A 137,532-nucleotide genomic window follows, 5' to 3' on the forward strand; every position below is an offset into this window, starting at 1 on the left:
ATATTAAATCTCTTATCTTATCTTGGATATGTGCTAATGAAAGGTTCCGTTATTATTTTATCCCTAGCTTTACTGGTTTATAAGAATGGCAATTTAATATCTACAGGACCTCATGATTAACATGTCTTTAATATGGATCTGTACAGGATGAAAGCGTATATACATGTATTATTTATAGAAGAAACCCATAAATTGCAATGGTACATTGGCAAAGTTAAACACTGAATAGTAATGTGATTGAAGCCTGTGTAAGAAAATAAAGTAGTAGAACTACGGTAGTGAAGTATATAGTAAAGCTAGTGAAGAGCCAGCGCTCGACAGCAGCAGTGATGAGCAGGGAGAGCAGTGTTGAGGCTGAAGAGCTGCTCTGAGCATTGCCCAAGTCCTGCTCAGGGCTATGAGCATGTGACTGAGGCAGTGTAGGTACTGCAGTGGCGGCAGCTGGTAATTACCACTGTATCAGAAACATGTCCACTTTGTTGTCCATTTCATTACCTACGCATGCGCTCCCAATATACTGTGGGTCAAGTATTATTATTATCCCCCTCACCCTTTTCTTTCTATATATCATCTCTGATAAGAGTTAACAAGCTGTGGATGAAGAATGCTGCAGTTATTAATGGTTTGGAAAAAAGAGTCAGAGCTGGTATCTGTGTCACACATACTTTCAGTTCCACAGCATATTGTATTCCATATAATACCATAAATTATTGATGTTTTCTAGTCGACCACATCACTCAATTCCATTAATGTGTGTGAGATAAAGCCTCCTGGCTTTGTAACAGTGCTTAATAGGTTAAAAACCTTATGTGGATATATTATTAAAGCCACCCGGCACCCTCCCTCCTTCTCTGTGTGTCTCTCTCTCTTTTTCTCTCTCTCTCTCTCTATCCCACTCCACTATGCATGGTCCACACACACCAGTGCGGCAAGCAACCTGCATTACTTTTTGCACTAATACACAGTGGAAAATTTTGTTCAAACAACAAGACCTCCCAAAGGAGCACCTGCTACCTGAAACTTAAGTAGGTTGTATAGACCCCAGCAAAGCCCCACAGCATGCAACAGTGGAGGAAACAGTGTAAATTACTAACGCATGAATAAAAACATACATTTGAATAAACATTCTTTCCCACGCACATGCACAACCACAAGCCCACACAAATGTCATTTTTTTTCAATATTCAGAGGTGCAAGAGCAACGATAAAGGTTTTATTCTGCTTCAAAAAGCTATTTAGCTCACTTGAGTCACTCTCAGTTGGAATGAAAGCAAATTTAGACTTTGTATGAAATTTGTGTTAAACATGGAGCCATTCAATCTGTGCTAAAGTTTCTACATTAACTTCTCTAGTCGCGTACAAATATTGTAAAATGTAATGCAACTGTCTCCCACATTGTTATGGCTGAGTCTCTCCAGCGGCGTCTCTGCGGCTGCGCTTTTCTCTTGTTGAAGGAGGCGGGGCTTAAGCCTCTGTTTTGATCAGGGGATAATGTTCGACCTCGTAACTGATTACTTAACAAAAAAAATCATAAATATGTAAACATGTAATGTGCTGTATTTAAAAAATATAGTGGATTAGAGGGTAATGATATGTGCTGATATATGTAGTGTAAAATACAGACACATAATAATGTAATTTGTGAAATTACAGTAATGAAGTCGTTCCATCCCACCACTGCTAACCATAAGGGTTAGTCATAGGATTCAATAAGTTTAAAGACTATAAAATAAAATTTGAATCCCAGAGTATAGGAGTTAGTATATGTATGTACAATCATCTTACACTTCAAACTTGGCCACAGACTTCCTTGACAAATGGAGTGCAAATTAAGCGGACAAATTTCCTGATGATATGAAAATATCAATCAAGATAATTTGTACATGCAAGGAGCTCTTACTGTGTACAGTCGTATGTGACATCCTCCTAAGCTGAAAGACTGTGAGCGAGTGTGGTGGGGTGGTGGAGTTGGTTTCCCCTGCTCATCATTTCTTACTACCTGGCATAAATCATCTTCATCCAATTATAACATAGGCCGTAGCCTAGATAACGTGGATTTACCACGGGACCACGGGAAAGATCATTCATACAGGAGTCTTTCACAGTGAGTAAGAGTAAGATTTAATTTAGGCTTCAACGGGGCATCTCCTTTTAATTAATGGGGCTCGGCTGAGATGCTGCAGCTTTTTAAAATGCTAAATGGTTTGTCGGATTTGATCTTGCTTGCTTAAAAGACCCTACACCCTTACTACACTACCAGCACTATACAGACACACACACACACACACACACACACACACACACACACACACACTTAGGGTTAAACTCACTCTTGGTGATTAATTTAGCCAGTGCTGATTAGTTGAAGTGAAGGTGTATGTGTGTGTGTGTGTGTGTGTGTGTGTGTGTGTGTGTGTGTGTGTGTGTGTGTGTGTGTGTTTTAGTGTGTGTGTGTTAGATGGAAGGAGGTGTTGAGTTGGTGGACTGATGCCTCATGTCATCAGCAATCTGGTGTTTGGCAATTGTTTTCAACAGGTCCGGTGATGTGGAGTTGTATTGTTCAGGGAATGGGAACTACACCACAACAGGATTTAGCCTCCAAATTTGTCCTGCATGAGGAAAGGCCAGGACGGACCCTCTTTTAGGGTAGTGTCAGATGGAGATCACAGAAATGGGTGGATGACGAGGGGTTTCAATGTGGGAGAATGTGGTGACAAAAAGGAAATGAGAATCAGCTGTAATTCACATGCTATTAAAGTCTGAAACAGTTTGACGTACAATGTCCTGTCTTTAGAATAGCACATGAAGCTGTTTAACACACATGTTTGCAGGGATTTCCTCTGGATAAACAACACACCTTTATAAATAATCAAGATGATAAGACTGAAGAAGTAATGATTCTCCATTAGTGCATCAGGTCATCATGAACTCCTAAATACCAGTTCTACAGCATGGCAAGTGAACCTGGTAGCGTTACTGCCAGGTCATCCTTTAAGATATTTGTAGCCTTTGGTTGTTAAATATGTATATCTTTTAGGAACAGATAAGCATAGCCAAAATTCCACAGTTTTTTCCACATGTACCCGGTAACTGGACCTTTTTTAATTGGTTCCAAATTGAACACTTTAGAGGTCCTTGAAGGTTTTGATACTCTGTTTGACAAAGCCAAGTTAGCAGTTTACTGCTTTTCCTGTCTTCATGCTTTGCTAACATAAGCTAACAAGGTGGATAGCTTCATATTGAGTGTACAGATGTTGGATTGATATCAAACATTTGTTACTGACCTTTCCGTTGACCTTGAATGCAACCTCATGCTTAAAGGCCTCATTCAACTATCACCATATCTACTGCTGCTTTTCATGATAACTTTAGATGGTCTTATTTAGACCTAACAAAGAATGGCAAAGGCAAAATTGTGGCTGCACTGCAGATAGCTTACCCTCAGTATAGTCCGCGATTCCCCTCCCTCCCCAGCATGCACCGTCAACCCCCCACCCCCCAACACTGCTCCCTGGGGCTACCATTTGTGAATTCATCTCTGCCCTCACAGCCCTGCTCAGCTGTCACATCACATTTCGCACGCGCAGACAGTCAACGATAACAGTGTTAGGGCTTTTTCTATTCCATACACCCAGTTTCTACCTCTTGCTACACCAACATGCGTTGTTACCCACAGTCTCTCACTTCTGTTACCCCAGCAGAGACTGCCTGTTAACCCACCAACCACCATGGATGTGCTTGGATGGCAAAAATGTTGCTCTCCCCTGCTTCTTTTTTCTCAGTTGTCTCCCTAAGATCTCTGCATGTTTCACTGGTCTCTTAAGAACGATGTCCTTAAAATCAATGCGAAAACATCACACACAGTTTTTTCTAACTTCGACTACTTTCACAGTAGTGCTGCTCAAAAAATAAGTACAAGGAGTATTGAATGAATCGTCTTAAAATAGCAAATCCATGTTATTCATTTCAAAATAAAGAGCTAAAACGCTACACAACCCACACAACATACACGTTTCACATGATGGAACATTTCTGGAGGTTAAAATGTCAAGGCCAGAGTTTTAGTTTGACATTTTCTGTTAAATAAGTATTAATTGTGTAAGTCTGTAAATGGCTACTGTCTCATTTTAAATGGATGTTATACAAGCCAATTACTTTCATATTCCATGAATTAGTTGTGGCCTCTTGTGAAATGTTCAAATTCATGTATCAGATTTAGAATTTTACACATCGGATTATATTTAGACAATAGAGATAAAAAAAATAAATAAATAAATAAAAAAAAATAAAGACAATAACAAACGCACAAACCTTGCTGTCTTGCTGGTGTCGCATCTTCGCATGATACGAAGAAATAATCGCTGTCGCACGTTGTTCCCCAGAATAAAAGTAAAAACATGTAACATTAATGGCTGATATAAGATCATTGGATTCTAATTCAACAAATAACCCTGGTGAAGATGGGACTAAAACTGTATATATATGTATGCTATATATGCATAAATCTATTGATATTCTTGGATATCTGTGTTTTTAATTCAGGTTCGGGATGGTCTTGGCTAGGCCAAAGAATGTGTTTTTGTGAGAGCTACAGTCAGAATGCAATGTAGAGAGGCAGAAGCATGGGATATGCTAGAGTGGAAACAGAGAGATAGTGAGAGTTTGACAGAAAACCAGAAAAAGCTAAACAAGAAGTGTCTGTTTAGTGTAGCTATTACTGAACAGGACAAGGTTATGAAAAGTATTTTTTATTTTGTATAACTACCGGTGTGATGCTGTGATACATCGAATAAGGTTCTAATCGTTTTATCTTTAGCGGTGGCAAAATAGAATTATGGCCAAAGATATACATGTACTATAATTATACAGATGACATGCTTCCCTGTATCAGCTCACTCAGAAATTCACCTTCACTGGAGACATGATCTGGCAATTAGTGTGACGTCAATCATTCTCAACAATGTTGTGAGAACTGTAGAACAGAAAAAAAGCTAAGTTTGTATACTCCAATTGAAGAATTTCTTTTGGCAGTAAATCCCCGATCACAGCACCATGGAGACAAAGACATGCTGCAGGCTGGAGTCTGTCAAATCAATAGCACTTCCGTGTGCATCTCTGCCAAAACACATCCACTGACTGCATGAAAGGCCTGTTGCTCACAGAACAAGAAAGTTTTGTGACGTAAGTTGTTGAACTAATGGAACTTAATATTAATAGTGCAGCAAAATATTACATTCATTTTAAAATGATTAATAGCAATTACATAACTGTCTTGTTTTATATCTGAGATGAAAATGGGAAAAACTAGAAGAAAAAGACAAACAACAATCAGGTACCCTCAGAAATTAAGACATGCTAGACTTTCCAGGAATAAACAGTGTGTGTGTTTCTCCAATTTAGAGAAGTCAAGCCCAAAATATTCTCTATCTATGTCACCACTAATTTTAATTGTATGAAGTGAAACATTTAACATGCTGGATGACAACCAAATCTACATGACAAGCAGCCTTCATAAGCCAGGTAGATTATGTTGGTTTGTATGAATGCATTATTTAAGGGATAGAGTCATGCAAAGCAGTGTTTGAAAAGTTGTCGTCATGAATAACTGCCAGAACATGGTGAACCACTGAACCGTTGCCTGTGTTGTGTCCTCCCTTGCGGATAACAATTTTAGCTGACAGTCCCTTCCCAGAACCCCTTTATCACCCATTCTCCTGGACATATTTTTGTGGCACGTCAAAGGAAGGCCTCTCTCCTTCAATCACAGGGATGCATCCTTCAAGATGCAGACACACAAGTTCGCAGGTGGCACGAAGGTACGTTGCTTCAATCAGCTGCCCCATTCAATGCAGCGATAAGGAAAAAGTTGAGCATGATTGAAAAATTAAAATAATAACATGGCGTCACTCGCCTTGAGTGAGTGACTGACGCACCTCGTTATTGAACTGTGGAAAGCTGACAAATAAAAAAGGAGATGAAAACAGAGTATGTCAGTTCTTCAATTTCATGCAAAACTACCTTCCATCATTGCAGTGTATCGCTATAATAAAGAGCTTTCGCGTTCTGAATAGTGATTACCACTCCTCTTTCAACCTGCCACATGGCTGCTCATCTGAAGCTTCTCCAAGGATTCTTCACACACATTGGTGCCTCACACCTGACCTCAATCCAGTCATATGAGGACACCTTGCTGTTTGCTTGCCTTCGTGTCTGTATGTTTGTTTGTTTGTTTGTTTTTGGCTAAAGCATCTGCTGAGCATGAACCTGAATTTGCACACAGGCCACTTAAATATATTTGACATTTTAAATGAAGGAGCAATGGAGCAGGTGTCTTTTATTTCACCTTTGTCTTTGTCTGTGCTGTCCTTATCGACTGGGACACCTGTTACGTGAGCAGCCCTCTGGGGTACTGCACCTCCGAGAGGAAGAGAGGAGAAGGAGAAAGAAAATGGTGCAAGAGGAATTAGGCCGACAAGGACACCTGTCAAACTAGCAGGCAGGTTGCCCAACATGGTCTTGCAGCTGTGAATGTGATCAATGTTGGGCTGACGTACACACACACACACACACACACACAACCATACCCCAATACCCAGAGCTACAGCTATCTCTGCTCCCTGATTAGCCTAACTCACTTATTTACGCGTCCACTTATGCCAGCAAGAAAAATGTCCTGCATCAGCTTTCTGCTGCTGGGCCGTGTTTGCCATTAAGCTTTTGATTGCATTATGGGACATAAGCATGATTGATGCAAGTGGGGAAATGGTGATGCTGCAGGGAAAGGACAGTGCACCCCCACAGATAAATCAGTCCATTTGTAGATGGATCATGGTGATCATTGCATACATGGCTTTTTCAAGGAAAGAGTGTTGATTACCAGACATGCAGTTGCAGGCTTCATATTAATAGATAGCAGGAACAGTATATCACAATGAAATGCATTTTGGTGCCATGTATGTGATGGGATGAGCGGAATAAGAGCAAATTTGCACAAGAGCATGGACTGTTTGAGAGAGATGTCAGGGCTCTGAAGGAAAGCATTAGAAAATCTGAATGTGATATTGTGAAGAAATACTTTGAAAATGAAAGACCACACACTTGAATAAAGATAAGAAAGAAATTCCATTGCTAAACAGCTAAATCAACTCTTAGGGAAGAGATGTGGTGTGTTTGAGGACTGCAGAACGTGGCAGACTATCCCTTTTTGGTGCATATATGAATGCCTTTACATGCCTGTTGGACTGAATTATGCAGCCTAATTTTTTATGGCCTACACTGATACAGAGTAAGGCGCAAATATGTATAGTATTTGGTTATTTTGAGGGGTGTTAAGGTGACAGTAATGAATTTAGCAAGCAGCACAGGCTGGAAATCAGATGAACTATGTCATTGCTTGCTCATTGCTTATTGCTTCAGGATAGCATTGGCCTATACACAAATAATCCGCTTTAATAATGCCTCCCAATAATCCCCTCGAAAATTCATTAATTCATAGCTTGATCAACTGAGTAAGGAGTAATTTAAAATTATAATATGGCATTTGCCCTTTACATTAGGCCCAGATGCTGAGTCACAACATTGTTCTACATCGTTACTGCCTGAGCTTATGCCTCAGGGAAGGGTCTTCAGATGATGACCATGACTGATGACATGGTTTTGCTGCTCTTGCCATTTGTATTTCTGTTTCTTAGACCTAACATAGGGATAACTTCCATTTCGCTTCGGATTAAATCAGATGTACGCCTGATGATCTGTTGTTCTTTCTTTCCCGTGATAGCTCTGTCGCAATCACTCATCGTTGCCATTTGTTTAATCCAGAGCTGCAGCTCTCTGTCGAGCTCCTGACTTTGTTCTTACAGCTTGGCATTAGACACACTGTCATCCTGTTTTTAGCAGACTCGGTTAAATCTGCTGCATTCCCCACTCGGAGATTGTGGCAAAAGACAATGCCACCAGGGTCTCCCAAACACAGCCAGAGACAAACGAGTTGCTTTTCAGCATTTTTTTCTTTCAAAGGCAAAAACATAAAGTCAAATAATTCTTAAATTGGCGAGCCGTATCTGCTGGCTTCTTGGCTGCTCAGCTCTGTCTCTGTCTTGTGTCTCTCTGAGTTTCTCCTTTTGAACATGAGGAGTATCAGCCAACAGCCCTCGGCTGCACTGATTATTCCTCTAGTACAGGTGGAGGTGCTCTCTGAGCCACCTTTCATGCCCACAGAGATAAATGACAAGCCGATGTTCTGCATCCAGACATGATTGAGTGGACGCTCTTTGGTGTAATGAACTGCATGTTAGTCAGTCTCAGTGAATCAGCACTGTAAAGAGAGCTGATCAGCAGGCCTAATGGAAAACACTGGTCCTGTAGGTGCCTGTGTAATGGGCTGGACCCACAAATACACACAAGGTTAAACACAACCACTGGACATAATACGTCAGAAGGGATCAAATCTGTGGATATTGTCCGTTCTCGCTCAAAAATATCTCTGTTGTATAATTCTACCGATTTCTATCACCACTACTGTTTGACGTCGTAAGACCATGAGAAAAACATGAGAACAAACCTATTAAAATAGCAGAGTTTTCCTGTGCAAAGGCTCAAGGGATCTAGTGTGCCCATTAATAATTCATGGTCAGACAATCAGAGAAAGACAGGTTGTCAGTTTCCAGATTTTCTTCTCCATAGTGTGAAATTGCAGGATACTCATTGCTGCAGTGGAGGGCAACTCCATACTTTATTTCGATTCTATTCTCAACCTCCTCAGTGTTTTCCTGACGGACAAGCCTACCAAACCATTCTCCAGTTCCCCTAGCCACAGCTAGTGGTAGACCAAGGTCATTAGTTACCGTCTGGACATTCTCCCCAAACGGCACCCATTGTGGGAAAACCACCCAATATTAGGCCATGCACCTATCATATTGTATTTCCTTAAAACTGATGATGGCTGGCACCTCAGTTGACAAGTGTATACTCCATCTCCCCCAAGCCGCAGTCCTGACAAGATCCTAAAAATCCTGGACACCTTGTCTCCAACACCCCTTCAGTCATCCCTCTGATGGATGGGGATGGATGAAGAGAGGCAGGGATCCAATGAAGGGAAATGCTATCCGGCAAAAGCTCTGGATAGCAGCTCCTTGTCCAACCCCCTATGATAATCATGAGGCTGGCAATAAGTAGAAAACAGGGATTTTTGTGAGAAAACAAATTTGAAACTCACAAAACTGAAATACGGTAAGCCCCTTGCTCTGGGTGTCACTTTTTTTAATCTTTTTGAAATCATAAGATTCAATTTGGCCTCTGTCAGGTATATGCTTTGGGTCAGCCATGTGAGACGTCCAATCCAGGTTTCTGCTCTTTTCACTTCAATTCCAAAATGGTTCACGTTGATTACTATGACCGTCTCATTTCCGGTGGCACTGCCAGTAAAGCGCCATTTAATAAATAATGACCTATAAGTGCATTTAACCTGTGAGCAGGGCTGTCATTTTCTCACTTGTGTGGGTGCTAAAAGGCCATTTTCCCTGGATGAATAGCCCAGATCGGTAGCCCAGTGGTCGGATTATGGTCTGACTGGCTTTTGGCTGAGCTAAATATAGACTATCTGTGGGGGAAACCACTGATCTTCTCCCCACTAAATGTAAAGCACAGAAATCCCATCAGAGAGATGCATGTAGTGTAACAGTCTGTGTCCCCACCAGCACAACTTGAGTGTCTACTCCAATTATAACTCACCGTCTGAAGTCTGCTGCCTTTCTTGGCGCCATAAGGTAACTGTCTCAATTACAGCCCTCATTCAGAAAGTTACGTCTAGATGTGATCACAATTGTCTCACAGGCAGAAAGGTAGAAGGTCAAATGAGGGAGTCATATTTTTGAGGAATACAGCTGCACTGTGGTGGTTTTTGTGGCGGAACTAGGCAAATGTAGCCTTTCCAAATCCTCAAGATACCTAGACTCTTATTGATGATTTCCTGGCACATGATTTGTAAAAAGAAAGTATGCTCTCTGAACCTGGGCCGGTAATCAAAGATTGCACAGCTATAGGATTCCAGCTGCCTCTGTGTGAAACTTAGCCAACATTTGAATTTATTTATGCAATAGCTTGCTCCCCCAACAGGCCTCGTGATACCCTGTCAGTATCATCTCATCTGCTGCCGCGTGACTTGTGCAGACTTACATTTTCACCTTGGGTCCCCACTCAGACATTCGTTGAATTATGCATGATCACCTCACCAGAGAGAAACACACACACACACACACACACTAAAGTTAAAATACATTATGTTGTAACTTGTAACACAATTGTATAGTGTGGGACTGAGTTCAAGTTTAAGATGACTGTGGAGCTACCTCACATACTTTGTCAAGGGAAGTGCTTCATATTTATAACACACACTAAATGGGGTACTTTTATCGCGTCATCATTATCTACAGTACAAATCAGTAAATCCCATCCAATGCACTGTCAAATATTATAGTGTATCCCATCCCCCTTGATAGCTTGGAGGAGACAGGTTTTGTAAACATTGTCCAAATTAAATACATCACTATAATATAAATATAATATTTGTACTAGTTTACTTTAATTAAATACGAAAAGGGTACAGCATAAACCCTTTTCAAACAGAAAAGAACCTATAAATTATATCATATCTCAATACATTTTATGCAAATTGTGAATTTTTTTCATTCTAGGAAACATTTTGTAATCAAGACTGGCTCAGAATAGAATAGAATAACACCCCCTATTTCAGACAAGGGAGAGAAATAAGCACGTTACCTTTCACCTGAATTTTTCATCCAGCTCCATATCATTCATCATATGAGCTAAATGTTGTGTATAAAGCAACATTGCCTCAAACAGTTGGCGGGGCTCCATAGTAAATGTGCATCTTGGCTGGCAACATAGAGTAAACAACAAAATGACTGGAGGGATAAGGGAATGGCAAATCCCTGTTAATCGGCTGCTGAGGAATGTGAACAGGGTTAATGCCAAGGTTGTAAAGATTAATATGGTTAAATGGTAAATGGTTTTGTATTTATATAGCGCTTTTCTAGTCTTGATGACCACTCAAAGTACTTTACAGTACAGTTTTCCATTCACCCATTCACACACATTCATACAGTGCATCTAATCACAGCACTTTGTTATTCTATGGGGGGCCATTCGGGGTTCAGCATCTTTCCCAAGGACACTTCAGCATGCAGATGGGTCAGACTGGGAATCAAACAGCTGACCTTCAGGTAGGAGGACGACCACTCTACCCCTCAGCCACAACAAAATAAATTGTGATTTACCACAGATTACTGATTATCTGATGAAAAACTAGTGTCATCCACCGAAAAGGTCAAATCGACCCAATAAACTCTCTTGTTTCATGCAATCTGGCTAAATAGAAAAAAACATTTTTTTTATCTGACAGAATGCTTTCTCTAATATACAATGTAGAAATTTCTGCACATGGACTATCATATAAGTGCCTTGCATAAGTATTCACCCCCCTTGGACTTTTTCCCATTATGTACTGTTACTAACTGGAATTCAAATAGACTTAAATAAACTTTTTCCCGTTTGATCAACAAAACATGCATAGTACTTTGGAGGTGCAAAATAAATTTTATTGTGACACAAACAATAATGAGAACAAAAAAGTTGACATCTGTTGGGTGCATAAGTATTCACCCCCCTGTGTCAATACTTGGTAGAACCCCCTTTCGCTGCAATTACAGCTGCAAGTCTTTTGGGGTATGTCTCTACCAGCTTTGCACATCTAGAGATGGAAAGGTTTGTCCATTCTTCTTGGCAAAAAAGATGAAGCTCAGTCAGATTAGATGGAGACCGTCTGTGAACCGCAATCTTCAAGTCTTGCCATAGATTCTCTATTGGATTGAGGTCTGGGCTTTGACTGGGCCATTTTAAGACATTAACATTCTTTAATCCAAACCATTCCTTTGTAGCTCTGGCTGTATGTTTAGGGTCATTGTCCTGCTGGAAGATGAACCTCCGCCCCAGTCTCAAGTCTTTTGCAGACTGCATCAGATTTTCTTCAAGGATTTCCCTGTATTTGGCTCCATCCATTATTCCCTCTATTCTGACCAGTTTCCCTGTACCTGCTGAAGAGAAGCATCCCCACAGCATGATGCTACCACCACCATGTTTCACTGTTGGGATGGTGTGCTCAGGGTGATGGGCAGTGTTGGGTTTTCGCCACACATAGCGTTTTGCATTGAGGCCAAAAAGTTCAATTTTGGTCTCATCTGACCAGAGCACCTTCTTCCACATGTTTGCTGTGTCTCCCACATGGCTTCTGGCAAACTCCAAACGGGATTTTTTATGGATCCCTTTCAACAATGGCTTTCTTCTTGCCACTCTTCCATAAAGGCCAGATTTGTGGAGTAGACGACTAATAGTTGTCCTGTGGACAGATTCTCCCACCTCAGCTGTGGATCTCTGCAACTCCTCCAGAGTAACCATGGGCCTCCTGGTTGCTTCTCTGATTAATTTTCTCCTTGTCCGACTCTTCAGTTTGGGTGGACGGCCTCCTCTTGGTAGGTTTGCGGTTGTGCCATATTCATTCCATTTTCTTATGATGGATTTTATGGTGCTCAGAGAGATGTTCAAAGCTCTGGATATTTTTTTATAACCTAACCCTGCTTCATATTTCTCCACAACTTTATCGCTGACCTGTTTGGTGAGCTCCTTGGTCTTCATGATGCTGTTTGTTCAGTAATGATCTCCAACAAACTCTGAGTCCGTCACAGAACAGGTGTATTTATACTGAGATTAAATTGCAGACAGGTGGACCCTATTTACTAATTATGTGACTTGCAAATGTGACTTGTGAATGCAATTGGTCGCACCAGATCTTTGTTAGGGGTTTCACAGTAAAGGGGGTGAATACATATGCACTCAACACTTTTCAGATTTTTATTTGTAAATAATTGTGAAATCCATGTAATATTTCCCCCCACTTCCAAATGATGCACTATTTTGTGTTGGTCCATTACATAAACTCACGATGAAATAAATTTTAATCTGTGGCTATACCATGACAAAATGTAGAAAAGTCCAAAGGGGGTGACTACTTATGCAAGGCACTGTACCTAATGCATTTTCCCTGCAAACACATTCAACTCAGTAATCACCTATTGAAAAGCATGTGTCTCATTATTGTTAATCTCACAACTGCAGTATAGTACAATTACCATGTACTGAAATTGAACAGGCTCACTCAGGATGAACTGCCCATGTGACAAATAGTGTATAACCAGAGCTATGTATAGTTTACACTAAGCTGAACAAGGACTTACCGTGAGTGTAAACAGAAGATTTCCTGCCTGTTCCTGACTTTAAGTTTGGTTTCTGTCATGCAAGGTGTAAACAGAGCTGAGTGTTACGTTGTGTGAAAGAAAACTGAGGCACGTACAGAAAGCTCAGGCCTCTCACCTCTGTCTTTTCTCAGCCTTTTCTTCTTTGTCATCTTCGGTGTGCGAGTTGCATCGCTGTATGAGTGTGACGAGGGAAAAGAAAAGGATACAGAGTAAAGACAAGAGGAGGTAGAGACACAGATATACTCGGTTGTCCTCAAATGCCTCTGAAAGTTACGGTGGCCCTGAGAACTCAACGAACAGCAACTTAAGAAAACACATGCAAGTTGACAAAGCACAAGCAAAGTAAGAAAACATCTTCATCAAATTCACAACACAAAACATTACAGAAACGCGCAGCAAATAGACAAACGCGCAGCAAATAGACAAACGCCCTGAAAATAGAGGAAAAACCACAACAGAAGTATTTCCAGAGGACAGCTAAAAGTGATGGACACTGCTGCCACAGGAGACACATAAACGTCCAATACATCATACAAATTCAAATTCAATACACAGGGTTCGGCCGCCCGTGGCTCTGGAGCCGAACGCGGCTCTTCAGCCCCTCTGCAGTGGCTGTACAGTGTTGTGCATATTTTTTGCGAACGCTGAATTTAACGAATCAGTTTTCATATTATTAACGTGAACGTAAGTGTGCGTGTATGTGACTGGCACTTAGACTGGCATTTAATTGAGTGCAGACCTCTGCCAAGGTCCAACAGTCCAATAATTTAAAAAAGCTGCACAAAAATTTCATACACTCATAGATACCAGGCCCTCACACATCAAGACACATCAAGACTCTCAAACAGTGCCTCTGGAAATGTTGGAAATAAAGTCCTGAGGTGACACTATTTTTAAGAATCAATTGTATTCAAAAGTTTATCTTTTAAATGCTATTTTGAAAATGGGTAAATTAAGCATTATGGCTACAGTATCAGCATCATTTGGATTGTATTTTTTATTTCAGTGTATGTTGTCTCAGTCTCTGTCCCTCTCGCTCTATCTATCTTACAAGCTCTTTGTGCCTGTCAGTTACTCTATTCCCACAATAACTCCGTGCCATCTGGCTATCTGATGTATTGATACATCCGGAGAGAGACGCATTAAATCGTAAGAGAAAATTTTGTTAACCCTCTCTCGCATGATAAACCATTTCCATTTCCAAGTTCCTTTGAAAACTATTTATGTTCTCTGCCTCCCAAACACCTATTAACCTTTTGTTTCACTCAATTGAATTTGCAAATGATTCTTTTGTGTAGACAAACCTGTAGATAAATTCCCCACCGGACTGAGGTAATTGTCTATCGATGGAGATATAGGAGGCTGAAGTGGCAGCTCATGTGACACTTTGAAAGAGTATGTGTGTGTGTGTGCGTGTGTGCGTGTGTGTGTGTGTGTGTGTGTGTGTGTGTGTGTGTGTGTGTGTGTGTGTGTGTGTGTGTGTGTGTGTGTGTGTGTGTGTGTGTGTGTGTGTGTGTGTGTGTGTGTGTGTGTGTGTGTGTGTTAATAAATGCTTTATAGACACAACCACTCTCACAATCCCTCATACTCTAAGGACTGCTGCTCCAGGAGAAAGAGAGTCAGGCAGGCCAGCAGAGAGGTGACAGCATCCAAGCCAAGGTGACCCTCTTAAATCTATTAGCTGGTCGTAAGAGTGTGCTCGCCTCGGAAATACGATGGACTCCAGAGGCAACAACAGCACACCCACTGAATGTGGTTTATTTCTGGCATGACGACATGAGCATCCAGCTTTGAATGAAGCCTTTTGTATTCTGATGATGTTTCTGTGCTTCGAGGCCCAAACTGCTGTGCTGCTTTATTCCTAAACCTAAACTGATACACAGGGTATGGCAAAATCTGTAAATGTGTAAATTAGCAGTTAGGTTAAAAGATATATCTATAACACTCTGTTGGGTAAAAATGTTTACGGTAATAATTCTAAATCCTTAAACAAATGATAACACATGGTAGTGAGTTAGCTTCAGAGGTGGTTGTACGTGGAGTTTGTTGATTTTCCATTTCTACTTTTTGTGCAAAGCTAATCATCTGCTAGCTGTATCATGTCCTTACCAAACAGATTTGATCATGGTATTGATCTGATCATTGTTTTAAAAAATGTTTATATTTCAAAGCATCTGAATTGATAAATACATTTAATTATTTTTGCAGCATTTCAAATGGATCCTGTCAACTTAGGAGTCAGGTCTTATAACAGCAAGATATTTACAAATGAGCCAACATCTCTTAAAGAAAGATACCACAAGCCATTCGCTGTGTCCAAATCTCTGTAAGTGAATATGTGGATTAAAGTGCTGTGATATTAATGTGCTGCCAGAGCCTCCCAGCCAAGCTCCTCTCTTAACACAGTCATTAAGACATATATTTACCTTCCTTAGATGTAATTAAAGTGCTCATCCACTGGGACGCTCAGACAAGCCTGCATCCTCTGATATGAAGCTAATTGAGACCACCTTCTTGTATTTAAAAGGTCACAGGGTGCTCCTTCCCTCTCCTGCTCCTGCCGCGCAGCTCCAGAGGATCATTCTATGGGTATATCTGTAATACCGTGTTGACGGATCGATGGGAATATATTCAATGAACCATAACACCTCTGGGTCCGGTTTTATGACGTGGTTGTCCTTAGGTCGTCGTTCAGGGACGACTTAAATGCTGGCGCTTTTCTTTTGTCTGAGTTCATCTATTTTTCCGCAATTTAAAGCTAGCTCCTCTGTAATTTCCTCTCCCTCGCACCCCCCATCGGCAAAAGCGCTAGCACCTTCCTTCATTTACTTTGCGCAGACTAATTACAATAACTACACCTGCAGGATCCATTTTTTGGGCTTGACACATTGGGTATTAGAGAGCAGCGATTAACTGCTGTGATTTGCTGTTCCCTTCCCGGCAGTCAGAAGACAGCAGGAGAGTTTGCTTTCTCTGCCCAATGTGAATATTTTATTTGTATTAAACTAAAGGCATTAAATTCTCTAAATTTCTAAGTTATTTCTCCTCAAAGCTGCTGTAATATAAAAAAATAATAATGAGTCATGGTGTTCCGATACCCTTTTTTCATTCCTGATGTCAATTCCGCTACCTGTTCTGTGGGTATCCTCCAATTGCTAGAACCAATCTCATAACAATTCCTTTAAAAAAACGTACTTATACACCAAAAAAAACAAACATGTACAAGATATTCTAACGGCTGTATAACCCTGTAAGGAAGTGATGATTGCAATCGTACGAGCCCTTTGAAAAAACAAATACGTTCAGTACAAAGAGAATGAATGGCATATAACTCATTTTATTATGTAGATTGACAGTCACAAGTGAAAAACAATATTATACAATAAGTACGGAATACACAACTATTATTTTCCTTAAATAGCTGTTTAGCTAAACTTTAAGTATGAATATTGCCAAATGCTGACATTTTAGCAAGCCTAGGCTAACCCAAAATTTTTCGGGAAAAGAGTATTTCAAAAGTTTCTTAGGCATTTCCGATGCCAGTTTCGGTACCGGAAAATCTCTAGATGGGAGATGACACAAAATAAAAGAAAAAAGATAGAATTTGTGTTTTGACTTAATAAACAATATAATCAATTGACAGTTTATAAACTTAAATGTGATGTTAAGTATGTCCCTAATGACATAGGCTAATGGGCAAATTATTGTCTTTTGTAATTGTAATTACTAAGCAAACAGTACTCATGCTGAGAGATGAGCATGAAGAGCATATAGACTAAATGTGTCCCTAAGCTTGTTAGTCCACCTTCTAACACAAAATAATTACAACAAATTATTTCGTATTTCTACACTGGAATGGATGCAATAGGTCCCAGTGAGTGACACCTGCCAACAGCAGAGGCTTCTCTCTGTATTTGGTGTGGCGGTGGACTAGTGGTTGTAAAGATGGACATCAGACTGGAAGGCCACTGGTACAAGGCCACGGACTGACAAAAAATGCCTGGATATGGACCAGACCTGGATCCGTTCAAATCCAAGAGGACTCTCCCCATGCCACTGTCTAAGTGCCCTTGAGCAAGGCACCTTTATCCCCACATCTGCTCCACGGGCACTGCCCACTGCTTTGTGTGTTTGATGTGTGTCTTGTGTCCTGCTGTGTTCACACGGATGGGTCAAAAGAGGACAAATTTCTGTGTCTGTGCATTTGTGTGGGACCAATAAAGTAATCTTGAATAATTTCCATTAAGGTTCATTCTTCAGGGCAATGGACCCCCCTTCGTTTGTCCTTTTAAAATCAAGGGGGTATAAAGAAAAATATCAATGCTGCTTTGCTGTGATGCCTTGAAGAAGGGTAGCCTCCAGAGGAGGGGCCAGTGAGGATATCAAGGGGAAATCAATAGATAGTAAGTAACAATACAGATAAAAAAGTCAGTAAAAAAAGTATAAAAGAAGATGATTTCTACTGCAATCTTTTGTTGAAAGCATGTCCTATTGGTTTATCGAGAAGGACAATGTTGAGCCGCCAAAAGAAAAGAGGAATATCTACAAGATGAAAACAATGAAGGTCATCACTTCTAGAGTGAAGAGAGGAGACGTGAAGAGGTTTGCTACACATACTCAACCTCATGGCACTGTGAGATGGAGCAGTCCCAGTCAAAGCTCGATGGTGAAGTGAAATCAGCCTTATTCTTCCTCCCATCCTCTACTCTGGAGGAGAATATTGTATGTTTATATAGGTGGGAATTCAATGTATGCTGTACAGAAAAAGTTTATAACAAATAGCTTTTCAATAATTGATTTATTTCTCTGCAGCAGGGTCTCCTGATCGAAGATGTGCTGACTCACTGGAACCTATCTGAATACTAGATTTCAAAGTTAGTGCTGACATGACATTTTTCTCTGCATACTAGTGGCTTGAAACCGGAGCTTGAATGAATTGGGTTAGTCACTCATCAAGAGGTATGAAGTTGGGGAGTTCTACTTTCCATCCAAAACCCTTACATTTTCCAGTGCCCAAGGACATCAGCTGCTCGCTTACAATCTCCATCTGTCCAGTCCCATCTGTGCAGACACGTGGAATTGCTGTCTTCTTGCTCACAGGTGAACTTGACCAGTGATCAAGGTGAGCAACCACCTGCACCAGCATGTGTGACAGTTGGGCTGAGTAGATTTTCACAGAAAGTGTTTCTCCTGAATGAGAATGGATTTAGTGAACCTCTGAAACTATATTGTTTCCTTCACCGAGGAGGTTATTTTTTCACCTCAGCCCCTTTGTTTGGTGGGTGGTTGATATGTTTGTTTGATTACACAAAAACTACAGAACGGACTTCAATGAATCTTGGTAAAGTATGGAACATGGGCAAAGAAATAACCCATTTTTGCGTAGATCAGGATTAAAGAATGGATCCAGATTTGTTATTTTTGCACTTTCTTTAACCTTGGTTTATTCTACCCATATGCTGCGTACTATCTTTGTAAGAGTGAGTTATATATTGATAAATTGGTAATTAGAATAAGCTAAGTAGGTGGTTTATGATCCCTCTGGCAAATTCCTCCACCTCACTGAATTCGTGAACAGAAAATCTCACGGTTATCAGGTAAACACACCTAGACGTCACATGGGGTTATATGGTTTCATTACACATGTGCACAAACACTTTGCAGCAAACTATCCTAAACCAACAAACAAACAACTTTGTATAATGCCATACTATAAAAGATACCTACTCATACTTCAACAAGCTAACGTAAACTTTGCTATTAGTTCAGGACGGCTGAATTTTCTTTACATGTTAAACAAATTACAAAAAACAAATAGTCAGATTCAGTACTCACACTTTTACTCTCGTCCATCATGTAGGTCCGTTTTCATCCAATCCTCAAGATGGCGCAGTCATGAAAAAGAGAGAGGCGGTCCGGAAACTGCTAATGCTTTTGACTGTATCACCCTGCAGCATGTCCTCCCTCCCCAGTCCCCTGCTGACCTGCACTTACGTTACATCTTGACAATAAAAACCATCACTAATCTGAAGCTATTAGGAAACGTAGGTACAGTACTTGAAGTTTATTTTTTGTTTGTTTGATTTGCTCTAAAGTTTAGGAGACACGAATTCAAACACATAAAAAAAAAGTGTAGTTCACTGTAGTGATGTAGTTCAGAAACAACATGTAACGTAACGTGGGAGGAACCGCAAGACATCAGGGTTAAAGTGACGGGAATGATCCGGATATATAGCATAATATATATATATAGTATATTACTATTGTAATTTCTACGTAGAATATAATTAAATTGGACATAATGATGGTCATTACTCTGTAAAAATGTCTTGAGAAGACAAAGTGCTGTTGGGCTTCTTTTTTGGTCTAATGTGAGCAACGTGTCAACCTGGGTACAGTTCATCCAGTATTCTTCCTAAAGTCATAGTTTCACTGAGTAAGCGTTATGACCTTTTTATATTTGAGCTGACTAATCCAGCCGTGATGCTTTGTTGCTCAGTATTTTTTCAATCCAGTGGGCACGGCTGAAACAAGACAAGGCTGTGCAGGAAGAAACCATCTGGCCTTTGACTTTGTGCAATGATAAATTATTGAAAACATCCCAAACAGAGCATTGTCTTAGTCCTAAATTCCTGACTCGTGTCCCATTAAACTGACACACAGCTGCAAAGCAGTCAGACCCTTTCAAACTTTTTTTCTACATCCATGTTCATCCAATAACGATCAGCTTAGGGCTTAATTTGTGGAGGGAATCATGACATTTCTGTCAGTCTAAATGTCTTCTGTTGCCCAAAGTGCTTTGGATCCCGAGATCAAAGAATATGCATTCATGTCCATGTGCATTACTTTATAAATTCTGAGAAAAAAATATCCCTGTTTGCTCCCTATTCTGTTTTTAGCTTTTAAGCTCTCAAGTGTGAATAGATCTCTGCTCCTTTGTTGTCACTTCCACTCCACTCTGAGCTGTAATTGTGCCTGTTAGACAGAGAAAGTCTTAAGAAGTTCAACAAAGTTGCTCTCATGAGGTAAAAATGAGTGACTCAATTACAGTAGGGGAGAGCGGGGTAATGTGAGACATCGGGTAATGTGAGACACCCCCTGTATCTAGGCAACGGAACACATTTGTGGTCATGAGATCATTATGTTTTCAAGCCCCTCCCATTCCCCCCTTGCCATGAAGGAGAAGTTGGTGCTGATGCTGTGGTAAGTATGTTTTATAACCCTAACCCTAACCCTGTTTTTGCATGTAAAAGTACATTTTCTTGCTTTGAACCTAATCAACTGTTGTGTCAAAACAAATTGATTCAGGTAGAAAAACTTATATCATACATGTTGATGAACTTCCAACATATAAAACCATGTGATTGATACTAGCTGAAGATTTGCCTGAATTGTTAAGAGATGTCGTTTTTTCTAAAATGGTGGCTGTGGGGTAAAGTGGGACAAATGCTGTGGGGTAAAATGAGACATGAAGCACAAGTTAAGTTTAGTCTTAAACATATTGTAGTGTAATATTACATCACATATGTTTTATTTTTGATGTCATAAACATTGTAGAAAAGCCATCATATCAAGAAACTACACCAGGAAGTCAACCTGGTGCCAAACACCCCTCGCAGTGATGGAGAGTACAGCCGATGAGGTCATGCAAGGAAAGAAGTCCTTAAGAAAAGCTGGAAGGGATAGAAATATTGACAAGACAAACCTCAAAAGATTCATAAAGAAAAAAGAGAAAGGGGAAGTAAAATCAGTAGCCTGGGGTGCAGTAGCTGAGGTAAAGAGAATATTCACAGATGAGATGGAGGAGGAGCTTGCCAAACAATTGAAACAACTAGCTGACCAGTTCCATGGCCTTGCTCCAGTTAAATGCTGTGAACTGGCATTTGAATGCGCAGAGAAAAACAATATCCCTGTCCCTGCCAATTGGACAGAGAAACAATGTGCAGGTAAGCTAGGGTGTGCAAGAGATCACATGAATCATAATAATCATAAATGTGCTTGATTGACCAATCCCCATGATTCTCTGACTAGTCCGATATTAGTTTTGGAATGTGTGGTTGTCAATCTAGCTGTCAGGATTTTAACTATTACAACATGTGTTGTTATGGTAGTTTTAAAGTGGAAAAAGTAAGTGGATCACTTTACCCCTTTGATTTTTCTGGTCTGTCTCACTTTACCCCTAAGCTGAGGTAAAGTGAGACACAAGACCACTCTTTTTAAAACAATCATATTTTAACTGCCCTTTGTCCTGAAGACATTCTGATCATTTCCATTGCTAGGAAACATCCTGAATTAATGGGAAATGTGTACATTTTACTGATATATCAGTTTAGCTCGCCTAGAGGGGAGCAAATGTAAAAAATGTCTCACATTACCCCGCTCTCCCCTACATGTGCTGTGGATTAAAGAGGGGAACATGGCCCGTGGAGTCTTCACTGAGAGCAATAATCATATGTATATTATGAACGACATTCAACAAGAGCTAACAAAGACTGCCCCTGAAAGAAAATTACTTGAAACATGTTATCCTATATTTTTACATTGTCCTCAAGGGTTCGGTAAATCATCTTTGGATCACTTGAACATATGTGATAAAAACTACCTAAAATGACAGAAACCATTTTTGGGGTCAGTGATGTTGGCCATCTGAATTAACAGTCTATGGCCTATACATGCTTTTTGGTTTAATATTAAGTGCTTATAAAATCAACTTCACCCTTGACGCTGTAATGGTTTACAGACAGTTACAGTAGCAGACAGTTAAATTCATCAAAAAATACAAAATTGCCACATCAGAAAGTGGCACATGATCTAACATGCATTACATTCACAGCAGCAGATTGGAAATGCTCATGGGGCAGATTAAGAAACGTTTATAAATTCAGTTGTAAGTGAGTAGCCTACTGCTAACAGAGGCACACTCCCAATGGTGATAATCCTGATATGTGAGGGCAGCCTCATAAGATAAGACATTTTCAAATTCCAAAGTTTACAGTGAACACCTGTGTTATAGATTTTTTTTAGATTACAGCATCAGTGCAAGAATTGCTGGTGATGTGCAGAGCTCACAGAGCATCATGTTGGTGGGTCTTCAGATGATCAGGGGGAGGTTGTTTCAGCTGCAGCTTGCTCTCTGGAGGAATCATGATTGGACTCATTGATGTACTGTTTTGAACTGGGTGCAACCATCTTTGCGATGCATCATTGTCTTGATCAATATCATCACTTATGTCCAAGAGTCTGTAATGGAACATTTTATTACATTTCACAGCAAAGACAATTATCAATTCTGGTTCATACAATTCTATCTAGCTGCGGCTAGGGACCAGAGCACCCTGTCACTTAGTCAGACTTGGGTCAATGGCACAGAACAATGGAATCACATTTGATTTATACTAAATAAGCCCCTCCTTTCACAGAGGTAGAATGTTTATCCAATCAGCTCTCTGCGTGTTGTCTTCAGGCTTAGATTTGGTCACCTCCAATCTGAATGAGGACCCCTTCGAAGTCTCACTACACATTACATCAGGCATCTGCTTAGACTCCAAGTTTCTCTTAGACCCCCATCTCTGCTGGATGACCCATAAAAGACTCTAGGTGTGAATACCTTTTGTCTCAACAGAGGCACAGACGAATCTCTAACGAATACACATCTGAGTCTGCCAAGCTGACCCCACATGTTTTCAGTCAGTAACACATCAGAATAATATTTCCATCTATAACTGTCATTCCTTCATTCAACTTAACTAAATATAAAATCTGCCATCACAAGTCCCAGCCCCCACTGCCACAGGGAGCTGTTTACTTGCAGCATCCGCTGCACTTCCTTACGCCCCCGGAAACACCTGTCAAGTCTGAAAGGGGAAGAAGGGTTTTTGAGATTTACGTACCTATACAGTCAGAGAGACAGAGATTCCTTACATTGAAGTATTATGTACCCTACTATATATATAATAGTCTTACAGTTAAGAACTCTATTTGTCATCGCGAGAGCCTTAAGCGATCATTTAACTCTACACTCATGATTGTACTATAATAAAATTAAAGCAGTGCTTCAAAGATGTATGTAGGTCCACACTCGAACAATAATCAGATAACCAGGTTTGCCTCTGACTCTTGAAAGCGGAATGTGTTTGTCAGGAAGTGAAGTTTTAAGCCCCGCAGAGGACCAGACTGGAGCCTCTTGGCAGCTCTGCAAAAGGGAGCTTTATTTTTAGCAGTTGAACAACAGGAAGGAGAAAGGAGGCCAATTCTACCTGGCAAGATATGTAGGAATGATGACATCGGCTCAGTGGAGTGTAAACGGAGCAGGATGAGGTTGGTACAGTTTGATAGGTTGAACACCATTGGAGGGGAGAGGGGACAAAAAGTGAGGCAAAGGGAGAAAATAGACAGTGGAGCAGTGACGGGGGTTCCACAGCTTTGGAGGCAGGGTCAACAAGTTTCTGTGATGATCAGCCACTGAGAGGACTCGTAGGATTGTCAGCATTAATAAAGAAAGCAGCGATCAAGAAGTGCAGCTATAGTTCATGCAAACACTGGCTTAGTCAAAGCCATATAAAGCTATTTATAGATATTTAAAAAGCAAACACAATTGTCTCTGTAAACACTTGGGATATAAGCTATGACAAATATTACCAGGGACCAAGGAGTAAAAGAGCAAACTGTTTCAGTGCTGGATAATAATATTAGCATATTTTCAGTTTCTTATCATCCTTGATTTTATCATCAAAATATGACCTTTACTGCCCTTTACTTGGCATTCACAGAACATTTCACAGAGAACAATTACATCTGGATATTCATTTTCAGGAAGAAAACAATACAATATAGTCACTAGGCGACTTCTAGGGGGATGCTATCCCCTCAAAACCAACATGACCAAAAACCATTCACTTTAATGACGTGCCAATTCTGCCATCATCCTAGAGTGATGCATGTGCACATACAGAATATGTGTTGGCTTGAGAATCGTTTATGATGGCGGAGTGGCATTAGAAAGAACAAGAGGACAGTGCTCCTCGCCTCGTTCTCTCTCCCAAACACACTGAGCGTCTGTTACAGTCAGATTGACCATCAGCCGCACCTCTGCAGGCAGGATTCAGCCTAAACCTTGTAGATACCACTTCTGACAACCCCAATTATGTAACAACAACACAGTTCTATACTGTCCCACTCACCCCCAACTCCGACTGGTCAATTCAAAAGTTAATCATCTGGAGAAACCCTTCCAAATAATACTCATACCTTCATAATCGGTGCTCATCCCCTCTGGTAGAAATTTAAAAAAAATCACCTATTTAATACAGTAGTATACAGTTTGGTATAATCAAATCCTTCAACATCACAAATTAGGAAAGCCTTACACCTTCTCATCATGTAGGGCAAATTTTTGGTGTCCCAAATGGATGGGTCCAACAAACTGAAAACTCAGTTGTATTTCCATTATGGTGCTATTGAACTATGACAACAGAAGCAATAAAGGAACTTGCTGAACTTTAACATTTCATATACTCAAGGAACCTGAATGTTTCACCAGCAATTATAGCTAACGTTTTAGTAAATGTGAATTTGAATAAATAAATACCAACTTAAATATTTTTTGTTATAGTATCAGCCTTTATATGTTTTCATTATGCAACATCAACATCTGTCTTTTGGTATAAGATCTCTGTACATACATGAGTGTGTACTGTAACAGAAACCAGTGAATTCACTGCTCATATCTCATGACATGCTGCAGATGCATGTGCCCGCTGGGTTTTGTCGAGGCAGGCTTTTGTAGCTTTGTTGTTATAGTTTTGTTGTTTTGACCATCGGTGTATTGGTGCGTGAGTAGACTTGAACTGCCAGCCACTGCGTCATATTCAGCTGCATGGAAAATACAGTGAACGCTACCAGGAAACTGTTTACACAATTCTTTCCATCTGCCATCCAAGCTATGACAACATTGTGGTTGGAACAGAGGGCATCCAGGCTTTCAATTGGTTTGAGGTTTGTCAGAGTGAGAGTGGAAAAATTTGCTTTGACATTCAACAGTCCTCAATGAGTAGTTAAAAACACAGTTCACTGTGCATGCCCTCGACCCTAAATGATCCCAGAAGACAAGTATCATCTCAGCCTACATTTCAGCTTGTTGTGCTCCAGGTATACCACCTGTCCCCGGAAAACAACCTCAGCCATAACCACCACCATCCGCCCACCTCCTTGAAGTTCTGCCAGCACTTTAAATGCAAATAACATATCAGGACAAACTATCCAGCTGCCTGTTTAGGAGGCATTTTTCTTAGATGGAGATTAGTGAATAATTTAAGGGCAAATCCAATCTGCTAGTCACAGGGGTGGCATGCGTGTGTGTTAACTTGGCCTACAAGGCAGTGCTGCAGGGGAAGGCCTTCTCTTCTTTTCATTACAGAGGGCACATTGGGAAATGGATCAGGCTCTGCATTCATTAGTGTGCACACAGAGGCATGCTTACGGCACACAGACCTCCAATTCCTAACCTGTTAGGATTCTCTCACACAGAAGTATTTATCAACAAGGGTGTAATGAATGTTCCCCTCATAAACACCTTTTGATTTCAGCTTTCTCTGCATATGACCACCATTAGCAGGTAAATGGTATTAGGTGCAATTAAAAGAAATGATGGATAGGTAATCACTTGGTGCAATAACCTCTATACCCGTGTCTAAAATATGCATAGGGAGAAGAAGACGTTGGCACAGGACCAGGTTCAGCCTCTAATTAAGGACGAACGCCCCCAGTAATTCCCATGTCACGGAAACAGCTTGATGTTAAAACGTCAGGGGATGAAAGGTCAAGCCAACAAATCAAGATACTGTACTGACATGTTGGCTGAGACTATTACAAAAGACCCTGTAGCAGACTTTTCAGACTTTCCAATTACAATTCTTTGTGCGCCTTTAAAAGTTTTAAGAATTCTTTTCATCTTTTATGGAGATCACTTGAATAATAGCCTGATGAATCAGAGCGCACAATGAGCTAATTAACAAACATATGATATCCCACAATTCATCAGCCCCCTTGTGTGATTTTCTTTTTTCTAAATGTTATCAATAAATAATGCTGGCATCATGCAAGAGAGTGTGACTGAAATGTAAATGAGATTGGGTTTCTGACTCACATGTTCCGCTGTTGGTTAGTTCTGAGTTTAATTTGGGTCACGACTCGCAAGGTGTTATTTTTAAACATCAGCCTCTTTAGCCAGTGTCTGAGCCACAATAACTTCAAGCACGCATGATTTGCATTTTTAAAAGGACAGCTTGGAGATCTGGTCTACTTTGTTGATTCTGTTCCTTCACTGCAGGGGTCTGGGACCTGTTTCCTATCAAGAGGCCTTTTTCATTTTTATAACATCCATCACAAACCATACTGAATTATTGAACACACATAATATACTTTGGTGCTTGATTTTGTGTCTTGGCTTTTGTGTCTCATTTGTGATATTGTCATTTTTACTAGTGTTTGTGAGTTTAACCTTCACCATTGTAATAGTGTATTTTTTATTGTTGCAAATCCTTTCATATACGTGAAATGTACCATACAAACAAACTTGATTTACTTTACAAAATAATTATATGATCTTTTGAGAGATTTGTGTGAACAATGGCTGGCAATGCACCAGATAGTAGAACTGCTAGTAAAATAGGGTTGATCCAGGATTCTGATATAAGGATATGACATTTTGAAGCTTAAACACACTTCAAAACCCAAATAATGACCAGTATACTAGTGCAACTAGTGTAAATACAGTCTTTATTTATATTTTATTTTCATTTTTTATTTACAATAACTTTGCTTTTACAAAATGCAAGAAAAGTCAAACCATTATCATATCACCCATCATCATTTTAGCCTTTTGCCAAATTGTGCCAAATTCGAAATGCCAAATTCGAAGTTAGAAACACAATGTCTGTATTTGTGTTCATATCAGAGGGCAGGTTTATGTATTTATTACAAGTTAACATGTTTCCACACAAACAGAGAACTAATTAAATTTTTCTCCCCCTAAAATATCTGATAATTCCTCTACAAAGACAGAACCGAAGCCTTTTAAATCCCGAATGGTCTTGTCATAATCCAGTAAATTCAGGAGCCTAATTGGATCTGCGAAAGGCCCAGAATAGTAGCAGAATATTAACTACCAAGTCTGTCAAATTCTGTAATGGAAAAGGGGTCAAGTGGAAAAGCCATCAATGACACACGCCTACTGTGGCCAGGGAAGTCATTTTTCACATATCATTTACCCCCATGCCAAAATGTGGTCAGTCACCAGAGCCAAACGTTAATGGCGGAGTTAAACCCTGGAACAAATATGAGAAGTAAGCCTTTCAACATCCAAATATAGACACTGAGAATTGTCTAATTACAGCCCGTCTGTGAGACCCAGTGCCATGCGAGCATCCCAGTTTGCCACTTTCATTTCAATATGCTGAGTTAAGATGTTCAGACACAATCTCAATCAAAATGAGAAAAACTATCTTTGAGAAAAAAATGTATTTGATGTGTACTTTAAATTCTGTATGGTAAGGAGGAGGGGGATGGATTTGATTTGGCTTCAGTTTAGGGGAGCAGTCATGTCGTCCATCTTTATTTAAAGTATATAAACTAGACAAATGGTGGAATCTAGCCCTAATAGTTTGCCTTATTACTGAGACACACTTGCAAGTGATGAAAAAGTCCAATCTTGAGCAACATTACACCACTTACTTTAACTGGATGAGTTATACAGACAAATGTTCCCAGATTAAGTTTGGGTGCCTTCACTAGACCACATCCTGCATGAGACAATCTAATGCAGGCAAGTTTTGTGGTGAGTTAGCTTATGGCTAACAACCTGAATTTGTGTTATTTATTGATCAGGAGCAAGATAATAAAAAACTAAAACAAGGACACCAGCAGAAATGTCCAGTTTTTCCCTCTGGCCTGTGATGAAACACCAGATATAACAACTAACTCTTGTGGTTTTTGTGCGTGGAGTCAATGCTGACTTTGAATCATGGGAAAAATGTCTTTGCACAGCATGTATGGCTAGGAGTACTCCGAAAGTACTCGGCAGACTACCAGACCACTGCTGACTAGCTGAACTGGTGGGCTTCAGCAAATCAGCGTAGCATGAACACAACAATGGTGGCAAACTTCTGGAGAAAAATATTACTACTGTTTCCTACTGTCTCAGGAGCTGTTCAACTGTGACACACAGCCGGTAAAACGATGCTTTAAACATATTGTCTCTATTAGGTGTAACTGAACTCCATTATGACGACCCACTCCCACCAGTCACGACTGCGTATCTTTATCCACTGCGCCCTGGTTAGGTTCGGTGGCCAATTCAGTCTATGATGCTGTTTGGTTCACACCTGCTAAGGGTAATACTCACACAATAATATAATTCAGGTCTGTTCTCCATCTTGCTTTTAAGACTGCTATCAGACTTTTAATTTAATTGTGGAAGCACTAGTAGCGTGACCCACATGTTGTTAACAACAGCCGCGCTGTTACACTGTACATCCAATTTACACATTCAGATGCTTTATTTTGAAACAGCATCACTTTACATCTATGTTATGAGCAGCAAATTAGAAATCATATTGCCGACATCTGGTTGTATTTGTTTTCCGTTGCCTTGTGAATTTCATCTGCCATGCTTGAATGATGGCCCCCGCCTCCGAGTGGCGCCGGAGCCCACACCAGTCTGGGCTCCTCCATTTTTTATATGCACAGGAGGTCTTGTCAGTTCTTTCTTCTTCTTTTTTCTGTCACATTTTGAGTAATTTGTTTGCTGAATCACACAGAAGCTACTCTTAGTTCAACGAGCAGCCCCCAGGTTCGACCATGAAGGGGAAAAAATATGCTTCTTCAAGCACAGCTCTCATGTCCATGCGATGTCCTGATATTCTCCCCGGTTGTTTGGCGTGCCATGGGAAAACACATATTGTGTATTCACCAATCACAAACAGCAAGTGACAGAGGATATTCCGCCACACTGGCCAGATATGTAAAATTACTGGGAATGAGTTTCATCCTGCGCTGTGCCAGAGTGATCTGCAAGTCTAATGGTTTTGGCCCGCATGGGCTTATCCAAAGTGAGGGAAGTATTTAATGAATTTAAAAGACCTATTTAGTACAACACCATTGTGGAGGGAAGCATCCATCATTTGTTGGACTATTCCCCTCACAGCCTTGTCTACCTGACCATGACATTGCCTCTGTAGCTGTAACTTGAAATTGAGATAATGAGAGTCTTTGTGCTGCATGTTCACACAACTGAGTGAGCCAAGCATCTAAGGCTTTCTACCTAACTATGGTCTTCTGAGGTCACATCCACACTGCTACGTTTTTAATTGCAAATGCGTTAACTCAACTATGGATAAACTTGGTGCCCAATCTACTCCATAGTTTAGAGCCTTTAAAGCACACAAGCTTGGAAAAGCTGCTGGCCCTTGATATGGACGTTTTCTGGAAACTGGTGAAAGGAGAACTATTCAGGCAGCAGTTGATGTCTTATGCAGGAGGTTTTAATGAAGACTTGATGCATCAAGGAGACCAAAAGGTGAAACAGAATACAATATACATATAAAATGTCTCCCCAATATATCTTCCTCTACGTGCGTCACCCATTCTAACGGCACATCCATGAATGGTCAGAATTGCTGTCTCTATGTTACATGTAGGTGTTCCCATCCTATTGGATAGTTAGCTATGAAAGTCTTTAGCTACACTACAATGTACTGTTGGTTGGCCCTTTATCTAAAACCTGACCTTGGGTAATGCTTGGAGAGAGAAAGGAGTATCTGTGAAATTTAGACACGCACTATTCTCCTGTACAAATATAACGTTATTTACAATATACATAGTATTTAGTGGCATATACAGTAATGTGTGAGGATGGTCAAGAATTTCTCGACAGCCGCATTTGATTAAAAACTCTGGCACTGCGTCTGAAATTGGCAGAAACTGAGATGTTTGTAAATGATAACATAGAAGCAACGGAATGCTGATTGGGGATTTTTCGGTCATGATGTAGCCTTCACTGATTTGTCAGACTTACTGTATTACATGACCCCCTTCTGGAAAACAACTAGTGTATTACACAACATGGATAATCAATTACAAGCGTGGCTGACACTGTTGTCTTTGCTAACAGCTGATGTAAAGTTAAACTCTGCATTTTACAATGATACGACTGCTTACATGCGTATAGGACACAAGCTGTTATTCAGGAAATTCATGTTCACACCGGCATGCGCATGCTGAGTGTACATGAGTGGTCACATGATAGGTGTTTCCTTTAATATGGATGGGATTTTAAACTGATACGGAGCCAAAACACATGAAAAGAGATCGTTCAAACCAAAACATAGTAGTATGCAGCCTAGGTGGGCTCTTCCTCAGCCTGGCTCAAGGTGGATTCTCGTGTGTGTGTGTGTGCATGTTTAATGCCATGTCTGGAAACAATTCTTGTTTTCTGTGGACAAGCAAGCAATACAACACCATTCCAACTCAGCTTTCCACTCCCTTTCTGTGTACTTCATATCTGCCTGTTGGAGCTCATTAAACACGGCTAAGGGACTGGGTGAAGTGAGCAGTATGTCCTGAGGAGCTTGTCTTCCAAAAGCATTACAATAACCTAGTGTATCTATCCTTTGGGTTTGCCAGTCTGCCATTCCCCACTCTGTTTGCAGTAGCCCTGAGCTATGTGTGTATATCTGCTATTATTAGGTGCAGAACTGCTGGAAGGTATGGAAAAATGCCAGGGAGGGCAGCTATTTTTAGCAGCCGGTGCTTGGCCCTGATCCTTCTCTTTCCCTACCTCTGTTTTTTCTTCATATTTGAACATGCCATGCTCTCTCTTGCACCGCTGCTCCATGTGCTGACTGGGCATTGGTGCATTGCCCCCTCTTTCAACTCCCTGTCCACCTCCATGCCCATGTGCTGATACATCCAAAAAGCCCCTGCTGCCTCTTTTATCTCCAAAACTGCACCAGATGAGAAGATGCGCAGAAGTTCGCTTTAGAGGAAAAATTAAATAGTAAGAAATACATTGTAGGGCTCGTATAGGGTCTATTTTTAGAAAGCTTATCTCACATCCTCTAATTTGACTCAGCCAGTAGTCAATTAATGAACTTCATGGCCGGGGCTTTTGAATAATTTCTTGCATTAGCTATGCAGAAAATTCATTCATATAGTCAGTGATATACACTAGTCCTCACTGACATTGCGGTGCTAATGCAGTCAAGAGACCCCCCCCCACCACCACCACCACCACCGACTCCCACCACTTTGCAAGCACCACAAGCTGAGAGTGGCCACAGCCGCAGCTCTCCCCCTCTCTCCCTCTCTCTCTCCATCTTCCTCTCTCACACATGTGCTCACTCACTCCCTATTCAAACATTTGTCTTCTCGATTTTGTTTGACTATCATTTCCGTCTGTCCCTCCTGAAACTGCAAAACACTCTTTCCATTCAGTCCGTTTTTTTTCCTTCTTTGGCCCTCAACCATCGCTTTCTGTCCCGCCAGAGAGAAAAACCTCCTCCCCCCTCAAGCTGCATATCGACCACTTTATAAAATCATCAGATCTCAGATCTCTCATCTTGATCGCCTTGATCATATTGTTCCTGGGACAAAAGACATGAGAAGGATATGACTGCGTGATTATATCATCCTCCAAAAATATTTAATTTGTCAGCTGTCATTCCAGAGCCAGAGAATGGCAGAATATTGGAATTGCTCATCTACTCTACCTATTCATCTGTTGAAAGAAAAGACAAACATAATTTAACTGTTCTTCATCCTGAGTTATTTTTGGTTTGGAACGTGATGGCTATAATCATGAGAGCCATATGGCATTATCGTATCTGTATTTTGACGGCAGCGCAGAGGTCGCTCAGCCACCCATGTTCGACGCAGAAGTTAACAGTGTTGTCAAGGCTACCGCATGCATAATGTCAGCCCGACGCATTCTTTTCTTCCTCCATATTTAAAGCCAAAACCACATTCTCTGCTCAGGGTCATGTATTCCCACTTTTATACATCTGATTTTGATTTTTAAAATGATCTGTAGAAATAAATTGGTCCGCTGGAATGGCACTGAGAGCACTTCCCTCTGCCCAAGGCCCAACAGTCCTTAAATCCAATCAAGCTCCACCAAATTTCATACACTCGTAGCTATCGGTTCCCTAAATGTGCCAGATTTTTAATTTTTCTTCAGGATCCAGCAATTATACCCCGGGGAAAATGCCTGGATCCACCGCCTGACATGTACCAAAATTGTAGGGGATCTTTCCTGACCTATACTGCATCCTTCCACCAAGTGTAAACTTACATACAACCCAACGTACAAACCAACCAACAAACAAATGGACAGGGCTGAAAACCTAACCTCTTTGGATTTTCTGTCATGGCTGAAGGCCTGTAGAATAAACATCAGCTATCAGACATGTTGTCACAGGCAGAAGAAGAGCCAAGAAAGAAGCATGAAGAATGAAGCTTATGAAAGACTATAGATGTAGAATGAGACAGGAAGTGACAGAATGAGAAGACCAAGAGGCTGGACAGCAGGGCCAGTGTGTTCATTTTGTGGGGCCACAAATCAGTCAGTGTTTTGTGAGTCAGAATGCACAATTTGTGTTTGCAATGAAACAGCGGCAAGCGCTCACGGTGTTGGAGCTTGATCAAGGTGGATTGTGAGTGAGCGCAGCCACCAGTATTTTCGCTTTTTTTCTATTCACTCAAGTTGCTTGTGTCGCTTATTAAATGAAAACATGCATTAGAAGCATTAAACACAGCCTTGTTGTATCCACCTACAGCGCAGCAGCTGACCCAACGTGCTGCAGACCAGTGCAGTCAAGCATAAATGGCAACTATGCCCATGAGGCATGTCGTGTACAAAAAATACCTTGTTTAACCTTATCTCATCAGTGTACATTCAGTAAAACTGACTTTCAACATTTTATAGAAGAGAGGAGCATTATTCCTGACACTTCCTATACCAGTGTAATGTATTGTTTGTGAACATCGTGAAGTGTATGTAAACACTATACATGCACTGCTACAAAATCCAAACAAACACATACTTACATGCAAGCTGAATACACACCAGGATGTATCCTTCCATCATGTGTTATACCTGTGGAATAGATTTTTTTTTTCATGTGCAGCAGCCATAGCGCTCGGTACAGTAATGAGCTAGGTGATATTTAGTGGGTGGCCCTCCTGACAAAAGCGAAGTGACAGCTGCATGCTAGGTTGTAATTTGTTTCTCATAAAACCCCAGTTCTGTGTCCAAGCTTATTACATGTGAAAATGTGTCACACAAGCTGCATTTCACTGGCAAGTAAACAGCAGTTTCAAGCAGCACACGAAACCCCCAATCTCAAGGGCTGACGCAAGATACCATCATATCTCTGCTTAGCCATGTCGTGTTTAATGAGTCTGACACGGCTGCCATTTTCAGTGCAATGTGGTTTATTGTGTATGAAATATTGCATTGGTTGTTGTTGGCTCACAAGGAATTCAAAAGAGAATTTTGTCATCCAGATTTATGTATCAGTCTGGACGATCCATTCGAAACTACTTTCTTAGAGAAATATTTAGACAAACACCACTTGAGAACATGGAGCCTCTGTCCCAAGACACTTAATTCAGAGTGGATGAACTTGCACCAGTCTTTCATGAAGCTTGAAATCAGAGATGTGAAATTGTTGAAATGTAAAATCTGGGTCTGCTCCTCAGACACTCACACTAGAATGGGCTATAGCTGAAATTATACACGAATAACAGGAATAAACACAATTAGAACCTAGTTTGGGTGCATGCCAGTCGGCGCACATCTTAATCTAAAAATAAGAGACTCAAGAGATATGTGTTTGCTCATTTGGATAATGATGACTCTTTGGTAAGAAGAACTGTGATTGTGAGGTTTGGAAAGACTCCATTGGTTGTGCTGTAGATTGTTGTTGTAAGAGCCCATGCCTAGTTCTTATTTTGGACCACCCTGTCCATCAATTAATTATGCCCCAAAACAAACAGACTGTATCTTATTAATTAATTAAGATGTATTCTCCTATGATTAAGGGACAACAACTGGGGACATGTTTTTAAATACTCACTAGTTTATAAGAGGGGACATGAGGAGGGATCACATTCCCCTTGTTAGCAAAATGAGCCTGTGCCTTCAATAAGCGTGAGCTGCCAACCAAGCAGCGGAATACTTGGGTTTAATACCAGCCACCTACATTATTGATTTATAATTAACAAGTTGCGATTCCCTGTGTGTGTATATTTCACAACCACTAGCCTGCCCTTCAAAACGTGCACTGATGATAGATAAACATGCCTATGTCTGTATCAGTTACACCCCCATAGGCATATCGCTGCGTACAGAAATGCACTGAACACTTTTCCCTGCAATTTTCCAGAGGGACCACATGTGAGAACGCCTGTGAAAGAAAACACACAACCTCAGCAGCAGAATTGAAACTTTAGCTCCATGCTCTACCCAGGCGCCAGCCCTCACCTGAATGTTCCGGCTATTTTCTTAATCTTGTGAACTTGTCTGACCCGGACACTCTCCTGCTGCATTCTTCAATTGTGGAAGGCAAACTTCCAGACCTGGTGTAGACCTGGTGGAAGACCAGCAGGGTAAGTGGGGCAAATAGTCATCTTCAGTGTTTGACAAACATTAGGAAATAAACGATTTTGAAAGACATTAAGAATTGCATTGATAGCACAGATTGGACACATCCTCATTTGATGGACTACTATGGAAAACACCAATGTCAGAAAATTGAAGATTGTGAAGTTTGTTATTGGCTTAATGTATCAACAAATTAATTAATTATTTTGATTTATATTGCCTTTTTTTTTTTTAAAGAGGAATCTCTAAGACATATTGCAAACACACAATAAAATGGGTAATTTTGTAAAAGTAACTATGTCATATTAGGAAAATGTGCCTATACCTTAGCTTCTAAAGTAATTTTATTTTTATAACTGTGACCAATTGTGTTTTTAAAATATAATCTGCTGTGTGCTTTTGTTAAATTGGTTTTTAGCTTATGTTTTAGAGGAAGCTCGCCTTTAGTTATTTATTTCCTTTCTAATTGTTGAATCTTCTTTAAAATATCCCTTCACCTTTGTTTTACTCCCCTCTCATCCCATGGATTATATTTTGCAACCTCATTGTTCATGATCAAAGATATGTTTTTCTACATCATACATTTAATCCATGTTTAGATTTTTGATCATCCTGTACATCAGTGGTCTCCTGTGTCGGGGCCCTGTCTTCTGTCCTGTCTATGGCTGCTAGAGGTCACCAAACTGTGGGTCCTGTTGAAATTAACCTTCTTGATTTATTATGAGAACTTTCTTTAGAAAAGTACATTCATGTCAAATTCAACCGTTTCTGTTTTAGGCCTCTTTCACCGATTTAATAAATGAAACTAGAACACTGTTAGACTATTTTCGTTGCGAGAGGTTGAGGCAATCTCTATTTAGAGTTGGCTGCGAGGCATCCCAGTGGACCCAGGACTTGTAGCTGCGTTTGATTGTGTTTCTTCTGTCCCTGTCTCTGGAGCGTTCGCGTCTACTCGAGTGCAATAGTTTCCACAGAAAGTGCCACTTTACTTGACTCAAACATGATTGACGTTAGAAGCAGACTGAACCTCCGTTATAATATTCATTACCTGTGCTATGTGGAACCACACGCGCAGTGCTGAGCTTGCCACCTCACACGCAGACGAGCCCTCCTTGGAGACAGGACAGGAGGTTGCTACTGCTGCTTTTTGCTGGCTTAGTGTTCATCTCATATTGAGCTCCTCTCGTCATGACTCGTCCTATCCCAGCTGTGACCGGGTGTGCACATGTCGAGATCCCATCAAGACAAATGAGGCAGACCATGAATATACTTGTCTGTGAGGAAGGAGGCAGAAAATCGAGACAGACATTGGTGTAGCACCTCCGAGCATTAAACTGAAGTTATTTGATTTGGCCGATATGGCTGGCCTGGATAAAACCAGAATGTTGGCGCTAACTGTTGTGCTTTCATCTGAAAGAAGAAGGAGTGATCTACACAGAACTTTTTATTCTAACTTTGGTGATAAATGAAACCTGTACCCAGCCTGAAAGGTCACGACAGAGATGGAGGCTTGTGCTTTCAGCCAGAAAGGTGATAAATCGAAATGGTGATAACCAGAAATGAACTTTTTATCCGCATAGTCGGCTGCTTTGTTTTTCGATAATCTGCTGCTCTAACATCCCATCCATCAACCAAAACAGCTTTGATGTGAGTTTGTATATGGTGTTAATCAGTCAAGCTGTTTGCTGACAGCGTCATGAAAACGAAATCTGAAAATCAAACTCATTTTCAACTGATGCCACGCCTTTTCTTTTCCCTTTTTTCCCAATTTTCTGTGATCATGACTCAAACAATCTTTTTTTATGTGTGCATGTGAACAATTTCCATATTTAATGTAAGAATGATATATAATCTGTGGAAACAGTTATAAGCTACCATGTTCAGGTCTGTTGACACCAATGTTCACTTTTGGGGGACAGTGCTTCAACGCTTTTCATTTTGCTGTCGTTGTTTCTACGTGTATTTGAAAGCATTAAGTTATTCAGAAGGCTGTTAACGTATTTTTGTTGTTTAAACTGTGTAGGGGGTCAATTTATGTACGAAACTGACACAGGATTTAGAATAGACGCAGGTGCTCTCAAAAGAAATTCATGGTCCAAACCTTTTTATCAAATCACAACACGCACAAGTCTAGAAGTCAACAGTTTTGACACCTGACGAATGGACAGATCGATCGATTGATTCATTCAAGTGTGTTAATCCTGGTCGCCTGCAGATGCTTCTAAAATCTCCTCAGTGTGATGAGCAGCTTCCTACTGAGATTGCTAAGTAACGCAAGCATCACACAGAGCTCGGACAGAGGGGGTCGAGTGTGTGTTTGGTGTGTGTGTGTGTTTGTGTGTATGTGTATTGGATTATGGTTTTTGTCTGCTAGTAACCTTTGGCATTTCTCTAAAAGCCAATTCTTTTAATTGTTTTTATCAATGTGATGATATGATGTCACTGCAGAGAGCAATGTGTTTCTCCTTTAACCTCTGAGAGGGAAAGATATTTATGGAGCATCACTGATATTTCATCAGACCAACCCAGACGGGGTGAGGCATAGTTAAGCCTCCTGATCGTCTGTATCAAAAGAAATCCCTGCGCCGTCAGGTGAGTGTGTGTGTTTGTTTGATGTATGTGCATCACGTGGTCTGCATTGCCCAATAAGGGTGTCGTTGCTTTGTGCTGAACTTTTCGTTTCTTGTCATTCTTCCTTTGTCGGGCCTGTCAAAAAAATGAATTTGCTTCACTGGTCACTGCATCAGTCGCGCCTCAGCCCAGAGTTACTCTAGAAAATTAGCTGGGCTTTAGAATAGTCCCTTGCTCAGGGCATGGGATTGTCCGTGACCAATATCGTTTTTTTTCTTCTTCTTTATTTTCAATTCTGGGTGTATTCAGGCAGCCCCCAAAGCATGCACAACGTAATCCTACATCATTTTTTATGTCTGGTTGGAGAAAAAAAGAAAAATCCTACAGCTCATTTTTATCCCTTGGCTCTTTGTGTCCTTTCTTTAACTTACTTTTTCCCATTTCTCCCTCAGTGTTTTTTTTTTGACACCAGGCTGTTTTGGCCATGTATGGCCGGAGATCCCTTATCTTCTTTGTATTGTAGATATAAGTAGCCACAAGCACAAAGTCATGTACATGCACCAGTGGAATGTAGTTGCAGGAGTGAGCTATTCATCCCCCAACAAAGGTAAACACTTAATTCTTCAATAATATAAATATGACACAAATTAACCTTTATATTTAATGACAGATATATAATTATTAAGGATTAAAAAAAAGGCATAACATTTAAAATCTAGCTTTTGGTATTTCTCTTCTCATACACAAATTAATTTCATTCATGACCAGGAGTGGCTGTTTATGTGGACTTACATACAGACAACCAAATACAGGACTACTATTATAAAATACACCTGATTCCTCATTGTCATGATTCTACCGCTGTGTTGTACTTCTCAAGGTTAAGGACTATTAAAAAACGTTTGTTAAATCCGGGGGAATTTTTGTCGGGCTAATTGGCTGCAACCAACATTTTGCTGATTTTACGAGTTGTCATTCTTACATGAATATTCACAGTCTGTACCCACTTTTTCAGATTATTCCTACACTACATGGATGCACAATTTGCCTCAATATCTGCTGTGTACACTAGAAGCGCCAAAGTAGAGGCTTACTCATCGTCAGACAATAGTTGCTGCTTTCCAATATTTCTGTACAGGATATATACAGTCAAGTTGAAATAGCCACTATATGAGCACTATAAAGCAGAGGTGATCTACAGGTTGTTGAAATAATTGTTATTGTCTCTTGCCCTGGCTTCAATCAATATGAAATATGCAGGAACATTGAGTGTCAATTAATATTTCTATTTCTCTATTTTCACTTTTATAAATGAGTATAATGAATAATAATAAACAAGTTTGATTACCTTCAACAGAGCATAGCCATCCTTGTTTCCTCCTTTCTTTTTGTTCAAGACTCGCCTCCATATCAGATGACTTCACATCCACAGATGGAAATAAAAAATCCTTTTGGCCCGAGCGAAGTGACATATCGTTTGGTACAAATAACTCTTTCAAAAATGCAATCACACATTTGACCTTGCAGGCTCTGCCAGCTGAGAGAGTATGAGGGGATGGAGAGAGGCAACCCTCAGTCATTTAACAGACAAATGGAACAGGTTTGTTCAAAAGCCCCTTGACATCACTTAAGAGATCTTCACCTCTGAGCACATACACACACACACACACACACACACACACACGCACAAGCAGTTAACACAGTTGCCCTTCACTATTGGATTTAGAAGCTGTTTTGTTTTTTTAGTGCTGCATTGTGCTGCAGTATTAATTGGGTGCAGATTTAGTTTCCACTACTCAAGTAAATGGTTCTCCAGTGTATGAAACTGAGGGTGATTCTTAAAAATACCCGTTGGTGTTATACTTCCAAAGTGTTTACCAACAACTCGGTTATTTCCTTGAGTGATGAATAGAGACATGTTGAAGATGGATGCCCCCTCAGCTACACCCACACCTGACATACAGTATGATGCAAAGCGTCTGCTGATTTACGCCGCCTCCTCGCCGCCATATGGCTCACATCACTCACTCCCCAGTGACCAGGATGGAGACCACTTCATCAAGGGAAGGGCAGCAGTAGTAGGGGTAGTCATGGTTATCGGACAACAAGAATTTCATAATCGGCCAAATCTAACAAAAGCCTCAGGGCTTCACCTGCATCCCTCATCTCCCCCTCCTCGTACTCCTCAATAACACCGGACTTGTTTGTTCGCTAAACAATAAAAGGCACTCGCGCTCTCAATCCCGTGTCAATAAAAGCGGTCAATGAGAAAGAAGGCATTCAATTTACGCTTAAATCCAAGGCTAATCAGCTAATTTGCTCGGTTCAATGTTGTATCTAATCTCCACACAAAAGGCTCCTCAAATGAGCACAAGGATTGTTTTTTCTCATTTTACATAAGTCAGGCAATTGTAGTCAGAAAATGGATTGTGTTGTACAATTGCCACTCTTGTGTATATGAGCGTATTTGTCAGAAACGACAGCATGAAATAATAGCTATAAAATAATAGCTATAAAAGAACAGAAATGTGCTTTCGAGAGCAAAGCCAGTCACAGCAGATTGAATATATGATCAGTTTGTATTCTTGTTGTACCAAAATAGGCTTTTTTGTCAGGACGAGCTTCAGGGAAGATGTGTTCTGATTTCAAAGAGTTCATCAATGTGATTAAGGTGCAGTTTTAAATTGATAAGAATGATATGGACTCAAATGAAATGCCAGGATTCCAGTTCTCAGGTTACATCTCAACGGTGAAGGTGTCATCTTTTATACCTTCTCACTAATGGAAAATCATGTCTTGAAAGACCCAACAACCTCCTCTAATTAAACATTTATGAGATTTTTCTTTTCTCCGCCAGTGTGGAAAATGCCAGTGTTGAAGAAAACAAATTCTAATGCAGCATGCAGTGCAATGGAAATTATATTCAGATGTGATTGATCTGTTTATCCCGGATTGGAGCAGGCTACAATTTAGCATTATTACCATTTCCCAAAATCAGTCATACGGTTTAAAATAAACAACCATCACTCTTTCCATTTATTTATTTATTTATTAATTTTCATTTTTCCAAATGACACTCTCATGTGTGCTATATTACTCTCACTTCGCTTGATGAATTAATTCATTCACTCGTTCATTCAATCATTCCCATTCAGCACTTTCCTTTTCCTCTGCAGGCCCACACTTACGGATGTGGAATATAACTGTCTCTTTGCCCGTTGGGTTCCCGGATGCGATCTAGTCGTCTGCCTCGCCTTTAATTAGAGCATGATAACATGTTTTTAAGCTCCATCCTCCTCTGCTTCGTGTTCCCCCATGAAAGGCTTCATAAATAAGTTGAGGAGGAACATCCACTTTTGAACTCACTGGGCTTTACAGTTCAAGGAGACGAGTGTGCTCAGGAGTGCGGAACTGGAAGTGGTGTGAAATGGGGAATGACGAGGACACATCCTATTTTTTGTAACTAGATCTTACAAATATATCATGATCAAAGTGACATGTAGAATATAACGATTAAGAAATAATCATATAAAATTGGTTGTTGCTCTTATAGCCTTAATTTTTATGCTGAATTATTAACTTGCATCTCAGTGAAAGTCATATTATTGAAAACAACATTGAAAAAGAAAACATTATATTCTTTATAAGCTCTTTATATCAATGCTTGTGGTCTCTACACAGTACACCACTGCACTGGCCATCAGTATCTGCCCTATGTTTAAAGAGCGACTTAAATAATCAACATGATTGGTGTAGGAAGAAGCTGATGATTTAAATGCTCCTGAGGTGGGGTCGGTCGGTGGCACAGGGAGAGAGCTTTACAGGGGCATAAACAAACGTCTGATTTGGATCAATAATCCGAGTGGCCAATGCTGCCTTAAGACGCGCACCATAAATCTCAGAGGGCCACCCCTCTCCCTCATTAAATTATAAAGGATCTGTGAGCCGTGAAACACTAACAGTGAAGTATCACATAGGTCGCTAAAAATAGAGCGGCCTAAACAAAGGAGTTTTTTTTCCTTCTTCTCCACATCCATATTGTTACTCAAGAAACCTCTTAACTACCCACTTTTCTCGTTCCCTGAGGTCAAGAAGGAGAGGTGGCCAAAGCCCGGCTTCCCGGCGCGCTCGCGTGTGTTTGCAAGGGTGTCGTCCGTGCTTCAACAAAACACTAACACATCCCTGTGATGTCATTATGTGGGGGATACAGCTGTTCCAGCGAATGGGAACATTCTCGCAGAAGTGCTCCGTCTCTGCCAGCAGGTCCGAGGTGCATCTTGTTGCTCCAATTTAAATTGCAAATCCACTTAAAGTAAATAAGTCAAGAGTGCTCCCAGTTAAAATGCAAGCCTTGTTGAGTCTGGAAGATTTAAAAAAAATCATGGACCTTGCACTTAGGAGGATTACCTTTTCATGCGAGAAAAGGAAAACGAGGGGGTGGGGGAGGGGTCCCAACTCATCATCATCATTGTCACCTCAAAAAGGAGAACAATTATTATCCGAAAATTTTCCTATTGTCTTTTTTGTTTTCCAGTGCAGTGAGAAATGGGCATTAGGAGATCGCTGTGCTCTGCTGATGTGAAACGTATCAGTGAGAAAGAGCAGTTTCCACACTAGTGACTTTTCAAGGCCCCATGGTATAAATACCAACCATCTGTGAGGCCATCTGCATTGTGGTGCTATATCATGCACCGAGGCCAAGCCACCACCGAACGCAGACCGGTCGCCTCCTGTGGCATACAAAACTGCAGCACGAGACAAAGTGAGCTAGCGTAAAATCACGGCTATCAACAATGCATGTGCCCTCGTTTCTCAAGTGGTGTTGACATGCATTTACACATAAGTGAGGTAATCTTTTAAAGGAGCAATCATGATAACCTCACTGTTGTATGGTGTCTGGTGCCACCAGATCGCATCTTTCTGAAGAAAACGCTCGGCTTCGGGGAGGAACATTTGAACACAGATGCAATGTATGTCGACTATCAGGTGCGTCTTTTTTTTTTTATCTGGACTGTTGTGATTTCAGGGGCGAACATGTGGGTTGTAAGCAGCCATCCATCATCGTCTGACAGCGGGTAATTCAACAGTTTAGAGTAGTGGTTGCATTTGTGCTTTCTGTGTTGTAGCCGACTTCTGTGAATACCAACTTACCAGACCACCTGCATTACTCGTTACATTAAGATGGAAATGCAAAATAACAAAAACAAAACAGCGGGAAAAAGAGATTCCACCTGCTATTATGTATAAAAGCCCGAACACACCAGATGATGGACACCTCTTTATCTGCCTCTCTCAACATCTGGAATCACGTGTCTCACCAACTGTTCACGCTGAAGATGTCTCTTTTGTGCGTCTGCGTTTGTGTTGGGGAAAGATGAAGAGAGACACCGGGAATGGATGTGTGCACACGCCTACTTTGGCATGAGAGACATTGTCTCGGGCGATGTAGTTATTGGAACGGAATGGAATGGACCAGGGCTGGTGCTGAAGAGCAGGCCAATTGAGAGGGGAAGAGAGAGCGGGGGGGGGGGCCAGTGGCGAGTGAGAACCCTTTTGTTATTTCTGTAGATTGTTGAGACACAGAGGAAAGGGGGGGTTGTAATGAAAGCCGCAATCCGCACACCAGCACTCCCCCCTGTTTGTTTACATAACTCGTCGTAAAATATCCTATAACCAAAGCAAGTGATGGGTGGGGCAGTTTTAATAGATTGATAGAATATTACATATTGAGAAGCAGAAGGACAGATGTTTAAACATTAATCATAATCTTATAAATTCATATCCAGTTCACTTAACCTTCCAAATTCAATTGTGACTGAAGCCCAAGGTGTTGTTATCACGTTGTTTGTTTTGGTGCTACCAATCCATATTCCAAAGATATTCAGGTTTGACATAAGACACAGAAAAGGATCAAATATTTGCATGTGGAATAAGAAAGGTTTAATTAATTTACTAAGTGATTGACTGTTTTAACCTGGACAAATATAGTTTTTTGAAATGATTCAAAAGGGATGCTTCAACCCTGACACTAAAATATTAATATTAGAATTAGATTTGAGTTTTAAAATGCAATATTTCTCTTAAACGTATCATTAAGTCATAAAGATGTACTCACTGTGAACCCTATATAAAATTAGATCCACTAATTTACACCTCCCACGATGTCCCCCGGCCCATAAACATGTTTTTAAATCACCTTTTTGTTCTTGTAAAATGTCTAGCCTGACCATCCAAATGTATTTGAAATTATAGAAAATAAATGAAACTTAAAACATGGTATTACGTTTTTTTTTTTTAAAGCAAATTTTCCTTTAAGACATATTAAATTCCATTCGTACCAATGAGATAATCTTCCACCTCTCATGATGAGCCACACCAGCTCTTTATACAGGATGCTGTGGCTGTGCAAGAGAACTTCAGACTCTAGAGGTCTCCATCCTTCAGCATCCCCTCACCATCCACCTATCCACCCTCCTCCTCCTTCTCCTCCCCCTCCTCCTCTCTGGCATTTTGTGCAGCGGAGGAGGAAAGGAGGAGAGGCTGCAGAGTGCAGGAGACGGAGGGACCCGGAGACAACACGTCCCACGCCAGAGCCAGACAGCCGGGGAACTTTGATTTGACGCCAAGTGGCAAAGCCCGCGACGAACATGCCGGAGAGGGAGAGCCGCGCTGCTTCGCACCGCGAGGCTTAAGACCATGTCAGGCGCGTGCAACACATATGATGCCCTTGGACTCCAGCGCCTAACGAAGAAGATTGATTTGTGCGTGATTTCGCTCCTCGTTGCGCCGACGGTGCCGCTGCGTTAATGCGCCCGTACTTGAGGTCAGCCGAATGCGTCTGAAGGCAGTCTGAGCGCATTGTTTCCACCTCCGATGCGTATAGGATTTCCAGCCGCGATGTCTGCAATATTTCGCTCTTTGTTTCTGGGTAAGTCACTTCCCATTCGCTTCAAAGGCTCGTTAATGGATTATTCTTTTTAAAAAGCAGTGGAGCGTATTTGTGTCTGTCATTTGTGTTTGAGGACGTGGACACTGCTGCGGATATTCGATTTATATTCCTTATTTTCTTTTGGACTAATTTCATTGTCCTCAACGGCACATCTGGCTGATGTTTCCAGCCCAGATTCCTGATGATGTCAGACTATATTTATTTTTCCTTTATTTAACTCGGCATTTTATAACAAAAAAATAATTGCTATTAACATATATTTGAGAAATGGAAACGGCCCAAGTTGACGCGGCTGTCCAACCCATAGGTCGCTCTACTTGCTCTCAACAAAGGTGGAAAAAAAGGAAAGAGGATAAAAGTTCATCTGACCCCTCCCTTAAAATCTGCTCTTCACATTTACCCACCACCTATACATACACGTGCATGGAATGAAAGCAGTTCTACATAGGCAGGTCTGCTACAGATAAATAAAATGCGGTTTGCAATTTTCTGGCACAGGCAAATCATTGGGAGGGGAGCATGTATATATATAACTATCCAGCAGGGTCAGATGTTTTCCATTTGCCTTTCTTATTGTTTGGCCAAGTTTAAAGGGCTCTGGATATAATGTTCAGATTTGCTGTGTGTTTTCAGTTTTAAATTGAGCTGCAAAATGTGATAATGATCATCAAAATTAAAAAAAAGGTTATTATATTTATTTAATTGTATTTACTTTATATACAGCAATAACAGTACTAACACACACACTGCTGTGACTAGTGGAGCCTGGAGGTTCCAGGTACAAAGTTAAATGGAGGCTTGTTTAATTCCTCTGTGACTACACTGACTGGAAGTTGCTTTACTGTGAGACAGTGTATATAAACGACTTCCAGTAAGAGGTTTCACACTCCCAGTCCTCATCTGCAGTGAAAAAAAAATCTCAAATTCTTCTAGTTGGGTGTAACTGGGTAAAAGGGAGTTTTTCAAAAAGGGAGTGTACACTCTGACGTGTCTGTGGATGGGGCTGCTTAGTATGAAGAGTTGGACTTAGGAGGGATAGTGCAACAAAGACCTGGCAGCTCGTCCCCACTGGATCGAGTCCAGAAGTCGTGCTCTAATCCTCTGGCTGCCCGTATCGCAGTGCAGAGGAGAAATCTAGACACAGGCAGTTCAGTTGTGTTTAATTTTTCATTTGATTAGTTTAGACGCACAATTGATCCATGCTCCATGTGGCGTGTGATGTAGACATGTGAACGTCTCCTCCACTCCCCATTATTCTGTTCCGTCCATATAGTGGTGACCTTTCCCCTGGCCCAGTGCTTTCTGCAGAGGCTCCAGTCCCCTGTGACCCCTGAATAAGATAAGCAGTATAGAGGATGGAAAAATTGACCCATGCTGTGGACCTGCATACATTATGGTAGGGGTCACATTGGTCTGCCGGTGGATCCTGAGTAGGTGCTTAGTCCTGACGGTCAATCATCCTTGGTTTAACTAAAGGGCTGAATCGGCACTGGACACTGCAAGATTTAGTTTTACTTTAGTTCATCAGTCTTCTTCAAGCTTAAGGGGCTGATTATTTAGACATCTGTGGATTACTGATTATGTTGAGGAAATTACGATGAAAACAGTCAATTCCTATCTTTGCTTGCGAAATGGAACAATAGCAATTTATTCACTAAAATAAAATATAATGATATTTTTCTTAAAATAACCATCGGCCTGTGCCAAGAGTATTGAATGACTTATTGTTGCCATGGTGAGGCAGTTTCTTCTTCCCCTTTCATGTCACAAGATATGAATGTATAAAACAATTCATGCAGCTGCAAAATGATATCAAGCTGAGCGTCCAGTACAGCTGCAACCTGGGTCATGCATCCCTCATGCGGGGAATAAAATATCTGCCAGTCAGCTGAAAGAGAGCAAGAAAATATATGTAGCTTTTCAGGCTAGGCTGCTCTGCTGTGCCAGACTGGACGACATTTTCCTTAAGTTATAGCCCGTATTAATTCAGGATCAACACCGAGGCCAAGTAAAGAGAGGAAGTGACTGTTTTATTACAAAAGAATCAATAGTCATTAATGGGGTCTCATTTCCTTTTTTTCATTTGGCTTTGGCCTCTCAAGTCGTGATATAACCTTAATTTAATATCTATTGGAGACGTAATATCCACGTTTCATATTACAGATAAGTAGCACAATTAATTGCTACGGAGATTTTCACAGCCCCCTTCGGTAACTCTGTCGATACAAAATAAGAAACGGAACAAGGTCGAATAAAGCAACAGGGTAGCAGCGCAGTGCAGCGGTAGATTGGGCCAGGTGAAGGAGACCAGTGATGGATTGCCTATCTGTCCTTGTGCCAGGATTAAATGATTCTGAATAAGAGAATTTGAAAATGACTGCCCAAGAAGTAATAACATAGTGTAAGTCACTTGACAGGAATGTAATTGGATAGAATGAGTGGCTTCTCTATGCGAGAGCCCAAAAGCTGTACCCTGCATTTGGTGGAGTCTTTTATGTGCGCTTGAGCATCATTGTGCAAGACAATGCCATGCAAGGGATCATGGGAATACAGTGGGCACGGGTCCGTGCATGTGTGTATCCATGCTTTATGTGAGGAGATGGCAGTGCCCATGCAAGCAAACATGCTAGTGTTGGATGGAGATGAAGCGAGCAGTGGCTCCAAACAGAAATTCTGTCCCCATTCTATATTTAGCATGTCTGCCGGGGGAGGCAGAGGATCTCTGAAATGTGAAGATGACAGGAGTCTCCTGAGCCAGAGGTTATGAAGTGACATCTTGATGCGTTTGCGCTTGAATCACACTCCCACACACACTCAGGACCAGACTTCTGACATTCCCTACAAACACAGACAAACCGATATTTGACGTCTAGTTACCATATATTAAGGCTTTGTTTTGATCTCCTTTAGACTGGCATTATTCTTCAGCGTCATCACAGGGCGTCCCCCCCATGCACATCCTGACATTTTTTGTTTTTTTGAGAGCATGTGATGAATTTGGCAGCTCTCGCTTCTGTGGGACCTGAATTTTGCTGGATGTTTGAAGCATTTGTCACTTAGGTGCAGTGCACTGAAGTCAACAGTCATCTCACATTTGAGAAGCCTGAACATTGAAATGACTTTCAATCTTACCTCAGTTGGCAAGTATGATTCATTTAAGTTTATTTGATGAAAGTGATGCAGACCTCTCAGCACATTCTCACACACAGACTGAGCAAAGGGGCGATGTAAAGCATCACAACACATATACAGTATGTACTCAGGAATCAATATCAACTAGATACTGCATTCGAGCAGCAGTACACAGTTCAGTATAGCTGCAGCTGTAGAGGGAATATAGCAAGTGTATCGCTCCAGATAGTGAAGCGACTTCCATTCCACCTACAGTGTCAGCTATTTGACATGAGGAACAAAGTGTAAACAGATTTTTATCAAGAGAGGATTCTATTACTCCAAGCAAGAGTGGCAAATCTGAAAGGATCAGCAAGGAGACGACGCTCTGGAATACAAAACCTCCACCCAGGGTGACCGAGGAGGGGTACAGATGAGCACAGAGGTTTAGCCGTCATCAAAACAATTGATCCATATCATTAACAAACACTGATTTGTCTTCAAAGCTCTTTCCCCTACCCTCCTGATGCCTATGGCCTTTGAATGACAGCATGCTTCCCAGAATAACAAGCCGTCCATCTTCTGTACCTGAGGGGTTCTTCATGTTTCATTGATTGTGGTGCTTTTAGTCGAAGGGTCTTTCTCTTGTGTCGCAGCAGGCTGGATGCCATGTTTGAAATGAGAGTGTTTGTAGGTGAAAGTGTGCCTGCTTTGTGAAGTAAGTGCTTTTATTCCTGATAGTATAGAGGGTGGAGGTCGGCTACGTTTTATAGCTGCACAAGAGCTGCAAGTTAAAAATAAAGGTCAGAGTGTTGGAATGGATGTGGCCTTTCCGGAATTCATCTCTTATTTCATCAAAATTTCTTTGTCCGTCATTTTGTTTCATGATTTCCAACCTATCCACACATTATTATATGTGGGCCTTTTTGTCACTTGCATCTTGTAAAAACAAAGACACATGCCTAGACAGAGCTGGGTTTGTGTAGTGTTTCTGACCTATAAACCCTTCCCCTTTTTCATCCTTCACCGGGGAAATTACTGCCAGATTATTTTGGAACGTATGAACAGGAACTGCCTCTTTCACTTTACTGCTAATCTTTGACAGATGTTCCCGGAGAGTCTCACATTCACTTTAACTGGAGCCACATGCGCACTCTACACATGACAGTACAGCACACCAGTGGGTTTCACTGCTCTGTACAGTTCACAAACAGTTACAGACTCAAACATCTTCAACAGATAAAGTAATGTTTATATTTGTGCGTTTCGCAACGGTGAACTTCCATTTTTAGAGAGCTGTTCCAAATATCTCCAAGAAATGATGTTTCATTATATCACAGACATAGGCCTCTGAATGCAATTGGATACACTTACAGCAAATCAGAGCAAGGAAACATGTGATGTAGGTTATTAACAACACTAAGCCATTTTTTTTTTCTTGTTTTGGAGAAAATACACTGCCCATTTGTTTCATACTGTTGCAAGAGCGGATTTAACAGACCTCTCCAAATCAGAGGCAGCCATCTTGGTTGTTAATGAAAACACTTCAGACCTCCTCTGTAATTATATGAACCCGCCTCCCTTTGGATGAATTGTTGTGATTTGCTCAACTTCAAATCAGTCTCAATGGGAGGAGGGACGGACCCGGTCTGTAACAGCAAATAAATATGAGCTTGTTGATTGGCCGGTTTTCCAGGCTAACTATTGATGCTGACTACTGATTGACAGCATAAGCTGTATGCCTCACTGTGTGGAGGAGACTGGGTTAAGACCAATGTAAAAAATAAATACATGTATGAATTTTCTCGAAAATGATTGCCTCTGCCAAGTTTATGTTTTCAACAGCCTTTGTTCGTTTGTTAGCAGCATTACACAAAACCAAAGGACAGATTTCAAGAAAACATATTGGAGGGATGTTTAGGGAACAACCCAGTACTGGATCTGGATCACAGTACTGATCCGGGAATTGTGTTCACATTCTTTTACATGGCGAGTTTGGGCTGTTTTTCTTTGTTTCATTGTTTGACACTTTCACTGATTTCTCAGGGACTAAGTCAAAGATGTTGGTGAGAAAAAAATCCAGCACATTTAGAGGACTGAGATATGAGTGTGTGCAGCTTGATTTAATTGAATCAGACAGTTGGGCCTTGTTGGAGGTATTCAGTATTCAAATTATTAAAGTGCACCAGCTGATACTACTACTGGCATCCCTCAGCCCAGCAGATACTACATAAGACAATAGACCTTGTAGGCGAAGCAAGTTTTTCTTCTTCTTGTAACTGTCTTGGGACTGCATGAGATTAGCTTGTTTTCTCTTGTTTCTATACTTATCATTTAAGAGCATGTCTGATTGTATGTGTTTTGTTACGTGAAATGCATTAAATAATACAAGGTATTGCAGGAAATAACCTAGACAGCAGATTAAGCATATTAAAATCAGCTCCTCTTAATCTAAAGGTCCATTAACACCTTGGGTAGTGACTCTAAAATGTTCCATTGGCCTCAATCCCCCTGTAATCGACACAGCCATGGCCATGTCCTCCAAATGGGAGGAATAGCCATGAAAGTCAATGAAGCAAGCACAATCCCAGCCATTTTCCTAGAAAATGTGAGGTGATGTGCTCCTTCTGAGCGAAAAAATATTGTAATGAAGGGCTTTGATTGTTTTATGTCAGCAGCAAGGAGATCAAACAGTGAACAAAACGGTGAGATAAACGCTGATGTTGTTGGTGAGGGGAAGCATAGAATTGACTCCCCCGACTGAAGGTCTGTCCCAATATTAATCCTAACCAACACCAGCGCTGTTGCTACAAAAGCAAAGGGGATCAACATTCTAGCATCTTGCAGAAATACCACTTAAAATGATATGTTATCGGTGGTGATGGTGTGTGTGTGGGGGGGGGGGGGGTGGGAGATACTATCATCTCTTGTCTCCCAGCCCGGTTATGGCGCTCTCAAGTGCTTTCTTCTTTACTGAAAAACTGGTAGTGCAGAATAAAGCTGGCATGCTTGCCTTCTCTTAGCAGAACATGCTTTTGATCTATGTTCCCTGTCTCTGAAACCAGGTATGTCCCTGTTTGCTTTGCAGCTGCTCGTCGCGGCTCCACAGGAAAAATAAACAGCTCAAAGAGCAAAATCCCTCTCTGCTGAGGTGTCTTTCACTTCCAAGCAGCTTAGCATAGCGCTTACATCAGTGACACAAAGGAGGAAAACGCAAACTATTGATGAAACATTTACACCCTGGGAGCAGCACAGCAGTGACATTGGCTGTGTTACAGTTGAGGTCAAGCCTTCACATAGTCGCCTTGTCACCTGGAGTCCTGTTAACATGACCGTGAGCTCACTGATTGTCAAAGTCAAGATGATTTGAAATCGTTTGCTGTACTCTGCCGAGTGGACCTCACTCGGGCGGTCAGGCGTTTTAACTGCGGGCAGGTTATGTGCTTTGCTAACATTTTCGGTGAGCGACAGAGTTTCAAAACCCTAGTAAACCATCTGCCAATAATTGATCATCTCTTACCAGTCGCTTAGCGCTTTAATTGGTCATGGGGTGCACCTGTCAGACTCCAACCTGTGCGCCGCCTCATCTCTCGCTGTGATTATTGATTAGCATGTCCAAATATGGACTTGGACACTCAAACAGCATCTTACTGCTGAAATGAGCATCAGCAAGAGAATGCAGCTCACAGCCAGACCGTGACCACAGGGAGTCCTGCACATAACCCTTCAAACCAAAGGATATTTTCTGCAGCCTGAACGATTTTTGAAATGTACATGCTTTTGAGTCATTCCAGTTTGTCGGGATGCAGAAAAATATTGACTTTTCATCCATCATCTTTTCTTTCATTGTACATGGCATTCAGCTGTAATTCAATTCCCTGAATTGATTGCAGATGAGTAAGAGCAACCAATTAATGGAGACCCAGGCAAGTTCCTTTTTCTTCCCCTTCAGCTTTCCAATTGAGAGCCAACTGAATGAGCAGGAGGAAATGTTCCACATCGCTCTATTTAGACGCCTGCTGTTCCTTTCAATTTGAAGCAGTCTATTAGCCCAGCATGCAGGACACTCCATTAGAACCCGTGTGCTACATTGTCTCACTCCATTTCCTCTTTTGTTTGCCAGTCTTCCCTAAAGCGTTAGTGGCTTTAATCAGTAGAGGGCCCTCTGCCCTTCAGACGTTTATCCTCAGCCGCTCTTGGTCGTCACCGAGCAGCCTGGAAAGACCTAAAGATGGATGGTGTTTAGAAAGGAGGGGATTTGGCGGCCATTGATTAGAGTGGTGGAGGACAAAGTGGTTACCTGCACAAGACCTGAACACCATCTGGCAGATCCCCCCTCCACTGTCAGTGCCTGACAGCTGAAGTCAGGACTCAGCCATCTGACAAATATAGATCTGTACTGAGTGACGGTTAAAAGGGATCTTCTTGGTCTTGGTTGGAGACGGAAATAAGCTCAGATAATTGTGTAACTTTCAATTCTAGGCTTCATCTGTTTATTGGCTGTTTATTGGATAAAACGTTGGCCTTTAAAGCTGTGCAAGAAATGCAATTCCACTAATTAATTCTTTATAGCGATGGCATCCTTGGTCATCAGAAACTTGCCTCGTGTCAGTAGGAACTGTAAAAAGCAATAACTTAGGTCCAACCTTGGTTTGCCAGTGCTGCTCTCTTCCGGTGGATGTTGTGTGATGGATGGTTTAATTATCCAACCACAATACCAGTCATTTGCTCTGTCATAGCACAGTGAGAACACTTTAAACTTAATAGCATTGATCAGTTGGTAAATCGTCCACAAATTAAATAGGTAATGTCACTGATTGAACCAGAGCTTTCAATCACCATTTCAGATTAAATAGCATACAAGTCCTGTATCCGGGCAAAAGGTTGAGAGGTTTGTTTGCACAGGAGACAAATCATCATTGTGGAGCTCAGACTGTGTGTGTGTATCACCAGAGCTGAAAGAGCCTTTCCCCCTGATGTCCTCCCACTTTTCCCCTTTTCCAGCAAAGAGCTTCAGAACAGATGGCACCACCACCTTTGTTTTTTCCAACTCGTTAGACTTGACTTGTTGATGAAATGGAGCCTGTACGCTATGCTGCCGAGCAGATGTGAACTTGAGCATTTGTTAATGTAGCCATGCAGAAAGTTAGGCATCACCCACAGCCTGAAGGGCCTGAAACTTGGATGTTACATGTTTATGTTAAACCTTTTTTTTACATCAGAATTAGCGGGTACAAGCAGGTTTCTACACACGTAAATCGCTAAAAAGATGTTATCGACTTCTTTTCCATTTTCATCGCGTGTCCCCCCCCCCCCCCCCCCCCCGGTGAATCATGTGCAATGTCAAGAACGTGTCAGAAACTGAGAAGCTCACCCACCTCAGTGTCTTGGCAGTGTTGCATTTAGCACCATAAAGAAAATACATTCCTGTTACATGTTGTTCCCAAGATATAAAATAACAGCAACTAAACATTCATGGCTATTTACACTCCAATGCCAGAAAATTAAATGCTTATCATGACGACAAAGTGCATCGTCAGCATCTTGGCTGCCAAAGTAAAAAAAAGGGGAAATTAGCGCATTCTTCCGGTCGGAGCTGGAGCCGATAAAAACCTCTGTCTACTCCAGAGTCATTTTGCCTGGGAGTGAATGCTGATTCTATCATTGCAGACAAAAGCCAGATGATAAGTGAGTGTTAGTGAGTTTGACCAGTGGAAGGGGTTTGACAACAATCTAGTCCTTTTTTACATAGTCGTACTTTTTCTCTTCATGGTCAGTAAGGCTGCACTTGTTGTGCAGGGACATGATCGCAGTGTGTTAGTGCTTGTTACCGCCTGACAACTACACAACTCACTGCAGCTGGGGCTAGTGGTGCTCATGTGATTGCGTAAACTCACTGCAGTAATGTAGTGCACCTCAGAGAGTCACCAATTGATGCCAACAGCTTTGCAATCATAACTCGGAGCTCAGCGGGGTAAACAGCATGTTTCCTCCATTTACTTTTGACATTCTCTCCATTTTTGTTTAGTGCATGCTTGTGCAGCTCGGTCCAGAATGCAGCTTGTCAGTCCCAACTCATAGAGACCCACAGTTCCTGTCGAGAAACAGACAGGGCGTTAGGACTGCGCTCAAGATGCCTGTCATGGTTTGGCATGCTTGTCCAAACTGTCACATGTACAGCCGTCTTATTACTGGTTGAGGATAATGGTGTTTTTCGTTTTTTGTGTAAACAGTGCTGCAGTGTGTGAAACCTGTTCTGCACTTTTGGAGTTTGACGTCTCTCAAAATTATGAAACATGAGGCTCACATTTTTTTTCTGAGCAGCAGACATAATTTTAACTTTGTGTGTCTATCTTCAAGAGGGAAATCAAGAGTGTTAGCATTTGGCTTGATTTGCTGTCTGGGGTCCAAAGATGCTGTGCAGGAGAAAATAGCAGAGTTTGCAAATTCAAGCTCTTAAAATAATTAAAGTTGGCATGATGACTCTGCTTTCTAGATGGGTCCAAGCCTAAAAAAGACAGCTTTTGGAGTTACCCCACAGCAACAGCAAGCTGTGTTTCACTCTGAAAGTAGAAATAATGTATGAAATGTGCAGATATGAAATGAAATCAAATGCATAATTCTGTCACTGTGGAGGGAAATTAAGCTTTTGGACCCCAACCAATCATAATGGAAAGCAAACATTTTTCCATTTAGGAGAGGGAGATGATGTTTACTCTATTAACCTTTCCTCTTGGTTGCACTCTTGACATTGAACAATGTGAAAGAGGCAGACTCCTTGCTGGCCCTTTTGCTAATGAGGCAATTAAGTCTATCCTGCCTTGGTTGAGCAAAGGGGCAGAGAGAGGAAGGCAAGTCATCTGCTGTCTCAGCAAACACCAAGTGTCTTTGCCGAGCCGCAGTCAGACTACATAACAAGCCCTGCTTTGTTGTAGTGGTTGCCCAGTCCAGGTGTCCCTTGTCAGCACGACCCGCAGCACAGCTGGAGATCACAGGCAGCATCAGGCCACATTTATCTGTGTGCACTGAATCACATCAATGAGGGAAAAACACTGTAGAAAAACTATGTTTGCGCTCTGTTCGTGAGGCCATGGTGGGAGGCATTGGTGTAGCTTAGAAATTATTTGACATTAGTTTTTATTAACACCAACAGCAGCTAGAGTACTGTTTAGAAATCAAACAATGGTGTTACTTTACTCACTGGATTACATCCCAGTTCAGAATAAATACATGCATGATATTTGACTCTCCCATTCTTCTCCGCCTAGGTTATTTTTTCATAAATGTTTGTTATTTAGCAGGATTACACAACAGCTACTGGACAGATTACCACAGAACTTTGTGGAAGAATGTAGTAGGGGTCAGTAGCCTGACGTTGTCAGACTCACAATTCTAGTCAGAATGTGAGTCTGAGACCGCTCCATTGGGCTGTGATTATGGGGCGTGTTTCAACTGACCAGGAAGTAAAATTCTTCTTCGCTCAATTGGATAGACCTACAACCAATCAGAGCAACGTAGTATGTGACGTATGCTAAGCAACGCATTGTGAGTTATTTACTAACTAATAACAGCTGGCTCCCATCCACTCCCATGTTAAAACTTTGTGCCGGTCACACCGGAGGCTGAAGCACCGCGAGGCAGCCTTGGCGCAGCGTGGTGCTTCAGCCTCCGGTGTGACTGGCACAAAGCCGTGCAGCGATCTACTGGATCAACGGGTGATATTATTAGCGCTGCCCGGCGGTTCAGCGTCGCTTCAGCGTCCGTTGTGAACAGCCCAGCGCCGGGGCGATAGGGATTAGCGCGGTGCTTTGGCGTCGCCTCCACGTTCTGTGTTCCTCTTTCAAAATGAATGCGCTGTCGATGTCTTCTAAAACAGACTCAATGGCAGCATCTACACATCTCAGCTCGCCAGCGGCAGGCATGTTTGTTGAAAACGAATTCAACCCAAGGGCACTGTGATGACGTGGTTGATTACGTTACCGTTGATCATCTGTCAATCATCGTATAAAGCCCGCCCTGACAATCTGATTGGCCCGGTCGGGCATAATTTTTTCCCAACGGAGCGACTCCAGACCGAACTGCCCGACCAAAAATGTTGTGGGCGGGGCTAAGTTCGTCTGGCATCCAGGCTAAGGGGTCAGGGAAGTATCCATTAAATTTAGCTATAGATCCCGATCCAAGAGTTTCAATCAATCAAAATCGATTTTTTGATTGATTTCTCCTAATAATCAATCGATTTAGAGCAAAGTAATTATGCATATTATCTATAATATCACAACATCTCTGAGTGTGTAAATTTGGTGAATATCCAAATAAAAATCTGGATCTTGTTACTTTAAAAGCGGTTCTATAGGGGACTGTCAGGCCTTGCCTGAGGTATGCCCTCCACTGAGCCCCATTTCAGACAAATCATACTTAAGAAAATAATTACAATTATTGTTTTCTTAATCTTTCTTCAACAGTGAACTAACAGTATGCCAGTGCTGCCTACATACACTACTATTGCTTAGCCTCTGTGGGTCCTGTTGAATTGACTATTTACCTTGTCTCTTTTACGTTATGAGTTATTCATGCGGATAAAAGAGCTCTTGCTTGTAGACAGACTGAGAGGATGTTTGGCGACTGAAGGCCAGTGTTGGGAGGAGCAGTGCACACACACCATGGAGATTTAAGGGGGGCAGAGTGAGGATTCCTCTCTCATCGTATAGTCCCACAATAAAAGATGGTTCTGTCTGGCTTTGTCACCCGTGTACTGATGACTACAGGACCGGCGTTCTCTGTGTGGCATAAAGAAAGAGACAAATAGGAATATACAACTGTGTGAGTGCATAAGTGATTGAGTGTCTCTCAGTGAGTGTGTTCATGCCTGTTTTTATCATCAGATTCCTCTGACACATGTTGGAGGGATGGTGTAGAATTGCAATTGCCTCGAGTGCTCGCCAGGATCACGTTGATTGCTGTAAAATGTGCTGATACTCAGCATCCATTAAAGAAACACCCTTGTTACCCAATTAAATGAGTTTGACAGCGATTAGCATGTCTCTTCCTTCTTAGCCCAGTGACTGGCTGCAGCGAGTAGCTGCTGTGTCATACAAAAGGGGCCTGCATTAGGGCCCGAGTTAATGTGTTTAAAGGATGCACAATTCAAACGTGTGATAAGGGAAGGCTTACGGCTGCTCAGAATGGATTAGGGGACATAGCTGTCTGTCTTAAAGCTCAGGCTTAACCATCACACTCCCCCCCCTCCATCTCGCTTCACTGGTAATGAATCACCAGTGTTTCCTGACACGAGGCACAAAAAAGAATGTCTCACTCTGCAGGAACGATGACTGCTCATTAGCCGTGGAAAGGTGTACCGAACCAAAAAGACAAGATGTCCAGACAGATTCATTTGAAATCAACCACTGTCTCCCGAAGCTTCCCTACTGCAGTTTTGCGGCTGCCACAACTTACCAGACAGGATTCGTAGGAGCTTATGTCGGCAGGCAAAAGGATGCTTAAGCCACACGGACAAATGTAGAAGAAGAAGGAGAAAGCGAGCACTGTGGCTCCTCTTAGTGTCACATTTTTAGCCCACTTGTGCAGGTTTCACTGTGCACTTTAACATATTAGCCTTTGCTGTGTGAGCCGATCAATAGTGAGAGAGTACCTCAGCTCGGTGTGAGACACGGATGCCTCTGAAGTGTGAGGATCCGAGAGGACAGAACAGAGCAGTGGTTTTCAGTTACAGGACACAAGAGATGCACAGTGGCAAGGGCGCCAGTAAAAGTGCTTAGTGAGCAATGGGCTGCAGCGGCGACGGGCCATGTGTATTTGCAGCTGGCTAAAATTACTGACACGGGACAGGACAGGTCACACGTCAGTACTGCAAAATATACAGAAAGCACCATCACTGCTCATACGCACATGCTTCATTATCCTCATTCCAGACATAATCCTGTCACATATACATGGCACAAAGCTTTCATGACAACGTTTCACTGGGAAATTATTTATTCCTTACACTCACAGAACTGAGAAGCAAAAGACAATGGAATGGCTCTATAATTTGTTTGTCATTTTGTCTGTGCACCAATGAGTCACAGTCTGTTGCTACAGACCCTGGACAGGTGTGACGACTGCCCTTCATCTTTGTGCATGTACCAATGTTTTCCTTTAGCTCAGGCTAACAGCCCTCTTGTTACGATAAATAGACGTCAGCATCGTCAGCATCGTCACTCACCCGTGCCCCTGTGAAGTACACTGGGAGACCTTCTCACTGACATGTAAGTTAGTACCATTTTGTCATCTGGTAACTGTATCACGTGAGGTCTGCAGGGAAATCATAATGAAACGGCGCCAGCACATTTTTTATATCATGAATAAAAGTTATTACGTTGATGCAAGGCGCTCTCCTCGCGGCCTCGACAGCACCGCCCACCCTGGTGTCTCCTTTGTTTTCCACACTTGACTCTGTTGTCTTCTTCTATAGCCAGACCAACTGCAAAGATGATCCCCTCCTGCAGCTGATCTGCTTGAGAGAGAGAAGAGAGGGAGGTGGTTATATGTGCAGGGGAGAACAGAGAAGTGGAAAATTGATGTATGGCCTACATTACCATCTGAATACATTAGTATGGCCAGCAGAACATTGGCTGTGAAAGCCCTCATTATTTTACATATCGATTTTGACTTCACTTCACCTGTAGCTGAGCTCAAGTAATCCCACTTATTGTTTATCTGTCACTGTGTAGAGTCATTTTGATTTGGAAAATATAACAACAAATAGATTTTTTTCTATTTATTTAGAGCACAAATATTCCCCGTATTGCTGTTGTTTGCCCGCATGGCGCAATAGAAGTATGAGTGATGCTTCACTGGACTGACCAGTGCAGTCATTAATCCTAATATTTAGACTGTAGCCGCCATCCACTCCTGGCCGCCGCTTGACTACAAGTAATCATAGCCATACACCTGTCTGTATTGTGCTGCAGGAAAAACACTACAAGCACAGCAGCCTAGTCCATCAATCTAAGAGGCCAGACATTTTTTCTCCAACCCTTTGTTGAAGCATTTTACATGGCGTGCCCCCCCCCATCTTGAGGGAGTATGTTTATGAGCCCTTCCTCTTCCTGCCCTGTCTCTTCCCATTCCTCTCTCCCTCCTATGAGAGGAGGGGTCTTGAGTGGACGGAGTGTGCATGGCTCCCCGCCGCAGGGTCATGATAGATAACCACTCAGTTTATACGCAGCTCGCTCACCAGAGGCCGGCCATATTTCTCCTTCACTGTCCGCTTATAGACCTGCATCTCACATGAGGACTGTCAGGCATGTTGGCGTTCTGTGAGCTCAGCAGGGCCGAGGAGGAGTATTTGATTAGATGTAATGGAATTACAGTAATCTGATTCCAAAAAAGACGACATCTGTAATCTGTTGCAGTAACTGTAAATATGCGGTAATCTGATAAAAGATTCTTGTGATGCTTCAGAGTTATTGCATAGCTCAGTGTAACTGTAGCATCTACACTGCGGACTTTGTTTCTTCTTCAATGTTGCAGAATTGTAGCTCACATTGAGTCCTATCTAACTGAAGGCTATTAGAAGAGTGTGACATACATTTACATTTCCAGCAGCATCACTGCTCACAATTTCCTGCAGGTAATCAGCACTTTAAGTAATTACCTTTGGGTGTAATCCTCCTAACCCTCATAACTGGTGTTGCAGTGAATGGTGGGCTGGTTGTGATATGCTATGGGGGGATGGATGGATATGTTGAGGTAGAATATTAGCAAAGAGATGACCCCAGGGCCTTATTGGAGGCTACTGCTCGGTCATGGAAGGAATAAACGCTGCAGGCTGCTCTGCATGGCAACGTGCTGCTGCTTTTGGGTCAGAGAAATGAGCGGAGAGAGGATCTGTCATTGATCCTGTGGCATTAGCCTGGGCCACAGTCATAATGAAGGCAGTGCTGTGTGCTGTTTGCTGTGTGCTGTGTGCTGTGTGCTGTGTGTGAGTGTGTGTGTGTGTGTGTGTGTGTGTGTGTGTGTGTGTGTGTGTGTGTGTGTGTGTGTATTGTAACTCACAAGTATTCCAGTGATTAATTATAACTTGTGTGGACACAAATATGTCACTCAAAGCGTGTGTGCACATGCATGTGTTTATGCACGTGTGTAACCCCAGATGGCATTGAGTGAGATTATTTTTGTGTGTTTATTCTGTTGGTGCAAGTGTATGTGTTTGTGTGTATTTCTACATTCTTTTGTGCGAACAAATTGCTGGGTATGCATTGTCACAGTGTGAGTGCACTATGTGTATGTATTTCCTTGACTCTTGAGTGCATGCGCGCGTCCACAGTGATGAAGCAGGAGAGGCTGCTTGGCGACTCATCCATCATTTCCCCCCCTGGCCCGCAGTGCCCTCAGAGGAGCGTTGCACTGTCACAGTGACATTGGGCTCATTTTGGACAAGAAAAATGGTTCATCCGCCCCCAGTGTCGCCACCGCACGATTCTTCCCCCCCTCCAGCCAACCCGCCAATTTAGACGCTGAAGTAACAATCCCTCTTACGGTCTCAGACTCATCCCCTCGCCGTACGCCGAAACTGCAGGGACAGATCGCTAATCAACGCCAGGGCTCCATTGAAGGACCGTCATTTGTCCACGGCCATTTAGTGTAGCTGCTTCAGGTGGGCTGTCACCTTCTCTGACCCTATCCGTCCCCCACCTCCTGCTGGATAACCTTGGAAAGGCTGAATTATGGGGGAGAGAACAACGGGAGAGACCAGCCCAGTGTGTTATGAGGTCTCTCTCTGTCCCATCCCTGCATCTCTCCCTTGCTGGTAATGTACAGGGTGAGTCAGCATGAGCAACTGCAGTGTAGCAGTCCAATCACTCTGTTTACGCTTGTCTCTGAAGAGACAATGCCGACGCAACACGGCTAAGCCACTGCTGCTGCTGCTGTTTCATGATCGAGAGTGTGGTTATCCATGTGTGTGTGTGTGTGTGTGAACGTGACCTCCAACTCTCTTCACGGACGGCAGAGGAAAGCAGTAGCACACGCAGGACCAACTTTCACTGCTGAGAGTGACGGTTTCACGGTCAAGGAAGTGGGGCAGATAGTGAGAAAATCGTCTGGCGTTAGGATGCAACACGGAGTCCCTGCTTCTCTCCCATCAAGCAGCAGAAAGCGTGTTTGTGTGTGTGCACGTGTTTTTGGTGCATGAATGTGTGTTTTGTGTGTCACAACGAGTGCATGGTTTGTATTGCAGGTAGGTCTTCTCTGGGCAGGTGATTCTCTAAGAATAACCTGCACATAAACAGTCATCTAAAATTAGAAATTAGTTCATGCTCTTATAGCGCACACACACACATAACACACACACACAGACTGTCAGCGCAGAACCAGAGAACCATACAAACGAATGCAGACACAGCTCAACCACCAGCTCCACTTATGTAACTGCAGTCACCACATTTTAATATCATTCCTCCTAAAACGGCACCTTGTTGTCAGGGGTTGGCGGAGGGCTGGAATAGCTGAGGCAGACAGCGATGAAAAATGAACAGAGACAGACGAGAAGGGAAAGAGCAGAGGGACACAGGGAGAGAGACGGACGTGCTGGGCCGTTATCGTAGCAAAACTGCTTACAAATGTAAGGGAAGGGTTGTGTTACTGCACCTCAGTCCGTGTGTGTGTGTAACCAGATTTGTAAATGGGTAGACAAACCTGTGAATGGATGTATAGATGTAAATGAGATGTCGACAGTTACAGTCATCAGCTCCCTGCATAGCTTCTGTTTCTTGCTCTTGGACCGAAGCACTTTAATATCTATTTAGACATTTACAGATTTTTCCACGCACTTGCAGATTCCTTTCATTTCCAAGTTTAAAAATCGAATCAGCAGCAGTTACTTATCTCTGCAACACATTTACAAATATGTGAGCACTAGAGGAGGAGTTACAGTATGTTTGCCTCACTGTCTCCTGTGTCTGCAGCTAAAACAGTTGCTTATCAGTCCTGCCACAGAGAAAAGCATGCATTCACTGTAAACACATAGATCTCATGACACACCGGCCGGTGAATTCAAACACACACACACACAGCTTTCCCCTCAATAAGCCTCATAGATAGCCGCTCTGAAGCTGACAATAGCAACAATACCAATAATCCTGATCCTAGAAACAACAATGGCGATGAGCAGCTACGTCCTTTGCTGAACTCACGTTGGCATGGTCCGACTTTCATGTTTTTATTTGGAAAAGGAGAAGTTTTCCAGATAATTTCGCATCCTATCAGGAAACGTCGGGTTTGGTGGCCGATCGATCAGCTTGTGGCGTCACTCCAGATCAATAGCCATCCTTCCTCCTCTATCGCAGATCGTGTTTCCTCCGTTTGCATCAGCGTGCCCCGTGACCTCATAATCCGACCTGACTTCACCTCTCCCATAAGTCAGGCCGGAGGTCAACGTCTGATATTAATTTGCATGACCTTGTTGACTGTAATGTCCTATTGAGCGGAAGCGCCTGTATTGTCTTTCTTACATCCCTGAGAATAACTTCCTTCCTGTGCACGGATCAATACCGTAGTGCGGGATGTAAGAAATAGTACGCCATTCCCCCTCGCTGTAATGACAGGAATCATGGAAAATATATGCAATAGGCAGCCTGGAATCAATAGATCTAATGTAAATGTAAACTCTTTGCTTTCTTTTCCTGAGGCAGTCTTGTGGTTTGTTTACGTACATTTCTATACTGTAAAATCAGATTTCTATCTGAGAGAACAACACTGAAGGCATTTTTGCTGTGTAGGATTACAAATATCACTCAGTTCTCTTTGGAGTATCACAGACAAGCATTATGATGCAGTGCTCCACGTCCTCTTATCGCAGCCTCTCACCATGAAGGAATGGTGTATAGCATATTTCAATCATTCTGTCATGAGAGAGCTATAATCTTTTTCTTCTGCGTGGCATATGTCCTTCCACTTCTAACTAATCCTTATTATGCCTCAGAAGTGAAGGTCATTGTCAAAGCCGAGGGGTGATTAAGTTAATCCACTTGTTTTCTGAATCCGATTTACCTCATTTTCCAAACTAGGGAACAATGTTCAGCTACAAAGACATCAAGATGATAGCGTAGCACGCACTAAGGAGGAGGGCCCCTACACTGGAGAGGCTTCTATTATCTGTCTTAAACATCTGCATCCCATTCTGCTCCCCGGTTCTATCAGTGGATTTCTAATGACTCCACTCAAAGCTATCTCTGTCGTACGAAGAGTGAGAGCGAAAGTGAGAGGAGCGCACCCAAGTTAAAAGCCGATGATCCCTCGGCTCTCTTTCATTCATGAGGCGATCTATGTCGCTGCAGCACGAGCAGAGCAGGGCACGGCAAAGAGAGGCACGTTGCCCTGTTGAGCAGGAGCCCCGTGCTGCGGCCCGGCCAGCCTCAGTGAGTTACGCAGTGCAGTGGCATACAGTTGACTTCATTAGCAGGGCCCTCCCTTCCAGGGATGGGTTATTTACTACTGCACCAGGCACAGACAGATGCTCCATAGATATTATACTATGGAGGTTTGTGCAACTACAAAAAGGTGTGTGTATGTGGGTGAATGTGTGTGTGTTTCAGTGGCAAATGAAAATGATGCAAATGAAGTGATAAAAATGAATGCACGTGTCAGTTTATGAATATGTTTTCTGTTTTAACTGTAACTCTGCATGTATGCTCACGTTATATCCGTATGACATGCAATTCTGCATTTATGAATATTTGTTTATAGATTTATTAGCCTGTGTGCCTTCCAGTGCATTAGCGTAACCATTAGCTTCTCCCTGTCCGACCCAATCACTCTCCTCCGCCTCGTCATTCCGTGGCATGTGAGCTGCTGTTAGTCGGAGGGAGGAAGAAAAGCAGAGTCAGACGAGTGGAGCTGGCCACACAGCACACTCACATTTTCCAAATTATAGATACAGGTTGGCACTTAGACGTCAGTTTGATTCTGCAGAGGGCAGTCAGCACAGAGGAACATGTGGAGTGTATGTGACGTGTCCCGGTCAGCCCTGTGGAATGAGCGGATCTGCAGCTTAAATCAGAATGCAATGAGAGAGAAGAAAAGTCAGTGTTGTGAGAGCTTATGTTTTCATGGGTTCATGGGCTTTAGTGGCATTACAGCATACTGTGATCTCTATCATTACCTCACATTTGAATGTGCTCTACTGTGCAATTATGGAGAATCCGTGAAGGATGGCTGTGAAGAATGTGATATTCAACACTTTCAAACTTCTCATGTGAAACAATAGAATCCTGGATAGGACAGAAAATGTAGTCTTCTTTCATCTTATTTTATTTGTATTTTTCTTCTTAATCTAGTTTTTATTCCACAGTCTTTTACCACCCTTACCATTATTTGAGCCATTTTATTATATGATGCTTATTTTGACTTTTCTATTCATTATGTATTTTTTTACTGGTCTCACTTTGTTTTTGATAATTTTAATTGTTTCTTTTATACTATCTCAACCTGCATGAAAGATGCTTTATAATTAAAGTTTGATTGATTGACTGATCAACAAAAATGTTTTAATCATCACTCACTTTGTAGTTTGGTAATTTCTCTCTCTTGTTCATACAATAGCTACAAGGAAACCGGTTCCCTGTCCATTTGTCTGTTGTTATTAACCTATCTATCATGATGCCTCATGGAATTTGTGAACCAATAGGGAAGTTCCCATTGTCTGTCCAACAATCCAAAAACCCAGGCATATTAATGTTTCATGAAACGTGTCTGGAGTTTTCAGGTAGTTGTTTATCTAGTAACCATGCAGAAAACAGAGGGGAGGAGCCAAGTGAATTATGCTCCCGGTGAATCCAGTTCAAACAGCAGTCAAGGTTTACACTATAAGCAGTTGGCCGGAGACAACATGATGAATAGTCTGGGTTTACTCAGCAGGAGGATATTGCTTCATATTCTGCTGCGGTTTCATCAGAATTTCTGATAAAAGTGAAGTAATCAATGCACAATTGACTCAGACCTGCACAGTTTTACTCCCAGAAAATCTAATGGAGGGAGACAAATTAAATTTGACTGTATGCCATATTTACTGCTGCACTGTCTCATTTAGATTATAATCTCACACCTTCTATAGCCAGACTAACTTGCAGTTAGAGAGAGAAAAAAGTGAAAAACTGACATATAATTGAACACAATGCAAGAGCAGTAAATATCTCCTCATAATACCTATTTATTAAGTGTGTTTTTTTAATAGTGGATTCTTTCAGATATATGGTGTTTTCTGTGGCGGCAGTTACTTCTATGGTGTAGTCATGTTTCTGATACACTTTTTCTTTAGAAGCTGAAGCAACAAACCCATCATAGAATCTGCAGCTGAGCTGAAAATGACAGGACTCCTGTAAAGTGTGATGTGGGCCCCACCCTGCCCTTGACTTGCAGTGTATGCACACTAAAATGAGCCAGACTCATGACTCTCTGAATCTGTCGAGCCTGTTGGGAGCGGGTGCTGGGCTGCACATTTCTATCTTATCGTGTATCACAGGCATGATGCAAGAGAGGAGACAAAAAGGCAGGGGAGAAAGCGGCAAAGAGGGAGAAGCAGAGGCAGATAGAACGAGAGAAGGAACGCGAGCAAATGTGAGACAACAACGAGGCATGAGTGGAGAGCGAGTGCAGATGTTTGAGAGTGTTTAGCAGATCCTGTTGTGAAACCTTCAGTCACTCATAATAAACAGGACTAATGCACAATTAAAAGCACCTGGAGCCCCTCCATCACTTATTAAATCAAGCTTATAATCATGAGGGGGTGGGCGGGGGGGCTCCATTGTGTGTGTATGTTAGTCCTTTCCTCTCTGCCTGTCACTACCACAGAGTTCACAAATGAAGGTGTGGCGGAGCCATAACAGCCATTTGTGAACAAAAAGCCCCTATTATTCTTCACTGTGACCTGGGTGTGCTGCATGGTGTTTTTTAACTGCTGTGGTTTCTCATGATCGTTCCTTCAGAAACACCCTCAAGTTCCTGTCTCTTTCTGTAAATGTTTTACTTTTACACTCACCATCAATGGTTTTATAATGTTTTAAAAAAGGCTTGATTGTTTAAGTGAGGAAAATCATTAGTTTGAAGTAAATTTGGAGCAGATCACGGTCACCCGAGAACAGATGTTTTTTACTTTGGACTATTTTCGAGGCCTTACCTTGAGAAGTTTCTACAATTCAACATCAGAGGCAGCTTGTGTAATCCACTGGTGATATTATTTGTCTCTTTCAAAGCCATAAAACAATGAAAGATGCTTTCTTATGTCTTGAAATGGACGTCCAAGTTTGAAAATAAGATCTGAGCGTCTTTAAGAAGGGGATTTCAGGGGCTTTAAAGTGTAACTTCACCCCTCAGATTTGGCTGACGCGTTTTGGATCACTGGTACAGCAGGTTACATAAGGTGTGTTTAAGTTGGACTCTGGCTAGAATGGCCAGGAGCTCACAAAATAAAAGTGCTTTTTATCTGTCGTTCTCCAGCTCATATTCAGGACCAGAGAACCACATCTGTGCTTGCTTTTCACTTTCTGCTTGTTTACGTAGCTGCAGCCTCTGGAGCTAGTACAAACCACCGTCAGCAGAACATTTAAAGTATTCCACTTATTTCCGTGTTGCTGGATTTCTTTCTCCTCGGCAGCCCACCACCAAGGGTTTCTATGTGTCCGCTTCATTTGCCAAAGCGAGTTGGCCGTAACAAACCCTTTGATCTGGATGAGGCTCATTAAGACAACGTAGAAGAGGGAATAACCAATCCTAACATGTAGGAGTCGCACCAATAAAAGTATTTTATCACCTTGGATTCAGGAAGATAAGAAGAGGGAACTTTGGCTGAACTCAAGTTACTGGAAAGTCCCATGACTCCATTCATCGTGATTAAAACTTGAATCAGTTATTAGGGATTGTTTCATAAGAGGAAAGAAAAAAGTAAATGCTAGGGGCAGCTTAATCGTAGCCCATTTCTTTGCTGTATTGTTTTCTGAATGAATGTTTGTGATGATGAGGCCAACCTGGTAGAGTCCAGTGTGGGAGCCGAGCCTTATCACCCGTGTTCTCATGGCTTATGCCAGATGGAGCTCTTGGTAGCAGTTTCTGAGCCGCAGCACAGTCAAATATGAAGCGTTAAATCTTGTCTCCCCACTCGTCCTTATGGGCTATTGAAGTTTATGTTAATTTATCTTGTTTAACAGCCCAGTTGACCTCTTTTGGTCTCTCCTCCATGCTCACTTTGAATCCTACTGCCTCGAAATTATCACAGGTACTTTCATCAGAGATGAGTTTGAGTTGGGTTTTTAAAGTAGTAAAAACGCCTGTAGTTAATAAACTAGACCCCAAGGATTTATTTCCCTGTTTGGTGGTTTTACAAAGGCTTTTGTTAACCCTTTTCCCTTCAAGTAAGTTCAAGTGCATCTGCTCAGGACCCTGGCTATCCAACTGAATCAGTGTCTGTTTTGAGACTCCGCCTGTCCCTTCAAATTATCTCTTGGCTCAGCTAGGGAGCTGGAGCGCAATATCCATTTGAGCAAGAGAGAACAATCCCCCATTACTCTCAGATTGAGATTGACACCTCACACCGGTCTTAGCCAGGTCAGGGTTAGAACTCATTTGCGTTGACGAAGGGGTGTTTAAGAGCATTAATGGAATAATCGGTTACATTTTAGCAGCCTGCATCCTAATCAGAAGAGAAACATTTACAAGTGTTCAAGCCACTGCAAGCATGTCTTAGGAAATTAGCCAGGCAAATAGAGAACAACGACAAAGCCCCAGACTGTGACATATCTTATTGTAAGATGGTTTAGTGAGTGACAAGGGCTTCTGACCACCAAGAGCCCCATTGAAGACAGGCCACAGAGGGTATCTGAGGGTGGTTAACTCTGTTTCATCCGTGCCTCTGATTAAGAGGAAGGACATGAGAAGTCTGCACAGCTAAAGGTGCTGATGCTTAATAACGGTCCAGGGAAGGACCAGAACCAGAAACACAATTTCTTACTATAGCTGCTTTCAAACATGCACTGAACTCCTGATATTCCTCCTGAAATTTTCCAGAGGGCCTGTATGTGAGAACGCAAATGTCAGAGTCAGTTCCTTTGGAAATTTTCCTGAGTCCCCAAGGAAAACCTTCAGATAATGTCAGAGTACGCCTTTGTTAGATCAGAGCTGGGTATTTCGTGGAGGATTCACCTCAAGTGAGTGGGCAGGTTTCTAACATGGGCCGGACACAAGACAAAAAAACTCCTAAAATATGCAAATTTTTCAGGATGGGAAAGAGATGGTGAACACATAGAAGATGCCAAAAGACAAAAACACATGACTTTGCAGCAGACTGTATACATCGTGTCCTGACTCCTGCATGCTCTACCCAAGTGCCACTTCTCACCTGAAGATATTTCCATGTCGTTGAGAACGAACAATCTCATTCTGCGCTCTTCATATACCAACAGTTTACAACACCTCACTTTATTTCCCCTCTCTGTCTCTGTCTATTGTTCTTCAACCTGCATCTTTCACACTGTGCCAAACTATATATGAGTTTGTCAAATGTGATTTCTGCCGTCAAAAATTTATAAAAACAGTAGATAAAGTCGGGAGGAAGCCACATGAGGCCCTGGAGGTGCAACAGATCAAGCTTTGCATATTTGACACAGTTTCTAATTTCCTCCTCTGGTGGCTGCTGATTCTGGCAGCTCGGCTCCTCTTCAGCTGCATAGCTGCTAATTTACTAATCACAATAAAGCTGCTAACAATCCAGGAGAAAATTAGAATCTCTTGATAGCAGGTGTAAATCCTCTGGCATGCAATCAACATGTCTTTATTTGTACTTTTTTTAACTAAAGCTGCTCCCCCATCAGTGTAAATCACTTCCTCTCGGAAGAACAGAGTTATGTGTTGAGTTAGCAATTCAGATGAAGTGCAACTTCTTGCAGAGCATTTTAATTCTGCTCTGTGTTTTAAGCTGCAAATTAAAACAATGAAATGACTAGCAATTCTTTATGTAGTTCATTCCATAGTTAAAGTCCTTTATATTATGTTTTGGGCAAAGTCCATTTTGTTAGAGAAGAAAGGTTTCAGTCGTTGCTTTGCTGGTACGTCAACATGGAAGAAGAAGAAGATGGAGAAGAAGTAGAAGAAACGTATGAGTGTGTAAATTCACAGAAGCCTGTGAAAGCCTGGTTGGATTCATTAAATGAGGGGCCAGGGGGAAGAAGGAATCTGCTTCTTTCCGTCAGTGACGAGCTGGGATACGTTGGATGGGTTTTGTGCCAGATGTTTGTGAACATGCAAGGAATATGGCGAGGCCCCGGCAGCATGCTGCAAACTGTGAAAAAGCTTGGCACAGCTAAGGCAGCTCACTCCTTGGCACAGTAGGCTTGTGTGCAAACTAGTCTCAGCCTCAGCCCTTCATTTTCAACGTCAAAGACAGCTTTTTCCTTTTTTCTAAAAGGTAACCAAAGCCACATGTAGCTCCCCTTGAGGTATGATATTATTTCATTACAATGGTATCACATTGTTCTAACATACTCTTAGTAGATAAACAATCTTATCTGTATTCAGGAAATGAGAGAGGGAAGCTAATCAAGGAAATTAGCAACCACTGTCTATACTGCACTGTCTCACCTTTGCTATATTGGCATCCGCTGCATCTTTTGCAATCATCTCAGCAGAGCTTCCTACATAATGCTGATTGGCTGCTCTGTCTCAATGTGGAGAATTAACCATATAAGGGGTTTAACCAAGAGCAGCTTAACTGCCAGCACATGATCCATTGAAGACAATGGATTGAATGGAGGTACTGTACTGCACTACCCACATCCTTCTTGCCACTTATGTCTGGTCTCAAGGCTGTAAGTTATCTTGGCCTGTGGTTATTTCATCCCGGGTTTATGGTGACGTATCTTTGCAACCTTATCACTACTGTGCCGAAGGGGTCAATCGGAGGGCTTGATCAGTGACCTTGCAAGCCGGTAAAACTGTGCTTCATCCACCCCTGCAGCGACCGCTCCGATGAGGGATGGCCTGTTAGCGTCACAGGGAGTGCCCATGCGTCCCTGAAGCTGATTAAAACACAGGTTGATGGGCGTTATTTACTGCACGGCCCCTGAGTGTGTGAGTGTGTGTGTGTGTGCATGTGGGTGGGGGGCTTCTATTTACGTGTGCATGTTTCTCAAGGACTCTGGCCCCTGCAGGTTCCATGCCTCATAACCCCACCCCCAGCCATTTAAGGGGGGGCCAAGAAGGCTGTCATTTCCTTCTACTGGATGTGACACCTCTTTAGCCTTGGTGAATCGCTTGTTGAAGGTTGAAGGCTGCTGACATACGCTCAGACCATGACATGCCAGAAAGTGCCTTGTTGGTGTGTGTGCGTCTGCCCATTCGTTTCTTGTGGCTTATTAGCACCTACTCCATGCGTTTGTGCGTGTGCGTGTGCATGTGCGCACCTTAGACGACATTGCAGCTGATGGCTTGTCACTGATAGTGGCCCCACCATGAAATGAAGGTCACGGCACTCCCTAGGTCTCATCTGGCCCTCTCATAGGAGTACCGCTGAAGCTGTCAGCTAATGAGACAGTGGAGGGGAGCGAGGGAAACAGAGGCTAGATAAAAGCCCTGAGAGAGAGAAAGAGAGATGGTGTGTTAATGAGAGGGTAGAGAGGAGTGGAAGAGATGGGTAGAAGAGAGCAGAGGGAAGTAGGGGGGAAATCTAGGGAGGCCAAAATACAGAGTCAGTAGGTGGACAAAGCAAAAAAAAAAGCAGGGGGAAACTAGAATGAGCACAAAGTAAGGAAAAACAAGGAAGCAAGAAATAAACTGAGACAACAAAAAAGCACACATCAGATAGACACAGTGTTGTGCTCATGGGAAAACAGCAGTGAGGGCAAGTGGGGTAACAAAAGCAAAGAAAGGTCGAAGAAAATAGAAAACTAAATTCTGCTTCAACTCAAGCAAGCCATGAATGTAATACCACAGAGAGCGATGGGAGTGGCCCCCTGCCGTCTGCCAAGAACCGCACCTTCCTACTGAGACCTTCCCGCCCTGTTCTCCCTTACATCCTCTCTGTCTTCTTGTCTTCTCCTCTTTTTGTTCCCCCTTATTCCGAGAGAGCTCCCAGACTGTGCCCCGAGGCCACCGTACTCGGGGATGATGGATTGGGGTGGAGGGTGCTTGGAAGCGGAGGGGGTTGTGGAGCACTGCAGTGTAGCATGACTGATGGGAACATGTATTATTTTCCAGGCGGGCTCAGCCAGCGAAGGCCAGAATGTATTGCCGGCGAATGCTAAAAGGACCCGCAGCTTAAAGAAAGGCCAAATTTTTTTAACGTTCATTTTCTAACCCTGAATCATGACCTGCTAGTGCTATCACTGCGCATCAGTTCGCGGGGACGGGGGAGGATATTTTCAGATGCTAAAGCTGCACGACAACATTTGCTCTTTGATGGTCTACTAACCAACCCTGGTTCTCCTCCACAGTCTTCAGAGCAGTTAGTGTGTCCTTAAACAGGGCTGCTAGGCTTAGACACTATCCAGTGACTCACCTCCACCGTTGGAAATCATCCCCTACCCACTTGCCTCATTGTCATACATCATACATTAGCATTATTTTGACCACCACCTACCTCAGACTCTCCCCGTTTTGTCTTCCTCCTCCAGGGTGAGCTCACAAGGTGGAGTCATATGCAAAATGTCCATTAACATCTGCCCAGCTGCTCCCACAAAGCTTTTAAGTCATTCCCTAATGTTTTAACTTAAAATCAATATTCTGGTCTGTGAATTCCCTGCAACTTGGTAAAACAACATTTGTAAATGCCCCGTCCATTACACTGTGCCTGTCGTGCTGTGCATATGAGATGTAGCCTTGGCTCGCCTCATTCATTTATAATGACTCAGTTATGACTCCCCTGAGTCATGCTGGAGACTAAAGTCTTCTACTGTTCAGTCAACCAGAACCTCCTGTTGGAGCGTGAAAGGCAGAGCTGTGCCACCGTACTGCGTCTGCAACGCAGGAGTGGAGAAACGCTGCTGTGATATTAGCATCTTGTGAATACGGAAGATAAAAATGGCAGATCTGGTTAGCACACAGTGTTTGGTTAGAATCTGAAATGTGTCATCACGGAGCACAAAATCATAAAAAAAAACAAAAAAAATCCAGCTGTGGTGTTTTTCAAGTGTCTATTTGAAGGGAAACTCAATATGACCCATTTGTGGAAATTTCATGAAGCCTGGATCTGAAAAAGTTGCAAAAGAAAATTAAAATTAAAAAAGCCATGGTTGTCAAAGTGGGACTTTGCTTTTTTTATATCAAAGATACAATATTCAAAAATGAACTGTGCATGTGCGCGGCTGTCACTTATTTTTTTTCAACACACACATTAATGACACCATTTCCATAATCCACTTGCCTATAGATAATAGATGAACACATCAAACTTCCTTTCCCTCCTTGCAGTTTAATATCTTCTTAGTTTTATGTCCAAATCATTATAGTATAAATTCATAATAAATTTGAGCCACTAAAGGAAGCTCAGAGCTCTCTTGTCCTGCTCATCCACAGACAACGAGCAGAATTTCGTTATGATCATTGGATCTAATACATGACTTGAATTGTACTGTCAAATTTATGCTGCTTGATTCGTGTAACATGCAGAGCTGTCAGTTATAATGACCTCTTTGCTTCCTCACATTTTTCCTTCAGTCATATACTTATGGTTGTATTGCAGCGAACTACCAGAGGTCTTTGGTTTCACCTTTGGGAGTCTTCACATTGTCCATCTTTAAATACGTCCATGGTGTGTCCTAGAAAGAAGCAGATATGCTCCGTTGCATCTCATGATCCAACACTTTCCTCCTATTGCACGATACAATTTTACTCCTCTCTGTCTTATTCATTGTCATCTTCATAAGGAATTTTTCACAAAAGAGGGGCGAGCTAAGATATCATAATTTTGCTTTTGGGTTAGTATTTATAACAATATGTATTTGAGGAAATTTCTATTTGATTTACATTTCTTTGATGGGCCATTTAAAACCTAAATTGCAATCCAATTAAAAAATTAAAAAATAAACTGTGTTCCACCGAAGACCTCAACATAGAAATGATTCTCTCTGGGTAACTTAGACAAATTTATTTAAAAACATGTCAGTGTTCCCATAAAAGTGTTGTCACTCAGCAGATGTTATACATTCTAAAAAGATTCTGGTAGCAGCAGAGAGATCAGTGTAAAAATATCCATGTATTATTTATCTATATCAATGTAGTAATATTTATCAATACACATCAAGGTGTCTTTGGTTTTAGCTGCACTGAGAGCCCAGTTTTGATGCCCTGGTGACCATCCATCCATTCACCCATCCGCCCATCACATGCTTGTGAACATTATATCTCCAGAACGCCTTTGGGATGTCTTTAAAGCTGGCATAAACATTCAGTTACAATCACAGATGAACGGATTCGATTTTGGTGTAGTAGTCGCAGTTGCCTCACAAAACATGTTTTGGACCAATTGAACATGATATCTAATGCCTGTATTTAAGAAATGTATTCACAATTTGACCAGTCTTCACTTGGACTCAAAGATTAACTGATTAGGTTTCAATGTAAAAAAAAGAGTCAAAGACATATATATATTAACTGCCCTGGTTGAGAGACACACAGGGTTGTATAGTTCTGTTTCTTACACCCCAAAATTCTGGACTTAAGTCTCAGCTTCTGTCAAAGAAACAATGACTCTGTTCGGCTGCAAAGAAAGGTGTCTGCACCTATATTCCAAACTTCAAAGCCCAGGATTACACGTGGCCAACATCTTTCTAAGATAAACCTTCTACTTCGATCCAGTCTATTTTAAAGTATATTTTACTGTGACTGGTTTTATACTGGTTCATTTTGTTCTGTGAGATTAGTCTGAGGGCGACGTGTTTATCCCTCTGCTTAAAAGCTCTCATTATTTTGGATTCACTTGAGCTAGCGCATTACATTCTCAGTTATGCTCTGTTGGGTTCAATGTCACTCAAATGTCCTCCACTATCTTCTTTTATTTTGTTCCTGTGATGTAGCTCGGATGCTTTCTGGCAAATTGTTTGATCAAGGTTTCTTCAGTAATTATTTTAACAATGTGTCAGATTGTCAAGTCTCATCGCTGCTCTAAGTAATCTATCTATCTATCTATCTATCTATTTCCCTCTAAAACCCAAACCAATGTGTGTGAAATTCCTCTGTATTACGCTGCATTATCATGTGCCTTATCCAATTAGTTCTACACACATAACAAGTGCCAGCCCATTTTATGTTACCTGTCAGCAGACGGCGCTCATCTGTAAAATGATGACTCCATATTTATACTGAAGACAGGACTTAGTGTGAATTAACTTTAGCTGTTGAGAAGCTGAAGGCACATGCTGCGCCACACTCTACAGTCACAGTCCAGCCTTCTCTCTAACCCGTCTTGTGGGACTCTCTCAGGTGTTTTGGAGTCTGGGAACATGAGGCTTTGCAAGGAGACGCCTCTGCTGCCAAATGACTAAAACTTAAACACTGTGAGAGTACGGTTCATCCCCTCTGTCTCCTGCCTCGTGCCTCTCTGTTCTTTCATCCAACCCCTGCCTCTGTCTCTGCTCTCTTTCTATCAGATTATGCCTCCCCCCTCTTTTCCACATCCCTCTCTCACCTTCTCCCCCACTCTCTGGGCCTCCGTTCTTTCCATATTTACTCTACCCCTGCTTTTTTGTATCTGGTTCTCCATCTTTATCTCCCTATATCCTTCCCTCCCTACTCTCCTGCTGTGAACTAGTCAGGCTGCAGAGAACACAGAGCCTGAGGACAGAATGTCAGGAAGTCAGCTCCCATTAAAGGCAATGGGTCGCCACCATGCCTGTATAAGGCCAGATGACTGGCAAGTTTGTTAGTGTGTGTCTGTGTGTGTGTGTGCGTGTGTGTCTGTATTGGTGTTTGAGTAAATTTGCTTACTGCACTGTGGTGACCAAGAGTTTTGGGATTTCAATGTATGTATGGGTGGGAGCACTCACTTTAGTATATATCAGGCCATTGTGTGTGTTGTGCGTGCGGGTCTTGTGTGTGCGGGTGTTGTGTGTGACTAGAGCCTAGCAGCAGGCTGACGTGTGCCGTGCAGCCACAGGGACCAAAAGGGTTCTGCTCTCTCTCAGCTAATCCAAACAAAACTGAGGCTGAGCCGGAATGAGGAACGTCTTCACTGTTGGTCATAGACGGAAGGGTCAACCTGGATGAGTGATGTGTGTGTGTGTGTGTGTGTGGGTGTGTGTGTGTGTGTGTGTGTGTGTGTGTGTGTGTGTGTGTGTGTGTGTGTGTGTGTGTGTGTGTGTGTGGTAAACTCATGTTTGAGAGGGGGTTTAACTGAATGCAGCTCAGTATTCTCTCTGTGCACTTGAGAGTGGAAGCGCTGTGTTAACTTCCAGGATCCTATTGGTAGGCAGGCTATTCTTAACCCCAGACTTACCTGATTGCCATGTATAGTCACAAGAAGATGATAAATTCACCATTTGCTGGAACATTTCAGTCTGCAAAACACTCATACACAAAAAAACCCATCCATGAGTCATAGACACACACACACACACAAGGGCACCTACGCCATTGCAACACTTTTATTTCCTCCCAGTATCTCTGTGATGTTTTTCTTCATCTGTTTCTTCACCTTCTACTGGTGTTTATCTGAGTTTAAATGCTTCCTCCCAGACACCAGGCTCTGTACACAACAACGACAACAAGTCATCTCATTTGCTAAAAGTAGAAACCTCAAATGCAAGTCATTTTTTTCCATTCCAGTAACATTTCCACAACATATTCCCATTCGCATCCTTCCTCAGATTCCTGTTGAATTTCAGAACTCTAACCAGCGACAGTACATCTGCAATTTTTCCTCTGGGGGAGGGTGAAATACAATTGAGGTTTGGAAACGTAACTGTTAGCCTGAGCCAGAGGGATCATTAGTCGCTTGTCATCCACGGGGATATTGCATGTCATAGTTTTTCCAGAGAGCAAAGGGGGGCGCTATGAGAACACATGAGGTTGGCATTCACAGACAACTCGCTCTGACGATCATAGGAAGGAGCTTCTTTCTCCCGCAGACAACACTGCAGCTCCTGAAGCTCCTGAAACCCCTCATCAGGAGTCCGGCCGATACGTCTGGGCAAACGTGATGACACAATGAAACATTTGCATATTAACCGCTTACAGTTTTTCACAATTGTTAACACACGTTTTTCAAAACAATAACGGCTTTCTCAAAACTGCACACAGACAACTGAAAACCTCACACACAAAATGCTAAATCTCACACTCCCTTTGCAAGATGACTATTTGCCATCAAATCTCTTAACTGTTCACAAAATGGAACTCGTGTTTTCATTTGGTACACACAGCCATATTTTCAAATGACACACACATACCATTCATTGAGTACATACAACTAAGCATTTGCTTGCACACTACCAAGCATTTACAGCACACTGAAGTGCAAAATTGAAAACACAATCATCGAAATGGAACACACCATATGAATGAATGAGCCATTTCTCCTTTTGTAAAATGTCTCAGTTTAGGCCTACTTTTTTCATAGTCAAACATAAAACAGCACACAAATATGCAGCATAAAAAGGTTTATTTCGGTACACACAGAGAACAGTACAGAACTGTAAACTGGCCTACTCACACCCCCCCCCCCCCCCCCTTCACAAAAATTACAGTTTTTCACACGTTTTTCAAAACAATAACGGCTTTCTCAAAACTGCACACAGTAAACTAAAAACCTCACACACACAATGCTGACAGGCCTTGACACTCACGTCGCCACAGGCCTCCTCCATGGCCTGGAGCAGTGGGACCCAGTCCTGTGGGTTCCGTTCATATACCTTCCACCTCCAAGCTGAAAATAATTCCTCAATGGGATTCAGGAAAGGAGAATAAGGTGGAAGGTCTAGAATCGAAAAATGTGGGTGGTCCTGGAACCACTCCCGCACTTGAAAGCTCAGATTGTCCCGGATGACAACGTGAGTGATCCACTGTGGGTCATCTGTCTGGTCAGGTGGTACCAGCAGGTCATGCAGGCCATCCAGGAAGACGAGGAGACGGGCAGCTCTATAGACCCCTAGGTGGGCATGACGGTGCCATGGTGATTCATTGCAGCACACATTGTGATGTTCCCACCACGCTGGCCGGGGACCTCAACAATGGCCTGCTGGCCAATGACGTTTCTGCCCCGTCACCTCCTCTTCACCAGGTTGAATCCCACCTCATCAATAAAGATGTACTGGTACAACACATGAGCTGTGTCATGCTCCTGGATCAGCATGAGAATGCAAGTTACAGTATGGACACAGAGAGGTCAACACAGTGGGCTACAGTGAGACACTGTAGAAAAGGAACAATATGGGATGACAGGTACAATACATGCATGTGTCAGTGCTGAATGTTGATACTTACAAGCACAAACTCTCACCATAACTCCTTGATGCTGTCTGTGTTCCGTTCGAATGGGACCCTGAACACTTGTTTCATCCACATGGCATTCCTATGAAGAATACAGTCCAATGACGGTCTGGACGTTTTGTAAATGTAGCATGGTCAGCCAGGATCCTAGTTTTTATTTGTCTGAGTGTGATAGAGTTGTTCTCACGAACCATATCTACAATTTCAGTCTCCTGTTCTGCTGTGTAAATGCTGTGAAATTCCTCAACAGACCTGAATGTTTAGAGATTTGAGTATTTGTGTGTTGTAGGTTGATGCTTTGAGATTTTTACTTGAGAAGTGTGAGCAACAACTGAACATTGTGTGTAGTGTTTTGACAACAAGGTGATGTGTAGTTGACATCAGAGTGTAAACAAGGAAAGTCAGAGTCTAATGCAGATAAGGGAGTGTGAAGTAGTGCCAAATTGGGTCGAGCGATTGGTACATGAAGTGAAGGTTGTGCAAATTGTGCCGCATTTTCGCTTTTTGTGTGTTAACAACTGAGAAAAACTGTAATATGATGCTTGATACTGTAGGTCTCTCATCAAGCCTAAAATGTCCCGATTCCCTTTTTCGTTTGTGTGTGTGTGTGTGAGAGAGAGAGAGAGAGAGAGAGAGAGAGAGAGAGAGAGAGAGAGAGAGAGAGAGAGAGAGAGAGAGAGAGAGAGAGAGAGAGAGAGAGAGAGAGAGAGAGAGAGAGAGAGAGAGAGAGAGAGAGAGAGAGAGAGAGAGAGAGAGAGAGCAATCTGATGTGTCCCTGGAGCCCATTGGTCATGGACTTTAGAGCAGCTGTGACTGGTTTGACCTCTGACCTTTGAGTATTTTACTCCCAGGGTATTTTTTCTGCAGAGCGATATTTTATCTTGAGTGTATAACTGATAAAAAGCATAATATGCATTATGATCTGTACATTATTTGTATTGCAGCACAAAAGTGCAATCATTTCCTTAGTATGAAGCTTTGCAGTGCATCTGAGGTACTGCAGTAAATGTTGCGGTACATGTGTGGGGTATCATAAACATTTCCTGGAAGCGAAAACTAAACTTTTACCTCCCTTGCACTTTCTTTCACACTTCATCGTGTTGAATTCCTGGGAGTAATGGAACAATGCAGCGGTGGAGCAGACAATTTACAGCGGGGTTTGGTCCATTTGCAATGGCACATGTTCAAACACTTACTGTTTGGCATGGCTGACGGTCTGGTGCACTGTAGCATAGCCTGGTCCCAACAGTGAACTAGTTAGAATACAATGAAAGCTGCAGATGCCCACCACACCCCAACCCCCCGTCTGTAGCTCCCAGCCACGAGTAACGCTGCCATTTCACAAGCAGGCCAATTAAAGACCAGTGACATTCAGGTGTTGGAGACAGAGTGGCATTAAAACTAATTCCTGCTAAAACCCAGTGACATTACGGCAACCGACGGCCAACGAGAGCACAACCGTCCACTGACCATCTTTAATCGACTGCGTTCTTTAGAACAACATATAGAACTGTGAGGAGGATATTGCCAGAGGCAACTCTGTAGTGAACGAACAGCCCTTCAAATGTCATTAGGCATTTTTCTCAGTGCTTTTAGCAGCTGAGATGATCCACATATACTGTACCGAAGAGCCGGGGGATTGAGAAGCAGGGACGCTGCTTCCTTGTAACCGTGATCAGAATCTAAATCACCTTTATCGTTGAGGACATTAACATGTTAGATGCATTTGTGATGCATCACTTTCTGCATACAGAATAAAACATGGCTATGTTAAAGACCTGCGTGGTGTGCATGAGGGAAGAGAATGGCACATTGTTACCGTAGTGAGGAGAATACATTAGCTATTCAGACTGGAAGTGCTACGGAGAAGGGGAGTCCCCCCCTCAACCATTCTGCTGTTATAGCCTTGCTCTCTTACTCATGCAGATGTTATTCCCACCCCCATCCCTTTGCATTAGGGCAGGATATAGGAGCGAGGCGGTAATAAAGGACATCTCAGGGACGAAGGACGTTGAAGCTTGACGGTCGTACAATGGAGTCGCTAGCACATTGCTTAGGCCAGCACTACTCCCTCACTCAAGTGTGCGTGCGCGCGTATGTTTACAAATCTGCAATGTTTGCACAAGGTAAGAAGTGCGGATGTGAACGCACGTCCCACGCCTGTGCATGTGCACGCACAAATGCGGCATTAGGTATGCAGGCTGTATGTAGTGAGAATATGTGAAGAGATGATGCTGGATGTGGGTTTGCACCCAAAGACCTTGCTTGGGGCTGAACTCCTCTGCTCATTAAACCATACAGGAGTCGTCTTCTTCGCCATCACTCTGGAACAGAGCGCTGAGCGCACTGCTTACACACCCAGTGAACAACTGCATTGACAAGTCCAGCAGATATTAGTCATTAATGCATTTTTATGAAGTGCACTGATACACATACACACACACACACAAACACACACACACACACACACACTCACATACACACACACTATGTATGTGCACACATGCACGCGCAAAGACGAGCAGTGATGACAGAGCTCAGGTGTAACAAAGTCCTCTGTCTCTCTGACCTCCTCCTCTATCCCCCTATTAGCCCGGCTACTCATGCAGAGCCACAAGTGTCACATCACATCACTGGAAGGCACCACTAATAGAAATATTAATATGAGGAGGATCAGAGAGAAAAGCTTTTCTTTTTTTGCCCCCTCTCTCGTTTTCCCCTCAGCAACAAGATTAGTACCTAATCCACCAGGGATAACGGGAGATAAATTGTTCCTGATTGGCTACATTGGGATAAATAAACACATGTCTGCTGCAAATGGATATGCGCTGCAGCGGGCAATTTTTATCAAGTCATATTCGTCTCATTTTCAGCCTTGAAAGCATACTAACTCTGAGATAATTGAATTCTGCCGGCGGGATATAACTCCACTTGTTTTCCGAAGCAGTTTCACTTACTTCTTGGGTTTCCCCAATATATCTTGAGATGAAAGTGCAATGCAAGAGATTGGGCTCAAACTTAAGAAAACTTGTTTAATTTAAACAAATTTATTTGTAGAGAAATTACATTTCTACAACCTGTAAAACATTAAAGGACTTTGAATGTGGATGTAGAGCATCTTTTTCTATTTCGAGGTCATTAGTTCAGACAGGTTTGGTTGATCCTCTTTTCTCTCTGTATATGGTGTGTTGTTGTTTTTTGCACCGTCATCTTGAGCCCAGCGGTGGTGTTTCTACCTCTTCAGACTGAATTAGTGGTTAGGGGTGTAACAAGCCAGCATGTGGCACATAGGAGCAAAGCTGAGATGTCTGAACAGTTTCTTCTTCCGGACTCAGGGGAGAACATTGTCATCGTGCTGGCGTTGGTCCAGCCATGCATGGCACAGGCATTATGTACACTTCGCTGAACAGGCGCCGTGGAGGAGCGGAAAGTGTGCTTTTACGGCACCGACTGTTGGTGTGTGTCAGGGTTCCCTGTGATTCCGGTGGTGGCGATAACCTCTCCCTTCAGGGTCCCCAAGCCTCCGTCAGCATTTCCCACGTGAGTGTTGATGCACAGTAGGTGGAGAGAGGGTCCTTAGAAGCCTGCACAGTGTAATTCACAGCAGAGATCAGTCTGAGAAGATGCTGTGTGGCCATTTGCACATTTCCCTCTGGAGCAGGGCATCACACACAGCAGGATAAGTTGTCTCTTTTTTTTCACACTCTTGCTCAAAGTCTTAAGTTTAGCCGGAGGTATTGACACGTTTCATTTTAATTTAATCATGTATGAAGGCTCTGTGCTAATCTTGAAAACTGTCAACACTTGATGTCCACATCTTCCTCTTTTAGCACTACCATGAAATAATTTATCTCAGGCATGACCTAGTATTGCATTTTAACTGTTCTACCAGTATAGATAAGGCTGAGAGTCGATGTCAAACATCTTTATTGGAGAAGCGTTTGAGGATGTAGCAGGCCACTTGTTGTCCTCAGTTGGTAAATTGAGAAATTCAGAGTGACTTAAGAATTTATCAGTCTGTAAATCACCGTACATTATCCAGACAGACACAATGTAAACTTTAATTTCTTCCTGGCTCTTTAAATTGCTCCGGACAATAGAATCAGCCTATTGTAAAGACAGATATTGGGGCCATAAAGGGACTACAACAGAGAGGCCATTTAAATGTTTAACATCTATGCACAATGTCTGATTCAATAAGGTGCACTTGTTAGTCATTCTTTGTTTACTGTTTGCTTTTTAGCTTTTGAGAAATAATTTTATTTATTTAAAAAATTGTTCCCTTTTCAAGCACATTGTGTTCTTGAAAAAAAAGCTTAGAAAATAAATGTCCTAACAAATTGTCATATTTACCATTAGAAACCTGGGCTAATGCTTTCCAATATGATCAAAATATTCAGCACACAAGAGACTAGGGCAATTGTGAGGTGAGGAAATAGTTTGACTAACTGCTGTACTTTACTTTATTTAGTAGTTGTGTTGGTAAAAGTGGAGGAGAAAGCCTAGAATGAAAAAATTGCCTCCTCGTGTAAGCAGAACGCTTTCAGTGGCACCACCGCATAAACCTTTCAGTGGTCCGAGGCTGTTTTTATCTTTTTTGTGGGATCCCAAACGCCAAAGAGCCAAACGTCTTTCATTAATCTACAGACAAAAGCTCCTGCATCAGCACAACCTGCAGAATGAGAATCATACCCCAAACTTTGAAAGAAAAAAAAAGAAAGACAAAAATTACGGCCGCTGCCGCCTCTGTTACAACCCGCTGCTGAACACCGTTTTCCTCAGCACCTTGTTCTTTTTCTAATTAGGAGGGAAATACTGCCCAAAGACAGATGCATAAGGGACAAAGCACTTAGCGTGTCGGGCCCTAACTAAGATTCTACATTCTGGTTCCTAAAATAAATCCATTTATTGCTGCCTCCTGGGTATGCTTCCTCATGCCTAAAAGGAGCACGATGTTGATTATAGCTTGAGCTGCCACACTCTGTAGACTACCCTAGCTTAAGCTGTGTGGCCAAATTTAAATGAAAGCACTGTGGGACATGAATTTACATAATATACAAATGGAGAAAAAGAGGGAGCTGGAAGGTAAAGACTAGGATGAAGTGACTTTTCGGGAGCAGAAAAAACGAAAGACCCCTTGCTCCCCTACACACCAACCATACATTTCGGATATCCAGCACCACCATGCAGATGCTATAATGTGTTAAATTACGACCTCAACTGAACGACGTATCCTCAGATACACCTCATACACATTCATCCTAATGTTTAATTCACTTGAAAGTTGAGCACGGGGCATGTTTTCCCTCCTCCACGCTCCCTTTTTTCCTCCTTCTCCCCGTGGCGATGTCACAGGGGATTAAGTCACCGAGGCCAAGGGACTTGTTTATGATTCATCTGGAGGGAGGCTGCAGCCAGCAGTGGTACTCACAGGGCGGGCAGCTAACAGGCTACGTTCTCCGGCTCCCTCGCTTTCCTGTTTATGCTAACGCAGGACACGGAACATGGAGTCCCTCCTAGAGATGACGTAGAGGGAGAATTCTCGGTAAAGTCAGGTTATGCGTGTTACGATGACGTTAACCTTTCTGACGTGAATACTGCGTCATGATGCATGCTATGAATGAGTGCATAATGCATTTTCTTTTGCTTAATAATAGATTGCATAGCGGCGTTATCTTTTTATCACTGCACGATGAGGAAGGTTGAAAGTGTAATTATAGCAGTTTCACATCTGTTTCTCAACAGAGGCTCAACTTTATGATTTTCTTTGCCAAAATTGTTGTGCTTTAATGTTGTCTAAATCACATTCTGCATTCGAATCAGTTCGATTATATGTTCAAATTTTATAAATCGGTAAAAATAAAAGGGACAGATTATCCATCCAACCATCCCAATTATCCTTGGAGGGTTCCAGGGGGGCTGAAGCCAATCTCCGCCGACATTGGGTGAGGGTACACCCTGGACAGGACACCAACATGCATAGACACATGATAATTCACATTCACATTCACATTCTGGTGAGTCTCTAATGATCCCATTAAGACCTAAGGTGCCAAATAAGAGCGCGCTCTAAAGCCTCATTTGAGGATCAATTACGCCGGCAATCTCCGTTCATCCTCCCCCTCCTCAACCGATTTAGCTTTGGTCAGTGGGTCAGCAGGAACATTATTTTGGTCTGAATCTTCTTTATTGTTATTTTCATTGTTTCATCAATGAAAACTTGCTGTTCCCTGCTCTCTCTTGTCGCTTAGATTGCCAGCGATTGTCTGAAACGCTAATTTAAAAACTTTTTTGCAGGCTCAGAGCACTAACAAACAAACTTTTACCATAATGCATTCCACCTTTTCTGTGAGTATTTCAGCAAATCACAATGTATTTCATCAGTCAGATGTCTTATATAGCTCTAATTGGAGAAGCACACAGTTGTCACACCCTGTCTTAAAGAGGTATACATACATATGTCGCATCGACTCCAATCTGCATGTGTATGTACAGGGAGCTGTATGCACAGAAAACCCACACAGACAAGAACATGCACAGTTCACACAGATCTAAACCCTCTTACTAATGAGTGGACAGCACCAGCGCCGTCCTACAGCTTTTTTTCATTGTAGAAATTATCTATAAAAAAAACATTGTCTTTTGATGTGTTGATCGCAATGATAAGTGTGTTTTTACTGAATCATTTCAACCTGATTCAAAGATGAAGCTCCATTGCATCATCTCAAGGCCAATGTATGCTTCTCCGTTTTGACGGACACGGACAGATAGGACCGCCCTCTCCGTGCCTCCTCGCAGAGCTTTTCGTGCAGCTCTCATTTTTCTAACTACACGTCGAAATGACGGACAGCCCACGGATAGCCCTTGGCTGTGATTGGTCCGCTAACGCCAGCATTTCGGAATGGAAACTTCCTGTTCCATTCCCTACATCACAATAAACCAAAATCACAACTACGACTCTATGATTAATGTGACAAGTGTGTTAAGCCAGCGGCGTTGTCCGGCTGACGGTGGCTGGTTAGAGCACTTACAGCATGTGTGTACGGTCACACACGGTTAAAACGAACTTTGATAACGGGGGTAGCGGGCTAGCCACCATGCTAACTGCGGTGGGAACAGCGCAAAAACCCGCTGACTTTAATCCCACGGCTCTCATGACACTGTTTCTCAAACACCGTCAGGTTAGAAGCAAACACTTGGTAGTAGCTAGTATCGGGTGTCCGTGCTGACTGTGTGTGGAAGCTGGGGGGAAGCTAGCTGCCTCCGTGTAGCTTCAAGCTGTTGCAGCTGTTGAATTAGCAACGCAGTTTGGAAACAAGACCGGGGAACCGCTGCGTTAAGACACGATAACATAAGCATTTTGACTCGCTGGGTGTCACTTTATTCAGCAAAAACTGTCGCGTCATCAACATCCTTTTTCTGTTAGTTGCCATCGTTCACTGTGTGTGAGGAGCCGGGAGGACGTAAATAAACCAGCGTGGACTTCTTCTATATACCTCATGAGGTAGGCTTCTCTAAGCTCGACTTCCGTTTCGCCATCTACTGTTCTGGCGGTGAATTGTTTTCACAACAAAAAGGCTCGTAGAACTATAAATCAAAAAGGGTCTGTCCGATCCGTCCGTCCGTCATTCCGAAGCGGACTCGGAGAAGCATACTAGGCCTTTACCCTTATTGATGGCATTTCATTTAAGTCTCCTCTAGGTTACTCTCAACTTATTGCAAGTCAACCTGTTGGAGTCGATTAACTTCCCTAATGAGTGTGTGTTGTGGCGAGGAGTGTTTTTAATAAGGCTTTTCACAGTAGGTAAACCACAACCGAGTGCTAAAGGTTAGTTTGAAGCACATGTTCAACCACAGAACAAGCTAATCTACTGCCAGGCTTCACTATCACTATCATTCCGCTACTACTAGTCCCCTTGTTTTGTAATGAAAAGTGGTTTGGTATTACTGACAAACCACATTATGGAATAGTGTTATACAACATCAGCACGCTGGTGTGAAGGTTAAGCGTGGACTTATTGTCTTCTTTTAATTGCTCTTTTAATTAACTTGTGTCTGGCCTTGGTCTTGTCAGAGGATGCCCGAGCATGCCATTTAGCACGAGGTAATGAGATTAACCTCTCGTTGTCCAAGCGACTGTAGATTACACATTATGGCCAAATAAATGAGCTGGGCTTTGTTTACTTCTGTGTAGAATCAGGCGGCAGGCAGGCGAGCCACAACTCTCTCAGCGGTAACATAGCTAAAATGTCAAGGGGAATGGAAGGGAGTGCGTTTGGCACCAGGTCGAGAGTGTGGCCGACCAGCTGCCCAGGGAGTGTGAGGGGGCGGTCGACAGTCGACTAAATAAAGCTGCTAATCACTCACACTCACACAAGTGTTAGGTCCCACTCACAAACACACAAACACCTCCGTCTCTTTCTCCAAGCTCTGCATGTTTAACCAGAGAGAATGCAAACGAGAACCTCTCTCCTTATTTACACACACACACACACACACACACACACTCATGCATACAACGACATGACCTCCAGTGTAAAGACACGCTCAGTGTTGGTGTGTGTATGCACACACTAACTGGTGGAGGCAGGAGGAAACAACACGTGGCATGTTAAGTGAATTGTGGTTGAAACTTTGAAACGTTGCTCAACACTGACTGTAATGTCTGCTGACACAAACATGAATATTTGCCTTAGAGATCTTGAAAACAGTCATATCCTCTCAGTATTCTCAGGATTTATTCTTAACATGCACACTACGCCTTAAAAAGTGCAATGGTTTTTGTATGAAACTTTATTAGACCCCCAGAAAAAAGACATTGTATACCACATTATTCTAAAATGTTTCTTGGCACCAAAACAGGTCCCACTATTATAGTAAAAAACGAAAAAGGCATATTAATATTTGCATTATTCAAACATGGATTAATAAAATGTCTTTGTGTTTCACTGCAGCTTTCTTGTTTTTAATAAACCCTATCATACTCCACACAGTATCTGTCATCTGTGTGATGCTAATAATGCTCCACAATTCTCGCAGATTGCCCTAATTTCCTCTAGCATTTCATTTAACAGCTTCCACTATGTCCTACTTAACACATCCTCAGCCCCTGTACTCCCCTTAAAAACACACACACATAATGGAAGGTGATGGATCAAATTCAGTCAAAATTTTTCTTTTATCAGTGTAACTTTGGAGACGGTTCTGCTCCCCTGGAAACCCCTCCTGGGAAAGTGTTGGCCAACTGCATAGACAGTAGTTGTTGACCTTCGACCCGTTTCCTTCTCGCCCCTGTGTTGTTACAGCAAGCGATGTCCTTCTCTGAGGCTGAAGAAGCCTCCTTGGCCGAGCTAGGGCTGTACCTCGTTTTTTAATCAGGCTTTGGGGAGTGAAATATGGGCCTGGCGAAGCAGCCTGTACCCGAGCTCCATTCATCTGGTTTCAATCTTCCCTCCGCCTTCGGATGTGGCCGCGTGGGCATTCCTTTTTTCCAGACGCTGGGGAGAGGGGGTGGAGGGAAGTGGGCTGAGCGGCAACAAGGGGCAGCAGTATTTGTTTGAAGGAGCGTGTGTGTGTGTGTGTTAAGAATATGTAGCTTGCTGAAAGGGCCTTAGTGGAGAGCGGGGTAATGTGAGAAAAATTTATATCATACATGTTGATGAACTTCCAACATATAAAACCATGTGATTGATGCTAGCTGAAGATTAGCCTGACTTGCTAAGAGAAATGTAGGCTGTAGAGTAAAGTGAGACAAATGCTGTGGGGTAAAGTGGGACATGAAGCACAAGTTAAGTTCAGTCTTAAACATATTTTAGTGTAATATTATATTAAATATGTTACATTTTTAATGTCATAAACATTGTAGAAAAGCCATCATGCCAAGGAACTACACCAGGAAGACAACCTGGGGCCAAACACCCCTCGCAGACATGGAGAGTGCAGCCGCTGAGGTCATGCAAGGAAAGAAGTCCTTAAGAAAAGCTGGAAGGGATAGAAATATTGATAAGACCACCCTCAAAAGATTCATAAAGAAAAAAGAGAAAGGGAAAGTAAAATCAGTAGCCTGGGGTGCAGTAGCTGAGGCAAAGAGAATATTAACACATGAGATGGAGGAGGAGCTTGACAAACACTTGAAACAACTAGCTGACCAGTTCCATAGCCTTGCTGCAGTTAAGTGCCGTGAACTGGCATTTGAATACGCAGAGAAAAACAATATCCCTGTCCCTGCCAATTGGAAAGAGAAACAATGTGCAGGTAAGCTAGGGTGTGCAAGAGATCACATGAATCATAATAATCATAAATGTGCTTAATTGACCAATCCCCAATGTATCTCTGACTAGTCCGATATTAGTTTTGGAATGTGTGGTTGTCAATCTAGCTGTCAGGATTTTAACTAATACAACATGTGTTGTTATGGTAGTTTTAAAGTGGAAAAAGTAAGTGGATCATTTTAACCCCTTGATTTCTCTGGTCTGTCTCACTTTACCGTAGCTGGGGTAAAGTGAGACACAAGACCACTTTTTAAAAAACAATCATATTTTCACTGCCCTTTGTCCTGAAGACATTCTGATCATTTCCATTGCTAGGAAACATCCTGATTTAATGGGAAATGTGTAAATTTTACTGATATATCAGTTTAGCTCGCTTAGAGGGGAGCAAATGTAAAAAATGTCTCACATTACCCCGCTCTCCCCTACTGGTTATTTTAACGGTCCGAAATGAGGCTGTACGTCACACGAAAGGTTTTCAGAACTGAGAAGTATACAGCAAATGTTGGAAAACAATTCCATGTTAAGGGAGGGACTAGACAAATTGAATATACAATTTGAAAACAGAGGGACGCACACAAGCCGGCAGTGGGCGCATCCCTGGACCCAGAGACAATTGATGACCAGTTTAAAGTTGTAGACTTTTACTGCCGGGAAAATGTTGTATATTGAGTTAGGTAACATTAATAACGTGATTTTGTTATGTATGTTAAATTTCAACTTCCAATTCGCCCTTGTAATAAAATAAAGTGTACTAATCACGATCGTCGTTTTCTGCTCAAATCTGGCAATGTTTAGGAAAGTATTGATTTGGCACCTGTATCGGCAAAAACCTAAACAATGCCTAACAGTATCCTATGGATATCCAGTATCCAATAGTGTTTTGTGTGTTGATTAAAGTTGGCATACTGCATGAAGATGTGTAGCTAATCATAAGGAGGGGTAGTAGGTGGCTCCATTAACTCTCTTAAATGAGCCTTAAGGCCAATTTATGCTTCTCCGTTTTGACGGACACGGACAGATAGGACTGCCTTCTTTGCCGTGGAACGCCCTCTCCGGGCTCCGCGGAGAGCTTTTCGTGCAGCTCTGATTTTTCTAACTACGTGTCGGCATGGCGGAGAGCCTACGGATAGCCATTGGTTGTGATTGGTCCTCTAAGGACAGCATTTCGGAACGACATCATTTCCGGACCTCAAACTTCCTGTTTCATTTCCTATATCACAATAAACCCAAACACAACTACGATTCTACGATTAATGTGACAAGTGTGTTAAGCCAGCGGCGTTGTCCGGCTGACTGTGGCTGGTTAGAGCACTTACAGCATGTGTGTACGGTCACACACGGTTAAAACGAACTTTCATAACGGCGCTAGCGTCCCAGCCACCATGCTAACTGCGGTGGGAACTGTGAACAAACATGCTGTCACGACTTTAATTCCACGGCTATCATGACACTGTTTCTCAAACACCGTCAGGTTAAAAGCAAACACTTGGTAGTTGTTAGTATCGGGTGTCCGTGCTGACTGTGTGTGGAAGCTGGGGGGGAAGTTAGCTACCTCCGTGTAGCTTCCAGCTGTTGAATTAGCAACGCAGTTCGGAAACAAGACCGGGGAACCGCTGTGCTAAGAAACGATAACATAAGCATTTTGACCCGCTGGGTGTCACTTTATTTTATTGAGTTACCATCGTAGACTGTGTGTGTGAAAAGCCGGGAGCAGGTAAATAATCAATGTGGACTTCTTCTGAGAACTCATGAGGTAGGTTTCTCTAAGCTTGTCTTCCGTAGTGCCACCTACTGTTCAGGCGCCCAATTGTTTTCAGCAACGGAGAACTATAAATCAAAAAGTGTCCGTCCGATCTGTCCATCCGTCAGTCCGTAACGGACTCGGAGAAGCATAAATTGGCCTTAAGTGAGGCCGTTCCTGGAAGCCCCAGCAGCCCCCTTTGACCTCCCCGGCCATCGCTCTGAAACCACTCTGCCTCTGTCAGCTGCACCACCCATCAACACCTCTCAGCATACAGCTGCCAAAACAGACGTGGTATCTGCTCACCTTTCGGGAAATGGCGGGCCTTGACGTGTCCTTCCCAGTCACAGGCCTGGATGTATAGATTCCCCTCTTTGTCCTTTAGAGCAGCGGTAGCAGCGACCGTGTGAGCGGCTGTATGTATGAGGCGTCCCATGCTTTGTTATTTTCCACTCAACTGATCGAGTAAAATGATACGTCAGATGCATACCATAAGACCGGCGACAGCACTAATATGTCAGCGACGCAGTCCTGGGCGGATGGAGAGAGGGAGTTAGCGTCCCGTCTGTTTTCAATTAACTGATGAAATGTACAACATGGGAGCGGCTCTGTTGTGTTCGGTTTCTAGTTTTCCACGGAACTAAATGATCCAATTTTCTGAGAAAGATGTTGACTTTAGACAGTGATGAATATTTGCAGTGACGTAAATAATGCAATTGAATCTGTGTATGCAGAGAGGTGAGGCTGAGGAGCGTCCAGAATCCCCTCACACAAACGCCCTGTGAGCTCCCAAAATCCTGTGTTTAAACATCCGGACTGGGGCCTATCTTGGACCGCTTCTAAAGCCGAACTGTACCACTACTCACTTCCCTCTGATTCCACCTGTTCACATGCCAACGAACCTAACCATATAGCCTGCTGCGGCTTTTATTGTCTTCCCACAAGTTGTTAAATGCTTCTTTGAAACACCATTGGGGTATTGAATTGCATTTAATAAAAGTCAGGGGTGTAGTACTTTATAGCACATGAGGTGGATAGTATTTGAAGTTTTCATTGGTCTCACACTATTGCGAAGCATCCATCATCAGGGGGGAGCTGAGGCGACCGCGATGCATTCCACTTCCTGTGGTCATACACCTAGTCAGCTCTATTTTCAACCTAATGGACATAAAAAATTGCAGATCGCAGCAGAATGGACTTGGCAGCGCCGAGGCTTATTAAGTATTGATCCGGCTGAGGTCAGTGCCCATGTTCAGCGACTCCAACAATGTGAGAGGAGTTCGTTCACACGTTTACCAGCCAAAAATTTAGATCAGACCACATACAAAAATGGGGAAATTGAGGAGTTTTTGTATCTCGGGGAGCAGAAAAGCCGTGACCATGGTTTTACTAGAAAAAGCTGATCGAGGAGAAAAAGCTGTGTGTCCACTGTGGACTTTTAAATTGTTTATACCATCGTTTGCCCATCTGTCTGGACTCCAGCGGTGCCTTGCTGATATGATATCATGCCACACCAATGCCCACCAGGAACGCTTTAAGTTGATCAGCAGCAGACGAACCTGTCTTCCACAGTATTTTAATGAATACGGCTCATATAGTTTTTCAAAGCACCATCTGCCAGCCGTGCAGGGTCAAACAGAGCTGGAACTCAGTGAAGAAACTGCATTCCACTGTGTTTTCTACACTGTTGTATCTGAACATACACTGGAGAGCTCCGCCATGAATATTTTCCACTTTCACTCACAAAGTCGAGCCAACAAATAAAATACTTTAATGCCACGCAGGAAGAGAATAATCTCAGCCCTGGGACAAAAGCCTCTTGAAAATGAAGGGATAGGAAAAAAAAGTTAGTGCCGTAAGAGAAGGAAAGTTTTGTGAGAGATTTGATTTTTGTAGAGTCAAATACAGCTGACTTACCGCTTTGAAAGCGAGCAGTTGTTTTGTCTCCAGTGTTTTACACATGCAAGTGAATGAGTGTCAGCACAATGCTCTAAAAGAATTACGCGTTAATATGTCAAAATGACTCACTCTCCCCTATCCTCTATCATTCCTCAGTGGGGGGACAGCAGGTTTATTCAAGGCTGTGTGCATGTGCTGCAGGGATGATGTGCCCTTTACACAAATGCACTTACCCCGACAGAGCGTCAGTGATAAGTTTCTCCGAGATGTAAACTCTCTCTCTCCTTCGCCCCATGCTCCTCTCCATATAGTCTCAGATTCGGAGACGCTCATGCAGAACAAAGTGAATGTGCACACACGCTGGTTTGTTTAGGCTTTGCCAGATGTTGGGATGATCCTTTGCAGCAGCGAAATAGAGAGGTCACTGTCCAAGGCCCATTTAACTGAAGCGTGTTATCTGGTGCAAAACAGACCACTTGACATTTGGACCCTGTTCATTCTCAACACATTAAGGGAGGAAAATGTTCTTCTTCAGGATGGAGTCTGAAAGATACATTGCTGTAATTAACATTTTAAATGGGGACCATCATTTACAAAAATGATGAATTGGTTTTTAATTAAAAAGAAGAAGACGAAAAGAATAAAAACTTCCAGCCAATGGCAATCACTGTATTCTTTGTTCGAGGGACTGGAGTTCGTCTAACTCTTCTTCTGCTTGTCACTCTTTCCATTCGGTCACGTGTCTAAGCTGTGGTTTTTACAAAGGCCACATCGAGATGGAAAGAATGACATGTCAGACTTCTTACACCGTTGTACAGTGTCTGAGAGTGCTCTTTCTTTTTTTGTTTGCAGTTAATGCGTAGTGTGCTTATTTTATGAGAACTGAAATCCAGATTAGTTCCATAGGATGGTAAAGAAAACACCTTTCGTAGTGTAGGTTGGTGTAAGTGTTGCACTACAATGATAGACCAAAGTTTAATGCTTTACAAGGAGCTCTTGGCTTTTTAGGACCGTTTCAGTCTAAACCCAGAAGATTAATGGACCAGCCGCAGCATCTTGGACAGCAACACCCATGAGTGTGGGTGACGAAACCAGATGCAGTGTTGATAAGATGTGTATAGCACTGTAAGCAGGTTTCACTGACTCTCCCTCCCCCGGGGCATGGTGTAATTAGCTTTTCTCCCCATCTCCTCCCAACTTGCTTATTTTGCTGAAGGAAAAAAAGGGAGAATACTTTGGGGGAATTAAAAGTGCTTGTCGCGAAACTAATTTCGGATCTATTTTGGTGATCTGTCGGTGGGACGGCGTCCCTATTGCTCGACATAACAGCAGTGGCAAAGCCATGAAAGGGATGCTAATGAAGGCAATAAGAGCACCTCGAGGTGAACATTTACCACAGGGCCTTACATCATTCAGACCTCGTGGTATTTCATCTCTCTCTTCCCATTCCCACTGGTCCTCCCTCTCGTTTTTCCCAAAGAACCATGGTGAAACTTGGAGGCTGAATATCATATAACCAATAATGTATTATTACTACTGTGCTGATTTTTTCACTGCCTTCAAGTCAAGTGTTACATGACGGTCAGTTTTATTAATTCACCTTCATGCCATTATTTCTTTACACCTCTGCCAAGGATGCTGTGCTTATAGGTTTTTGGTACTTGGCAGGATTAAGCAGAAATCACTGGACAGATTAACAAAAAGTTTGGTCGAAGCATGTGGCTTGGGTCAGGAGAGACTTTTTTACTTTTAACTTTCACGACATTGAGAGATTTTTCAACATTTTCCTTGATTTCTCAGAGACTAATTCATAGATCTTGTTTTGAAAAATCATGGATGTTATGGGGTCTGACATTTCTAAGTTTGTGCAATTTGGCACAGATCCAAATAAAAATACAGATCAAGTGAATATAGATAATGGAATTGTTGAGATATGCACTTTACTAAGCTTAGCTTATTGCGTAATAGGTAGTTGGCCACTGGCTGTGTTAGCTGTGAATGGAGGTAATTTGATCTTAATATATAAAAAAAAAAAAATTGCTGTGTTTGGTAATCTTCTTTTTCAGTAGTATGTGGTATCTCCATAAAGGGACACAAAAAATTGCAACTTCTGTTATGATAATTATGAAATGAATAATAATAATGATAACAATAACTTGAGTTTATATTGCGTCTTTCAAGAGACCAAAGGACACTTTACATGTGTCACCTGGGACCAAAGTAAAGAGAAAAGGAAGTAAAAATAACAATTTCTCGCATCAATTATTACCGTGAGGGCATGAAAATAGTAATAATTAAAGAGGAAGCAGAACAGAGTTATCCAGGAACTGAGAGTAAGATATTGCTAATTAGCAATTATATCTGTGTCGTCTCTCACTCTTTACTCTGTAATGACTCTATGCACCTACATTGTAAAGTGTTACTGACAAAAGCTCAGTGTCAGCAGAAAGGAACATCGGTCGCTGTGTGTGAGGGGAGGAGGATTATCGGATTTGATCCCTTCAAAGAGCCAGCCTCCAGTCAGGGAGCGGTAAAAAAAACAGCGCCTTTGATTTTCACAGGAGCAATATATTCATGAGTTGGACCTTGAAACTACAAGGAGACTAGTGTAGTGTGCCATATGCAAAAACATGTTTTAATGGAGCATGGTTACTCGTTACATTAAAAGAGACTAACCCCCGTTAGAAGCTGTAATTAAAAATGCAGTTGTGGCTGTGAGAATAAAGGACTCTTGCAGAGTGTGCATAGGGGGTCGGGTTTGCACTAACAACTGGAGGCGGCCTCTTGTCAAATTTCATGGCATTTCATTGCTCCTCAAAGATGTTGGGAGAGAGGAAAGGGCAGGATGTAACGTCCTATCTGAGATTCCCCATGCAACGTTGGTGGTATTTATAATATATTTGTTTGGCATTAGAATGGCCAATTCAGGTCACGCAAGAACGCTGCACTGTTGGTGGAAGCAGCACACTGAGCTGTGAGCATTTCACTATTGTCTCCTCAGCCTTATGTGCTCTTCTCAGCATGTCCCCAAATCAGCCAAAAAACTAGCTTTATGTCAGCAGTAAGAAGGGATGAGTTGTATTTTATTCGCAATGTCAGATATTTTTGTGATATAAATGAAGTCCTATATTTTACAGAATTTATACAAAGCCTCCAAAAAATGTCTCCCTCGCCCACGTTTAATCCTGCTGTGATGACAGAAGATAAAGCAGTTCTTCCACAGATTAGCAGAGAGGTGGCAGATGATTGTTACCTTTGCCTGATGCAGGGAGGCTATAGCCTGGATGCCAGACGAATTTAGCCCCGCCCACAACATTTTTGGTCGGGCAGTTCGGTCTGGAGTCGCTCCATTGGGAAAAAATTATGGGGCGTGTTTCAACTGACCAGGAAGTAAAATTCCTCTTCGCTCAATTGGATAGACCTACAACCAATCAGAGCAACGTAGTATGTGACGTATGCTAAGCAACGCATTGTGAGTTATTTACTAAAGCCGGGTTCACACCGGACGCTTCAGCGCAGCGCCAAGCCTTAAATAACAGCTGGCTCCCATCCACTCCCATGTTAAAACTTTGTGCCAGTCACACCGGAGGCTGAAGCACCGCGAGGCAGCCTTGGCGCAGCGTGGTGCTTCAGCCTCCGGTGTGACTGGCACAAAGCCGTGCAGCGATCTACTGGATCAACGGGTGATATTATTAGCGCTGCCCGGCGGTTCAGCGTCGCTTCAGCGTCCGTTGTGAACAGCCAAGCGCCGGGGCGATAGGGATTAGCGCGGTGCTTTGGCGACGCCTCCACGTTCTGTGTTCCTCTTTCAAAATGAATGCGCTGTCGATGTCTTCTAAAACAGACTCAATGGCAGCATCTACACATCTCAGCTCGCCAGCGGCAGGCATGTTTGTTGAAAACGAATTCAACCCGAGGGCACTGTGATGACGTGGTTGATTACGTTACCGTTGATCATCTGTCAATCATCGTATAAAGCCCGCCCTGACAATCTGATAATTTTTTCCCAATGGAGCGACTCCAGACCGAACTGCCCGACCAAAAATGTTGTGGGCGGGGCTAAGTTCGTCTGGCATCCAGGCTAGGGAGGCTATGCACGTTGCTAAAATATGACTGGAGTCGGTGGGCCTGCATTACAGCAAATCACGTCATGTGCCGAGCCGCAGATTTACAGTCTGCAAAAGATAGTCCCCCAGCTCTGTAAAGCAGAAAGGCGGCGGTGGAAGTGTGTTTGTGACAGAGCATGTGTTCCCATAAAGCACACAATACATCACACACTCCTGCAGTCACACATGTACATAAAATGAAGATGTTGAATACACACAATTGTCGCAACGCCTCTGGTCTTTTTCTACTTTTGTGTGTTTGCTTACCTGTGTCAGTTTAATCCTTCTTCAACACCAGCGACTTACAGTAAGTGCTCAAAATAAGGCATTGCACTATCCCTCCCTCAACCCATTTTCCTGCGTTCTTTCACTCCCCACATCTATGCATCTCTGACCCTGTCCCTCACCTGCCCCACTCCCTTGTGATGTGCTGTGTTTGAGCAACAGAGGTCATAAGCTTTGAACATGGCAAAGTGCTCCATGCAGCCAGGCCTATGTGCTGACTGAGGGGATATATGGAGCTTGACTTTGGGCAGTGTGAAAGATCCAGGCCTGCCTTGTTTGTCTGTCTGTCCATCTCACTGGCCACACTATAATAAGATTGCAGGGCCCTGTAAGGCGGATTTACTGGAGCACAACTCCCCCTAGGGCCTTTTCATAGAAATTGGTTCCTCCATATTTCACCCTGGCCTCTCACTCTCTCTCTTTGCAAGATATGTCTGTGTTCCTAACTCTCACTCTCTCTTTCTAAACCTCTGGTGTTTGCCTCCCGCTTTCTTTTGTTAATTATAATAGGCTTCTTTTCCTTTTCTTTTTGCGGGGTTAACACTGAACTGAGCTGCAAGAGGCTGAGCCAAACAGAGCTGAGGAAAACAGAGGGATGGAGGACGTGGCCTGGCCCCTGTATCACAAGTCCTCTCTATCTCTCGCTCAAGACGGCCATGTCTATTTATATGGTCTTCCCGTGTCCTTATGGAATCTCATAAAAACATGTGAATGCTTACAAAGCACCTTGAACCAGGATTACACCAGGAATCGTATCTATGTTTAAGCTAATATGCTAAACAGGTTGCATTGTTTGTGGGTCACCTCACAGCTAAACCGACGAAGCCAAGGTCGAGAACCCAAACACGACTAAACAAAAAAAAATTCCATACTCTGTCCGCATGGCAGCCTAGCAGAGATTAACTCTGTTGTGTCTCATAGTGGATGTTGACACAAGTGATTGGGTCTCTCGCAGTCCAAACCGTCCCAGCTGTGCACACGGTGAAGGAGGCCAATCCAAATGTGTGCATAAACTCACATCCAGGCGAGATTATTTTGGGAGCACTGTGTCATCCATTCCCGAGCACATAAGCCCCCTCTGCAAGACCAAAAATAAGTGGGGAAGTGGGGAGCAGTAATTGTAAACTAGCCCCCCAAAAAGCCCCCCCCCCTCAGATCTTTCTGCCAACTCTTCCTGGCAAAGATAAGAAACAATTTTCTTTCCATAACAGATACACTGCATATTTCCCACTTTATCTTTTTTTCTCTGAGAAAATACAAATAATTTATGACATTCAAAGCCTCATTGTTCAGCAACGAATCCCACCAGCAATTCTGTGTTTGTGAGCCGATCCAAATATTAGTTTGAAGGTCAATTTAAAGTCAGTTATTTGAAAGTCAAGTATTTTCTGTGGAGGAAAGATTGCATTTGCCAAATCCAATTGGCATCGGTCACAGCAACCATGGTAGTAATGCTTTCAGACATGGACTGGACTCCGCAGTCCAAGTCTGTTGCTCTGTAGTATTTGCTGACTTTCTCCACCTGACCTCCTACTTAACGAAAAGAAAACAAATATCTCCCGAGTTGACACATGAAGACACAGACGAAGATGTTGAGAGAGTTCACGGCAATAAAAGCTGACAGCGGTGTGGCGGTGTTGTAAACGTGATCACATGATCTACGCAGTGGAGTTAATACTTCCTGCCTCTGCTTGCTGCACCCGGTTGCACCCGGCTGCACCCGGCTGCCTGAATAATGTGAAGGATTTGATGCTGTTGTGAACCCATGGGCTGTGTCTGTGTGAAAGCCAGATTCTGGGTAAACTCCATAGCCAATTCTTTGGATTTTACCCGGAGGTCATGTCTGAAAACGGGTTAAGATAAAGACAGACAGTGTCTGGTGGAGAAGGAAAAGAGCCATGATAAAATAGCAAGTGTCTTATGCCTCAGGTTCATTAGTTACACAACTCTTCTATTAAGCTGCCTTCAGACATGCGTCAAGTCATTTGACATTTCACCAAAGTGTTCCTTCCAGCATCCTGGTGAAGTGTAACCAAAAATGTCCAAGTTAGCCCATGTGAGAATGCACCAGTTAGTTCTGGTGAATGGGCGTGGTAATGAACATACGATTGATGCGAAACTGAAAGTAAACAAATAGCTAACCACTGTCATAGTTTGAAGGTCTATTTAAAGGTCTTTCTATTTGAAAGTCAAGTATTTTGTGTGGAAAAATAAGTTTTCAACGCTGGGCGTTCTTCAGGCAGCCTGGCCCTATCTGTCTTTCACATAAACCCCTCCATTTACTGAGTCTATATAGTCGCAGCAATGGGCAGTTAAGGGTGATGGGAGGTGAGAATAGAAGCAGGGATTTCTTATCAGGGCTGTTACACACTGCCGGGTTCAGCCACGGGCTGCGGATGGGTGTGGGAGCGCTGATTACAGAGGCTAGCCTGAGGAGACCTGAGGAGAGGCGGTGGACAAAGGTCTCCCAGCAGAGCCCTGTACCATCAAGCATTAGTTTGCACCATTAGATCGAACACACACACACACACACACACACACACATGTGCGGCCTAACCATTCCACCTCTTCAATACACTCTACTACTGCAAAGGTCTCTCTCTCTCCACTGACGTCCAAACTAATGTCAGCAGCGAGCCTCAAGATTAATGACCCTGCAAATTCTACATTAAAAAGTCATAAATAGTTCCCTGAATCATATAGGGTCCAGGAGCTCCTCTGTGGGGAGGGGGTCTCTTATTTTGTTGCTGACTAATCCTTAAATCAAGCATGTGGTCCAACAGAGTGGCTAGACCTCGGCAATTCGGCCTGTCAATCCAGGACTTCCAGCAGGGCGGACAAACACTCTAGCAGCCGTGAAGTGCTCCCTCTCTGTCCAACTGGTTAATGCCAACTGGAAACTTCAACCTTTGACTGACAATGAGTGGCCCGGAGCTCGGGTTTCATCGTTCAAGGCTCACAAACTATAAACACAGGGGGGTTAAACAAAACTTGAAGAAACTGTGTTGCTGAAGTTCTGGTAGAAGACGAAGACTTTCTGCCATTCTCTCCTCTTCCCCTCCTGTGTCCTGCGTCAGCACTGACTCATTGCTTTCACAGCACAGAGCTGTCATTTTTGGTGGCCCCAAAGATCACTTATGGGACAGGGTGTTGGCTCCTGCGAGGCTGGACCACAGAACAAGTGGACAGGCGCCCATCAAGTGCTGATGCATTTCACAGGACACAGTTGGCCTCCTGTGGAACAACTGACAGCCTTCCGATTGCGTCTGCAGAGCACTGAGGCATTTTTTCAATGACTCGCCCTGCGTTGAGTCACAGAGAGAACACCTGGGATTGCAAATAGTAGTCGGTAAAAACGTGTATTACTCCATGATGTGTATTTATTTAGTGCAAAAACAGGAGGAAATATTGAATATGTGGACATCCTTATGTTCTGCATGACAACAAAAAGTAGAAGGTATAAATATTCACACTGCACTGTACATTCCCGCTTCATTCCAAATGAGCATCTGCCGGGCTGGATAACTTTATTCCTCATGAGTTATCAGCTCATTCAGCAATTAAATTATAGTCACAGGTAGTTAAGTTAAATGTTGTGGAGCCAAAAATATCTGTCACTTCTGAGCGTGTGAGCCAAACAGAGCTCTGCAGCATTGTGCAAGGTTTCTATGTGGTGGAGGGAGTCAAATATCTCAGCATTGCATGCACACAAACACGTGCACTCACACCGTCCAGCAAACCCCTGTGACGCCTCTGGCTAATTCACCTCAAGGCCACAGGGCTGTCCAGCATCCTCCAATAAATTAGCCCTGCTGCTCCCCCACTGAGACACAGGCCCTGGAAGTCTGGCCGGTGCTCAAAGTCACTCATTTGTGGGCACACATAATTATTGCTACTTTTTCTCTCTTTACCGCACTGCAAGCTTCTCACTAAGTAGATGACATTTTCTGTTTGTTTTTGGGGTATTTGTGTCGTAATGGTTGCGTGACTCATTTGCAGTAGCTGTGGGAGATGTCAGATTTTTCCTGTTTCCAGTTATTCTTCCTTAGGTAAGAGAAAAGTGTCCATGTGTAGTCTGATAATAGTCAATAATTGTTATTGTCTTCATCATACAGCAAAATCATCCATGTGTGCAAATTCTCAGTCGTCAAAAGCTCTGAACCTCTGTTCCAGGCCAGAGCTCTCAAAGCTGCTGCTGTGAATAAGAATGTGTTCTTTGACTGCCCTTGTCAAAAGAGGTTAAAGCAAGATCAAAATAATTCTCCTCTCTCTCTGACCTCTTATACCAAACTCTATTTTCCTGTAAGAACAAAAATCCCCACACTGTCACTCTTCAATGTCCGCGTGTGACAGATCTCAGCATCTGTCAAGATAGCCATTGGGATTCTGGGTCATATCTCTCGTTGCGTCTCAGTTTCCTCTGTTAGCGTGATTTTTTTCTTCCTATCCACAGCATCCGCCTCTTGTCTCAAGTTGAGATCAAGTTATTGTCCCCATCTGACATCGCTCTCTCTTCCTCTCCCTCAGCTCTATTCAGCCTGCTGTCAGTCGGGGCCCAGACGGAAATGAAGAAGGTCGTCGGGGACAACGCCACCTTGCCATGCCACCACCAGTTCCCGTCGTCCAACTCTCTGGACATCGAGTGGCTCCTGCAGAAACCAAACTCCAAACAGAGAGTGGTGAGAGGAGACTCCCTTTTGTTTTCTGTTTTATTCCACTTTTCCATCATCAGACAATCAGTCGACACATTCATGTCACTGTTACTGTAATTACTTGCTGTCTCAGGCTTTTTGGACATACTAGCACTGTGAAGCAATTTTCTCCACTTAAGCCTATTTTCTTTCATAAGGGGTATTTTCCTCAATTTAGGATGAGTCTCCAATTGGCAGCGGCCATAGCAACCAAAGTTATAGTGTCTGTTGGAGGTGGTAAAAAGCCATGATAAAACAACCAGGGTCTTGGGGCTCAGGGTCATTAGTTACATAAGCCTTCTCTTAAGCTGCTTTCAGACAGGCACTGGACTCCAGACACCTATCCCTTTCATAAGAGGACTGGGTTTTGGGTACAGTATGCCTGCGTGTGTGCTCTTCTACTTAAGGTTGGTACTGCTTATCACTTCTCTCCTCGATGCATCAAGCTTCAATAAATCGATTTAAATGTTCTGAGCTCTGCTGATAACTTCCTGATTCAATATACAGGATTTCCTTCTAATAAGCGTCTGATTTTAGAGTAAAACAATTCAGCTGTTTTCAATCCACAGAGAGAACATCAACACAAGAGTAATGTATACATTTTCACGACTGAATGTTTGGAAAATTAGAACAGAAAGCTGCTAGTATTTTTATCCACCTGTTCTTTTCTTTTCTCTTCCACACACACTTTTCTTTTACATTTCTTCTATCTTCCCTATTTGGGTCATGCTGATTGATTTCCGACGGGAGCCATAATAGTGGCACATTAACTCGATGCCTAAAGTTACTGTGGCAGTACAAGTTTTAAGTGCCTTCCCACAAAGGAACAATCACGTCGCAGAATGTTCCCTGACTAATTCTGTAGTCGTAACCTTGGACCCTTTACTCTCGACTTTATCTAGAGCATAAAAGAGATAAACACTAGAGCAACTTCACATCTTGTGTCAATACATGTTCTGCTATGTCCAAAAGTACTCCACTAATTGTTTGTTTTTGGGGGGGGTTTAGAGGGGTGTACTTTTGCTTGAAGTTAGAAACTATATAAAACATGAAATCAGTTGATGGCCGCCGACGAGCCTTTATTATAATTTCCAGCTTGAAACAGCACTACTGTTCTGTTCTATAATTAAGCATCACCTAGTTGAAAATCCTTAAATGCTCTTCAGTTGTTTTTGTCGTCTCAGAGCCTCAAAAGACTGGTATCGTTTCACCGGGTTTGAATCATTGCCTTTCTTCACCCAAACTGAGCTTAGTATCTGATAACAGACAGAGCATTCAAATTGAACCAGCTTTCTGTCGGTAGAAAAATATTTCCTTTCTTTTTTGGAAGCCAGTTATTCGTGCGCTGATGTGTTGGTTAGCGCACAGACGTGTAGCGCTGTGAGAAAGAGAAGAAAAGGAGGGTAGGGTGGGGAAACAGGGGGGCTAGGAATGAAAGAAAAGGGAAAACAAGTGTCTCACGCTTTGATTTAGAGGGGGGCTGCCACATTGCGATGAATATTTAACAGGAAGATAACATTGAAGGCGCCATTAATTAAAATCAAACGTCTGAAAATTTGATTAGATAAGAGACTGTGCCTGTAGCTGAATGAATAAATCATTCTTTTGTTCTGCTGGAAGGCCATGTTGATAGGGAAAGAGCATCGTGTCAACATTTAAACTCTGTTAGCAAATGTAAAGACGACATGTGTTGAGGACACACAGGGGCAAGAGACAAGGCGTCCTTGTAGATGACCAAAATTCATGGACTGTTATAATTTAACATCATCATGGACAACAAAAGCTAAAAATCTGCAATGTTGTGCTGTACTATAGTATGAAAATAAGGTAGGTGCGAATACATATTTCTGTTTAGACGAGATAGTTCACATTCTGACACTGAAAATAACTTCTATCTCTTGTTTCCAACATACATTTATTCAAATCAATACCTTTTATTATACGATCAATTTGAATTATATTTAGTCATTTACACATCCATTCAGAAATGGCAGGTTTACTCCATATCTGCATAAAGTATTTTCACTTTTTACTGAATAAACAAACCACTTCATTTTAATTGCAAACTACTGCCAACAACCGCAGGTCATGTTACTAAATTATTCTGAAACTCCTCACAGTCACAGTCTCATATGTTCAGTAGACTTCCAGTCATAACCAGCACAGATAGTATAGTTCATACACACAAACAACAAGTGAGTAATAAACAGTTGGCGTGGGCAGTGGACGTGCACCAGCAGGCGGATGCTTTGTGTAGGTGCCAGACCACTGTCGCTTGGTGCCTGCAGCCGTGGCACAGTAATGTATGTCTGTTTGCGTCCATGGTGTGTTTCCACTCGACATGTTTGCTTAGGAGCTGGTTTACGTGTGTAGGCCTGTGCACGTGTGTGCTAGTGTAAATGGCCAGTCGTCACCTGTAATCACAGCAGGTGCCCTTGTTTCCAGGGCGCTGATGCACTGTGGCACCGGCATTTAGCAGGCCCCGTCTGCAGGCTCTCACTTGCCCTGAGTAATAGGCCACCGTGACAGCTGTGTTTGTTTGTGTTTGTGTGTGTGTGTTTGTGTATGTGGATGGAGAGAGGGGGAGAGAAAAAGAGCAAGAGAGAAGGATAGAGGTGTGGGGGGGGGCAAAGAGAAGAAGACACAACAGGCAGGTAAGAGAAAATGTCTTCGGTGAAGTTTCAGATCATGAGATTTTTTCTTTGAAGACTCTGCCACTGCAAACATCAATGAACCTTGTGCTAAAAATAAAAATGGAAAATAGATTGTGTCAATCACAAACCGTAACACGACCGCCTGTTCTGCTCTGACCCAATTTTACTCTTTGTTTCAAAGTTTTAATCCGATGGTTTTTTCTTTTATGGTTTATATTTGGTTTCTTTTGTGTACCCAGATTATGAATGTATATAACATGTTTGCATACCGCAATGTTGTAGGTTCCCGGTTTGAATCTCACTTTTGGCCGGGTGTTTGTGTGGGTTTTCACCAGTTTCTGTGGCTTCCTCCAACATGCAGATTGGGATTAGGTTAACTGGAGACTGTTAATTGACCATAGGAGTGAATGTGAGTGTGAATCGCTGTTTGTCTGCCTGTCAGCAACTTGTCCAGGCTGTTCTCTGCCTCTCACCCAATGTCAGCTGGGATTGGCTCCAGCTTCGACCCTTAGGGATAAGCAGTATAGATACCGGATGTTGCTGGGATGGATGGATGTGTACATACAATCATATGTACACACACAGTAGAAGTACAAAATGTTGTTCATAAAACTTGTATACAGGTTAGTGCACTTCAAAGTGCTTCACAAAGGACGGATATGTCAATATAAATATATTAACAAATAATATGTACATGCACATACATACATACATATTAACCTGTTCCCCGCAGTAACGCCTCAATTCAAAGTATTCATGTACCTTAAAACAGTGATTTTCAACCAGTGTGCCGCGGCACACTAGTGTGCCGTGAGAGATCGTCAGGTGTGCCGTGGGAAATTATCTAATATCTAGTGTTGCACCGAAGTATCGGCCGAACATCGGTAGCGGCCGATATTCGCCTCTTTTACTGACATCGGCACATCGGTAATAATCTTGACTTTCACCGATATCATTGGTATTTGTGGTTAAACCGCTGGGCACGTTCCGCGGCTGGGGGAGCAGTCGCCCTCCTCTCCACACCGCCGGAGACTCGGCGTGGGGCACGCCTCGACTTTTTTTTTGGGGGGGGGGTCCTCTTCCGCGGTGCCTCACGGCGTCAGTGGTACGGAGGCTTTCTTTCTCTTGGACCGTGGGGCGGTGTCCGTCGCCGGTGCGGACCGGGTACGGCGGTCGGCGGCGGCCACTCTGGACGCGTGTCGGGCCCTTCTCGCGGATCACCTCAGCTACGGCGCCCGCTGGGGGAACCCTCCGTTGGCGCGGGGGCCCCTTCCGGCGGTGCGCCTCGGCTGGCGCCTAGCAGCCAGAACTGGTGCGGACCAGGGGAATCCGACTGTTTAATTAAAACAAAGCATCGCGAAGGGCCACGGTGGGTGTTGACGCGATGTGATTTCTGCCCAGTGCTCTGAATGTCAAAGTGAAGAAATTCAATGAAGCGCGGGTAAACGGCGGGAGTAACTATTGGCACTCAAAACAGGTCAATCTGTTTTAGACAGGGTTAAAAGGTCCTGTTTTAAATGATCCTTGTGGTATTTTGACAAAAAATATGTTACAAACCTTTCATTAAGACCCCAAGGAACCATATCAACTGTGATAAAATGGGTATAATGTGTCTCCGTTAAATAAAGTTTAGTTAAATCAAAGATTGTTTCATAAATCTGATTCAATTTGTGCTCATTAAAAGATAAGAGTAATAAACTTAAATAGTGCTTTTTAATACATTTAGAAACTCGATTACTAACTATATGTATTATATGTACTGTGTTAGTCCATAGAGGGTCATTTTGGTTGGTGGTGTGCCCCAGGATTTAAAGGAGGTAAACAGAGCAAAGTAGAATAAAATGTGTTTACTGTCTGAATATATAGTAGCCTTATAGTTTAGTGTGAACTTTAAATCTTAAATAAATGTTGGTTTTCCCACTTGAGATGTTCCAATACCAATGCCAGGACTGACAGGTATGCATATCTATTTACTAAACAGATACCAGATCTTTTCTGTTCTTTTCTCTGAATCAGGAGTCGTTTCGCACTGCGGTGGTATGGAGGCTCGTATCCGCCACTGTGATGAAGAAAATTAAAATCCTGTATTTCATAATTTTGACTTATTATCTCATTATGTCTTAGTATCTCATTATTATGAGATACTGACTGTTGCTACTGACTGATACTCTGACTGCAGCATGGTTGAGAGACAGCGGTCAAGCCAGCCGCCTCTCATGTCTGCATTGTCAAAACAGCCGACTGTTGTTTATCGCGTTCGCAGTTGATTGACCATTTACTGCTATCATTTGACGCGGCTCTGAGGTTTAGAGGAGCTGTTTTTTCCTCAAAGTACTGACACACTAGTTTTTGAGTAATCCTCTGTCAAAGTCCCCTCCACAACACAATAATGAACTTATTCTGCTAAATTTGATGAAGGATACAAACTTGTGTACCATAAGTTCTTCATGAAACTGATATTGTTGGAGTACTGGTTAGACTACTGCCACAAATACTATGAAGTACTCAAAATGTGTACTTTTTGAATAATCGTCTTTGAATTGTCAATTGAATGGTCAAGAGGACAAAGCCTATCCTATCAAAAGATAACACTTAGATTCCTGACGTTTGTGAATGCCAGGGTCTGTCTATTTATAAATGGATGATGACGGATCATCACTCCGGATCGTTCCGTCACTTTAACCCAGATGTTCTGACTGTGCGCTTTACGTTACGTCTCGGACGACCGGACCTTTAATGAGTGTCTGTTCTGATCCTGGAGCAGCGCTGGTTATAATTTTGCAGCGACAGCACATCGCTAAGACATGAAAACATGAATCGATTATGTTATGTCACTGACCATCGATGCATAGTCACCCACGTCATCTAGACAGGCAGCTGTTTTTACCAAAGGCCTCTCATCCACGGTCTCCCTGCTCTGCTGTGCCCCGTCCACAGTCAGTATCTCATAATAATGAGAAACTAAAACATAATTATGAGATAATAAATCATAATTCCATACAATGGCTAGTGTTGTTCTCAGAGATTTTCAGTAATCTGGTATAAGCCAGACCTAGCTAAAATATTAGCCCTGAGGTGTGCCACAAGTAAAACGGTGACGCCCCCGTATGCAACACTTCATGCAATATTTGCGTTTTACCATTTTTTCCAAGCTGGATGCTGACAATTATTATGGATTATCCATGGCCAAAGAAGAAGACATGTTAATCAGGCCAGTCCACAGACTAAAAGGGATAGTTCACACAAAAATGAAAATGTACTCATTATCTACTCACTATGCCAATGGAGCGGTGCATCGCAAACATTCATTCAGTAGATAATGAGTGTTTGAGTCCACAAAACACTTTTGAAGTCTCAGGGGTGTTGCAGGGCAGGAATATCCAAAAGATTTAAATGTGGTGTCATCCAAGTGTCCACATGCCCCGTAATTTTAAATCCGACTTGAAACTGCTTCATTTACACAATGTTTTTAGCCTTAATGTCCTCTCTTATCTTCCTCTGGAGATGCATTCACAGTGGACAACTTTAGTGATCCAAAGGAGGGCAATTCATTTGTAGCTTACCCTGTTCATCATCACACACAAACAACAATCAATATGATGTCAAAAAGAAAAGGTCAACAAACTAGGTGAAGGACATCAAGATTAAGATTAAGGAGGTAAAATAAAGAGCAATAAAAAGACAATAATGAGATAATTATAATAATAATAAACACGCAGACCAAAGTTTGTGGAATTAGTAGGTAGATGTATTTGTGTTTCAAAAGATTAGACCTGAGAAACCATCTCTTACATGCAGTGCTAGTAGCGTACAGCTGTGAAAAATATGTTAAATTGGGGTCTTTCTGGTACTTGGTATCTTTTTACCAGATACGTAAAATCTTGATATTGGAATTGGTATCTGAAAGGGAACAGTGGTATCGCAACATATTCAGCTCTGTGTGTGCCAGTGTGCTGCCATCAAATCAGTGCCACTGTGGGGACATTAATCTTTTATCTCAGCCACTGAATAGAAAAAATGTTGGTCAATCTGAGAGCTCGGCTTGTAGAAGGAGCGTTAGGAGAGATAACAGTGCTCACAGACAATCAGCTAAATGAACGCTGGCAGGATACTGGCATTCAGGCAAATGCATTCATTTGTAAAATATTATTTCCCTAGTGTTAATTAATTAAAAAGTGATTGTTAACAGTGTTACCCAAGAGTGCTGGTGTTCCGTTTCCCACCAAACAGGGCGCCCAGTGAGGGACTGCATGGAAGTGTCTGACATGAATTTAAACAAACAGGTTCTTAATGTGACATGAAAGCTTTTATTGTTAGTTTGTTGCAGCAATTACACGAGCCAATTCAAATGTTGGTTTACATTATCACATCCATGTGATTACCTCCGCCAAGGAGGTTGTGTTTTATCTGCCTTTTTTTTAAATTCTTAGTAGGGTTACACAAAAATGGATTACCACAAAGGTTAGTGGAAGGGTGTAGTATGGTTCAGGGAAGAACCCATTAAATGTTGATGGAGGGTGTCAGAACTTGTTCTTAACATTGCAAGATGTTTTATGACATTTTGACTTCTCAGGGAACAATTCATGATTCTTTATGGAAAAAAAAACGGCACATTTAGGGAACTGTTATTAACGAGTGTTGGACATTGATTGAATTTGAGGGGACTGTTGTGCCTTGGTGGAGGTATGCAATCTACTGAGTGCCAGTTTTGTTAAAAAAGTATTTTTGAATTTCTTCTTCTCTGTGTTTAGATCATTACCTTCTTCGGGGGCCAGGTATACACCAATGAGGCAACAGGCAGCGAGGCCAGCCGTCTGTCCTTTCCCGGGGAGTACCTGGCCGGGGACGCCTCCCTGATGATCAGTGACTTGCTGCTGTCCGACTCTGGTGAATACTATTGTAAAGTCAAGACTGGGGGCAAGTACCACTGGAGCCAGGTCAACCTCATTGTGCTGGGTGAGTGTTCGCATTGTACTCCACACACACAGAGGTTACTGACAGATATGCATACAGGTGCACATATATGCACATTCCATCAGGTTAGGAAGAGACCTGCATCCATTTGTGTATGGAAAATGGACACAGACTCTCTCTCTCACACACACACACACACACACACACACACACACACACACACACACGCACACACACACACACACACACACACACACACACACACACAAACTAAGAGCTAATCACTGGATCATTAGCCTGGCACATTTCCTCCGTCATGCTGACTGATCTAATGATTCAATTTGATTCAGACAGTGTGATTTGATTTCGCTCATGCTGTTTCGGTTCGTTCGGATTGGTTTGTCGATGAGGTGAGACCAGAAACAGGCGACTGGGCCTGGAAGAGCACAGAACTGATTGATTGAGTTAGGGACCGAGTTCCACGGACGTTGAGCATCAAGTTAAATTCATTTCTGTCCTCTGTAAGATCTATGAGGGATCAGGCAGCAACAGACTCTTCTCGAGTTCCAACTTTGAGGTACATTTTCTAATGACATTTTGAGTTGACAATGACATTGGAAAAAGTATCATCAATCTCGCTGCTGATAAGCTACTTAGGAAAATTACTTATAGGAGCCTCATAAGCCACATCATTGTACATTTCATCCGCCTCTTTCTCTATTCGCTTTGTTTCGCTCATATGCCCGACATATAAATGTTTTTAAATGCCTTAATTTAAAAGCTAGCCCCATTGTAATGCCTGCATTTCTTAAAAGCTAAACAATTTTGAAGGACAGACTGTGAGGAGGGGGAAGTGCTGCACCACAAAAGCTGGCCATAAAGTCCGATGGGAGGAGCAAGATCATTCTCAATGTCAGAAAAGCGGGAGATTTATTAAAACATCATGGGAGATTAGTTCAAACCGCAGTTATTGGTTTTCTAATGGAACAGTCTGTTAATCCTCTCGCTCTCGCTCTCCTCTCCCTTCCATGAAGACATTTCAGTGAGTTAGTGCCTCGATTTTTACAAATTGCCCTCAGCTTTGCGGTGGCACTTTCGATCTTGAGAGAGACGAACATTTGCATTTTTCTCTCTCCCCATGCTAAGATAATAGCTTGGCAGCCGAGCCAGTAGCTGGCTTGGCATGAGGCAGTCTGCGAGTGTATGTATTTGTGTGTGTGCCAGGGGTTTCTCCTCATGCCTCCACTTGTTTTGTATATGCAGCTTTATGCCCGGATGCCTTAGCTGCTTTTGTTAAATATGAATTTGCATGTGCAGATTTTTAAACTCAGTTTGTTTAAGTGTATGTGCTGCATTTTTATGTGTGTGTACTGGCAAATAGTTTGTGCATGAGGTTGCGCGTTCCTGCTCCTGCTGAAGTTGGGCATAACTGACCCTGACAGAGCTGCGAGATTCACAGATGAAGCGTCGGTGCTCGCCCACTCGGCTCATCTCATTATATTGCTTACTGAGAGAGAAACAGGGAGAGAGAGAACTCTGCCACGGAGACCAGGGGGTTTGAGAAGACGAACAAAGAGAGAGATGCACGTAAGCTGTCTGGCTTTGTGTAGCAGCTATCGCTAAGTCACTACATCTCAGTATTACTCAGGAGTTACTTTGCTGACAAGCTGCGGCGTCTTATTTCAAAAGTTGCCTAATAGACAGCACAGCCAAAATACAAAGTAGATGTTATAAATTTAGCTTACCCCTGATCTAAAAATATACCTTGGGCGCGAGAAAAAAGGATGTGCTGCTTTTTTCCTGCGTTTATAGCAGTGCCTCTCGGCGTGTATCCAAACAGAGCAGCTGTACAGCGCTCAGCAGGATCCAGCTATACTGCACTCTGCCTCCAGCTACTGAACCATGACCAAAACCTTTGACCTGTGGAGAACATATCACCACAAGTGTTCACAGCCCGCGTTGGGGTCACATTGATCTATTCCCTGTGGGACTGTTTTTTTCCCTCTGTGTGTGTCACCAGCTCTGAGGAATGACTGAAAGTTACATTCACTTATCCCTCATCAAAAATGGATTGGACACCAGTAATAGATTTAAGGAAAAATGTAACTTTGTTCAAATTAATTAACCATTGTGTTACTGTTACCTCAGTACAGCATTTGCTCGCTTGTTATGTTGTATTCTTAGGTCATATGCACTGTTTCACCTGACTTTGCATTACGGAATAAATCAAGCTTCGGTAGATGTCCTACTTATAATGGTAAATTGTAATGGTTTTGTATTTATATAGCGCTTTTCTAGTCTTGATGACCACTCAAAGTAATACACACACACATTCATACAGTGCATCTACTAGCAGCACTGTGTTGTTCTATGAGGGGCAATTCAGGGTTCAGCATCTTGCCCAAGGACACTTCGGCATGCAGATGGGGAAGACTAGGGATCGAACTGCTCGCCTTCAGGTTGGAGGACGACCACTCTACCCTTCAACCAAAGCCACCATAATCACATAACCACAAAAATGTGATCACGATTTTTTTCAAAAAATGCAATCAAAACAAAACATAAATAACATTGTTACCATTGAGTGTGGATTACGTGATTGTGAAACAATGTTAAATGGTCCTCGAAGCCACAAGTTCCTATTATTTCAACTGTGTGTAGAGAAAATGCTTTTTATCTGCAACGACGAGGAGAAACTACCCACAATCATCAGGGGCAGTAGCAACGTCTCTGATTGGTGAAGGTCACTGTTACCATGGAAATGTTTCAACAACCTCAAAAATCTCTTTTCTATAGACCAACCCTCACCTACCCTTACAAGCTCTGGGTAGACAGGTCACAAATACAAGCGACCGAAATGACTTTTCTCTGTCAGGCTCAGCCTCAGTGATCGGGTGAGGAGATCAGATATCGGGAGGGAGCTCACATTAGAACCACTGCTCCTTCATGTTTAAAGGCTACAGTGTAGGTGGTTCTGGCATTTGGTCAGGATTCCTCCTGGGCGCCTTCCGTCCCATCTGGCCTGGGAACGCCTTGGGATCCCCCAGCACGAGCTGGAAATCGTGGCTAGGAGGGATACCCTTTTTGGCCAACTTTCTCTGCTACCAGAGCCCTGATAAGCAGAAGACAATTGATGGATGCATTTATATTAATCTGAGAACAATTTATAGACTTTTAAATTTAAAAACAAATTATTTAAATTTGGATTAAGATATTTGCTATCCCGTATTAAAATCCAAAGGCCAAAAATCTGATGCAAAACTCAAAACTGTAAATAAATCTTATCTAATATGACAAAGGACACGTGATTTATTATTTGCCCTAAACAGTTTCTAATTCCCATGTCTTCCTACAGTCAAGCCTTCCAAGCCGAGGTGCTGGATGGACGGCAAACCCCTGGAGGGCAGTGATGTCAAGCTGAGCTGCAAGTCCAGTGATGGGTCAGAACCCATCAACTACAAGTGGGAGCGAGTGCTGGACAAAGGCAAGAGCCTGGGCAAACTGCCAAACCTGGCACTGATAGGTGAGGAAACTAAGTGGCACCACAGTGACGTGCTGATTCACCATCCATGTGTGAGCATGCTCAGCAGAGAAACACTTCGAGCATTCTTTTTTAAATTAGTATTTTATATAGGCTGCATTCATCCAATGCAGTGTTTTGCTAAGCACACCGCGATTTCCACACCTCCCTCCCGTCTTCACACGTTTGCAAACACTCACACATAAATCTGCCCGGTATACTACTACACTCTTCTACCACTTGTCCCCTTAGCAGCTTCACTGGAGTAATTAACAGTGTAAGTGTTTTGCTCAAGGGCACTTAGATGGGCTGGGATGGTCCCTCGTAGGCCCCTGATTCTTCATTCACGGCACGATAGCACATCACAGCCATGTGCTTTGTCAATGCGCTCTGCTGGGATGAGTTATATAAACACAAGATTCCAGACTGATACTGATGAGGGCACCTGTGATGTTGAAATGTCAGTGTGGCCCAAGTGAATTATACCTGTATAAAGTCAGTGTGGACTGAGCGTTTTCTTGGTTTGTGTGTGCATAGTTGGGAAAATATAATAGAAAGAACTGTCAGCCGACCAAAAACACATGGCTCAGTAAGAGCACTGAGACGCTTTTCATTCACGTAGTGTGGATTCCTGAATTCCTCTTTGATCACAACCAAAAATGTCTGCCTCTACAAAGTACCTGACACAGTTTAAAACAGAAAAGATAAGCGAGTGTTTGGGCAGCTCTCCTCATCTTGAACTCTTTAAACCGGAATAAACACCCCAGGGTGCCAACCTCTCTCTCTTACTTTTCCCTCCACGGTTCAACTGGCGTCGGCGTCGGCACGTGCCCAGACAAAAAGCTTCAAATTAATGACCTCCACCACACAACACCTGTTCAGTCTAATTAGTTTTCATTGGACGATAACACACTGTGTCGGCGGCCATTATTTATGGCTCTGGTGAAAGGCAATATCACATGGTTGTCATTGGTTGAGATGACTAAATATCCCATGGGGCTGTGAAGCTCCTCTCATGCTCACATTCCTGTTACTTTCTTCAAGTTCTCCTCAGTCTTGTGGGCATCAGTCTTAAATAAACTCTCATAAGGAACTGTGCTTACCTGGATACCAATATTCCAAATATTGACCTTATTTAGAACAAGACATTACTTGGATTGTGGTGTTAACACGAGTTGGTAATAGAATATTCCTTTTACATGTTACAGAGCAGAGTCTTATTGTAACTCACTTCATTATGTCCACTTCCGTTTGGTAGATATATATAAAACATCCCTGAGGACAACAGGTTGAATGAATGGTGTGAATAAAAAGAGGTTGAGATAAATCACAGTTTCTCCTCTATTGCCGTTATTATGATGATTTAAATCTCTTTATAATACATGAGATGTGCAGAAATGTTCTGGTGCACGGATGTTGACAGAATGCAATAGTTCATTGCATAGAAAAAAACCCAGGATGGTGTATTTGTCTCATATTGTTATTGTTATCTTTGTTTTGTTCTTTTTCTTTTTCTAAACAATGCTGTCTTGTAAGACTTTTTTAGGGTGGGCCCATTATATGCATGACACACCAATCATCATCTTCTACGCCATTAAGTCTGACGTTATTGTGCCAGTTGTAGAACCTAAATCATAAATAATAAGATGGTACTGTTTACCACTTTGGTTGGTGTTGTCATTCTATCTCCTTTTTATTTTTCCTTCTTGTTTACACCCAGTTAATATGTCATCAATCAGTTATTGAATAAATTATTCAGGTTAAAGTAATCAGAAAATGTTGTTTACACTATTGGCTTAATCTGGTTCATATCACAATATTGGTATAATAATTTAAACGTATTCAGTGTCTCTCTTTTTTTTAGGTCATGATATTTATTTATTCTTGCATTGTACAAATGAGGATGGTGGAGATGCAGGAAGATTTCAACAACATTTGTAAACGAATAAAAACTGTCTTATTCCCCCAGATCTGAAGAACCCAGAGATGGTAACCCTGAGGAATCTCACCATGGACAGCACAGGTGTCTACAGGTGCACAGCCAACAACGACGTGGGGGAGGAAAACTGCAACATCGAGGTCACAATGCAGCGTGAGTTTTAGGAGGGAAGGGAGGAGACCCCTCGGTGTTCGCCTCGCTTCGAACTGTCATGCTGATTGATGGTTATTGTTTCAAACTGCAGCTCGAAATACATTTGTACCTCCTCTCCGCCTTTCTACAAACCTCCCTACTCGCTCACACTTTCCATTCTCACAACACCAGGGACTGCACTACATGTATACTGGTGGCTACTGGTCAACACCTCTTCTGCAAAAGTTATCTTTCACTGTCACTCTAATACATTTGCTGAGAGGCCCAGCATGGCCAGGTCATATGTCGAGAAAATGATTAGACGTCTAGATCCACAGTAGTAGCAGTTTGGGATCCTTGGTGCTAAATTGTATTTTGCCAATTTGGCACAAACAAAGGCAACTTCCCATTAATGAGCTGGAACCATAAGAATGATTGATTTTAAGTTTAAGAATAACTGTATGTGACTTCGTATTGTATCCTCTCTGTCCACAGGGGCGAGGAATGTTGGTTGGGCGGCGGGTATGGTGGTGGGAATATCCCTCGGTATCCTCATTGTCATATTAATCATCTGGCTCGTCTTCCGGAAGAAAGAAAAGAAGAAGTACGAGGAGGAGGAGACTCCCAACGAGATCAGGTTTAGTCATCTTCCTTTTTTTCTCTGGTTGTTTCACATTCTTGTCATTTCGAACCAATTTAACTGCAATGTTTGCTAAAATCTTGAAATTGTGCGGCAATATGTGTTTAAGTCTGTGTGTCTGTGTATTTCTGCTTCTATGTCCTTGTGGGGCTGTTGCTGTGATGGTTTAGCTGCACTATACACTTTCAGACTTTTAAATAAGTGAAAAACTGCTTTAGTGTTATTTCAAGTAAGACCCTAATGTAATATTGCATGTATTGAAAATATGTAATATCTGCCATATCTGCCATTTTTTTCTTTATCGGGAACATTAATCTATATATTTCGTGAAAAAAGACAGAAAGAACTAGGTGGGGTATGAAGATGAAGGAAAAAAATATCTGTTGCTGGGGTGGTGCCCAAGGTTTTATCATCTTCCCATCGACCTACAGGTACAATCTCAGGTCTAGGAGACAGGTATGCAAATCTGAGCCACATGTTTCACTTATTCACCTGAAACCAGATTAAAACAGTTAAATAATACAGACAAATCAAATGTAGATGTAACAGTTAACAAAACCACTATCTAAGTCACTTTCTTTTGATGTTCGCGGTAGGACCTGCTGGGCACTAATATGTCTGGATGAAGATGATGTCTCGATGCAGGCTTCAAGGTCAAAGTCAGCTTAAATGCTTTTATTGGCCTTAAACAATTCCATGAAATAAAAATGTGGAGAGAGAGAATTAATAGTTTTAAATATTTTACTGCATGGCACAGTTTGAGAATTAGATAATGCAGTCTCTTTCAAATGATGTACTTAATTAAAAATTAATGTTCAATTAATTAACTAAACACAGTGTAAATGTTAAAATGCATATTATGCTATGGAGCAGTGTGTTCTGACTGCATGTCAGACACATGTGTTTTGATGGACCATTCATTGAGTTTGTTGCACATTCAATTTAACTACAGTCCTGTTTAGCTTTGATTTGAAGGAGCAATGATGGTGATGTAAGAACATGGCTGTGTGACCTGCATGTGACCTCACACAGCAGTCCAGCTGAAAGTACCACAGCTAAGCAGATCACATGCTAAGTGACACAGCAACAGTCCCTTAACGCATGAATGTATTTGCTGTCTACCTGTCTCTCTCTTCCTGTCTGTGTGTGTGTGTGTGTGTGTGTGTGTGTGTGTGTGTGTGTGTGTGTGTGTGTGTGTGTGCGTGTGTGCGCGCCTCCACCAATGTTATGTTTTAGTGTAATGTTTGTTAGTTAGCAGCACATGCAAAAAAAACAAGATGATTACAGCAGAACTTCCGGGGCAGATTGAGGATTTTCTTTCACTTTCCTAAACATTGCGAGATGAGACAATTTCAACATTTTAGATTCCTCAGAAAATAATTTATAGATCTTATTGAACAAATCAGGGATGTTTAGGAGACTGATATTTATCAGTGTTGCAGTGTGGTGCAGATCCAAATCGATACATGTTAAATTTGAATGTGGTTCCATAATGGGACTGTTGGCCTTGGCAGTGGGAAGCCCTCTCTTCTAGTTTTAGGCTTCCTCACTTTCTGATGCACTTTCATGGAATGCTCTGGGGTGGAGACATGGCTTTAGGGCTATAGGATTAGATTTTGCTCGGGGTTAAGGTTGGAACTGTGACATTTTGGTTGTAAGAGATAAGAGGGAATGTGTTATCAGTAATTGTCCTCATAAAGACAGGAGCGCAAATGTCTGTGTACAAGTGTTTGTTGTGTGTGTGTGTGTGTGTGTGTGTGTGTGTGTGTGTGTGTGTGTGTGTGTGTGTGTGTGTCTGTGTCTGTGTATGTGTCTATGTGTGTCATGTTTGTATTTCTCTATGTGGCTGCTTTATTCCTCATTCTAAAGTCATGTAGACAGCATGCATCGTTAATGAATATAGAGGCAACAGCATGTTTTCGTGACTTGTTATCATGGATATGTACTGACGTAACAATGAATAATGCAGCACGGTTGAGGGACAACTTCCAGTAAATAAGATGTGTTACCTTGTACCATACGTAAGGAGTTTGAGCCTTCCCCCTCATCTGCTTGACCCCAACACAGCAGCACAGTAGTGACACACATGTTCACACACACCAACTTCACTGCAAGAAACATGCAAAAAATAATTGTTTCCCTTCCACAATTCCATCTGGTGATTTCCACACATTTCATTATTCCATGCAAATATGTTTTCACAAAACTCGGGGGCTGTGGGATATCTCATGAATTATTCACTTTTCCCATGCGAAAAAGGCTCTGGAAAAGTGTGAGAGATCGGTACTGTGTTCTTTTACTGTTCACTGTGTGTATGTGTGCTTGCCTCTTTCCTATTTTTAGAGGTACAGTTCATATAAAATAAAAGAACCATCATTTTTCTTGTATGTGTTTCCAACCACAGGGAAGATGCGGAGGCTCCCAAGGCCAAGCTGGTGAAGCCCAACTCCCTGTCCTCATCCCGCTCCGGCAGCTCACGCTCCGGAGCCTCTTCCACCCAGTCCATGGTGCATAACAGCGCCCAGCGTGGTCACCGCCCCCGCCAGCCTGCTGTAGCAGCTCTCAAGGAGAATGGACAGCCTCCAGGCTTCCCCCAGTCCCCACCTGCCTACACTACAGTTGTGCCCCCTAAGAACCCCGAGCCCCCTACCACTCCCAAATTCAACTCCAGGAACATGTCGGGGCCTACACCCCCAACCCTCATGGTCCCCGCCCAGACCAAGGCCTTTCAGACTGTGTAGGACTGAGAGCCAACCCCTTCCTGCAGCCATGTGAGACCCCTTCCCCAACCCTGTCCAAGTCCCCCTCACCCCTTCCTAAAGACTCTTCCATAAACACAGAAATGACCCTAGTTAAAAGGATGTAATTAAAGGAATAAATACTATAAAGTCCAAAAGAACTTTTAATTAATGCATACTTAAAAAGGGAAAATATGACATGCTTGCCCCCTACTGAATTATATAAAACAACAAAACAGAAGAAAAAAACAGTCCTGAGATGCAACTGTTTACATCTCTATGGCTGAAGGCAGAACTTATTTTCTGAGTTCTTTCTTTTGGCTGTGGGAGGCACAGGGAAGCACCGTATGCAGAGAGGTGGAAGAAGCCCTCTCTTAGAGTTTTTATTTATTTATCGAATCAAAGGATGAGGCATACAGCGGAGAAGAAGAAAGAAGGAGAGAAGGCTGGATAATAAAGTAGATCCAAACTCTGAGCCAATGGAGTCATACAGCATGTTGAGCTTCACATGTCAACAAATGCAAGATGGATTCGAAAACGGAGAGGAGGAGAACGGACATCGGACATCGGACATCTACAGATTTATGTCCTCTGCGGGAGGAGGGGGCTGGGGGAGGTGTGCGGCGATTCTGTGATTCATGTCAGCCCGCACCTCTGACTCACTGCTCCCAGCACCTGCTCTGAAACCACAAACCTCTCCGCCTCCCATGGGCCAGGCCGATTGTGCCCATCCATGTGAAAAGACACAGTGCGTGGCATGTGCATCATCTGCCTCAGTGCTCTCGGTCTTTTTCGTGCGCTCATAAAGAACCTGCCAGATATCACAGCGGCCCTGAGTCTGACTCAGCCGGCTCGCGAACAGCTCATCTGCTTTACCAATCAGCAGGGGGAACCTTCAGGTACACGGATGTAGCACTGGCAGTGGAGTCCAAGTCCAATGGAGTCTGTTACCCACTCCCACATCCTGTCTACATCAATGGACGTCCTTTTTCTGGTACTGAATATACTCCCTGAATTATTAAATAGTATATATTAGGCCTATAGCAAGTCATTTAAATATAGGGGATAAGCATCTAGTAGCCCAGCTGGACTTGTTTTGTTTTTTCTTTCGGGGTTTCCTGTGTCTCTTCTCGTTGAACAGGTTGTAAAGGGTGACAGACAGACATGTGTCCATTCATCCATATGAAGAAGTGCCACCAATCCCTAGGATGGGTTATTATCGTTGCTTTATTTTTTATTTTACTCGTACTACATTTCTGAAGTGAAACCAAAATCTGTTACCATGAATGTGTGATATACAATGATGGTGGTCCCATTACATTCAGCCTCCTATAAGGTACTGAATCAATATTCGAGCTAAGGCACAAAGAATTGACCTTGACATTCAATTTCACAAAGTCTGAATGAATGGAAAGCAGAGTATGATTCTGGAGGCTTTAATTGTGTCGGGTGTGTATGGTATCATAGTCAGCACTCTCCCTGGATCCATAACAATGGAGTGGCACTCGATTGCTGTCTCGCTGAATCACGGGGCCCTGCTTGGTTATTGGTTGAGCCGCACTATCGGCCAATCCCCCCCTTTGTCATATCCTCCGACAGACCCAGTGCAGTTTGATTGAAAGTAGCTGAAAAAAGGGCAAGTAGCCTATCTAGTGTGCCTTTGCATCCCTCTTCCTTTTGATGGTTTCTTTCTTCGTCCTTATCTTCAGCACACCAGTGGTTAAGTCTCTGGTCACATCCAGCTTCGAGGGTCAACAGCAGCGAGTACCGAAAGATACAAACTCGCCCCAGTAATAAACAGAAGCAGCCTCTGCAGCACAAGCAGAGTGAATTATCCGTGGTGAGAAAGCAATCCCGTGTCACGGGACAATGTAATGTATATTCTGTAATCAGTCTTGTTTTATATTGTACATACGGATAGATATATGCACATGATGTCATTTAATTTAACAAATTAGGGTATTAGAGGAGAGATGTAGCCCTTACAAATGAGTCAAATGGGAAACCCAAAAGGGAATTTAAACCATGTACTTTTACAGATGTTGTATTCTGATTGAGTTCATGTGAAACAAACATTGTCACATGTATGGAAGGTGCAGGAAGGTGGAGAAAGAAAGGCATCTTGCTCAGTCCAAAGGAAGACACTCTGTCTTTACAACTACACACCAAATTCGGATGAGACGTTCTATGGATGTTATTGATCCTGTGGGAACTATTTCATTTGATTAAAGTGACCCGGTGACCTTTCCTGAGGCATCGCCGCTGGGTTAAGAATTTCCCTTGACCAGCACTTTGGTCAATAACGACTTATCTTTAAAAAGTCACTTCCAGATGACAACAGAATCTGCTGTGAGTATTTATGGACGACACATGATGAATATTGTTTGGTGTAACCATGACCTTAACCTTGTATTCCATCCAGCTAAAATTTATGCACAAGATATATCAAACCCAATAGGCAGATTGCCATGAAATGAAGTGAGCATGTTAATATTATCAAAAATAAAGTGTTTTTAATGTTAATGGTTCTATGACCTTTTCTCTCAGGACAAACTTGACAACTTAACTCCACGACTGGTTCTAATAATCAGTATGTCTAACACTTTAATATTATATCTTGTTATTAATGTTTCAGTGATTTAACTTTTGTTCCACTTTACAAATCTGAAAAAATGTATAATCATACGAGGAGAAGTGCTGAAAACCAACATCCGTCTGAAAGCACATGTGGTTTGACTTTGACCCGTGGAATTTCACGTGACTTAACTGTAAGGGACGTTTTCTGGGGGAAAAAATGCTTTTTATATACAACTAGAGGTAGAAGCTCATATTTGACCAGGGAAGCTATTGGATGAGTGGGTCTGTGCGTGCGTGCTTGCGTGCATGCATGCATGTCTGTGAATGTGTGTGAATGTGTGTGTGTGGGTGTGTGCATGTAAATTCAGTATAAGCCCTTGGGCCACACCCACACATTCTCATGTTAGCCATTCAGTGAGTGCGAAGGATCCAGTCAGGCAAAGTAACCTCTATCTAAATAGATATGACTGCAGACTGGCAGTGTTTACTTTCATTTTCATAGACTTACATGCCTACTGAACCTGGCGTCACAGGCAGCAGTCATGTTTTGGCTTGTGTGGGTGGCATCTTATCACGTCCATAATTCATAACCGTCGTCAGCTCTGGAGGCCACTTGTACGCTCCGTATCTTCACTAGCCGTCTCTCAACGTATAATGCACTCCCTGGGTGTGATGATGGTATCTCAAGGCTCAAGCACATGCACACACGCAGACACACAATACAAACAGGCTCCCATGTACACATAAGTACACATGGAAACACAGGCGTGTTCTCCAGGTACACTCGCAGATGCACATGGGCACAAACACATGCACACACACACACATATAAGCCCAAACTTCAATCCTTGTCATTTCTGCTCCTACAGAATAAATTTGATGGATTGAATGTCTGGTGGTATTACGACTGACTGATGGAACCAGGATACCAAATGCAGACGAGAAAGGGAAACACAAACAAACACACAATACCACACACGCGCACACACACACACACATAAACAGCCACTGTTACAACACAAACGCGCATGCCGACACACATGCACTCAGATGGACAGACACTGCTATGCATCTTAACAATCTGGGTAGCATGTGATTTCAATACTTTTTTTTCTCCTGCAAGAGGGAATCAGAAGAGTTAAAACAGGATTGATATTGAGCCAGGCTTGTGGGCTCCTGCCATTGAATTTCCCCCCACCACAAATGAAAGTAGCAGTGGAGGTGGAGGATGGTATGCAAGTCTTCCAGCTGTTTAATTCCCCCAAGCTTTTTTTTATAATTTGCTTTCCAGCAACAGCAAGTCTCAGGTGGCAGATTCCCTCGGTTTATGAGCCCTCGTGTTGCGTCCCTCCACTCTCTGAAAACCTGCGCTGGCTCCGACAAAATAATTTGAAGTAGCTTTGGTCAGTTCAGTCGAGGGTGGAGGAGGAAAGTCTTAACCCACGACGAGTGTCAGCAGCACATCCAAAATCATTCTTGAAAACTATATCCATCAGCACGATACAATGTCTTATTATCGACACACAAAGGTGCAGTAGACATGAAATCGTTAATGGTTATCCTGCAGATATGATAGGAGTACGAATCTCATATAGCCACAGGGTTTTATGTTCTATTAAGCAGTTTTATTTCTGATTGAAGCTGTTAAGTGGGACAAAGCCATGCTCAGACTTTGTGGTTTAGCCTTGTGTCTCAAAATTAAAGGAATGTGATGTATCATTACTTTTAAGGGGAGAGAGTCAACCTAGGGGAAGAAAGCAAAGGTAACTGCATGTCATAGGAGATTGAGCAGATGAACGGGAATGCTTTGCTTTGATGTAATATAACAATATTAGGCTAAAAAGAAAAAAAAGAAAATCTACAATTGTTAATATACTCACAACGATTTTTATGAAGCTTTATTTTTCTGTCTTCATTCGTTTGATAATTTTTTTTCATCCATGTACTTTGCACTTTTCTGTGTGCTATACACTCATCACTGGCCTGTTTGGGCTGCGTGTGGTAGGCTGTTTCTCTTGACCGCATTGTTTTGATGTCAGGGGCAGACACGCTCATGGCGGCGTTACTGAAGGGAAATAGAAGACACCTTTGTTTTTCTGTATACTCATCTGTTTTTTCTGCCATGGCTTCTCTTTTGGTTTTGTAAAAAAACAGTACAGGTTCTTTTTGGGTATGTTGGTTTGATGAAAAACAATCCATGTAAATATCACAAGTAAAAAATGTATATTTTTACGACTTCTGAGTTATTACTCTTTCATTTGCAAATAAAATAATCAATGACAACTTAACTGGTTGCATGGTATCTTGATTTAGATTTTGTTTGGCCCTGATGTGAATTTGTGAATATATTATCACAGCCCAAAGTGTTTGTGCAGAGTAGACTGTTAGGCATTGTTGATTTGTATATAGAAACAAAATGCTGCATTAGCTATCTGACTCAACTTGAATTTGATAGCCGCCAAAAATCATGTAATTAACAACCTACTCACACAATTTATTTTAATTACCCCCCAGTTAACATTTTAGACACAGGATAGATTTGATAATTGTCTTTGAATTCTCACAGTTGCATTAAAACATGATTAGTTGTGATGGTAATGTAGCAATTGTGAACGACTGAATGTTCCAGATAAAGGATGTCCTATCCAGAGTGAGTTTCAAGACTCAGCAAGTTGACCACAATGTCAAACATCAATCTATAACCTGTGCCTGAGGAATGATTACAGTTAGGGATGCACCGATATGGAAATTCTTGGCCGATACCGATATTTAAAATAACAATCTGGCCGATAGCCGATACCGATAACGATATTTGTTTATTTTCTTTTTGTTGTTATTCATTCACCCTTTTGTGCCAGAAAAATAATTAAATCAATATTTAAAAAGCACTATTTAAAAAAATTTCAGCCCTTCATCACTCTTATCTTTTAATGAGCACAAATGTAATCAGATTTATGAAACAATCTTTGATTTAACTAAACTTTATTATTATGCCCATTTTACCGCAAGTTGAAATGGTTCCTTGGGATCTTAATGAAATGACTATCATATTTTAGTCAAAATACCACAAGGATAATTTAAAACAGCACCTTTTTACCCTGTCTAAAACAGCCCTGTTAAAGTATCATTATAGAGAACGCTCTTCTCATTGATTTACGATAGCAGTATTGCCCGTTTATTAGATGTGTTACGGCTTCTGTGTGTATGACGTATGTTGTCAATTCCCTTGTTACCTGTGCATGAGACGGATGAATAGAGCCGATGCACATGAGAATAAAGTACTTAATCAGACGCTACGCTCATACTTTTTACGCCAAGTTACACTGCGTGAGTCAAGATAACTTAACAAGCCCTCCTCAGTTTTACCTGTTTTTAGTGTCGGGCAGAAATCACATCGCGTCAACACCTCAACACCCACCGTGGCCCTTCGCGATGCTTGTTTTAATTAAACAGTCGGATTCCCCTGGTCCGCACCAGTTCTAAAGGCCAATGTATGCTTCTCCGTTTTGACGGACACGGACAGATAGGACCGCCCTCTCCAACGTGGAACGCCCTCTCCGGGCCTCTCCGCAGCTCCTCGGAGAACTTTTCGTGCAGCTCTCATTTTTCTAAAGGCCTCAGTATGCTTCTCCGAGTCCGTTGCGGACTGACGGACGGGCGGAGCGGACGGACCCTTTTTGATTTATAGTTCTACGAGCCTTTTTGTTCCGAAAACAATTCACCGCCAGAACAGTAGATGGCGTAACGGAAGTCGAGCTTAGAGAAGCCTACCTCATGAGGTATATAGAAGAAGTCCACGCTGGTTTATTTACGTCCCCTCAGCTCCTCACACACAGTGAACGATGACAACAGAAAAAGGATGTTGATGACGCGACAGTTTTGCTGAAATAAAGTGACACCCAGCGGGTCAAAATGCTTATATTATCGTGTCTTAACGCAGCGGTTCCCCGGTCTTGTTTCCAAACTGCGTTGCTAATTCAACAGCTGCAACAGCTTGACGCTACACGGAGGCAGCTAGCTTCCACACACAGTCAGCACGGACACCCGATACTAGCTACTACCAAGTGTTTGCTTCTAACCTGACGGTGTTTGAGAAACAGTGTCATGAGAGCCGTGGGATTAAAGTCAGCGGGTTTTTGCGCTGTTCCCACCGCAGTTAGCATGGTGGCTAGCCCGCTATCAAAGTTCGTTATAACCGTATGTGACCGTACACACATGCTGTAAGTGCTCTAACCAGCCACAGTCAGCCGGACAACGCCGCTGGCTTAACACACTTGTCACATTAATCATAGAGTCGTAGTTGTGATTTAGGTTTATTGTGACTTAGGGAATGAAACAGGAAGTTTGAGGTCCGGAAATAATGATGTCCCGAAATGCTGGCGTTAGCTGACCAATCACAGCCAAGTGCTATCCGTGGGCTTTCCGCCATTTCGACGTGTAGTTAGAAAAATGAGAGCTGCACGAAAAGCTCTGCGAGGAGCCGCGGAGAGGCACGGAGAGGGCGTTCCACGTTGGAGAGGGCGGTCCTATCTGTCCGTGTCCGTCAAAACGGAGAAGCATACATTGGCCTTAACTATACGTCGAAATGGCGGAGAGCCCACGGATAGCCCTTGGCTGTGATTGGTCCGCTAACGCCAGCATTTCGGAATGGAAACTTCCTGTTTCATTCCCTACATCACAATAAACCAAAATCACAACTACGACTCTATGATTAATGTGACAAGTGTGTTAAGCCAGCGGCGTTGTCCGGCTGACGGTGGCTGGTTAGAGCACTTACGGCATGTGTGTACTGTCACATACGGTTATAACGAACTTTCATAACGGGGCTAGCCACCATGCTAACTGCGGTGGGAACAGCGCAAAAACCCGCTGACTTTAATCCCACGGCTGTCATGACACTGTTTCTCAAACACCGTCAGGTTAGAAGCAAACACTTGGTAGTAGTTAGTATCGGGTGTCCGTGCTGACTGTGTGTGGAAGCTGGGGGGAAGCTAGCTGCCTCCGTGTAGCGAACAGAGGGTTCCCCCAGCGGTCGCCGTAGCTGAGGTGATCCGCGAGAAGGGCCCGACACGCGTCCAGAGTCGTACCCAGTCCCCTCCAACGGCCCGCCTTCCGCGCCGGCGATGGACACCGCCCCACGGCCCAAGAGAAAGAAAGCCCCCGCACCAGCGACGCTGTGAGGCGCCACCAGATGAGGACCTCCCGGTGCCGCACACTGAGCCTCCGGCGGCGCGGAGAGGAGGGCGACGGAGCGACTGCTCCCCCAGCCGCGGCACGTGCCCAGCGGTTTTACCACAAATGTGAACATCGGCCAATGATATCGGTGAAGTCAAGTTTAATAGCGATAAGCCGGTATCAGTAAACGAGGCGAATATCGGCCGCTACCGATGTTCGGCCGATAAATCGGTGCATCACTAATTACAGTGTATATATGCTGTATATATACAGGCTGTGTATATACAGCTTTTACTGTATATATACAACTGGTGAGCAGCTTCCAAAGGAATTAATCTTCGAACATCCCTGGCTTAGACATAAAGGGACACTGGTGTGGTCTAAAGTATTCTATTACAAATATGGGTGTCACATTCTGCACAGTTGTCCCAACTATAAGTCCATGATCCAGGACAGGCTGAAGATGACACATGGGGCCGGGGGTGCAGGGTTCTTCTTCCTCTTCCTCTCTCTTGATCTCTAGCCCCTCAACGTGACACTCAGGCACGAGGCAACATGTCAGCAATATCTATTGACCTGTCAGCCATTTATTGACCTACATTCATCTCTTCCCTCTGTAAAGTTCTTATGTTGACAATCTATTGAACTGCCCAGATGGAGGATGTGTGGCAACCCTGGTTAAAGAGACAGGGTGTGACTTTATCTGCAAGCTTCAAGGATGCACACGAAAGGTGCAATAAAGAAAAGGTCCCAGAAGCGGCGCACATGAACGAGCCATGGGGGATAATGCGATCACCAGTGTGTTCTCTGACATCTGTTTGTTGAGGAGCTGGCTGCAGACTGCTGTGCTAAATTTACATCTTTTCAAAACACGGCATCCATATTAAGCAAGATCACATTTTCGAGGCCAAACCACATTTCTCCCCTCCCTGTTCCATGCCGTCGTGCCCATTGTTCCACATGATCAGCCATGTATGATGACACTGTCCTAAACCCATCGCACTGGCAGGCCCACGCACACACGCACCTATAAATACATGCATATGGAGTGTTGCATTTGATTATGGCTCAGAACATCAGAAAACTGAAGGTTCTTAGTATAACGGATGATATGTTTTTATTTATCTATCTGTTTTTATTTTGGATCTACAACTGGCTTTTTACAGCCTAAATGCCCTGTTGCAAATCATCTAATAGCATGATGTGTCGCAATTACGAAAAGGAACACCACACTTTAAGTAGACCAGATACAATAAATGTCATCACATAGATAAGGTATTTGGCTCTGAGCTGGCTTTGTAGCCAAATTAATAGGAAATCGTATTTTGCCCTCCGTCTCTCTCTGTAATCTGTAAAGTAAATACTTTTAGATTGCCACTTAAGGCCTTTGTAATTGAGGTTGCTTATATAATAGCATCCCCTGGTGTTGATTGGGGATAGTTCTCATGTTATCTGTTTTGCCGAGAGGCTCCTAACAGGATAAGAGAGAAATCATAATTCACACATCACCAGTCGAGATTAGCTAATTAGAAATATCAAGTGTGACCTACAACGTATAAATGAAAACAGGTGCTGCTGGCGACTTCTGGAATATGACGGTGTTTGTGTCACTCTTTTTCAAACACAGTTTTCTTTTTTTTATGTCTGTGAGGCCTGGACAGTATTTTCTTTCCTCTTTCTTGGAAATTGACCTTACCACTAATCACCAGATCTAATTCCCTGTGTCTCTGCAGATAACTTATCTAATCCCACCACAAACAAAAAAGATCAAAGTGGCGATTGCACTGTGCACTGTTGTCTTATATGGTTCATTGTAGAAACATAGCACTAATACTGTTAATGGTATTCCACAGAGTCCAGGTATTATACATGAGTGGCTTGCTTAAAGCTCCCTCTGGTGGAACCTGATATGTGCACCAAGGGTAACACAGATGAGTGGGAGAGGTGTAGATTGATAGTAGATCAGTAGGCTATGATAATCATGAATGGACACTGCTTCCTGTTGAAGATGTGCAGTTTATTTTGAATTCGGATCAAATAAAATAAAACTTTCTATAATAACTGTATTCCATTCAAACCCGAAACAGACTGTAAATAATGTTGGCCTCATAATTTATCATTTAAAGCCAGAGGCTACGTCAATCAAGAGATTGAGTCATGGTATCAGGGTCCCGCTGGTGCGTGCAGTCCACCTATTGCTTCAGCTGTTTTTATAGCATCAAATTGAAACCAAACGTTCTCCAAGGAAAACTTGAACTCAGCAGAACGACCGAAAAGGGCAAGGGACTATAAAGACACATTTGGGGGGGGGGCTTCATGTTGTCCATATTTATAAACAGTCTATGATCTAGAAGCTTATCCTCACTTAATAAAATATTATTATTGAAAATCTGTGAATATCACTGTGGAGTCTTTGGGTAATTACGCCCGGGTAATGAAAATTACACTGCGACCCACATTTCATTTATATTCAACTCTCTGACAACTGCACTAATTATAGTGCTGACATATATTTATATCGAGAAGTTAATAGCATGCTATTTCTTTCAGCACTTGTTCCCTGCTGATGATTCCACTTTAAAAACATAGGGTATGGATGAACTGTGTTAAAAATCATCCATTTGTCGGGGGGCAAAATTGGAAACTAACCATCTGATACTGTTCTATCTGACAGCGAAAATTATGATTAATGCACGTCTGACATTCCTGATAAATGTAAGCATCAATTTACATTGTGATCCTCTGATCTTCATAGATGAGCTTTGAAGTAAGCGCTGCGTGAGATGTGTCACCTTCTTAGGTGCAAAACTGCATGCACACTCGGTGTTCACAGGAAAGCTATTAGTGCATCTAATTGAAAAATGAATCAATTAATGATGGAGCTCTTTTTAAATGGAGCAAGCAAGTGAAATTAACTGGAGGCTAAATTAGTTATAAAAGATCCATATATCTATAGAACCACTCAGCTGAGGATTTCTCCTTCAGGCTCTGAAACACACGTTCTTCTATTGACTCACAGGATGTTCGTCTAAAATGTTGATCAAAATATGCTGTATAATAACGGTTTTACAAGATTTCCATTCTTTCAGAAATCATGAATCTAATCTGGACACAGTAAACAGAAGTGAATGTCCACGAGTTTGAAACTAAACAGTGAGAGACAGAAACTAAATTCAGGAAGGACTCTGAAGAAAATAAAACTAAATTCAAGTTTAGGATTTCAATAAAACAAGAATTATGGTTGAAGTAAATACAATCAAGATCATGAAAATACGTCTTTAGCATCAACAGAGGATGTATTTCCAATACGCAACTGATGCTTATGCTGAACAGGTTGAATAACTGTGACTTAATTCAGGCAAACAATAATGTTTATGTTTTATTTTCTTAATTCAGGCCAAAAAAATACCACTGGAGAAATGAGAAAACATTCATTTATATTTTATCAGCTTTGACATGAGTGATTATAATGATTCATTTTACACCTTCATATGTGGGAATCCAAAAGAAAAGACATGGTTCAAATAATGGAAATCAAGATCATGCAAATATATTTTGAGCAGTTTTCCATACATGTTTGCACATGATGCATTAGTATGTATCTGATGCAACATGTTGAATAATCTTTACTAAATTCAGGCAAACAATCAGAAAACATCTTACTTCATATTTTAACAGCTTAAAAAGGTAATTGATAATGATAATGAGATGATAATCCATTGTCTACCTTCATGTCCTAGAAGCCGACAATGGCTGGAATCACATCACTGACACCCTCAGGTAGCAGACATACATGAGGACCAAGATCTCTGATGAATAGTGACTCAGCAGAGTCCACCTCAGTCTGCTGTCTCACAGGTAAACAGAACCTCTCCATGTTATTGGTCAAACATGCACATGCTGTACCCGTCACACAGCACATGGGCAGCTCATCCCTCAGCTCAGACTGGAGGACACGTCACACACAGGAGCGTCGTCCTCCGTCCCTTCCAGGAGGGACACCTCCACTTGTGGAAGACTGATCCCTCTTTTAACTTCTGATTGTCTTCACGCTGGAAGTTTGAAGGCTTCCAGGAAAAGGGCTTCCAGGAAAAGTTATGTAAGGCGAAGGGATTCAATTTGATGTGTCAGGAAATGCAGCTGAAGTCCAGCCCTCCATTTGAATGTAACAAACCACAGTAATCCACTCATATAGAGCCAGTCAGGTTGTTTCTACACAGATATCCCAACACAGAGGCTGAGAGATAAACCCACAGTTAGCTACCTGCCTCCTGCCCAAGCTAGTAGCATTAGCAGCTAGCAGCTAAACACACAGGTACTTAGCAAGCTAAACACTAAAAGCCTATAGTTTATTTTCTTTGTCAATACATAGAACGGAGCTAAAATATTTAAAATGTGCCTTAAACACGATTTTACAACTGTAAAGTTTAAAGCTAGTTTAAATTACCCTTAAACACAGTTTTCTTTAAGTACAATATAAGGAGAATGGTTAGCAGCTGTTGATAAACTGTGTTAGAATATTTCAAAAAACAAGTTTAAGTCATAGTTAAACTTGTTAACTCCCACTGTAAATTACGAATAATTATTACAGTCGCTCTCAGTGAAAACAAGACTAGCTTATTCTATTCTATATATATTTTTTTTTTTTTTTTTTTTCCTTGACACAACAAAGGTTGTCCTTCTTGTAATTTTTTTTTTTACTTAACAAATTTGAAAAATAGTAAAAGTGTATATACAATGGTGTTGTGATTAGGCATCCATCCCCTCTGCTGAACACTTATCAGTGCCTGCAATGTCATAAATCTATCTTGTGATGGTAGAAGAGATGCATGCCAACTGTGTCAGACCCAGATTACACAGCTCAGTGATAGTGTGAGAGCACTAAGGGGCATTTGTCTAATGATGCGGCATCTGAAGAGATCTTTTGGGGTTCAAAAACTTTTTTCTGTGCACTGATCGGATTAAAACAATAGTGTGAAATATGCCAAACTTCTCATGATATTCCCTCACTCTGGGCAAGAATTCACAAGGGTTCTTTCTGGCCTAAGGAACTACCTTGCTGTTTCTGCTTTTATCACATAGGAACCATGTTATCATGGAAAGAAAGTGAGTGTGTGTGTGTGTGTGTGTGTGTGTGTGTGTGTGTGTGTGTGTGTGTGTGTGTGTACATTCACACTGGCACCGCATATTAGCATCAGGATGCATTTTAATGTGGATGAACATGTAAATGTTCTCCACCAGCATGTCTTATAAACTCCCCTGCAGAAGAAGAATGGGTGATCGGTTATCTGTGAATCCAGGAGTTAAAGGACCTCTGAAGGGTGCGTAGTCCTCCCTCGTCAGGTATCCAAGTTCGTCTCTTGTGGATGTCATTTGAGGTTGCGCTGCCAGCTCCTCTGGCTGTCTGTGTGACAGTAAAAACACAGTAAAAATTTCACTGCTTTCCTGACACTTTTTGGGCCACATTGCTGCCGTTGCTTTGCTGCGGGCTCGTTATAAGTCTGTGACATTATTCATCACTGAGTCATGTTTTTGCATTGCCTGCAATTGCAAATAAGTTTGCTTTCATTCACCAAATTATGGGTTTATCCATCAAATGATGATGTGACAGTTAAAAACTTTATTTTATGGTACGGTGTGTTAATGCAACTTCTTGTTTTCCTAATTCAGAAAACCCACTAAACTTGTGCAGTCCTCTTTTTTGGTGCATACTGTACATGTTCAGTCAGCGGGATTTTTTATTGCCAGTTGATTAAATTGCTCTTAGGGAAGCACTAATAAAGAATTCATCTGGTCCGGCCAATAACACTTCTCAGAGCGTGGCAACTTTCCAAATGGATGAGTATAGATGCTTTCGTTACTTCACCATTCCCAATCAGCGAAATTAACAGCCACTGCTGCCAACCATAGTGTCATACTGTTCCTGTTTAGTATACTAAGGAAAGGGAAGTAAAGACATGAATACAAAAACAGCTAAAAGAACAAATGTATTTCTAAATATGAATTTTACATTCACCATTGGCGTCTTTTAGGGTTTATTTTTTCCAGCAATACTTTCATTGAAAATATGCTGATGTGTTAATAATATATTGAAAAATGTGTGGTTTCCGATAAGATAACAGGTAACTGGCCTTTTCACATCTGTAAGGCTGAAGCAAGGTCCAAACCAAGGCTTATCTCTTTGTTACATTGTCTTGCTTTGTATGACATATGTATGCCCTGTCGTCATCACCTACTTTGTGCTGCGTCTGCCTAAACTGGACATTGATTGATGTGTTGACTGCGTGCCCCTGGCATCAGTTTGTTGTCAATTTATTGGGTAGTAGTCTTTACATTGGAATAGAGAAATGAATAAACCAGTTTATTTCGTTAATTTGTTGCCATTGGAATATCAATGTGGTATTACTTCCAGCACCACCAACTTCAGGAAAAGTACTTGACACTAGTTCAAATGTGCCAAATGAATGTCGTTGTTCAACATTATATCTTTGTTAAGACTGCAAGCAATTCTGTAGGCCTAGGCTACTCTGTTTCTGAGAAAACTGTAAGGGTCTGCTCCTTTTTCTCCTTTTATTGTTTAATACTATCTCTAGTAGCTTCAATTGGTAAGCCAGAACTAGTTATTAAATTATTTCCACACTGCAAAGGAACTGGGCTATGGTTAAGTTTGATACGGATCGAGACCACCTCTTTTTGTCGGCGGAATTTTGGTCTGTTTGGCTTAAACTGAAAAGTCCAAAGGTCCGGATCAAACGTATGAAATTCCCATTGTCTAATTGTAGTATTTTAGGAATCTGACAGTTGTCCTGTTTACATAGAGAAGTGTATGTTCTCATCCTGACCTAGCGATTTTATTAATCATGTTTCTTTCGTCTGAGCTTCTGTAACCAGCAGTAGACAGGGAGCTAGTCTGCAATGATGCCTTGTGGTTAGAAATATTGCTCGTCTCTAACGCCATGCTAATGGAGAGGACTTGGCTGATGCGAGGTGACACAGAGGATGTACCTGACAAGGTCAGGATGTTTCCCATATTGTCAGCAACTCTCTACTTCCATTTTCATACTGAAACAAATGTGTCCAGTCTGGTGACAGCAGATGAAGATCTGCTGAGACCTGGCCCAGAAAGAGTTTTTCTCCAGTGTCGCGAGTCAAACCAAATGTTGTGGGTGGGGATTGGATGGCCAGTGACACACACACAATGAGTGTTTGCGGAAAGGGCAAAGTGACACTGTCTGATACGAATGCAGCAAAAGAAATGTGTGAAGGAACTCGTGGGGCTTTGCTCTGACCCTGCTTGTGAAGTGGAAGATTGTAAATTCATGATCAGACACTGTGTGATATGGCGTCTGAGTGGTTTAAATTATTGAACTGTGTCAGTTTGTGCTCTGCAGCTGATTCCGATGCACTTACTTCTATGTCGCCACATCCAAGTTGGACGCTGGGACAGTGGATCCAGAGAGTCTCAGGGTTCTAATGAGGACTCAGTAAAAGTTGTGACTGGCAAATGAGGCAGATCCAAGCCTTGGTCGAGGAATAGATCTTCTCTATTATCTCTGTGAGATCTCATGCAGCAGCTCCCTTTCAAAATCCACTAACACAACTAAGATCAAAGCCATGGAGCAGTTTAAATCTGGGTGGAAACAGGCCTCCCCCATCCTCATCTATTTTGGAAAGCAAAACTACTAACTGGTTGTTGACAGCAGAGACAGAAAGATCATGTCGGCTTGCCCATATTCTCATTAAAATGTTTTGCTTGAGTGAAAGTATGAGGCAAAGCAGGTTTTTTTTCACCAAAGTTGTCGCCAAGCTCTACCACAATTGGGCTAGCACATGTGTTTATTAGAGGAGGTCTGTGATACTGAGATCACTGGTGCTCATTTAAATGTTACAGCGCTGTGTCAGGCCTCAAGTCTTTTTGTACAGTTTTCTGTGAAACCTGCTGGGAAGTTTGGGAAAATAATTTCAAACTCCACTCGCTGTGACAGCCTTACAGACTTTTCAAAAATGTTTTTTTAAGGCCACAGATATTTTATCATTTCAATGATGAGTCAGTAGTTTTAGTCTTCATTACCTTTCAGTATTAAACACTGGTAGTTTTCAGTTATGGCAAATAGTCCATCTGGCAAACGTGACTGTTTTAACACTAGAGATTCTGTTGCAAATAATTAACTGATCATTCAAATGCAGATACTTTTGGTAAATGGCTGCATTTAATAGTAACAGTGCTTTACAATTTACTGGTCTAAGCATGTGATTCTTTAATTTCTAGTGTTCACCAGATGGTTGTGGAGATTTTGTCGTTTTATATGATAATAAAATTAAGTAATTAAAATAATGATTATAAGACGCAACTTGAGGGGATTAGAATGACGGATCTATGCATTGGGTTCTTGTTCTCACTATCTTCTCCATGAGCTCTTCAACATATGAACAGATGGGGCTGGACGACCCAGGGTTCCTGGACAAGCTGCGCTTCCTGAGCCAAGGTTTCTTTAGTTTTAGGTGTTTAAGCTTTGATTTTAGATTAAAGGCTATTTCACAAATGTATTTTCCATAGAGCTAGCCTTTTTTGAGACTGGGATAATTAGGTTTACAATAGCCATGAGTTCTCTAGGTACTCCAGCTTCCTTCCACAGTCTGAAGACACACAAGTTGCTCCTTACCTCATGCCCAATGTCAGCTGGGATTGGCATGACACAGCAATATATATATATATATATATATATATATATGTGTATATATATATATATATATATAATGCTGTGAATATATATATGAATATATATTCATATATAGATGAAAAGATCTCAACCACTTAAAATGGCTTCTTAACTATTCATGTTTTAAAAAGTAAATGCTGTCTCAAACAGCTCCACATGGAGTCAGTAGCAGATGCTTCAGCTAAGTACAGACATTAACTTTAATGACGACTTTGAGCACAGACAGAGCAGAAAGTGAAAGTTTGCTCACTAATTCATCTGTGCTGTTCAACTACACTTCTTTGACGAGACATGGGCCTGATGTCTGCCAACAGCTGGTAACTAGAGTTAGCTCCTCAGCAGGGAAACACTGAATAAAGAAGAATCCACACACTGTTTCTTGGCCAGAGTTAATCTCTCTCAGGGCTCAGATCAGTGTGTAGAGGGCTTTTTATTTGTTTAATTTGTCCATCTGACAGAGTCTTGAATTGAGACACCCAAAGTCAACTAACCACCATCAAGACAGTCTTGTAAATTGTATCAGATTTTCATTCACATTATAATGACAAACATAAAATTTTACACATCATGCAGCATTCACTGAAAATGTACACTCAGCACTGCAGACGGAGAAAAGTAGAAAATGAAAAAATCGGTCTTGTGTATTTCAAGAATTAATATGGTTTCATTCAAACAATTTAATTATCGCAATCAATCTGAGAGCCCATTCTTTTTATTAAGGCCAATTTGTTAGCATGTTCAAAATGTGTTTCTGAAATAACAAACAATTTGAGCCAAGAAAAGCTGAAAATAAATTGTGGAAAGATCAGTGGATTTGCGTAAGACTCTTCTGTCAAACATGACTTTTAAAGTTTGAAACAAAAATCCTTACTTGATCCATGTTTTTCTCTCTTTATATCTTGTTTGAATGTTTGGACAGGTTTGTTATGAGTGAATTTATGAAACTCAAACCAAACCGATGCTATGTGAATCAATATATAACAAAGTATATTTGAAAACATGAGAATGCTGTATAAATCTTTGATTTTGCAGCCCCATTCATATATCTATGTAGAAATTGACTTTGATTTATGGTTAAGAAGAAAGCGTTTAAGTGTGAAATAGTGTTCCTGAATTGTAGCTGAGGCACAGTAATGAGTGATGAGTCTCTACAGACCAAAGCATAAGCAAGGTATGACCAGCAGGGGGCATGTCTTTTTGTAAGTTTTATTCCAAGTGTCCTGAAGAGATTTTGTATAGTTTCATGACATCATTCATGCTTGACGCTTCAGTGCCATAACTTGAGACTCAGGCCACTCAGTCGTCATGCCACAGTAGTGTTTACAACGGTTCAATTTCCATAATATACACTCCTGATCAAAATCTCAAGACCAGTTAAAAAAATGCATGAATTTGCGTTTTGCACTGTTGAATCTTAGGAAGTTTCTAAGTAGAGTTTCAAAATGCAAAAAGAAGAAATCGGAACAAGAGCCCAAAAGTTGTGAGAGGGCAATTTATTGAAAACAACAATTTAACTGAAGTAGGCTGTTCATCAGCTGATCAAAAGTTTAAGACCACAGCTAAAAAAAAAAAAAACCTCCTAAAACAGAAATTAAAGTGTCAAAAACTGACTCAGTAATGAGTAGCTCCAGCATTATTGTTGATCACTTCAAAAATTCGTTTTGGCATGCTTGATGCAAGTGTTTCCAAAAGGCTAGTGCGAATGTTGCGCCAAGTGGTGAAGATGGCTTCACGAAGGGCATCAGCTGTCTGGAACTGAAGTCCATTTTTGTAAACTTCCCTTGCCATCCATCCCCAAATGTTCTCAATTGGATTAAGATCAGGGGAACACGCAGGATGGTCCAAAAGAGTGATGTTATTCTCCTGGGAAAAAGTCTTGGTCAGACGGGCATTGTGAATTGGAGCGTTGTCCTGCTGAAAAACCCAGTCGTTACCACACAGACGAGGGTCCTCAGTCATGAGGGATGCCCGCTGCAACATCTCCACATAGCCAGCTGCTGTTTGACGCCCCTGCACAACCTGGAGCTCCATTGTTCCATTGAAGGAAAAAGCACCCCAGATCATGATGGCGCCCCCTCCACTGTGCCGCGTAGAAAACATCTCAGGTGGCATCTCCTTGTCATGCCAGTAACGTTGGAAGCCATCAGGACCATCAAGGTTACATTTTTTCTCATCAGAGAATAAAACTTTCTTCCACCTTTGAATGTCCCATGTTTGGTGCTCCCTTGCAAAGTCTAAACGGGCAATTTTGTGGCGTTGAAGGAGACGTGGCCTTTGAAGACGTTTCTTGTTTTTGAAGCCCTTCCTTCGCAGATGCCGTCTGATGGTTATTGGGCTGCAGTCAGCACCAGTAATCGCCTTAATTTGGGACGAGGATCGTCCAGTGTCTTGACGGACAGCCATTCGGATCCTCCGGCTCAGCGCAGGTGAGATTTTTTTGGGTCTACCACTTGATTTTTTTGTTCCATAACCCTGAGGATCTTTTAAGAAATGCGAAATGACTGTCTTACTGCGTCCAACCTCAGCAGCGATGGCACGTTATGAGAGGCCTTGTTTATGCAGTTCAACAATCCTACCACGTTCAAAGACGGTGAGCTTTTTTGCCTTTTCCATCAAGGGATCTTCACAGTGTGATTACTTGACAGGAAGTGACATGGAATCCAAATTTTTGCACAGATTTTGGCTTTTAAAGGCTGTGGTCTTAAACTTTTGATTTGCTGATGAACAGCCTATTTGAGTTAAATTGTTGTTTTCAATAAATTGCCTGCTCACAACTTTTGGTCTCTTGTTCCCATTTCTTCTTTTTGCATTTTGAAGCTCTACTTAGAACCTTCCTAAGATCCAACAGTGCAAAATGCAAATCCATGCAATTTTTTAACTGGTCTTAAGATTTTGATCAGGAGTGTATACTATGTCCTCACCTATTGAGGGACCATCTGCCTGTCCTTTGAGCTTTGGGAACATTTTGCACACCTTTTCTTTCCTCAGGGCATAAACAGAACATCGCTCATCTCCATATATGCAGCTTCCACAGACTCCCTTAAACATGAGTCCGAGAGCAAACGTCAGACTACACAGCATAATGGTCAAAATAAACCAGAAGAACCTAGAAATATTAACACATTTATGTCCATCAGACGGCTGTGTCCTTGTACATTCACAGCCATGAATCCAATTTGGTGTGTGGAGTTTAATCTAAAATGTAATATAAAATTATTTCTGTAAAATAAGCTTTTTTAAGATAATCTTTTTGGTCTCTAAATTATCAATTTTTCCAGCATTAAGCGACAGCGAAGTAATCAGGCCAGTAGACCGTGGAGCCAGTTAAACTCATCTGCAAGGTAATTAGATTCAGTTAATCCAAACAACAAAAGCTGTAATCTTAGTGAAATTCACTGCATACTGTTGGTGTTGAACTGGCAGACCTGTTAACAATATGCGCCCAGAGAGATTATAAAACTGAGCTGTTCATTGGATCACAAGGCACAAGTTTACCCACAATAATGTTGTGCCATATGTCATGGTGTGAACTGGATAAATGCCTCAAAGTCACATGGCTATGCCCTAAGGTTTTGTGTTTGCAGGCAGAGCAGCATCAGGAGAATCCTGCAGTCCAACTAATGCAGCAGGGGCCAGATGGTCAAATACTGCATGTTTTTTTGTAATGTGAGCTGAAGAGGCAATATCCCAAAAAAGGATACCCCTAATTTTTTATATTAGATGAAGGTTCATTTCAAGTTCTGGACCTTAAGATGAACTGTTTGGATAATTGTTCAGTAATCTTATTTAATCAGTTAATTTATTTAAAGATGATCATGGCTGTAATCAATGTTGGTCTGCTGTGCTACAGATGTCCATGTTTAAGGTTTGTATAAAGGTTAATGGTATTAATCAGACTATAAAAAGCTTGATGACTTGACTCCTCCCAAAGTGAAGCCAGTATGTCTCAATCGCCACCTGGTGGCTGGATCCAGTGTGATTATAAACCCTGCCTCGAGGCTCATGGATAATGGACATGGAATATTCTACGTTATAAGTCTTAATACAAGTAAAATATTTTTTTCTCAAAAATGAGCTCTCTCATTTGATGTTTGTTTTAAGTGCTAATCTTTCAAGTAATTTTCGTTTTAATTAGTGATTTGATGCCATATAAATAGGGTGAAACATCAGGATTGACAGCTGAGACTGACTGGTGATTGGTCAAGAGTGTGTATCGGCAAGACCTCAATGCTACGTCTACACGTGGCGATCACTACTGTGCAGACTCTTCCTCCAAATGATATCACAACTTTTGCTGCTTGGCTGAACAAATTCTTTTCTTGTAATATGATCTACACCAAAGCCCTTAATGACAAATAGTAAACAAATAAATCAAAGTGAATAAGCAAATAGACAATGAAAGGATGCAGACTTTCATGTTTGTGTTTTCAGATGTTACTATGGTATA

General features: G+C 42.2%; 1 protein-coding gene across 1 annotated transcript; it reads left to right on the forward strand.

The window, feature by feature from the left end:
- Nucleotides 1-44,088: 44,088 nt before the first annotated feature.
- Nucleotides 44,089-121,478, forward strand: clmpb (CXADR like membrane protein b). Its single transcript, XM_053423542.1, has 7 exons — nt 44,089-44,485; nt 99,913-100,064; nt 107,482-107,686; nt 111,000-111,167; nt 113,134-113,256; nt 113,731-113,872; nt 116,280-121,478. Exons 1-7 carry the CDS (start codon nt 44,431-44,433, stop codon nt 116,614-116,616), a joined length of 1,182 nt encoding a protein of 393 aa, XP_053279517.1. The 5' UTR covers nt 44,089-44,430; the 3' UTR covers nt 116,617-121,478.
- The last annotated feature ends 16,054 nt before the right edge of the window (nt 121,479-137,532 follow it).

The sequence above is a fragment of the Pleuronectes platessa genome, chromosome 5 (assembly GCF_947347685.1).
Source record: "Pleuronectes platessa chromosome 5, fPlePla1.1, whole genome shotgun sequence".
Classification (NCBI taxonomy): domain Eukaryota; kingdom Metazoa; phylum Chordata; class Actinopteri; order Pleuronectiformes; family Pleuronectidae; genus Pleuronectes; species Pleuronectes platessa.

Bases quoted from the DNA above. Each gene is read 5' to 3' on its own strand.
- clmpb (XM_053423542.1), top strand. From the start codon at position 44,431: ATGCGTATAGGATTTCCAGCCGCGATGTCTGCAATATTTCGCTCTTTG. The intron at 44,486-99,912 runs GTAAGTCACTTC...CCTCTCCCTCAG, and splicing joins ATTTCGCTCTTTGTTTCTGG to CTCTATTCAGCCTGCTGTCA. The intron at 113,873-116,279 runs GTTTAGTCATCT...TTCCAACCACAG, and splicing joins GAGACTCCCAACGAGATCAG to GGAAGATGCGGAGGCTCCCA.